This window comes from Chelonia mydas, chromosome 7 (genome assembly GCF_015237465.2).
Source record: "Chelonia mydas isolate rCheMyd1 chromosome 7, rCheMyd1.pri.v2, whole genome shotgun sequence".
NCBI lineage: Eukaryota > Metazoa > Chordata > Testudines > Cheloniidae > Chelonia > Chelonia mydas.
This window is the reverse complement of record NC_057853.1, coordinates 20,947,538-21,058,484: the sequence shown is the minus strand read 5'-3', so window position 1 is coordinate 21,058,484 and position 110,947 is coordinate 20,947,538. Positions and strand designations below refer to the sequence as shown.

The 110,947-nt window shown below is 41.7% G+C and overlaps 2 protein-coding genes across 6 annotated transcripts; both read left to right on the top strand.

The window, feature by feature from the left end:
* Positions 1–8,011: 8,011 nt before the first annotated feature.
* LOC102932289 lies at positions 8,012–89,400 on the top strand. Of its 5 annotated transcripts, none has more exons than XM_043551863.1 (32): positions 8,012–8,859; positions 9,548–9,613; positions 10,300–10,400; positions 11,171–11,257; positions 14,679–14,801; positions 15,667–15,743; positions 17,843–18,060; positions 19,373–19,538; positions 20,960–21,166; positions 21,833–21,994; positions 31,717–31,797; positions 34,811–34,973; positions 36,920–36,994; positions 38,582–38,734; positions 39,468–39,570; positions 46,435–46,540; positions 47,993–48,198; positions 48,974–49,062; positions 51,508–51,582; positions 52,306–52,438; positions 53,346–53,494; positions 56,310–56,478; positions 57,201–57,262; positions 57,987–58,079; positions 58,714–58,774; positions 63,969–64,000; positions 67,639–67,661; positions 71,260–71,334; positions 72,445–72,587; positions 84,425–84,569; positions 86,571–86,717; positions 88,636–89,400. In XM_043551863.1, exons 5-32 carry the CDS (start codon positions 14,721–14,723, stop codon positions 88,823–88,825), a joined length of 3,384 nt encoding a protein of 1,127 aa, XP_043407798.1. In that variant the 5' UTR covers positions 8,012–8,859; positions 9,548–9,613; positions 10,300–10,400; positions 11,171–11,257; positions 14,679–14,720; the 3' UTR covers positions 88,826–89,400. The 5 variants fall into 5 exon arrangements, with proteins under 5 accessions (XP_043407798.1, XP_043407799.1, XP_043407800.1 ...); XM_043551864.1 differs by having other exon boundaries at positions 8,012–9,019; XM_043551865.1 differs by lacking the exons at positions 8,012–8,859; positions 9,548–9,613; positions 10,300–10,400; positions 11,171–11,257 and adding an exon at positions 13,418–13,593.
* A 16,782-nt stretch (positions 89,401–106,182) lies between these two features.
* On the top strand, positions 106,183–106,699 carry LOC102941327 (40S ribosomal protein S18). Its single transcript, XM_007059965.4, has one exon. It carries the CDS (start codon positions 106,202–106,204, stop codon positions 106,658–106,660), a length of 459 nt encoding a protein of 152 aa, XP_007060027.2. The 5' UTR covers positions 106,183–106,201; the 3' UTR covers positions 106,661–106,699.
* Positions 106,700–110,947: the final 4,248 nt, after the last annotated feature.

Sequence of the window (110,947 nt, the reverse complement as noted above, 5' to 3'; positions counted from 1 at the left end):
GTTTTTTGTAGGGAAAATACAATGGATCAAGGGAGGACACTAGATTTGTTTAAGGGTAAACTGATGACTTGGGTTTTCTTTAGGCTAGACAGTAGGAGCTGATCACTCTTGGCTATGGATGATGCTCCTTCCAGGGAGCTCACAATGCAATTAGGCTGCTTCAGTATTTTGGATATCAATTAAGGATTCATTACTAGAATTGGTCTGATAACTGCTGAGCTGGGTGTGTGCAGGCATAGGTTCATTAACATCTAGAGCAGAGATTCCCCATGATGGAGTGCTTCCCTGCTTTTCTGGTCCCAGAGTTCAGTGCAGTTCTCTGTTGTCCATTCTGTATGCTAATGGAGATGTCTCCCTGTCCCATCTTCGATGCAGATGAGGCTAGAGGAGTTGCCTTAATCTTGTGACCCTTGTCTGGAGCAATCTAGGTGTGTCTCCCCCACCCCTTCACTGCTCTCTGCAAGTCTTTTCTCTGATCAGTTTTGGTTCAAGCAGAGGGGGGGTCGGGGGGGTCTTTCATGAGTCAGACAAGCTGGATACTGTGTCCTGGTTCCCCAAGAACACAGAGCTGACTGGTATCACAATATATCTTTGTGAATTGGATAACACTGTGGGTAGTTGGTTTTATGGTTGTGGGTCTTTTACACAGCAAGAGAGAAGATAAACGAGGTGAATTTCCAGTCATTCTGTTCAAAACTGCAATGCCTAATGAACACTTAAGAGAAAATATGATAACCTACACCCCTTCAAATAAGTCATGAACACATATAATCTACATATCTGAGACTAGCAAGAACTCTTCCAGAAAAGCCATGGAGTCCAGACTTAAAGAAAAAAGAAGCACTTCTGAGAAAAAAAAAAAAAATTAAGGTCACTTTTATATATGGCAAAGGATACAACTGCAGTTTCTAAAGAATCTTTACATGTCATCTGTCAAGGTTCCTTCCCCACTCTGAACTCTAGGGTACAGATGTGGGGACCTGCATGAAAAACCCCCAAAGCTTATTTTTATCAGCTTAAGTTAAAACTTCCCCAAGGTACAAACTATCTTACCTTTTGTCCCTGGACTTTTTTGCTACCACCACCAAGCATCTAACAAACATAACAGGGAAAGAGCCCACTTAGAAATGTCTTTCCCCCCAAGCCTTACCCCCCCTTTCCTGGGGAAAGTTTGATAAAAATCCTCACCAATTAGCATAGGTGAACACAGACCCAAACCCTTGGATCTTAAGAACAATGAAAAAGCAATCAGGTTCTTAGAAGAATTTTAATTAAAGAAAAAGTAAAAGAATCACCTCTGTAAAGTCAGGATGGTAAATACCTTACAGGGTAAACCGATTCAAAACAGAGAGAATCCCTCTAGGCTAAATCTTAAGTTACAAAAAGACACAATAACAGGAATATACATTCCATTCAGCACAACTTATTTTATCAGCCATTTAAACAAAATAGAATCTAAAGCATATCTAACTAGATTGCTTACTGACTTTTTACAGGAGTTCTGACCTGCATTCCTGCTCTGGTCCTGGCAAAAACAACACAAAGACAGAGTGAAGCCTTTCCCCCCCCCCCACGGCTTTGAAAGTATCTTGTCTCCTCATTGGTCATTTTGGTCAGGTGCTAGCGAGGTTATCTTAGCTTCTTAACCCTTTGCAGGTGAAAGAGTTTTTCCTCTGGCCAGGAGGGATTTAAAGGTGTTTACCCTTCCCTTTATATTTATGACATCATCTTTTTAAAATGTCTATTGTTTATAACAACTTTGATTATGCTGAGATTGAGTGGGGAAAATATTGTTTGGGCATTTGATATGACAGTGGTGCAAAATACTGTTGCTGGTCAGTTGTACTTCCTGTTTTATCAACTAGCATAACATCATACGTAAATTCCTCATCAGATTCTCTCTGCAAGATATTGTTTTCTAACAGCTCTAAAGCTGAACATGAACAGGCATGAAGCACACTTATGTAGGGAGGGAGCAAAGGAAGTTGAGAGGTGGGTCTGAGCCTTTTTATTAGTGGCCTGCCCAAAAGGTCCTTAAATGTTAGTGAAAGAGAAGAAAGTCTTCTGAATCTTCTTTCATAGGCTTTAGAAAAATTAAAAAACATCCAACAAATCACCCACAATACATTATTTAAAAGGAATTCATTAGAAAATATTTTTGTAAATTAGTCAATTAATGTTTCTATTTAAAGGAACTCTTAAATAAAAGTAAATAAATCTGGCCCTACATTTAGATTTTGTAAAGAAGACTTGTAAAAAAACTAGGTCTAGTAAAAATGTTTCACAGAAAAAAAAATCACTTAAAGCTTCCAGTTGAAACAGCAGATTTTTAAACAAACGCTCCTCTGCAGCGTTTGCAGTCCAAACCTCATGGCCATGAGAACCTGGAAACCAACATTGATTCTGAATGACCAGATGGGAAAAGTAAACAACGAGCCATGAAAAAAGGAACTAGATTTTTAAAGTTTACAGTTTTAATAAATTAAACTGCCCATAAATCAGTTTAGCAATTTGATTAGATTTTGTCCTTTTAACTAGGAACAACTATTATTGAAAATACTTTTCAAAAGTACCCTAAGCAACTAAATTATTTGTCACACTGACTTTCAATAAGACACAACCCTTTCAAAAAGTTTACTCCTACATATGTTAATTTAAGAGGATAAAATAGAAGAGTAATCTGTACATATTTGTGCCATGATCCTTGGTAACTTACTTGTGACTTGGTAACTTACTTCCTAAACTTACTTCAGTTTAGGAATACTCTGTATTTTGCCACAATTGTCCTATTCTGCAATATTTTTATAATCATACAAAAATTGTAGCAATATTTTCTTATTTGGCATAATTTCCCTTATGTTATAAAAATATTATAAAATATAATGGACACTTTTTGGTGTGGCATTTGAAAACCTGTCTTTATCTACATTGATCTGTTTTAAATAATTTGAACACGCTAAGGGTGAAGGAATTAATACATTAGATAGATGCTATAAGTTCTCCCAAATGTTGGGATGGACTATTTTGATTAAAATTAAGTTAAACTATATCTCCTTTGCCAGGTCAGGAGCAGTAAAAATTTTATTTGCTGCTTTATGGACAGGCAAGCAAAATTTGAGCTTGTGCTGGCACCTTTTTATGACAATACACTATTGCAGTGCTTCTGTACTTGCATGTATGTTAATCAGAGAAACAGGTGGTTGCATAGAAATGGCAGCTGCTACAACCTGTTCAGGATTAATTTAAGAAAATCAGTTGCAGAGTAGTTTTTAAAAGGGGGCAGCAGTCGGATGGAATTGGCAAGGAATTCTCTGTGTAAACAAGAGGATATTATTGTCACAGAAGTTGATGGCTTATAAGGAAAGCCTTATCTCCTTACTCTTTTGCCCCACTACAAAAAAAAACCCCACGTGCATATAGAGCACATTTAGGGCTGAATCATGTCAAGAATCATGTAAGTGACCTTTATTCACTTAAGTAGTTCTGCTGACTTCAAAGGGGATCTCAGGAATGAAAGTACTATATGCCTGTGCCTTGGCAGGACTGGGCTCTTAAAATACAAAGTTGGTGAGATGAAGAAGGATCCTATGCTTGTATTTAGGCTCCCCTGTTAAAAAATAAAATATTTTATAAAGAAATTGAAAACTCTTCTTAAAAAAAGTTTCAATAGGATTCTGAAAGTGGCATGTTGCCCTAGGGTCCTCAGGAGGAGAGGGGTAGCAGGGATGTTGTCTGGGTTGGGTGGAAATAGCTTACAGCAGTGGTTTTCAGCCCTTTTTTAAAATTTGCAGACCCCTACAAATTTTCAGTTGGAGGTGCAGGCCCTTTTGGAAATCTTAGACAGTCCACAGACACCCCAGGTTGAAAACCACTGGCTTACAATGAGCATCCAGCAACTCATTGGCTGGAGAGTCCTCACTGCCACAGAAACAGCCTAATCAATCTGTTTGTTGCCTTGTGAAATAAAGCTCTTAAATTCACACCTAACCATTTACATAAATCTGGTGCGTCAGTGTCACTCCCTGCGTAGTCCTGTGGGGTCTCTGAGGAGAGGAGGGATGAGGGGGGTCTCATGATGGTGAGAGATTGTGGTGGGGAAGGTTTGGGGGGATCTGCTGGAGAGGGTGAGGGGAGATTTTGGGCGGATCAGTGATGGAGGGGGTGGGAGGAAGTTTGGGTGATCTGTGCTGGAGGAAGTGGAGGAGATCTGTGCTGGAGAGGAGGCTGGTGGGGTACAGGGGCGGTGAGTTATATCTCCACGGTGGTGCCTTAGCACCAGCAATATTTAGAGCCCAGGGGCCCAGCTCCACCAATATTTGGGGCTAGGTGTCCCGTCCCCCCCGGCCCCACCTGCCACCTCCCCGTGCCTCCCCCGAGTGTCCCCCAGCCCCTCTTGCTGCCCCCCCTCGCACCTCCCTGGGCCCAGAGCAGAGCATCCCACCTCTGCCTCTTCCTTGCAGCTCCATGCTGCCTCCCTGCTGCAACTGCTGCCGCAGGGTCCTAGCGCCCCCCAGATCCACTGCCAGGGCAGACTTACTGAGCTTGCTCTTCCTCCTCAGACCCTTCCCTTTTCTGGTGGGACCCTCCACCAGCACAGGGCCCCCCGCTCCGCCGCCTTCAGTCACTACTCCTGCCCCATCCCTCACCCCCAGTGAGGCTACAGTCAGGGGCAACAGCAGGGGAGGAGGCGCACGCAGCACCCCCGCCCCACCCACCACGTGGGAGGTGAGGGAGATTCTTGCACCTGAGAGGGGCCCTAGAAGCACATGCAGTGACAGTGTGCTGCTGGGGGGGGGGGCAGGAAAGGGGGGCTCCTCCCCCAGAGCTCGCTTCTGCCAGCAGGGAAAGGACTGGGGGGAGTCCTCCTCTCTGGCCCCTGTCGTGGAGCAGCCTGCCTGCACCCCAAACTCATCCCCAGCCCTGCCCCACCCCAGAGCCCACACCCCCAGCCAGAGCTTTCACCCCCCCCCGCCGCACTCTCAACCCTCTATCCTAGCCCTGAGCCCCTCCAACACCCCAAACCCCTTATCCCCAGTCTCAGCCAGAGCCCTTGTCCCCCTGCACTCCAACCCTCTGCCCCAGCCCTGAGCCTCTCTAACCCCCCAAACCCCCCAGCCCCAGACAGAGCCCTCACCCCCTACACCCCTACTCTTGCCCTGAGCCCCTCCCATACCCCCAAACCCTCATCTGCAGCCACACCCCACAGTCCTCACCCTGCGCCCCCTCCCTCTGCACCCCTCCCATCCCCAAACTCCCTCCCGGAGCCTGCACCCCAATCCTGTGCCCCAGCCTAGAGCCTGCACCCCAGACCTCCTCCCCCACCCAAACTCCCTCCCAGAGCCTTAGGCAGGTGGGGGGCGGACTTTGGGCAGGGGCGGGTTCTGGGCACCACCAACATTTCTACAAACCTACCACGCCTGGGGGGGATCTGTGGTGGAGGGGGTGGGCAAGGTTTGGTGGGATCTGCTGGAGAGGGTGTGGGGAGGTTTTGGGGGGGATCTGTGCTGGAGGGGAGGGGAGTATCTGCGCTGGTATCTGTGCTGGGAGAATGGGGGGAAGTTTGTGGGGGATCTGTGCTGGGGAAATGGGGGGGAAGTTTGGGGGATCTGTGGGGGGGATGGGAGGTTTTAGGGGGTCTGTGCTGGTGGGGGAGGTTTGAGGGGATCTGTGCTGAGGGAATGGGAGAGTTTGGGGATTTGTGGGGGGGATCGGAGGTTTGGGGCGGATCTGTGCTGGGACAACGGGGGGAAGTTTGGGGGATCTGTGCGGGGGGACGGGAAGTTTGGGGGATCTGTGCTGGTGGGGGAGGCTTGACCGTTGGTTTGTGGGAGGCAGAGGGATCGTGAGGGTCGCTGGGGAATTCCCCCCGCCCCCATCAGAAGCTTCCCCCCACCACCACTGTGGGGCGGGGAAGCGCCCAGGGCCGCAGGCCGGCTGGGGCTCGTTGCCAGGTAACGGAGCTGCCCCTCCCGGGCCAGGCTGCCGCGGGGAGACCCCGTTCTGGGCAAGGAGGCGGAGGCCGGGGGCGCCGCTCGCACCGTGCTGCAGTCGCGTCCGGGGGCGAGAGGGTCGGGGCGCAACCGCTGGCTCCCTCCAGGAGCAGGCCCAGCCCCCCTCTAATCATCCCCCCGGTTAAATACAGCGCGTCTCCCACCACCTGCCCCGGACCAAAATTAGCGCCCCCCTCCCGCGTAAGAGATCCCCAGCCTCCCACTTGTCTAACCCCCTCCGGAGCCTCCCACCTGCCTACCCCCCATCCCCCTCCCGAGCCTCTGGCCCCTCCGGAGCCTCCCATCTACTCACCCCCCATCCCCCTCCCGAGCCTTTTGTCCCTCCGGAGCCTCCCATCTACTCACCCCCCACCCCCTCCCGAGCCTCTTGCCCCTCCGGAGCCTCCCATCTACTCACCCCCCATCCCCCTCCCGAGCCTTTTGTCCCTCCGGAGCCTCCCATCTACTCACCCCCCATCCCCCTCCCCCTCCCGAGCCTCTTGCCCCTCCGGAGCCTCCCATCTACTCACCCCCCATCCCCCTCCCGAGCCTCTGGCCCCTCCTGAGCCTCCCATCTACTCACCCCCCATCCCCCTCCCGAGCCTCTGGCCCCTCCGGAGCCTCCCATCTACTCACCCCCCATCCCCCTCCCCCTCCCGAGCCTTTTGCCCCTCCGGAGCCTCCCATCTACTCACCCCCCCATCCCCCTCCCGAGCCTCTTGCCCCTCCGGAGCCTCCCATCTACTCACCCCCCATCCCACTCCCGAGCCTCTGGCCCCTCCGGAGCCTCCCATCTACTCACCCCCCCATCCCCCTCCCGAGCCTCTGGCCCCTCCGGCCTCCCATCTGCCTACCCGAATCCCCCTCCGGAGCCTCTTGCCCCTCCGGAGCCTCCCATCTACTCACCCCCCCATCCCCCTCCCGAGCTTCTGGCCCCTCCGGCCTCCCATCTGCCTACCCGAATCCCCCTCCGGAGCCTCTGGCCCCTCCGGCCTCCCATCTGCCTACCCGAATCCCCCTCCGGAGCCTCTGGCCCCTCCGGCCTCCCATCTGCCTACCCGAATCCCCCTCCGGAGCCTCTGGCCCCTCCGGCCTCCCACCTGCCTACCCTCTTGCCCCTCTGGCCTCCCACCTGCCTACCCCCATCCCCCTCCGGAGCCTCTTGCCCCTCCAGCCTGCAACCTGTCTAGCTCCCTCCCCCATCTCCTCCGGAGCCTCCCATCTACTCACCCCCATCCTCCTTCAGAACCTATTGCCCCTCCAGCCTCCCATCTCCTTACCCCCATCCCACTCCAGAGCAAGAGCCCCCGCCCCTCCAGCTGCCCCAGCTATCCTCACTCCCTCCAGAACTAGAACGTCTCTGCCCTTCCAGTTCCAGCATCCTATCTGCCTTCCCCCATTCCTTCAGAGCAATAGCCCCCAGCTTCCCTTCTCCCCATCCTCCCTAAATCTCCTTCCTGCTCCTCCAGTTTCCTGTCCATTTTAGCAGAGTCCCCCAGCAAGGACAACCCTTCCTCCCATCTACCTAATCGCCACTGCCAATACCAGAGAAAGCACCCCCCCTTCTTCAAACACATCTGTTTCCTTCCCACTTTTCCACTGCCACTTCCAGGCCTCTCATTACAGCCACCATTGCTCGATTATATTTGTATCACTCTTTTAAAGTTTAATTTAATTGATGTTTGATGATCCCCCTCCCAGCTGGAAGGAGAATAATTATCCAAGTCACTCCTTTATTGCTTGGAGTGGCAGCTTCTTTGCATTCCAGATCCTTGCTGGCCTGGGGAGAAGGAGACTGGAAAATGAAAGTTGGATTGCAAAGTATTTACTATCAGGCTATTCTATTTCCCCGCCCCTCCCCCAATCTTTAGCAGAGTAATAAAATGGTCAAGAGCAATAAGCCCGGGATTTCTCCGTGCCTGAATTTGCCACTGATTGGCTGGGTGACTTTAGGGAAGTCATTTCACCTCTCTGGGGATAATGATACTTTCCTAACTCATAAAAGTGTTGAGATGATTATTTAATGTTTGCACAGCACTCCTAAGATTTCAATGGTGTATAAGTGTTAAGAGCCCTATGTAATTGAAAACAATTGCTTGGTGATAGCCAGAAACTGATCTACATTAGCATTATGTGAGATCCTGTTTAAAGGCTGTTGAGAAATTACAGTAGCTTTTTCCTGGATTTTTCTTTTAAGATGACAAAGAGAAATTAAAAGGAGTGAAAGAATCTTAAACAGGAATGACTAAAGCCTTAGTCCCACTAGCTGATCTTTGCACAGTGTCCATTCAGGTTCAGAGAGTTCTACCTGGGCAGAGAGGTTGGCTCATGTGGTCAGAGTACAGGATGTGGAGTTGGGGAGAGGAGAATGGTCTGGTTAAGGCACAGGACTCAGGTCAGGGTACCTTATTTTTGTGTTCAGCTCTGGCACAGACTTCTTGTGCACCATTTAGCAAGTCACTTGCAGTCTCACTTTTTAAATAGGCCATTGATTTTGAGTGCCTGGTTTTGCGCCTGATTTTTCAAAGGTGCTGAGCACCTCTAGCTGCCATGTACTTGCTACTGCAACACAAATGATAACATGACTTCTGAAAATTGGACTCAGGTTGAGCACCCAAAACTATTTCATTTGGCAGAAAATCCTGTTTTCTCTATGTACGCTAACATTTTTACTTTTAAATTTCAGATTAACCTTCTGTGGGTTAATGACAGAGAGAAAACTACCAGAAATCAGACAGAAACTTCTCAATGATCTGATTAGCTCCACATTTACTGGCTAACAACTTTCCCAGATGGAACTAGACAAATCAATCAATAGTGCTGTTCATAAAAAGCCTAATGAAGATGCTGCAGTGAGTTGCAGGAAAAGGTGAATTTGATGGATAGAATCAACATGCAAATTAAGAACATGGGAACATTTTCCCTTTGTCCTTTTTGGATTGCTATGACTTTACCTTGAATGAGTATGATTTAACAATGAATCTAACTTATTTCTGAGATCCGTATAAAACTGCTAACTTTGTGTAACAGTGAGTGAACATACAGTATTTTATCCTGATGATGATGATCTTTTAAAGATGGTATTTAAATACAGTAATCACTTAGATATGCAAACTGGCTGAATCAGTAGCAGCTTAGTTTGTTGTCTTCATGCAACCTCAGTTTGGTTCCTTTTTCTGGCCTTGGATTCTGCAGGAAGCAGTGGTTGAGAGCACTGTAGAAGCTGTTAAACCTCTGAAAGGAAGGACGCTTATTTCTCTGCAATGACCCTTTTGGCTGCTTAAAAGCAGCTTCAGCTCCTAATGATTTCCATCCAGCCCTCCTGGGTCAGAAGTGTTAGAGGACTGGGGTGATATAATATATGTGGGCTTCTTATGAGAATCATTAGCAATTAATAGAACTGAAAAATTAATGACAAAAACCTAAGGCGAAGAATCCATTCACAGGGGGATTATTTGTCTTTGGAGTTCCTGGAGGGATTTTGGGTGTTAATAAATTGAAATGTATTATTTAAATTACCCATTGTTGTAACCTAATTCTAATTTGTTGTTGTGAAGATTATCTTTTCTAGATGATCTAAATGTATCAGAAGATGACCAGAAATTAAAAGAGACCTTGAAAGTGTACGTATGTATAGAGATGAGGGATGGGCTGGTCCGGTTCCCTGATGAGATATAGGCCCTTTTTAGAGGACTTGAACATCCACTGTCTTCCGATGGAGCTTTGGGTACTAAATGCTTCTTAAAACGGGGCCTATAATGCTTTACTGGAACCAGAGTGGAGTCTTCAGTCCAATGTTTGGTCTCTCCGCAAGTCTGGAATGCTTCAAAGGCTCCACAGTGCCCTTGTGGCTAAGACAAATGAATTATGAGCTACAAAGTCCAGTCTCATCCTGCTCTGCTTAGTAGGATTGTGGGTTCCAGGATAGGAAGACTAAAGGGAGGGGAAACCAAGGGCTTTTCAGGGCTCTAAGTAAGCTCCAGAGAACATCTCCACCCAAAGAGAAATGAAAATGGATATTTGTAGGTATAAGGCCAGAAGGGACCACTGTGGTCCTCTAATGTGACATCCTGCATAACACAGGCCATAGAACTTTCCTAAATTCATTATTATTTGAACTAGAGCATATCTTTTAGAAAAACATCCTATCTTGGTTTTAAAATTGTCAGTGATGGAGAGTCTACCACTACCCTTGGTTAAAATGTACTCCATTACTGACTGCCACGTTTTGTTGTCATCTTTTCAATTACCCTTTGATATCCTGTACAATTCTAAATAGTGAAATAATAGATCATTCTCCCTATTGCAGAATTGCAGGAAAAGAAGTAACTGCAAAGGCCGTTTGCTTTCTTACCTTTGGCCTCTACTTGGTTAAAAGCTTTACCCAGCAACACTTAGATATAATAGGAGGTAAGAGGCAGCAAATTCTAGTCAAATAAAAGGGGATAGAGGAACATTTAAATAAAAAGGAAAACCAAAGTCTGACAATATGATGATGGAAAAATATACTGAATTTTATATTATATATATAAATATTATATTTTATATTATATATATATATATTTATATATATCATCTGGTGTTGGGGGGGAGTGAGTCAGACGGGAGGGAGAGGTCACAGAAATATGGAAAAGAGAGAATTTTACTCCTGTATTAACAAAGTGTTTTGCCGGTGGTTAGCCATGCAACTCCCTAGCAGTTGGCATAACCTCTTGAAAATGGACCTATAGATATAATCAAAGTTTAAATTAAATCTTTATACGGTGCCCGTGCAAGATAGAAACAAGCCACCCGCTGGTATCTAGTTTGAGGCCTTGGTTTAATATGTGTCAGTGAGAGCGTTTCTCTGTATAAGCATTATGTATAGTAGTAAAGACAAAAATGCCACATATTCCAAAGACTTTTTTGGTTTTGCTTACCTTTAATTGCTGGTTTAAAGTAAATGCCAAGTTCAGTGAAACATTTTAAGGTATCAAACTGAGGTGTATTAGTCCAACAGTTCTGAACATCTTAAAGATAAATTTGCTCTTCTACCTTATCTTAAATGCTTCAGCTGTTCATAAATAATGTTAGGGACAACTTGTTAGTTCAGTAACACAAAGGTATGTTTTGATCCAACATTCCTAGAACGTTTAGCCACAGTCAAGCAGTGAAACTGACCTCTTCACAATTCTGTTTAGTGACTTACAACAGCAAGACTAGAAGACTGATCCTCGTGGATGGCAAAGGGTTGTTCAGCTTGGATTTACTTGCTTCTAAGACTGTAGGTGAGAGAGATCTTTATCTGTCAGGCTCAAGAGGTCAGTCTCCCTTGAACTCCATAAAAGATTAAAGATGTAGCAAATGTCCAAACTCTGTTTTGTAGTTAGGACATATTTTCCTGGGGTGATCATCTTCCTGTTCCATTCATTTTGATTTACACTCACTTGCCTTCATGAAAAAACCCTTGGGCTGCAGCATACTATTGTACATTCATTACCTACAAGCAGCATATATAAGTAGGCGTTGGTTACTCTTGGCTTTGTTTGCACATCAGAATAACATAACTGGTTTTTAAAAAACATTTATTGAGGGGATGGGATGGGATCAGGAACTTGGAAATAGGATAACAGAATATTTTACTTATTAAGTTAACAGTTCAGCCCAGGTTGATAGCAAATGCCCTGAAATTGTGATGATTCTTCTTTGAAATGAATTGGGAGATTCAGTTCAGTCTGCAGTGGACAGGTGTCCATCTATCACTAGCTACTTCAGTTGGCATTAATTGGCTCTTTTCACAGTAATTTCAATAGAGGCACCACAAATTGAATGGGCCACAGACACTGAATTCTTCCGTCGTCCGTAGATGTTGTCCCTTTGTTGTCGAGGAGCATTATTGGGGCAGCGTGTAGAAAGCTTCCATTGCTGTGTTGTTCATGTTGCACCTATTTTGTAGAAAGAAGACTTCAGTCTCTAGGTTTTTCTTAATCTATGAGCACTAAAAAAAATTATAATTTAAAAAGCTTAATAAAAATGATTTTCAAAATTAATGGCATTAAAATTTCAATATAATTTCCAATGAAAAACAATTTAGTGTCCCTTGTGGTTCTTACAGTTACTCATCCTTTATTATTATTATTATTATTATTATGATTATAGTAATAATTCTTAAAATATATTAATGTTAATATTACAACATAAACCCAATTATTATAACCCTGAATTTGAAGAGTTTCTTGCCTATTGGGGAAAGTCTACTGCTACTTTATTTATTTATTTATTTTATTTGTATTGCAGTAGTGCCTAGAGGGCCCCAGTTAGGATCAGGATCAAGCTATTATGCTTGATACTTTACAAACGCAGAGTAATGTACGGTGTCTGCCCCAAACCTAAGTCATGCTTTTCATTTGCTGTTCTCTTTTGGATGTGACTGAAGATCAAGTATGAGCTTCTTTCCTCTCAAGCTATGTCCTCTTCCCCATGGATCCAACAATAAATTCACAGGACAGAATTCTTCTATGTAGTCTACAACTCAGAATTGCAATGTGAATCTTGACTGTATAATCTTCATTCATTCAGTGCATGGAACGTTCATTGGTGTTTATGGGAGCTTTGCCAATGTAATTAGTGCAGAATAAGCAATCAAAACTACGGGAACTGCAGCATGGCTCAGAAAGAATTCAAGCCTTCATAAGAATTTGTGTGGCAACAGTGGTTATCAGACTGTCCTGTTACAAGAGATTGTTACTTCAGTGCAAGAACTTGCCACTGGATACCATTTGGGAAAAATAGCCTTATTCAAACCAAAAGATCCATGTTTTTAAATGTCCATGCTAACTGTGCTTGCAAAATGTATGTTTTTTAGAAACACACATTTGCATGCACAGAAATGGGGATTTTTTGTGCAAAGACTGAAATGCATGAGCAAACTTGTATTTTGCTTGTGTTTTTTCAGTGGTCACCTTTAAACACCCTTAGTTCCAAGTTACCATATAATGGTATCTGCGACACCATAGTTCCAATCAGATAGGGAGACGGTAGGGAGATGTTTTTTTGAAAGTGTAGTCCAATGTCTGAAAAACAGTAGGAGAAGCCTTGAAAAATACTGATGGAATGTAAATGACTTTTTTTTGCTATATACTTTTTTCCATTTGTGTTGTGAAAATGCTTCTTTAATCCTTTAGAAACAACACATACCCATAATTCCCCTAACGATCTATTTGTTTAGCCACCAAAAGGTTAACCTGTGGCAATAACTCCTGCCCATATATTTTATTGCACCATGTATTTTCCCATACCAAAAAAAAAAAAGACATTTTAAGTAAATTTGCTAAGATAAGTAGGATTATATATATATTTAAAAAAAAAAAAATAGTAGGCAATTTTTCACTTGCACCAAAACGTTACACTTTATAAAATATTCTGTGCTGGAAAAAGAACATGAGTGATTTATTAGACATTGTTTCAGTTTGTGTTTTGATTTTGTATTTTGGGGGTTTGTTTTGTTTTTCTAGTTAAAAGGGAAATAGATTTTCACAAGTACCAATTCAACACAGTGAGAAGCATCACTTACTGTGAAAAATTCAACGTTTACTTTGTACTGAGAAGAGACTATGCTCTTAAGGTAAAAGCACGTACTATCTGCTGTGTTTATTTTTTTCAGCTGTTTTGATTTTGAGTTTATTTGTGAGTTTTTGAACTAATTCTTTCAGTATTTGGCAGTTTGAACTAATTCATACATGAAGGAGGAGGTCTCAAAACCCTTATATGCCACTGTAGTATCCAGGATTCAGGTAGGAAGGGGATAGTGCAGAGTAATTACAGACCATTCAGGATATCCTCCTCTGACTGTCCAATAATCCAACAGAAGTTGCTGCTGGAGTAATACAAAACCATTCTGCGGCCACTTTCTCCATCTCTTGAGCTGTTTATTTCTGTTCTGCAGTACTTGCACCTCTGCCATTTTAAAATCAAGGACCTGTGTTCATGGTGTGAACTCAGTTCATCTGTGCAGCAAAGCTCAACATTGTCACTGTGCCAACAGATTGACCCAGTTGTTTCTCTCATCATAGTTTATTAAACTAGTTCCATTGACGTTTAGTATGACATTACACATTGCAAGAAAACAACAAACTCCTGAAGGAGAAAGAGTGGCTGATTTTTGCATCCATTATTGGCATGGAAAGCAGTACAAGTTCAGTAGAATTACAGTGAGAGAAATATGACTTTTATCACTTTGTGTGATGACTCTATTTAGCTTAATCTGTCTATCTAACCTATTTTAGGTATTTTAGGATTCATGTCATCATAGTAGCTGAAAACCAATGGAGGAGATAGAAATACAGCCCAACTTATCCCATAAGTGCCTATCTCCATTAATTGTATGTCTCTGATTGTCTCCATCGCTACAGTAAAGTTTACAAAGAGGAAAAAATTATAATTCCTGCCATTTGTGAATTCACCGTGGGGGATGATGTGCATTTATCTGTTGTTTATAATTTAATTTTAAAAATTCAAATAAATAGTCTGTCAGTGAGGACAAAGTTTCTGAAAAGTTTTGTACCATATATTTTATATATGGTACATATATCCTTGCTCTCAAAGGCCTAAGTCTAGAAAGAGATGACTTCAATGCTTTGCTGGATCAGGGCCTTAATTACCCACAGCCTTTTTGGCATGATTTGTGAACATCACTTTTCTTTTCATAAGGTGTATAATAAGAATTATGAAGAGATCTGCTCAGTAGAAAACATGGAGTCACGTCTGTTGACACTTATGGTATTCAATCCTGTGAGTGATGAACTCATTACAGGAGGAATCAAAGGAGTAAAGGTAAGGGAATACCTCAGATGAGGTTTGAGTTGTCTCGTGCAACATTTTGGAAGCACAGGCATGAATTTAATGTAGGGCAAAGGGAGACTGTAGGCCTTGGTGGATTGAGCAGGGGAACTTTCACACTTAATTCACTGGTTTGAGCCCAACGTTGGTCAATAGTGACTGAAGGATGTTACCATCTGATGACTGCTTGGTTGCGCCAATTAATTTTCTAGTGGTCAGATATCCAGATCACAAAAACACTATCATAACTTAGTGGCAGTCTCAGCAGAGAGATCAAGGGCTGAATGCACTATGGTAACTAAATTCTTCCCACTCCACTAGAGGTGATTTCTTCCAGGATAGAGATCAGTTAGATCACTGGGGCTGAAACTTGCATTGCCACCACCCTTGTTGTACTTGTTATGTGTATATATAAATACAGGTCTATAGAATTGTCAATTCAGCACCTTTCACCAACACTCTATTTACTTTGAAAAGAAAATGAGGAGAAAATATTGTAGATTGGCTGGTTTATTTAGTTTCACTAATAGCTGGGTTGGCATGATGAACAAAGAGAATAGTCAGTGCAGCGGAGAAGCATTTCTTAGGTGATGAAATTTCTTAGGTATTATCTCATGTGATCATCATTTCATTTTTTTCTGTCAAAACAAATTAAGTTTCATAAATGTTTTCTCATTAATGCTGCTCTTACTTTAGGCTTATGTCTTTTGAAGTATCCAGGTCTGTCAGTATGGAAGTAATGGGAGAGCTTAATGGCTTATTGAAAAGGTTTCGATAGTTGACATTCAGATTTCCAGTTCTAGACTCAAGTACCAAATCAAGCTTGCAAAATTATCTTTGTGTTCTTTTTTTCTTTTAGTTTTGGAAGTTTAAAGAAACAGAAAATACAGATTACTCTAATGCAGCTCATATGTCCAATTACAAGCTTTTCCCCAGGTAAACGGATTATTTGAGTTTAGAGAGTGAATATGTACATGGGTTCTCGCAACAATTTTTTTGGTGGCCTCAGAGTGCAGCCACCAATTCTTGCTGGCTGACACTTTTTCCTAAAATACTTAATTTCCTAAAATAATTAATACTTAATTAACTTTAGGAAAAACAAATAAATATGCATATATACACATCCAAACATTATAATTAATTTATGTAGGATTTTTTTGTGGGTTTTTTTTTTTTTTTTTTTTTTGCTGACTCAATAAAAACAATGCTGTGAAAAGTGATATTTGTATGTTTGTTAGTCTCATTTTTCACAGCAGACTTACTGGCTAGCTGGGAGGCTGTGAAAAGTGATAAGTGATATTAACAAAAATACAAGATGACAGGTTTCAGAGTAGAGCCGTGTTAGTCTGTATCCACAAAAAGAAAAGGAGTACTTGTGGCACCTTAGAGACTAACAAATGTATTTGAGCATAAGCTTTCGTGAGCTACGATGAAGTGAGCTGTAGCTCACGAAAGCTTATGCTCAAATAAATTTGTTAGTCTCTAAGGTGCCACAAGTACTCCTTTTCTTTAAACATACAAGAATCACTTTTCACAGCTTCCCAGCTAGCTAGTAAGTCTGCTGTGAAAAGTGACACTTGCATGTTTGTTAATATCACTTTTCTTAGTAAGCCCAGGACAAACTGCTGTATCTTGTGAAAGCTTTTATAATGTTAATATAACTTATTATGAATGATTGTACATTGTGTATATTCATAGACACATACACTGCATATCTGGAAGTAATAGCTATGTGATTTCTATTCAAAACCATGTGCTAAGTGAGTTTATTATGCACCTTTGAATGCCTCACTTGCACTCTGCCCACTAATCCATCTCCCCTGTATTTATTCCAACATTCTGAAACTCTGAGTAGCTTCAACCAGCAGTCTTTTTTTTTTTTTTTTTCAAATCACCCTGCCAGAAAAATATTTCCCCTTCTCCTCCCAAATGTGAAATTCCTCTCCCCACCTCTGTGCGATTCCAAAAATTATACTGGTCTGAGGCTCAGGACAAGTAAATTCTATCCTGGGCCAGTGTCAGCCTTTCTCTATATATAAACATCTAATATTACAATCCATTTACGTATGGCACTGAGAACTAGAAACAGTATCTTTATTTCTTTGGAAAGTAGATATTCGCAGGTTCTCGATGGGATCAAGGATTAGCTTCTAGTCCTGGAAAACTGAGATCTTGCACTTTCAATCTGTGTAATTTGTATGTAGAAGAAGGTATTTAGGATGGTTTCATGGCTCTTTCTGAACCCAGTAGACTTGGACTTATAATAAGTAGGGCTCTTGGCTTTACAGCAGTGGTGGGCAACCTGCGGCCTGCAGGCCACACGTGGCCCATCAGGGCAAGCCGCTGGTGGGCCACCAGACCGTTTGTTTACATTTGTACGGCTGCCCGCAGCTCCTAATGGCCGCAGCCAGGCCCGCGCTGCTTCCCGCAGCTCCCATTGGCCAGGAACAGCAAACCATGGCCAGTGGCAGCTGCAGGCAGCCATGCAAATGTAAACAAATGGTCTGGCGGCCCATCAGCGGCTTACCCTGACAGGCCGCAGGTTGCCCACCACTGCTTTACACACAGAGTAATACAAAAATAACCCCTGTGACCTTTTTAAAAACTCCAAACATTCCTAACATAGTTTTTTTGTAAACTTATTTAGCCTGGGATGGTATACTATAAAAGTTTTATTGGCATTTGTTTGGAATAATCAGATTTGCTTACCAGTAGTAAATCCACGAGTTAGTTATGTGGCCATGCCAAACAAGTGTCAATAAAACCTTTAAAACACCCCATTATATATTCCCAACATAGTGTGTGTGATGATTAGACAATTGTTTGAACACTATAATCAATTGAAACGTTCTCATTACCAGCTTCTAGGAAACTATGCTTTTTAAAAAAATAAAATATATCCAGCAGCTTTCATAAAATGAACTGTGTAGTCTTGTAGTATGCAAAAAACTTCACAAACCAAATGACTCTATCATTTTATTTAAATGTGTACAGTAGTGTTGCCGTAGTCTTAATCATGTTTTTTTTTAATATAGTGCAGAATTCCCACACATGAGGCAAATCTGGTGTACAAATATGGCGCTTGATGTCAATATGCAAAGACTTTATTGCTTTTCTAATTGCGATCTCTTCTGCTATGATACCAAAGGGAATCTACTGTTTCAGCTAACCAATGCCCACCAAAGTACCATTCTCTCCTGCGTCTATTCATCATACTCCAATGCTTTGCTTACCTCCTCCAGGGACTCTGAAAGTAAGGTGGCACACAGGAACAAAGCATCTGAGCCTATGATCACACTTCTTTGTTTCTTCTTACTTTACCATATGTTTTTAATGAGACAGCAGTGATAGTAGTTTAAAACAGCAGTAGTGCTTCAGTGTATAAATGACATTCTAATTCTAAACTTAACTACAGCAATTCTTGCTCCCACATTTGAAGGCATGAAGGAAATTTTCTGTAGGCCATATTGGCAGAGAGTTTCATAGTTATTGCCTCTCTGGGGAACACACAGTCCAGGTCACGTGTTGTGTCACATAATCGATTTCTTGCAATAACAGGTGGTCCTAGAAATTAATGGACCTCAGTCTTTCCTATCATCATCATCTGTGTTTCTCTGAATTTTCATAAATAGAAATGTTATCTGTTAACATTTGAACCCAAACATAAATCTTAACATATAAAGTGTGACTTCTTTATGAATGTAGATCTCCTAGAGCTTTTCTAAAAAGTTCAGCAGATGAATGTCTTATCCATTATTTATTAATATTTAATCTCCCAAAAATATCTTCCCATTATCCTCCACTGAATCCAGGAATCACTTTCTGGGATAATGGCAAGGTGCTGAGCACATCCTAAAAAGATGCAAAATGCCTTCAGCTTCATGGTATGGAAGGACGTGGTCCTTTGAAGGATTGGGCCCTACAGTACGTCCTGTCAACTTAAATTTTGAAGGAGCCATTCCTCCAAGCAGTAGTGTTTTTCATTCATCATCTTACCAACTCTATGTGATATAGTTTTTGATTTGACTATTTTCTATCAGGAATCATTCTTTCTTTTGTAAGAATAAGCAGGCACGTTCTGAATGGTAATTGATAATGTTACTTTCCAGACTTTTCCAAATAAAGAAGCATCTGGCCTCCTTTTCAGTACCCTGGCTAAAGCATGAGAAAATGCCCAACCACTCTGTTTTGATTTTCTCATGATAATTATTAGGAAAATCAGGGATGCTCATGATGAAAAGGACTAAAGTCATAAATGTTTTTCAAAAACACAGAAATCATAGTGTTCATGACTCCCATAAATTGACTTCCTTCGTTAACTAAGTGCATTTCTTCACAGTAGAGTGTATCATTAGCACTCGGGAGAGAAAATACAGTATTAGATCAAAAGCAAAATTACAGGGTGTTTTTTAGTGTTTGGGGGTGGGTTTTTTTTGAAGAATAATCAGGTTTTTGGTGTACTCAGTAAAATAACCAGAGACAAAGAAGTGTAGTTTATTTTGGCTTCTTCATAATTTAATTCTCATTTATTTACTGATTGATGGTTATTGTTTTATTTTAACCAGTAAAATCTTGGAATGACCAGGGCAGTTTGTTGCATGTATTTCATGGCCATACCAGGTCTGTCACACACATCCTCCTCCACCCAAACACTTTGTCTTTATTTATCTCTGGATCTTTGGATGGGACCGTGAAACTCTGGTCCCTGGATACAATGCAGCTGTTTTACAGGTACTTAAAAAGGCCATACTATTTATGTAAGTTTCACTGCTTACGACTAATGAAATATAATCCAGTTAAAATGCATTTCTAGCATTAGCATTTGTAGCATTTTATGGTATGTTGGATGAATTTCAAAGGAAAAATAAGGAATCTTTAACGAGTAAGATAAATATCTTTGTAGATTATATGCCTCTAAGAATATTGCCACAGTTTGGCTCTATTTTCCAATTCTTTTGGGGCTGAAACTGTGAGGAGTTGAGGCTACTCAACAACTTGCAGGAGGTGCTCATCATCTCAGAGCATCAGGGCGCAGATCCTCAAAGATATGTAAACAGTTAACTCCAGTGGATTTTATTTCAGTGGGAGTTAGGCACCTTAAATATCTTTGAGGATCTATGCCCAGGTGCTCTGACCATAAGGCAAGAAACCCTGCTAAATAGAAAGGTATGTATCTCCGCTATTCTCAGCTCATTAGATGGTGAAGATCTCTTTAGCACAGCTTCTGTTTAGAACTGTGCAAATAATGGATTTTTCAGTTCACTAGCAATTTCGGTCAAACCGAAACCAAAATGTTTTGTTTAGCTTTCGAGCATTTAATGCCTTTGAATTTTTTAAAATACAATTGATGGAAAATTCAAAACAAAAAGTCATTTGGTGAGCAAAGTTAAACACATGCATAAATATTTGCAGCGCAGGGCCTTATTCATTAAAGGGTCAGTTCACCTTTAATAGTGAGTTCTACTATAATTCCTTGAGTATTTATACAAGTGTGCAAGAAGTGTTTAATTTATAAAGAAAAAATAAGATGTACAGTTCATGAGCTTGTTGTACGGTTATGAATAAATAAATCTTTACTTCTTAAAAAATGTTAAAAGTATGGCATTTCCCAAGGCATAAATAATGTATACAGCTCTGAATCTGCTTTGAGGTATTGGCCCCATACCATATAATTGATTTTTAAGGAGACCTTCACATCAATTACTTGATATGTAAGTGATTCAATAAGATACATCATTTTTACTAACTGCTAAAGGGATATCATGAGATCTAGAAATGAAGGTTGTGTCCCCTTGAGTGTTATAATTTCTAATAACATTTTTATATAACCTGCAGGAATTAGCACAGTATTTACTTATCATGTAAGTACATGGTCGTTCCATATCTTTGTGGCATGCAAAACAGATTCACCAAGGTCACTAAAGCAGTCAGTGTTGATTGGAACTGGTTCCAGTTTTTTTTCCCTCTGAGTTCCCCAGGGAATTGTCAGAATTTGAGTCTGGTGTGAAGAATTCTTTTAACTGAACATGGTCAACATTGAAAAATGTCCCATGTAGTTTAACTTGGACTCTAATGTAATTGATGTAACTTGCTTCTGACTTACTTTAATTCATAATTTTCTTTGGCTTGTGGGGACTTTATCTTTCGTTTAGTTTATCATTGTTCACTGAAGGAATTGTTTGGATGGGCCTGGCTGAGGATAAATTGCTGTACTGCTCTTCCGCCCGCAATCTTCATGTGTATGACCTGAACTATTTTACCAAATTCTGGACTCGTGTCAGCAGTGAGATTAAGGCTCTGTCCCTCTGTGTTGCCAATGGGAAATCCAGCAGGGTGGTAGCTATGGGCTCTGATAACAGGTATGTCTGACTACATGTGCTAATGAAAGTTTGAGGTGGTTTGGATCCGGGTTTTTGGTTGGATTGCATCTCCACTAGTAGTAATAAACTTCAATAGAAAAATGGTAAAGTGTGTGTATTAATAAACACCACATTCAACCATATCAAAGGGTTTAGCTGCCGCCTGTTTAAAACCATAAAGTAACAAACTAATCAAATAGAGAACCCAATATGGGTTACAAATTTTCAGTATTTCTGAGATTTATGTTCTATTAGTCAAAATAAATACCTGTGAAACATTCTTAATGAAAATCACGCACACAGGAAAAAAGTATCAGTGTCCAGTTTTGACCTCCAGATTGTGCAAACTGAGCAGAACAGCGTACCTGCCCATGTTTATAACGGTCAAATGTTGGCATTACAGTACTGGAAAAAATAGCACCACAACTTTTAACTCCATTGAAGTGTATTAGCTTATGAGAGCTTTTAACATTGAGTGAGTGGAAAAATCATGGTATTTTTCACTTTAAAATAACAGGGCCCATCCATTTAAAAGGGGATGTTTGCATGGAACATTAAAGTTACTGGGGGACGATGAATTGAAGTGTCATCCCTGTGTCTTGATTAAACAACAACTCTTCATTAACCTTTTCCCTTTACCACTTTCTTCTGTTTTTCTTTCCTAAGTTTACGAATTTTCTCTCTGAATAATGGGACAAAGTTATGTACCGTGCTGCCGCCTCCCTATCCGTCTCCGCTCCAGTCAGTTCTCAGCTTTGCCTATAATCGAACCAGTGGAACAATTTACTTCCTCCTGACTTCTTGGGATATATGGATCTACACAGCGAGGTACTACATCCATTTTACTAAACATTTACTGCTTTCTAGCCTCTTTCATTTCTCACTCTGTTGTATTCGTTTTTTTGTTTGTTTTCTTTTCATTACACTGGATGGGTAGGATGTTTTGGTATTAGGTGAAGACAGTGTATTCTGGAAAATGTTCAAAGTGTTTTACAAATCTTAATATTAATGAATATAGGGTAGGTAGATCAGTATTATTACTGCCCATTTTCCAGATGGCAAAAGTGAGACCCAAAGAGGCGAAGTGACTAGACTGAGGTCACACAGAAAGTCTGTGGCAGAGCTGCTTATAGAACCCAGATTTCCCAGCTCCCCATCCATTAACAATAAAAATAGCCTTTCTTCATATTTGAAGTACTGTACTTACAACAGCTACTTAATCCTGAGAGTCCCCTGTGAGATAGGTAACTAGAAACACCCCCATATAGGGAGATACTGAGGCTACACCTACAGTTGGAGCTGGGGATGAGATTCCCAGCCTGTGTAGACATACTTGCTCTAGCACTGTTCAAGCTAGTGCACTAAAAATAGCAGTCTAGCTGGGGTAGCACAGGCAGCAGCAAGTGGCGGCATGGGCTAGATATAGCCTGCAGCGGGGCATAATTGTCAGTGTTGGGATTGTAATATGGGAGTTCCTGGCTTCAAGTCTTGTCCACACTGCTTCTTCCTCTCTGAGAAAGTTTGCAAGAATTCTCTTTCTTTCTTTCTTTCTTTCTCCCACAGCCCCATTTCCTTATCAGCAAAACCTGTTTCTGGTGAATTAGTATGAAAGCCTCAACTTCTTTAAATGTGTTGTGATTCCTGTTAGTGTGAACCTCATTTTACAGAGAAATTATTCTGTAAAAGCCACGATTTCACTATAAAGGGGATGTACTGCATTATCCCTGTGTTTCCCTTCCTACCACTGCTTGAAAACCAAGGCATTTATGTGTAATAGACATTTTTCTCCTTTCTAATGATGCTGCTTCCCCTGCCTTGATTATAACTTAGGCTATGACCACATTAGCACTTTTGTCAGCAAACCTTTTGTCGGTCAGGGTGTAAAAAGCACCCCCTTGACTGACATAAGTTTCACTGACAAAAACTCCAGTGTGGACAGCTCTGTGTCAGTGGGAGACGCTCTCCTGGCGACATAGCTATCGCCGCTTGTTAAGGGTGGTTTAATTATGCCAGCAGGAGAGCTCTCTCCCGCCAGCAAAGAACAGCTACATGGGAGACCTTCCAGTGGCGTAGGTGCAGTGGTACAGTTGTGCTGCTGTAAGGTCCCTAGTGTAGACGTAGCCTTAACTGAAGGCAGGTGAAGCAGGAAAGAAGAAAGATTCAGCTACAGAAAAACGAGTGGAAAAGTACATTTTTATTTTAATAGGGCTTTGCTTACCTATTGGAATTGTTTAAACTTAAGGCGTTGCCTACACTGCACTTTCATCTTTAAAACTTTTGTCACTCAGGGCGTAAAAAACCATCTCCCTGAACAACAAAAATGTTAATGACACAAACCACCGGTGTGGACAGTGCTTTGTTGGCGGGAGCTGTGATCCCGGTGAGGAAGCTACCGTCCCTCGTTCGAGGTGGTTGTACTTTGTCACCAGGAGAGCTCTCTCCCCGTTAAAAAGAGGAGCCACACAGTGCACCTTTCAACTATGCAGCTGGCACAACCATGCTGTTGTAAGGTTTGCAGAGCAGACATAGCCTTAGTGTGGTGCTTAGGAAGCTCATATGATAAATAGAGCTGCAGTTTCTGCAGTTGCCACATTGTCTTCCAAGTAATTCCCCCTGCTAAGCAACACCTTACTGTCTGATTGGTGTACGCAACTGTGAGAGTGCAGTTTTATTACCTTTATTACTTGTATTGCTGTAGTCCTAGAGGCCCTGATGAGGGCACTGTACAGAGAGAGCTTATAATCAAGGATTGTGTCAAGATGCCATAGGCAAAAAAACAGCAAACCAGAGTTGGAGCAGTATGGGGAACAAGGGAACAGAAAAGAGAGGTGCATTTGCATAACCAGCCTGACCAGGTGTAAATACTTGTGTGAGCATTTTAAAATATAGATTATTTCAATTAATGTCTTGCAAAACCTGAAGCTGGCTTGAGGCAAGCTAAAAAATTGGCTTATTTGCTTTTGCCTCCCCATTTACCCCATTCTTATCGCCCTCAAAATTGGGTGTTTTCATTACTAGTGACTGTACTCCATTTTCGTCATTTGAAGGGACAAAACAGGCAGCATTACCAGATAGTCTATGGATTTCAATTAATAAATGTCTTCATACATTTTGTTTCCTATATAGTTTTAATTAATAAAGTGATTTTTCAGCTACTTTTCACTTTGTTTCACATTTGGAGCTGACTAAATAGCAGACCATAATAATCTGAGGCCAGGCAAACCCTGGAGATAGAGACAGACAAATCCATTATCTACTTTAAATCTCCAGTGAGCAAAACGTGGAAGAGACCACACTTAAGGCAGAAACTGTAGGCCTGACTTCTTATCACAATATAGAATGGAGCTGTTGTTTGTGCTTTCTTTCCCCACCGTATTAAGCCCTCACTCCCCTTTCAACTCTGAGGCCTATTGTTGTGGCATCTTAACTCTGGCCAGGAAAGCATTGCTTCCAACAATGTGCTCAGCGAGTTGCAAAATTTCAGTTAAAATATCAGCCAAGTGATTTATAGGTTTATCCGCCCTTAATGCCCAATGATCAGTTTGGATTAATACTTGGGAAATATTTATCCCTGCCAGTTGGGTGAGCTGAACAACTGGCATGCAGGCATTTTGAAGCATACAGGAGACCAGGTTTCTGATTTTGTGATGAAGTGGGGGGGTTTAAGGAATGGACCCTCTCAACTGAAAACAAATTTGCTGGTCTCCTACCAGATACTTATAACAGTCTGACATTTCTATTGGGATCTTTGGGCAGGAAAGATGCAAAGAATTTATAAGCTTAAAAATACCCAGACATCATTTCATCCACCATCTGAGGTGAAGAGCAGAACCATATAACCACAAAAACAACATTGTGTGGCAGTTTAGGTCAGGAAATGAAGAAGGATAATATATTCAGCTGAAACCCTGAAGGGAATTTAGGTCATTAGAACCTTAGCCACAATGTGGATAGGACACCAAGGTTAACAATCCTATTCTTGAGAACAGTGCAATGTGATCTTTAATAACAGCGAATAGTCAGCACCAAAAGAAGCCTATGATGCTTAGTTTATTGTTGGTATCTTGTAATTACAATGTATATATAGTCTGGAGGTTTTTACCTATAAACATTGGGTGCATTATAAAAGGAGACGAATTAAACTTTTTAAAAAAAAAAAACAGCGACCAAGATAATTTCCCTGCTAGCCTGAACAAGTTTAAGGAATTCGTCACAGTTTTAATTGATGATTGAGGATACCCAGGTAGCTGTCCTAAATACTTGTTAAGTAGGCTGCCCTTGACTAATACTCAAATGAAAGACAGGCAGCAGGGGTCAAGTAAGAATGACTAGAAAGTGATAAGGCCATGGTGGCTTAACTAATTTTGGCAGAGTATTGTCCCTTTCTCACCTAGAAGTGAGAGTCTAATGTACATACTGGACAGTGGAGTGGAAAGTTAAGGATAAAATGAGGGGAAGAGTAAAAACAGCCATAGGAGGTAAGAAAAGAACAAAACAAGTGCTGATGCATTTGCCTCAAGACCAACGTGCTAGTGTATATCTGAAAGTTGGTAGAACATGGTCCTTATTGTCTCTGATTGTTTTATGCTTGAGACCCTTAGATGAAATGAGAACAAAATATTACGAAAGTGTGATTCTGATCTGGAAAGGGATTTTATAAATAATTGGGTACATGTTTAGTGTCTCTCATGGTATGTATGTGCTGCAGTCAGAGGTGTGAGTGCAGCACATGTAGACATACATGAACTAGTTTTCAGGTACCAATAGCAGTGAGGTTATGACAGCATGGACTTCAGTGCTAGCTAGCCGCTCAAGTGATTACCCAGGTATAGCCTGTGACCCAGGGTGCCTGGGGCAGCGCTCACTAGAAATGCCAAGCTCAGGGCAGTCTGAAAAGGAAGAGCAGATACTCCCCAAGATACTGGTGGGTAACACTGAAGTTAAACCTCCCAGTCAGTCACAAACTGCACTTCTGATCCGGTTGTCAAGAAGCAAAAAAAAAAATCACACAGCCCCCTTTATTGCATTCCAGTCTCTGGCTCCCAGTCAGCACCTAGGTCCAGTACAGTGAGAAGTTATGTTAAACTCTGCTCACATATACAAAATGTTCTTCTGACCCCAAAGGGTCAGCCACATCACCAGGTCAGTATAAGTTTGGATCTTACCCATAATACCACGCTGCCAGCCTATCCTTTAGTGTCTAAAACTAAAGGTTTATTATCAAGAAAAAGAAAGAACAAGAAGAGAAATGTTAAATGGTAACACGGTCACATACATACAAAAACTTCAAAGTCCATATATCAGGTTCCTAGCTGTATTGATGATTTACTGGCTTTTAAGTCCCTCTGGAATACATCCACAGCTTGGATGGGTCATTCAGTCCTTTATTCAGAGCTTCAGTTTGTAGCAAAGTTCCTCCAGAGGTAAGAAGCAGGACTGAAGACAAAATGGAGAAGATGCAGCTGCCTTGTATAGTCTTTTGCCATGCGGCCTGTGCTTACTTTGTTTCCAAAACAAGCTGCTCAGCACATGGCTTGGAAGCCTTTTCTCTCCATGGGCATGTCCCATGCATGCCTTGCTGAGTCTGTATCCTCTGCCTTCTCTCAGTGGGTCAGTTGTATAGCTGATGGTCCCTTTTGGGCCATCAAGCAGGCTAGGCAGAGCTGACGCCAAACTGTTTGGGGGGGGTCACCCAGTAGCATGGCACAAGTTTTGTAATACAGACATAGATACATATCTATAACTCAATATACAAATGTGATACAAACACATAAATGAGATTATCATATTTGGCAAACTAACATTTTTGCAGATATCTTACATGGCATATCTGGCACAATTCATTGCAATTTTACAATATTAGTATTCATAATAACCTCAAGCGTCCCCCAGAATTCGTACAGCGTCACATAGCCTACACAGAAGCCCAGGCTGCCATAGCTTCACTGCTATTGGTACCTGAGCTAACTATATTAAAGTTAGCTCAGCTATGCCTAAACATGCTGCAGTCATACACCACGATTGCAGAGTAGATGTGCCCTCGGTGACTCTATTAAATCTGCTTAGTTTCCAGATAGAAAGTTAGGCCTGCAAGCGCGACCTTTGGTCTGAAAGTCTAGCTCAGTTCCTTATGGCTTGTACTCATTGCTCGTAATAAAGATTGTACAGGCAGAATTTAGCCTTGTACTTGAAACCCAGTTAATAATTCTATTGATGGTGCATGAGATATTATAGAATCCAGCTCATGGCTGTGTTGGCTCTCCACTGCTGATTTGAGTAAAAGGTATTACTCACTTCAGTGACAAAAATAAGGTTTTACGTATGATATGGAATACAAACAAGGAACAGAGCTTCTTTCAGAACTGCACTTAAAATGTATAGTACAAACCTCTGCCTTTAAATCATCTGTGTAGCTGAAAGCATTCAGGTACTTTTCTTCTAACAATGGTGGGACAGTGCTCCATGTGGGCAACGGATGAATTAGAGTTGTTCTCCCTCCCTGCATTTCCAGCATTAGTGGAGAGCTTTTATAATAATCCCTTTGCTGCTGGAGGTTATGAAATCCAGAGCCAATAAAGGAGTCCCATCATAGATTTATGTGAATAAAAGACATGTAATTTTGGAATTCATAGCACTGTATGTTTGGTAAGAATTGGCACATTATCCTGATTTAATAGATGAGGAGGGATAGAGACACGGACATTAATCATTGTTCCTTCATCACAGGCATTAATTTGCTTACACATGAGATTCTAGCACACCTGACCAAACCTGACTCTTCTGCTCCTTTCTCTAACTTTGCGATTAGGTGAGTGGGAGATGGCTTGTTGTTTTGCAGCTTTCCCCACAGCTCAGTGACTAGGTGTTGCGTACTACTGATGATAGAGATAGAGGGTGTCCTGTTGTGCAATCATCGGTCTCTTTGCATTTCAAAAGCTGCATTTCCATAATATTTAAAACCAAGAAGTACATACACAGAATAGGTGTGATACTTCTGGGCATTGTGATATTTTCCCTTCAGTAGTATTCAGTACAAGATCTTTTTCTTATTTTTTGTTTGCATTACAGTAGCAGCTAGAGGCCCCAGTGAAGCTTAGCACCCCATTGTGCTAGGTTCTGTACATATGTAGTTTGCCAGTCCATGCCCTGAAGAGTTTACAGTTCAAATAGAGAAAACGGACAAAGGATGGGAGCGGGAAAGGAAGTTTAATATTGCCATTTTATAGATTGGGAACTGAGGCACAAAGAAATTAACTTGGCTGAATCACTCAGGAAGGCTTCGGTTTCTAGAATGATTCCAAGAGAATGAAAACTCCTATAGGAGAGTTTGGGTTTTATTTTTGGATCAACGGGATTGCACACAAAACAGTGCAGATTTAGCCTTGCATCCTGTTACCTAGCAGGTCGATGACTTTGTGCATCAATAGTTAATTCGTCTCATTTTTTCTTTTCTGTGCTGGAATGAGTGTTCAAGGCATAGGGTATGGATTCCATGTCGGCCAGGCATGGCAAGAGGGCCCTCACTTCCCTGAGAGTGGAGCTCAGAACAACACATCAGACCAAATAGGGTTTGTAGAGTTTTACCCAACCTTTTGTTTTTTTCTGTGCTTTTTCGTTTACTTCCTTGGTGTGCTGTTTTAAAACTGTGAGAATGCTGTGACCTGCAGCTCTCCTTATTCTGTTCATATCCCCGACACACAAACAGCTCTGCTTAGTCCTCTGTCTGTCCATTTCAGTTGTGACCTGTAGTACTGCCACTCCATTCCTGAACCTATCTTAGGGTGATCAGACAGCAAGTGTGAAAAATCGGGACGGGGGTGGGGTGTAATAGGAGCCTATATAAGAAAAAGACCCAAAAATCAGGACATCTGGTCACCCTAACCTATCTTGAGTGATTGTGCTGGGAGAAAACATCCACCATAGGCTGAGATCATCAAACTTATTTCTTTTGTGGTTTACACCAGGGTTTAACCTGTATCTCCAGAAATGAAAACAGTGCATTAACCCACAGCCTCATCTTACACCTAGTTCTCCTCTGGGTTTAGTCTAAATTTCCCCTGAAATGGCCCTTACAAAATACAATTTAAAATTTTAGGTGTTCTGTGGGGATGGAGAGTTTCATGTTGTTTACTGTCATTTCTCATCTACCAGTAGGCTAGTAGTCACGTTGTGAAGCTTTGAAGATGCACAAATGTGTAAAGTGTTTGGGGTGGGAGGAGATGCAGATTCCCCAAAGCTCTGTAATGGAGAGGTGAGGAACTATGTATTCATGTGTGTTTGTACAGCACCTACCATTAGTGAGGATTCTGATCCTGATTAGGGTATCTGAGCACTACTGTAATGTACATATTAAATACTAGGGCTGTCAAGTGATTAACAAAATTAATCGCGATTAATCGCACTATTAAAAAATAATGGCATACCATTTATTTAAGATTTTTTGGATGTTTTCTACATTTTCAAATATTTTTATTTCAATTACAACACAGAATACAAAGTGCACAGTGCTCACTTTATATTTATTTTTGGTGACAAATATTTGCACTGTAAAAAACAAAAGAAATAATATTTTTCAGTTCACTTAATGCAAGTTCTATAACGCAATCTCTTTATCATGAAAGTGCAACTTACAAATGTAGAATTACGTACAAAAAACCCCCCTTCATTCAAAAATAAAACAATGTAAAACTTTAGAGCCTATAAGTCCCATCAGTCCTACTTCTTGTTCAGCCAATCGCTCAGGCAAGCAAGTTTGTTTACATTTGCAGAAGATAATGCTGCCTGCTTCTTGTTTGCAATGTCACCTGAAAGTGAGAACAGGCACTTGCATGGCATTGTTGTAGCCGGCATCTCAAGATATTTACATGTCAGATGTGCTAAAGATTCATATGTCCCTGGATGCTTCAACCACCATTCCAGAGGACATGCGTCCATGCTGATGACAGGTTCTGCTTGATAAGAATCCAAAACAGTGTGGACTGACGCATGTTCATTTTCATCATCTAAGTCAGATGCCACCAGCAGAAGGCTGATTTTCTTTTTTGGTGGTTTGGGTTCTGAAGTTTCCTCATCAGAGTGTTGCTCTTTTAAGACTTCTGAAAGCAAACTCCACACCTCATCCCTCTCAGATTTTGGAAGGCACTTCAGATTCTTAAGTCTTGAGTCCAGTGCTGTAGGTATCTTTAGAAATTTCACATTGGAACCGTCTTTGCATTTTGTCAAATTTGCAGTGAAAGTGTTCTTAAAATGAACATATGCTGGGTCATCATTCAAGACTGCTATAACATGAAATAAATGGCAGAATGTGGGTAAAACAGAGCAGGAGACATACAATTCTCCCCCAAGGAGTTCAGTCACAAATTTAATTAGCGCATTTTTTTTTAATGAGCGTGAGTTAGCTATGATTAATCAACAGCCCTATTAAATACTAATACTCAGAGATTGTTCTGGTGCAGCAATAGCAAAAATTTACTTCCTGGACTCTGAAAACATCACCTTAATAATCTTTCCATTTGCAGATTACTTGAGAATCCAGGGATGGTTCTGGGATGGCTGACAAACTCAGGTGTAGTGCTTTGAAAATATAAAGAGTGATGTATGAGTTAGGTATTCTCATCATCCATGTTGTACTAGCCAAATCACATGATTTCCCAAACCATTAACAGTGATAAATGTTGACAATTGTAGTATACAAACACCAAGGAGGAAGAGGAATTATTTCGGGTGACATAAGGGAGGGGTCACTAGGAGTAATAAAAGGAAATTAAAGAGGAGAAACTTCCTTGTAGCGGGACCTTTTAAATTTTGAGATATTTGGGCAGAATACTAGAGAATGTACCACAGGGGTGTAGACAGCTTTTATTATGGGGTGGAGGGGAAAGGGAAGAAGATGTAGCTCCTGTTCCAGACTAAGTGTTTCCTTTATTAATGCAGTCTCTACATTTCTGGGGGGTAAAGCCTCCAATTGTGTACACCCACATATAAGGAACAATCCTGCGTTGACAGGAGGTGGATTAGATTAACTCTAGTACCAGTTGAGGAAAGAATTTAAGATCCCATTTATGCATTGGAGCCACAGTCTCTAACTTCTGTGGACCAGATCCTCAGATCTTCTTCAGTAGAACTGGTGGGAAAATGGGAAGTACCAATTTTTTCATTGAAATTTCAACCTTTGTGGTATTTTCTGACCAGATGTATTACTAACACAAAACTTCCTTTGGCTCCAATGAAAGTTTTACCTCCATACAAACTGAGAGAGGATTTCAATATTTATGACTAGGTCTGCTCTGGATCTCAGCCCAACTCAGCACACAAGGCATGTTCAAAGATTTACGGGAAATAAGTACATTACCCTGGTTTTCTCTCACTCTCTCTCATCTTCTTTATTGCTTATTTACAATTCCAGAATATTGTGTGTTGTAGTGATCAGGCTTTTCAATCGTTTCATTGGAATAAAGATATGTTACTGCTGCAATTAACTCATAAGCGCGTTCATACTCCAGATGTATTATCCCATTACAATTTTCACACTGGGGTATTTTTTATTTCAGAACTGATCCTGCATGTAGGGCAGCAGTGTGGACTATTGAAGAAATACACCAGCACTTAAACAGAAAACATCCCTTAGCCTCGTGAGTTTCCTTACTTTGCTGATGGGCTTCTGTTGCTTTAGCAGCAGAAAAGGTTTTTTTCTGATTCATTCTTTATTTTCTGAACTAGTTGTATATTGATGAATTTTTAAAAATGAGGTAGCATCACTCATTTACAAAGATAGATAATACATGCTTCCTGCCCCATACAGCATACAGTGGGCTGTAGCCCACAAAAGCTTATGCTCTAATAAATTTGTTATTCTCTAAGGTGCCACAAGTACTCCTGTTCTTTTTGCAGATACAGACTAACACGGCTGCTACTCTGAAACCAGTCAAAATAAAATGACACACAGTTCAGAAGAAAATTAATAAGGTGACAAGAGGTGTTGTCTGGTGGATAAGAACAAGGAAAAAATGGAGTAGTCTGTAAGAAAGTACGAAAACAAGAATGGGAAAAAGAGAGCAGCTGAGGAATAAAGTGAAAAGATTGGGATGAGCGTAGGGAGTGGGATGGAGCTAGGGAAAGTGAGAGCAGTAATAAAGGAGGGAGCAAGATGATAAGGTAAGGCCAAGGAATTTGAATTTGTAGTGGTAAGAGATGGGAAGTCAGTGGAAGAATTGAGGGAGGACGATGAAGGGGTCGCAATGGCAGGAAAGGAAGGTTGGTTTGACAGTGACATTTTGGACAGATTGGAGCCAGTGAGAGACAGTGAAACCCAGAGAAGAAAGTTACAACAGTTAAGGCAGGAAATGATCAGGGCACTGACAAAGGTATTAGCCATGGGTCAGAAAGGAAACTGCACATCTTGGGATTATTAAAGAGGAAGAAGAGACCGAATTTAACTTCAGCTGGCTTTGTTCATGTTAGTAGTTACATTAAAGGTTGCCTTGCATGGGCGTCACCTAAACTAATGGTGGATATGTGCCATTAAGTAGTATTGACTATTATTATTGCTACTTTCTTTTTCTCAGTAAGCACACTGCTACTTTAGTTAGAAATACTCTCAAGAGTCAGGTTGCTAATGCTGAATTTTTAAATCATTATTTTCAAAGGCTTTTTGCAATATGAGATATCCATTATCACTAGAACTGGTTGAAAAATTTTCAGTGGAACAGTTTTCCATCTGAAAATGGAGTTTTGTTGAAATGGAAACTTTTTGTGGGAATGTTGATTTGTGGCCACATTTTTGATGGAAAAGTGTTAAAATGAATTGTTTTGACTTAACATATTTACCATATTTAAATGAATTGTTTCAAATGTATTATTTTATTTCATTTATATGTATATTTATATATTTAATAATTGATAATATATATTATATGTAATGTTTAATATTATTTTATACTTTATCAGAATGAAATCTTTCAATGTTTCCAAATACATTTTGGGGGGGAATTCCAACTTTTTGTTCCAATTTGGAATGCAAACAAATTTCAAAAGGTTAGAATTTCCCATGGGACAGAAATTCCACTTTCTGACCAGCTTCCATTGTAACACTGAAAGTTATAAAATATAATGTTGTCTGTCTTGAGTACATCCCAAATCTAGAATGATAGTGAATCTAATAAATGGATCAGTGTCGTATGAAGATTTCGGAATGACTTGAGCCAAATGTTCTGTAAATTATTTGTTTGCCGGTACTAGGCAATGGCATTTTATTGTACATTGTACTTTCCCCATATATCTAGATACAACATCTGACATAAAGCACAAATGAGCCTCTTCAAGTATGGCGTCAGTTTAAAAAAAACTGTGATCCCACATTTCAGCTGTTATTGTCTGAATTAGGCACCAGTGATAGAAAGTAAGAGCTTGTACAAGATGTTCACAGGTGGTCAGAGCCACACTAATTGTTTATATTCATCACAGTGTTAGGAATTTTCATTTTTAATAGCCTTCAATTTAGCATCAGATCACACCAACCGTAGATTTGTTTTTAACACAGAGACATGTAATCCATGCAATTCAGCAGCAAGAATCTCTTTTCATAATTAAATGTATGTCAAGTATCTATGTGAACTGGGAAGGAAATGGGACTTTGACACAGGCCAATATAAAAGAGTTTGTGTGTTTAGAACTGAAAGTTAACTTAATCATATGGGCTGTCGAATAGGAAAAAATAATGGTACTATTGTCTCACGAGTAATATCCCCCCATGCTGGTGTGTTGGCTGGTTAGAACTTTCATCTCTCCTTCAAAGGATAGAAGAGCATTTCTAAAGAGGATACATACTACTATGATATATGCCACAGAAATAACCTGAAATTGATTACTTTAAATAGAGGGCTTCTGCTTTGTATACATACACTCCTGCGACACTGAACTGAGAGCACCACTGAGCTGTGGAATAGCTAAAATACTTTTTCAGCCTTGCCATAGCTAATATTGCCGTATACTGTACCTTCAGCTTAATGCCCACTTAGCAATGTCTGTCTAAGGTGTGGCTGAATTTAACTACTAGCTAACTTTTACTAAATTGTTTTCCTGTGTTTTAATAATATGCTAATGAAATTTTTTAAAATATGTGAACTTAAAAAATAAAATTAGCCTTTTATAAGGTAGCCTGAAATGAATGTAGCAGGATTGTTAAATTTGGGCTAATTTCTGTCAGCCCACCTCAGAGGGTAATGGATTCTGATTGCAGAGGAGGTTGGTCAGGAGTGAATTAGCAGTTTCTGCAGCAAGTCAAGAGCAAAGGGAATTGAGACTCCTCGTACTGAATATTGCCACGAGGAAGCTGACAATGTCCATTGTGGACCTAGGAATGCCAAATGACCTAAAGGGTGCTCCTCCTTGTTACATCATGTATAAACAGCAAATTAGATGCCCAGAATGCAGTAGCTGAGCATGCAGTCTCTAGAGCATGTGTATATGTAAAGATTTCTAAAAATATTGCATGTCTCTATATTTAAAAAAAAAAAAAAGTTGGTGTGATCTGCTGCTAAGTTAAATGTCATTAAATAATTCATTAGTTGCCCTCTGATGTGTGGGTCTGACAACCTGCAAACATTTTTTACAAACTCTCTTTGTGCTAATACAATGTTTTCCTAGTTATGTACAGAAGAATGAATATTTTCAACATACTCGAAAGGAGAGTGTAAGAGATCCAGTGAGATGCGAATGTCTCTGCAGCCTGTCCTCCCCAATATGCTACTGGATAGATGAAGGGCTGGTGTATGCAGATACCCAGGAATTTCTGGTTCTTGGTATGCAGGTAAAAAGCACAAGTATTTCTGATTAATCAGAGATATGCAGATATTAAAATTAACTGATTTGACAATTCTGAAGATACAGTGAGGTGTGCACGCTATTCCATCAGGGAGAGGCGCTCATTATGTAAAAGCCACTAGGAAACTTTAGAGTTGATGTAAACATTGTGATTAAATTTGAGTGTCTAAAGGGAGGTACCTAAATTTGGGCCAGGTCAGCCTATTGCTTTACATGTGGATTATGGGCTTAATAAACTAACTACGTTGAAAATGTGTATGAAAATACTCTGTTCCGACTGTCCTACACAGAATTTTCCTGTTTCCGTACTTGAGGAATTTGCCTGAAGCTGGATGGCATGTGAAAAAGTGGGTGTGAGTGTATAAATAAGAGGTTGTAATAAAGGCCCTCAAGAAACACTATGTCATGCCATCTAAACCCAGAGCAATATGCAAAATAAAAGACCTTGCAATCAGTAGAATCTGCAGGTGATCTGAAAAACAGGTTCTTTGGCATTAAATATTTAAATATGGATTTAGAAGCCTATCATTAGGTTACCCAAGTCTGAACATTTGGTCAGTGAGTACTGAATACACTTCCTACAAACTGATGGTCACCAAGGGCCAGATTTTCAAAGGTATTTAAGCATCTAAAAATGCAGATAGGCACCTAGTGGAGTTTTCAAAACACCGGGGCACCTAACTCCATTGAAATAATGTGTTCAGCTTGTATTCATGGCAACCCCCCAAAGATTAACATTAATAATCTTATATGAAATCTTGTTACTGTCTCCTGGTCATAAGCTGTAAAAAAAATCAACTTGATCATAAGGAGGAAAAAAGGCAAAAAGAATGAATTTATAGTAAAATGTCAATGTCATGGGGCTTGTTATTTTTATCGCTGTAGCCTTCATTTTTCAACAAAACTTGTTCTAGCCCATTTAATAAAATATAATTACTAGTTTTAAAACATTTAAAATTACTATCCTTGTTCAACTCCATATTAAGGGTGCAGGCAAAGGCCAATACTGCCTTTTTGTCAGCTTTCAGCCTTGCCAAAGGCAACAGGAGCAGCAGCACTGACTTAAACCAGCTTTATTACTGTTTCTAAGAACTTGTCTACATCAGGAATTTGCTTCAATTCCAGCCACCGATGGCTTGAATTGAGGCAAATTCCCAGTGTAGGCAAAGACTAAAAACCCAGGGAAATTACAGAATCTGTGTGCCCCATCAAATGACTTTGTGACAAACTATTTCTAACTGAGAGTTCCTGTTCTCTTTTAGCCTCCAATGAAGATTTTAACTTGGCAGCTTTCAAGGTTCCCAGTGAATGTGCTTTAATTTTTTAGTATCTCATCCACCTACCTGCATGCATATCTCAAAAGTCAGAGATACCATTTTTTAAAAAAACAGTTAAAATAATTGAATCAGTATCTCCCTGAGCAGAGGCATTCTTATATACATGAGCAATTTTCTGCATCTTCCTCTAGATCTCTTATCCTATGTAAGGAAAAGGAACCTTGTGAAATGTACTTCCAAAAGTATGAATTGATTATAAATGGCATTGTGTTCTTACAACTATTTTAAGCAAGGTGTCCAGTGGAAGGGGAATAGGTGAAATCTCTGCAACTGCTGATGTGTGATGCAATTTAGATTCCGTGGCCTGTTCTTTAGTAATGGAAGATCATTACATGCAGGTGTTACAGTACTGATTGACAAGATGTGACTCACTGAAAAGCTGCGTTGGTTTTGGTTATATTGGTTATATTATATTAACAGTCATTAGGAAATGAGCATGTAGAATAAAGTGTTTTCTGTTCACTGTTTTTTCCAGTTGTGTTAGTTTTGCCAACATGGTCTTCGTCTAGTTTTTCAGATTTACATGTGCAATGTGTTTGATAGTATGATCTGTTTTTTTCATCTGTGGGAGTATAATGCAATTTTCTTTGAATAGGATGGGAGAATCCTGTTTCTCCACACATCAATACAAAACCTAGTATATTATGAGATGAAGGCTTATAAAGATCCTGTAAGTGTACTTTGAATTTACAGCCTTTCTTTTATTAAAAGAGTTTCATAACAAAACATACATAGCTGGATAAGGCTAGATATAAAAATAAGAAACTATCTCTTCTCTTGTACTATGGCTGTCCTTAATACCGAATGTACAGACCAATCGGTTGTCTTGCTTCAGAAATGTAACCTACCACACACACAACATTACAGAATAATTCTGGCTATTCTTGCACAAATTTGCCAGATTCTGACTCAGAATATTGGTGTAAATGCAAAGTAGCTCCATTATCCTCAGTGAAGTAAGTGTGCTGGATTTGGTCCACTATTTCCAAAGGCAGAGCAACTTCACTGTCAAATACAAAGGAGTTCAAGAGCTTTTCACAGTCTGGAATCTTCTCAAGGGAGCTACATTACTTACATACACTTCAATATCTCACTCACAAACTGAGTCATTATTACAAATTGTTGTCGTTTCAGCTAGGATTTCTAGATGCGTCATTGAGTCCCGTACACAAATTCTATACTAATTCTTCCATCCCTCTGTTTTTCCCTTGTCAAGAAGGGTTTAAGCAGATACCCTGTCCCCTGCTGGCATACTTAACTGGTAATTATAGTAGAATAATGCTGTAGGTGTGTCACCCCCATCTGGCCAACAGTGCTAGCATATGAAATGACAAACCTCATATGAGGCATAGAAGAAAGGTTCCTGGCCTTTGGAACTTATTGTGTAAGCAGATATGTGTTGAGTCTATAGTGGGTAGGAGGAATTAGTGTTTGTAGCCTTTGTGGGAAAAGTGAGTTTTGAGGAGCAATTTGAAAAAAAGAGAGAGAGGCTGGGTCTTTTGCATTAATATAGGAAGAGAATTCCAGGAATAAGGGACTGTGTGGCAGAAATGAAGATGAGAGGGAGAAGGATAGAAAGGGAGTAGTGAGGCAGGGTTCATTGGCAGAGCAAAGGGATGAGATTGGAAGTAGTAACAAATGTAAATTAACATTCCTTTACTTTATATGGTAATATGGTCCAGACTGGAGCCCTGCACGGGACTATTTTTTTAATCCTACTCTGGTCCAGCCCCCCTTTCCCACACTCCCACCCTCTCCCACATTGTTTCTTGCATTTTTATCCCTCTCCCACCCACAAAAACCTTAGATCCGCAAATCCCGGAAGAGATACAGATTCCCCCATGCTACTGAAAAAACAAACTGTCAGTTGATATATATAAATGGAATTCAGACATAATTTATACCACTAAAAGAATAAAACAAATCTTGCTTAAACCAAGTAAAAAATAATGCCTGTTATAATAGACATCAAATCTCTTTCTATCTCTCGCTTACACGTACATATTAAAACCTTTATTTAAAAAAAAAAAATTTAGTATTTTCCTGCAAATTACCAATCTGTTTCCACCCCCCATCCAATCCCAACAAAGAAAATTTTGCCCGCTCCTGCTATTATGGCAGCTGGCCCTGTGGGACCCATGGGATCCCAGTCCCACTGCAGGGCTCTGGTCCAGATTTGTTTATTGATTGGTTTATCTATCAAGTATGTGTCTGCCAAAGAATAGCCCCTTTTAAAGACCAGCACTCACTGTTTTAGGTAATTGAATTAAAACATGATAGAGATCACCATCAACTGATAAATATGTGCCAGGAATTGGAATACAAATTGGTGCAGATCTGGAGTTTACCTGCCCTGCAGTTGCTTCACCAGATCAATATCTCGAATGAAACTATGGTTTTCACCAGGATTGTGAGTATCAAGAATAACTGTGGATTATCAGCGGGTATAAATATACAGTATATCATTGAGGGGATTGTTGTTATTATTTTATTATTTAACTGCTTACTGCTGGGTTTCTGGCATCTCCTTCAAGGCTTCTGGTACTGGCCACTGCTGATGATAGGCTACTGCGCTAGAGGGACCGTTGCTCTGATCTGGTATAACAAATCCCATGTTCCCTGTTTATTTCTACAAAGTGTGCCTAAGTGCTTTTCAGTTGGGGCTGAGGAGAACCCTGCCCCAGTTAGGGAAGGATCTAAATGTAGATGTGATGTGATCAGTGGGGTTAATGAACAGTAGGAAGTGAAGTAGGGTGAGGAACTGCATATATTACAAGAATAAGATCATGTGGTTTTTCAGCTTTGGTATGTGCATGTCTTGATGCTACATTAAAAGGTTTCTCTGGTAATAATCACTGTTACGAACAATACTTTGGGGCATCATAGAAGAGGTGAGTCATAAAGAGAGTCTTGAAGGGTGGTATTTTGGTAGATCAGAATTGGGAGGGCATTGCATGTATCATGGGTAGCAGTCTTTTTAGGCCTCCAGGGTAGAAGATGGCACAAGAGTGGGCCTGTACCATCTCACTTCCTGGTACAGCATGTGTCTTCTGGAAGAGCTAAAAATAAGCCCATTCGTAAATGAGGGCAGGAAACCTGTAAATGCTAACAATTAAAATAACTTTAGATTTTTGGAGTTTCAGAACAGTTCACTGTTCCTTGGCCTGCATTCTGGAGCTGTAAATGTCTTTGATGTTCATATTGAAGGCCCAGTGGAGTTGTTGGAGAAAAATGAGAAAAAGCCAGGTAAGATTCATTAAAAAAACAAAGGAATAATAGTTCTCTGTCATCACAGGTTGGAAGTCGTGGGTGATGGTTTCATTGCTGATGAAAAGATATAAACATGAGATGGTATCTGATGGCATTATTCATAATGGGAATTGTACTTTTTCTATTATTAAGTGAATCACTGTAACTGAAGGGTCAAATCCTAAGACACTTGCTCAATTTTTACTCAGTAGTTTTTTGCAGTATTTATTCCTTAATAATATTTTCCTATTTATTTGGAGTAATTTTCCATTTGACAGAGGGAGTGGAATTAGGATTTTGCTATCCTCGTCTTTCAGAATTTGAGCCAAATTCTGAAGATCGTACTCAGACTTTAATAATCATAATCATATCATAGGTATTAAATAGTGAGGTTAGTGGAAAATCTCCAGAAGCAGAACAAAGAAACCAGGTTTTGTTAGGGGAAACATATAAATGCAAGGGGCTCTCAGAGAAAGACACAGGAAGCTTTGGGCAGAAGAGGGGAGCTTGCTTTTGTTGCAGGGGTGTCCCTTTTATTAGGGGAATCAACCAAGGTCAGAGAAAGCTAGCTGACCTAGACAAAGACAGAGGTTCCATGGTTCGGAGGAGAAACCACGAGCTGCAAGAGAAGGATCCTGGACGCCCCAGAGAACTCTCCAGAGAGGGATGAGGAACCTGAGGTGGGGAAATGCGTATGGTTTTGTTTTACTATTTTGTCGATCTGTTGTGCTAAGTAAGAAGTAATTTTGTTTAGAATTCTGTGCAAAGTCAGTGTGTCTGTTGGCTTCGCTATTAAATTGTGAACCCAAACCACCATGCAATTCTGAGAGGGGATGTGTTTAAGCTATGGGAAGTCTGAGGGGTCGCGTTAGTCCCAGCATCTAGGCAGTTGGACTGTGGGGTCTCAGCTCTCAGGAGGGGTACTAGACAGAAGATCTGCACCCCAAAAGTGTGCCTAGAAACACAGGCAGCTGCCTAGGGTGGCAGATTTCTGGGAAGCTGCCTAGGATGGCAGATTTGTCCCAGCCACCCCTCCATCATGACAGAGGGGTGGCTGGACTCAATTTAAGTGGGGTTATAACCTAGTTTGCCAGGTCACAATGCCATTCATTCCAATTTGGCTTGGCCATCCCCTTTCGTGATGGAGGGATGGACAAGCCAAATTTGAGTTGCGTTGTGACCCCATATGCCAGGTTGCAATGCCACTCAACTTTGGCCTGGCTGCCCCACCATTACTCATGACTGAGGTGGGGCCAGGCCAAATCTGCCTCCCTAGTTTATGAAGAGGGTGTCAGCAAACTGAAGTTTTACCTATGGTAGTAGATTCTCTTGAGTGGCCTCTTCCTAGAAACTTCAGACAGAGGCAATGCCTGGACTTTGTTCAGACTCAAGGGCTTAAAGAGGTGGGCTCCAAACACAACAGCCTTGTGACTGTCCAGCCAAAAGGAACTTTACCAGGGCTTTGTGTGTGTAATCAGAAGTTGAACCTTGTGCACTCTGTGGTGTTTGTGCTTCAGGCAGGTCCAGTACTGCAAAAATTATCCTTGAACAGTCACTGAAATAAAAACCTCCAATTCACTTCAGCATTTTGGGCCCTTTTAAAGTTGCTTTATGCAGCATTTGTAGTGGTGATTTTTTTGTTATTCACAGTAATATTTGAAGATGGCAAAAAATTATCTGATAAGTATGTGAAAGTTTTCCCAATACAGGTTCATCCCAGAAATGTTTATGGGTAGTTATTTTGACATTGATTGAACAGCCTGAGTGATTTATTTGAACCCTATTCTTGTTTTTAAAAGTTCAGTCATCCAGGAAGGGAGCAGAAAAAATAACACATGAGATAAGTGACCAGGCACACAGCTTGAATTGCAAATACTCAAAGCAAAAGCCTCCGTGAAGAGTTGTGAGGAGAATCCTGAGGTGGAAATATATTTGCATAAAACATTCATTAGCTAATTTTGAATAACAAATTCTTAGAAATTGAAGTTCATTCATGAATTATTCAAAAGTAGAAAAAAGGTCTTTTGTAATCAAATAAGATTTTTTTTTGCTACAAATACTTCACCTAGTTTTATTCATGCTCTTGTATCAAAGAGCATATACAAGTTCTACAGAGGGGCAAAGTTTTGCTGAAACCTATATTGGTCCATGTTTTTGGTTTTGGGGTCATGTTCTATGCTCCCTACTTCTCTGCATAGTACCCATTAGCACTCTTCTCTCTTGTTCATATAACTCATGTGACACAGAATATTTTAAACTATACTACAATAGGCTGAGTTCTGGATATTGAGCTATGGATAATGATTCCCCAGAAAGACAATCAGGGGCTCAGCTGTGGCACCCTGATCCGGGCCCACCCAAAACAACCAGGTTTGGTTGAGGGGACTAAGGGTGTGGTTGGCATATACTGGTGCAGACCCCACCACCTCCGCACCTCATTTGCCTGCAGTCACTAACTCACCCTTCCCTACTTGAATTACTCATGATCCTGGCACAATTAATCTGCGCAGGTGGCTCTGGTAGGGGCATGCAGCCAGCCTGAACAGAGATGCAAAATAACACTGGTGTTCAAGGCAAAAACAAAAAGCTAGAATTTAGCATCCGCAGTCTTATTATGTTGTATAGATAGGGCTCTACCAAATTTGTGGCCATGAAAAATGCGTCACGGACCATGAAATCTGGTCTTTTGTGTGCTTTTACCCTATACTATACAGATTTCACAGAAGAGATCAGTGTTTCTCAAACCGGGGGTCCTGACCCAAAAGGGAGTTACAGGGCAGTTGCAAGGTTATTTTAGGGGGGTTGTGGTATTGCCACCCATACTTCTTGCGCCACCTTCAGAGCTGGGTGGCTGGAGAGCGGCAGCTATTGGCCGGCTGCCCAGCTCTGACGGCAGCGCCCCGCCAGCAGCAGCACAGAAGTAAGGGTGGCAATACCATACCATGCCATCCTTACTTCTGCGCTGTTGCTGGCAGCGGCTCTGCTTTCAGAACTGGCTCCCGGCCAGCAGCTGCCTCTCTCCAGCTGCCCAGCTCTGAAGGCAGCACCACCACCAGCTGCAGCGCAGAAGTAAGGGTAGCAGTACTGCAACCCCTCCTATAATAACCCTGCAAACCCCACAACTCCTTTTTGGGTCAGGACCCCTACAATTACAATGCTGTGAAATTTCAGATTTAAATAGCTGAAATCATTACATGTATGATTTTAAAAATCCTATGGCTGTGAAATTGACCAAAATGGACCGTGAATTTGGTTAGGGCCCTAGAAAAAAGTAAAACTCAACCCCACATTGGTTCAGCCAACCCGCAGTGAGAAGACCACATGCTTAATTAGCCCGTTTAGTATTCTCTGCTACAGCTACTGAGATATTTTTCCTTCTCAAAACAACTTGATGCTTGGATCCTGTACCTAGTCCTACACAGCATTGAAATATCGTGTAAAGAACTGGAACTCCATGTCTGAATCCCCTCAGACTTTGGAGAACTTGGCTCCTGATTCAACTTCCCAACTTGGGTCAACCTCTGTAAGATGGATATGAACCCCTTTCAACTTTGGGGAAGTCAGTATTTGATTTTCACAGCTCAGAGCTATCTCTGTTTGTAATATCTTTTGTTTCCGCAAGGGTATTTTGCCACTATTCAATCACTTTCTGGAGTAATGTTTACAACAAAATATCCAAACTGTATGTGATTTAGAAATTTAATGTAGGAAGCAAACTTTTTAGAGCTATTTAGTCTACACAGCAGGCTTAACAGCAAGATCATTACTGAGACATAGACCTGGGGAGTATTGTTTAGTAAAGAAAAGTGAAGTGCTGATGCTTATCTTGTCAAAAGAAAAAAGATGGAAACAGAATAACAACACTGAAACCTTCTTTAAGAAAGATGTAGGTAAGTGGTTCTCAGACCTGCCTCGAGCCCCCACTTCTGTTGTATCCCTACCCGATGAGACAATCTGAAGAACTAGCTTGCTAAGAGATTTTCTTTCAAGTATTAGTTGCTGTGGTAACAGCATGAAGAGAAGATCAAATGGATGCCAAAACCAGACAGGTCTCTATGAGAATTCCTGATACGTAAATGATTGATAGCAACCCTAATCCGAAAGGTTAACAAAACAGATTTTCATGGCAGCTAAGGTAGGGCTTGTCTATACAGCAATTTAGTGAGAGGCAAGCCAGGGTGTAAATCTAACTCTAGCCTAAGACTATGTCCGCGCTACAGAGTTTTGTTGACAAAAGTAATGCCTCTTTAATTAAAGCGCATTAATTAAATGGCTGTTGCATGTCCACACTATTCTCCTTCTATCAGCAGAGTGCAGCCAAGCTGGCAGCTCTTATATCGACACAGAGAGCAGTGCACTGTGGGTAGCTATGCCATTGCGCAACTAGCTGCAGGGTGTTTTGGGAAAGGTTTGCAATGCCTCATGGGGTAGGTACAGCATCACATGATGCGGGTTTCTCATGTTGATCCAGCTACTGCAGTGATGTAATGGTACAAAAAAAGTGGATAAACTAACTGTACTAACCTCCATATTCCCCAAATGAGAAGTAGGTAAAATCATTTTATACCAGCATTTATCCCCAACTTCACTACTGTGCTTTGATATACTGCTGTTTGAAACATTATGTGGTAGTAAGGTCCACATGGCCAGTTAGTGTATGGCAGGCAAAAGTGCCATAGATTTACACCCCAGCTTGACATGCACTCTCTGTATAGAGTAGCCCCTAATTTCACCTTCTCCAGGGGACTGGACCTTGTTTACAATTCTCATGATGTCCTGTGAACTGACAGTCCTGTGGTTTCATCAGAACTGAGCGCATGCACTTTTCATAAAGTAAACATTGATAGCTTAATAAAATAAGTTTCACATTCACATTTATATTGCCTTCTCATCATAAAGGGCTGGGCTGAGCCTAGGGCTCTCTCGAAACGTTGAGTAACATCCACATGATTGGCAAAATGGAGTTTCTTTCGGGTCTAACCTGATTTCTGCACATAAATGGCCTGCCGCCTATGTAAATGCCACTCCCACACACTTTGATTATTAGAAGTCTTCCGTTTTTCTTAGTGAATCACATCTGTATTATACATGAGATACAAAGGTACATTTTATCTCATCTGTTTTTTTATTTGGCTCTAAAATTGGTTGATCCTTCCCATGCTGTAGTTGAAATCATGCTGTAGTTGAAATCATGCAAGCAAAAAACACATTTAAACAGTTTATTGCTTATTAAGGTACTAATAGTTTCCCTCACTGGTTTGTACCAGGATTCTTTTTCTGAGAACCGTGTTCTTTAGTCCTATTCAAAACCATGACATAGACTTTGTAGATGGGTAGGGCCTTTCAGCATTCCACTTACACCTGTGTTGTGGGACCTGTTTAGAATCCTGTTTTCCCCTATCCTGGTACAGCATAGTTATATTTTTAGTGTAGATGAGACTTAACTCTGTCCCTGAACTGAGCCTGGACATCTCCAAGGGCATCATTATATTAACCTGTCCAAGGCTTTAGCATGTAACTGCTCCCCTAGACTGACTGTCGTGGTATTGGTGGTCCAGTAGTCTGTGGATCTACTGTTGTTATTTATTTGTATAACACCAAACAGCATGCTAAATCCTTTGTAGACATATAAGAAGGTAAAGGCCTTGCCTCAAAGAGCTTATCTAAATAAGCAACATAGAAATGAAAGGCCGGGACATGGAAATAGGATATAAGAAAAAGCAATGAGGTTGTATTGTGCACACTGTTGGCCCACCCACACCCATCACACTACCTGGAATCATAATTTTAACAGTGCATTCTGGGAAGGCTGCGTAGCTCTTCCATGCTGTTTCAGCTGCAGGTGCCAGGGACAAAGGATTGTCTATTTTGAAGGTGTTCTGAATAATATTATGCAAATTGAAGGCATAGGGAGTAGAAGTAGAGTTGGCAAAGGCCTCTGCATGTAATGGGATTAACTCTATTCAGTCTTCTTTTTATATTATTAATTTTATAAATATAATTTAGAGAATTTTATGATGGTGAAAGGTACCAGATTGACAGCCCTGTAATGACTGTTTTGATGTCCTCCTGTAGAAGGAAGTTGGAGTTATGTTAGGAGGATTGACAAACCTGGTTACACTGATGTAATTAGACAGTGCTCTTCACATAGCAGCAATACCATATTATAACTTGGCTACAGGTCGACAATTATGCTACAGCTCTGTTCATGAGTGAGGTCAAAACACAATTTGCCTGCTCATTTTAGGAATCATGAATGATATTCTGGCTCTGTTGAAGTCAATGGGAGTTTTGCCATTGACTTTGATGGGGTCAGGATCTTACTCTATGTGTTAACCATCTGATAGTATGGAGTCAACCATGTTACAACCTTGTTAAAATCTCAGTAAAAGTCTGTAATGTAGGTGGGCTTAATAGCACAAATTTGCTAACATGGTTCTTGGATTGAGGAAAAAAACTCCGTGATCACGATGGTCAGGAAAATTGCTAGAGCTGTACTAACAACATCCATGTCTAAACAAGGTTGCATCTAGCACGGGAATATTGGCGGAACTCCCGACCCAAGGAGCAGGTCTATACAGTGGAAATAACTTTGATTTTAAAAATTGAATTCTACGAATTGAGTTTAGCCTTGTACATTAATGCAATCTTAGCAAATGTTATGTTTCCCTGTACATTACCAGTATAGAGAGCATTAACTCCTCATGATGACATGGTTATAAGTGAAATCCAAGACTCCGTTGCAAATCTAGGGAAAACTACTTATCCAATGACATGTGGGGTGACCATCAATACAATCAAGGGAGAGGAATTCAAAGTCAGGTATTCAGAATGTCCAAATTATATTTCTCTGTCTCTAAGGGGAAAATGAAGAACCAGATATCAGTCATGATTCTGCAAATGATCACAAGGGCCCTGTGGTAGCAGTGGATGCCTGCAAGACCCTCTCTCTCTTTCTAAGCTGTGGGTAGGTGAAGCACTGAACATCTCCTTATTTATACGGTAATCAGATGGGTTTTGTGCAGGATGGAAGCTCAGGTACATCCATATGAAACGTATAAAACCTATCATTTGGCTGATAACATGTTTCATACTCTTACAGCTGGTGCAATAGGTTTTCCACGCAATAAACTCAAGCTTGGTAACATCACTTTGGTATTGGTATCACTGTAAAATTATGCATTATTAGAACCCTTCCAAGCGAGATGCTGGGAATACTACTTATGGATTTAATGGACCAAATTTATCCCCATTTTCAATCTAGCAAATACCTAGGAAATATCAGTGTAAGTAGAACTGCAGGAGGATAGGAACAATGTGGGGGTGAGATTTCAGAGATAATCAAACCAGTCCAGGGAAGCATCTGAACAACAACATATACATTTCATCGTGGTAGCCATGTTAGTCTGTATCAGCAAAAACAATGAGGAGTACTTGTGGCACCTTAGAGACTAACAAATTTATTTGGCCCACGAAAGCTTATTCCCAAATAAATTTGTTAGTCTCTAAGGTGCCACAAGTACTCCTCATTGTTTTCACATATACATTGTCAATGGAAATTTCATTTGCAAGCTAAGCTATTGTTTAAAGGAAATAAAATATAAAGAAATTGCACCAGTATTGGTGGGTTTCAGTTCAGTTCCTATTGGCCAACATAAAACCTTCCTTCACAATTAGCAATTAATTGGAATCTTTGTTGGCAATTTTAGAAGAGACATCAAAGGCTGACAATGAATGCAGAGACTGAACACTCCTCTTTCTCTTTGAGGCAAATGCTTCAGAACAGGAATGAGGTTTACTAGATGGTGCAAAGTTGGACGAGTTTGCACGGCAGCTGCCTGTGACACAGCAAGTGTATGATTATACAGATTCCTTCTGTCTTCAGGACATTCAGTCATCTGGAGTACATTTTTCCTTTAAAAAAATCTGTTGGAATTAAACCTATTCTCAGAAACGGAGGAAGGGCTTATTTCCTCATTAATTTATTACATTGTTTTTGACGTTGTAGATGCTATATTAAGTAAACTCTTTCACTGCATGAAAGTCCCTATGATAAAATGCTGCTCCTTCCTGAACTCTGAATGTCTTTGCTTTTGTAGTGTTAATTTGGTTACTATTGATTAAAGAAATCTACTTGTTTGTGACTGGAATAAAATTATTAGGTAACCCAGATTAATCCCTCTCCTTATGGATTCTCACTGATCCTACAGGGTAAAATTCTTCCCTGGGCAGAAATCCACATGTAACCTTTGCACCACTTATGTCCCGCTTAAACCCTACTTTCATGATTTAGTGGGATTAAGTGGTACATAGAACTCATGTTGGCCCTCTGTACAAGGGAAAATTTCACCCACAGAGAATTACTAAAATCAGCATTAAGACTATTTCACAAGATAATTCTGATTCCTTTATTTTCCAGTGAGGACTACATGGTGAAACTCTGGGATATTCACAAGAATTTGGTGGCCGACATTTTTCTTGATAACACTCTCAGCTCTGCTTGTTTCCTGAATAGTTCTGGAGATATTTTAGTGGCTTTCAGAAATGATCTTTACATCTTGCCTCACAGTAAGGCACTGGGTATCTCAGCGACAGACACAGATGTCTCTGGAATCTCAGCAACAGGTATGACATCAGACAGTCTTACATGGATACATTTACTCTCTTGTTAGGAATCAGATTTTTTTAACCATTTGTTATGATTTTCAGTGTCTGCACAATATATTGCACCATATTAGCTGTGAACAATGCTTTAACAAAAGGGATAGTCATAAATTGATGGTAATTTGGGTCACAGTTAGATTTAAGTCTAACTTTGGTCACTTTACTGGGTGTTGCTTTCCTACCTGAGCCCTTATTTCACAGTGACCTATAGTATCTGCAAGTCAGAGTTGAGTGCCTGACTTCTTTTAAAAAGAAAATTATAAAGAGCTTATTCTTCTAAAAGTCAAACAATCTTGGGTCATTTAGACCCAAATTTGACTTTTGTAAAAAAAAATAGTTTTACAAATCTTAATATTATTTGAAATGTTTTCATGATTTTTTTGCTCATTTAAAAGAAAACACTTTTTTTTCACTTTAAACTTTTTCCTACAACATTTGCTGTCCAAATATAACAGCATTGTTCTAGTTGTGCATAGGATCCAGAAATGAATCCAGAAACAATTCAGTCTATGTTTACTATTTGAACTGAATGAACTCAAAGGATGAGTGAATGCAAAACACAGCTAGCATCAATTGTAAAAAGTACATCAAATTTGTAATTTTTTTCATTTTTAAGTAATCTATGTGTAGTAACACAGATAAGGATATTATATATATAACTTTTTGTCTTGGCAATGGCCCTTTTAAATATATTTATACAAATAACACTCTTGTGATATTGTGATATCTTCACCAGAGTCCTTCATTTATGAAAACCAAGCTTTAAATTACCAAAAGGAAGAAAAAACTGATGTCTCCAAAGTCACTGACATGGACTCTTATCTGGTATGTTCTAGTTGCTTGAACCCATACTGCTATCAAATATACAAGGGAAAACAATTCTGAATGAGCCATAGCACTCATAGACACAACATAAACCAGCTCCACTGAAGAATGTCTGATACTAGCAGCTATGTCTGCTACCATGTGCTAGATACACTGAAGAACAATAATTCCTGCCCCAGTTCCAGGATTAAGGCAGATTCTTCTCTGACCTTCTGTAGTAGGAAGTGGTGGTGGAAAAAATATTATGTAAAACCCAGAACTGGGATATGTATTTCCTAATAAGAAAACCTGTTCAGTTAGCAGATTTATTGTCTCAGTTTATTTCACTAATAAGCATTACCTCTAAAAGTAGAGATGGTTGCATACTCCAGAAAAGTGAACTATTCCTATTACATGGGAAAGAAAATGTGTTAGACTGGGTGAATGAGTTAGCACTTGACTGTGATCTCTCTCTATTTGTTGGAGTTTGTATTTCTGAACATAACTCCCTCTATATGTACCAGATTTATTATAATTCACTAACATGTTCAACTACCCACATTTATAACTATTTGTACTTTCAGCTAACCTGCAAGTACTCCAAACTGACATGTTCTCTACCTATTAAATATAGAATACAAAATTTCAATATTAAATGAAATTTTTGCCAACATTTTTCAATTTTTCAAGTTCCACCACTATGGAATTGATTTTTTTAAAAATTCAATTATGAAATGTTTATAATTTTTTCACTGAAGTTTGGAATTTTAAGGAAAAACAAAAGTGAAATGTTCATGAAAACTTTTGGGGAAAAAAGTGTTTTGGTTTTTTGACCAGCTCTAATACAGATTTATATACTTATCACTTATTCTTTATTTATCTGTTAAGATTTTATTCTGAAAACTGTGGAGGAAAATCTTATAGGTACGTTTTCACAGCACTATATACTGGTGACTAGGACCTTACACATTGTAAATTTAAAAACACCCATCCAAAAAAACATTCTGGATCATAGTGGTATGGAAGATAAAATAGCCACATTTCTTACAATTTAACAATTGAGCAAGCATTGAGTTTTTCCTCTACATTCTTAGTTAATATGTCATAATGGTGCCTCTTCCTAATACAAATGATATAGAGTATTCCTGGGGGAGTACTCATGCACCAAAAAATTAAAAATTCTGCACATAATATTTTCAAATTCTTCATATTTTATTTATCAAAATAACACAATATAATCACACCAGTTTCAATTTTTTTGGTCATTTATTTCAAAATACCTGTCAGCAAGTATGTCTGTAACAATATAGACAACAAAAAAGATTCAGGAATTATTATTTTTTTTGACAAATAGATTTCTTACTAGGCATATTAATACAGAACTCTGAGTAATAATTCATTTAAACTACAATACAGGACCGTGTTTCCCGCACCCCTCAGAAGCAGAACAAAGGCTTGGGGGTAGTCGGGGTAATGGAGGAGCTAAGGGAGATGGAAGTAAATTGCTGGGAAGGAGCCTGGGTGTGAACTTGGAGGGTTGTTGGATATGGGTGGGAAAGTATGGAACAGGTTTTTGTGGGGGAGTGTGGAGGGATTATTAGGGAACTTCCCCCATGCAGACCCTGGCTGACCCCTAGACTCTCCCATTCAGTCAGGCACATTTGTCCCTGTCCCCATGTGACCCTGCATCCCCTTCCCCTGTCCCCATGTGTGTCTGTGCCCCACCCACCACACCCTGTCCTTATGTAGCTCTGCACCCCCGCCCCAACCCCATCTGGCCCTGAATCTCCCTCCCCCTTGTGGCCCTGTGCCTCCACTCCCATTCAGCCCCTGCCCCAGTCTGTCCTCCCCCACTAGCCCTTATGAACCCCTGTCTGATGCCCCCCCCAGTACCCCACACTGTCTGTCTCCCCATAGCCCCTGTCTCCTGACGAGGTCCACTGCGAAGAAGGCAGCTCTTTCTCTTCCCTCCCTGGTGGGGAGCTGCTGCTGTTCTTGTGCCACAGAGCCCTCTGGTGGGAAAATGGTGGAACTGCATCAATATTTTGGCAGAAGCTTTTTTCTGTGCAAAAAAAAAAAAGTGGTGCTCATTAATTATGCACGTGTGCAGTAGCTCAGAATTTCCTCAGGAGTTATAGAGACACAAACAGCACTTTCCTGAGAGCATTTAGGTCTATGCACCACTTGAGCTTTGGGTTAAACCTATGAGTGGCATATAGGTCTTGTGCCAATAGGGGGGGTAAATTTCACCCACTGAGAATAAACGCTTCTTCCAATGAGACTTTGCATCTATGGACCATATACAGTGTTTTTATGTGACACAGCTGATGACTTGATGACTAGAAACCCATGCATATGAGTGGCACCAAAAAAAATGCCTCACCAAGCTGTGTGTATGTGTGTAAGGGAAACATTTTCCTCACAGATTTATGATTACTGAGCGTCAACCTTTTCCCATTTCTCTAGGTGCCTTACATGGGATTTAATTTCACCAGTGACTTCACAACAGAATTGCTGGTTTCACCAATGGGCGGAGAAAAGGTTAGACTTAGTTGAATACTTAAGTTTCTTTGAAATCTGAAAATGGTGTTGGAAGTAAAGACGTGTTGAGACATTTTGATCCCTTTAGGAAATGTAAGTATCTCTAAGGGCTGGTACACAGTACCACTTATGTCGGTATAACTTATGTCGCTCAGGGGTGTGAATAAGCCATCTCTACAAGCGAGGTAAGTTACACCAACCTAAGTGCCAGTGTGGACAGTGCTATGTCTCCCATCAACATAGCTACTGGTTCTTGCGGAGGTGGTTTTATTATGCCGACGGGAGAGCTCTCTCCTGTCAGCATAGAGCAGGGGTTCTCAAACTGAGGGTTGGGACCCCTCAGGGGGTCGCGAGGTTATTACATGGTGGGTCACAAGCTGTCAGCCTCCACCCCAAGCCCCGCTTTGTCTCCAGCATTTATAATAGTGTTAAATATATTAAAAATACAGACCATTATTATACAGAGCATCTACATCAGATGTGCTACAGCAGTGCCACTGTAGTGCTTCTAGTGTACACTAGCCCGAAAAACAGAGCATCTGTCATCCCAAAAGGGACACAATCAACCTAGGTAGGACCCAAAATATAAAGGAGGGTGTTCTACTGAGTTGGTTGGGAAATTCATTAATGCAATGTGAACCTGCAAGTATTGTGTTAATTTAACATTTTATTACCTGTACATTACCTGTTGCTATATGTGTATACTCCTCTGTCATCCACCAGCTGTCCTGGAAGTTGCCACTGGCCCCTTCCCGGATTTATTGTTCTCCCAGTATCTCAGCAACTTCATTGAAGGTATTTGACTTCCTGTTACAACCTGGACCTCTCAGCATAGATGAGCAAGAGAAGGCAGAACGTAAGGGATTCTTTCTACAATTCTACCTTCTTTTACCTCTGTTTATTCAAGAACTAAAGTAAATCTGGTAGCGTCCTAAACCTTGAACCAGATCCTCGGCTGGTGTAAATTGACATAGCTCTGTCGACTTCAGTGGAGCTAAACTGATTTATACCAGCTGAAGGTCTGGCCCTATAGGCCAGATTTTCACAATACCCTGCACACCAGGTGTCTGCTGTACACCCAAAACTCCAGTTGAAGTCAAAGGGAGCTGCAGATGCTCATTACCTCTGCAAATGGTCCAGGGGGAAATAAAACCCCACTATCTTCACCTTCTGAACATCTGCCTGTTGTTATATCCACGGTACATTTTTTAAAAGCACATAAGTGACTTAGTTCCTAAGTCCCATTTTCAACCGTGATTTAGGCACTTAAGAGCCCAAGTCCCATTGACTTTCACATACCCATAAATGGTAGTTCATGGACGAGTGGGCTTTCTGGTTGCCCTCTCCTCCTGTAAAAACACCAGAATGGAGGGGAGTGGGCAGCAAGTCATCCCTTAAATAGGAATGTAGATGTTTGGAGAAGGTTAGCTGGCTAAGAGCCTCCTCTCTCCTTCCAGCGCCCCCCCGCCCCCTTCCCAAATAGCTGCCACTGAGCTGGGTGTGGAGAGTTAAGCCCATTAAGAGGAGGAAGTTTGTGTGTGGACCAGGGAGGGAATGTGTGGGAGCATCAGAGGCTCTCAGGTGCATTTATTAAGCATCCTGTCTTTTGAAATATTGATTCTCAAACATCCTGAGATCCCTTCTTACTCTAATAAGGACTGTTTTCCAGCCTGTCAGAAAGCTTCCCTATAACATTCTCTTAACGTGTATAGGGTGTAGTAGCAAATGGTATAACTAAAGCAGTCATTTCTCTTTTCTCCCAGTCTCTGAAAGAATGATCCTGACTGATTATATGAAATACTTGCCTGGCCCCAGACCTGCAGAGGCTGTGGATTTGGAAATACCTGAGTTTGGAATCTCCCCATGTTCTTCTCCACTCAGTGTATGTTCAGAGGCCCAGCCTGAGGAAGAGGTTTGTATGAAACCATTTCACACTTCTGTACAGAGTCCAGCAGTATGTCGTGTCTGACTTCCTTCAACACAACACCGCCTTTATTAAGGTGACAGGTTTCAGAATAGCAGCCGTGTTAGTCTGTATCCACAAAAAGAAAAGGAGGACTTGTGGCACCTTAGAGACTAACAAATTTATTTGAGCATAAGCTTTCGTGAGCTACAGCTCACTTATGCTCAAATAAATTTGTTAGTCTCTAAGGTGCCACAAGTCCTCCTTTTCTTTTATCAAGGTGGAAAGCAGAAATGCTGATGACTCAATTGTATATTGGCAATGTCATTTTGAGGTCCCTTCTCAAGTGCATTGATTAAACTCGGGCCTTCTAACACACAGCTAGTGTACTTAGAGTTCACAATAATTCATCATAATTCTGTTTTGTTATGGGGACACCTGCTGGAAGAACTTCGAGCACAAGTAAATTCTGTGCCTGAGAATTTAGCCTGACAGGCATCTCATCAAGAATGCCTATTACTGCCTTGTACATTTACTATCTCAGAAAGTAATTTGGGAATGTTTCTATTTTAATCCCTGGGATTACATCTCAAATACAGGGTAGAGTTTAATAATATAAATGTTTTTTAGGGTTTTTTTTCTTCACAGCACTGGAATGAAACCACAAATACTAGTCCTTTCACCAAATAAAAGTCAGTGCAATTGATACTGTTCAAAATTTGAACAACAATTAGAACACATTTTGAAAGAGAAAGTAGTTAAGGACATAGAGGTGAATGGTAATTGGTATAAAATACAACATGGTTTTACAAAAGGCAGATCATGCCAGACAAACCTGATCTCCTTCTTTGAGAAGATAAATGAATTTTTAGACAAAGGAAATGCAGTAGATAGATCTAATGTACCTGGATTTCAGTAAGGCATTTGATACAGTTCCACATGGGAAATTATTCGTTAAATTGAGGAAGATGGGGATTAATATGAGAATTGAATGGTGGATAAGAAACTGGTTAAAGGGGAGACTACAATGGGCCATACTGAAAGGTGAACTGTCAGGCTGGAGGGAGGTTATGAGTGTAGTTCCTCAGGGATTGGTCTTGGGACCAATCTTATTGTATTTCTGACCTTGGCACAAAAAGTAGAAGTGTGCTAATAAAATTTGCAGATGACAGAAAGTCGGGAGGGATTGCCAATACGGAGGAGGACTGGAATATCACATAAGAAGATCTGGATGATCTTGTAAACTGGAGTAATAGAAATGGGATGAAATTTAATAGTGCAAAGTACAAGGTCATGCATTTAGGGACTAACAACAAGAATTTTTGCTATAAACTGCGGATTTACCAGTTGGAAGTGACAGAGGAGGAGAAAGACCTAGGTGTATTGGTTGATCGCAGGATGACTATGAGCTGTCAATGTGATGCGGCCATGAAAAAGGCTAATGTAGAGCTAGGATGCATTAGGTGAGGTATTTCCAGCAGAGACAGGGAAGTTTGTACCATTATAGAAGGCACTGGTGAGATCTCATCCGGAATACTGTGTGCAGTTTAGGTCTCCCATGTTTAAGAAAGATGAATTCATTCTGCAACAGGTGCAGAAAAGGGCTATTAGGATGATCCGAGGAATGGAAAACCTATCTTTTGAGAGGAGACTCAGAGAGCTTGGCTTGTTTAGCCTAAACAAAAGAAGGCTATGGGGAGATCTGATTGCTCTTTATAAATACATCAGAGGCATAAACACCAGGGAGGGAGGGGAGTTACTTAAGTTAAGCACCAATGTGGACACAAGAACAAATGGCTGTAAACTGGCTATCAACAAGTTTAGGCTCAAACTTAGGCAAAGGTTTCTAACCATCAGAGGAGTGAAGTTCTGGAACAGCCTTCCAAGGGGAGCAGTAGGGGCAAAAAACCTAACCGGCCTTAAGACTGATCTTGATAAGTTTATGGAGGGGATTGTATGATGGGACTGCCTATGTTGGCATGTGGCCCATTGGTGACTGCCAGTAGCAAAAATCCCCAATGGCTGGAGACAGGACGCTATATGGGGAGGGCTCTGAGTTACTCTAGAGAATTCTTTCCCAGATGTCTGGTTGGTGGGTCTTGCCCATATGCTCAGGGTCTAACTGATTGCCATATTTGGGGTCAAGAAGGAATTTTCCCCCGGATCAGACTGGCAGGGACCCTGGGAGCGGGGGTTGGTTGCCTTCCTCTTCAGCATGGGGCATGGGTCACTGGCAGGTTTAAACTAATGTAAATGATGAATAATCTGTAACTAGTAGTATTTAAACCATGATTTGAGGATGTCAGTAACTCAGCCAGAGGTTCGGGGTCTATTACAGGAATGGGTGGGTGAGGTTCTGTGGCCTGCAATGTGCAGGAGGTCAGACTAGATCATCACAATGGTCCCTTCTGACCTTAAAGGGCATGAGTCTGTGATACAGCTGTGGGTTTTACAAGCAGCATTGCAGAGAGTTATGGAAAGGTAGCCAAAGGCTGTTTTAATGGAATATTGTTCTAATTGCCTGGATTTAGGGCAAATATTTTTATTTCGTCTCCATATAACAGATCTCAGTTTGCTTATTGGGCTTTCCTTATGCATAGGAACTCCTGACAGTGAGATCCACAGTGGTAGAGACCACAGAATACTGAAGGCAAGATCCACAATGTGGTTCTGAAAGGAGGATTTTGCCCTTAATCAGTACTGACTGGATTTGCCATGTTGCAAGCTGATAGTTTCAAAAATAAGGGATAAGAGAGGGATTTTTTTTAACTGGGCATTTTCCTCCCCCTAACAACCAAAACTTGCCTGCTTTATTTTTGTTCAGGTTGCTGAAGCTGAGAGTGAATCCCCTGATACAGAATTGCTACAGCAAATCCCAAGCACTGAACAGCAACAAGTCAGTGAAGAAACAGACAAGGAGAGAAAAAATCTTCTAACAGAGGGAGATTTCTGTTTGGACAAAACTCAGACTTTACAGATGAAGAGAAAAACAGGTATTAAAAGTCTTCTTTTATTGTTGGCTTTTATTGTATATCATAGTTCTACAGATATTCTCCCCAGGCATGAGCCTACTCTTATCAGTGGCAAAACTTACATTGACTTTCATAGTGCAGGACCAGGGTCTTGAGCTCTATTCTTGGGTCTGCCACTGACTTCCTGATAGCCATGGCCAAGTCATTTAAACTGTCTGTGCCTCAACTTTTCTGTCTGTAAAATGGATACATAATGCTTATATGAAGTGTTATGAGGATTAATTCATTCATGTTGGTAGTGTTTTGAGATCTGATGGAAGATGCTACAAAAGGGAAAATTATTATTATACTAATATGTAATTACTTGATTAGAGATGGAGCATGAGCATTGTTCAAATTCTCCTTGCTTTACTCATGCAAGACCTGACTTCAGTGGGAGTACATATATGAGTAAGGAGCAGGATTTGCCCCATATTTGAAAAATGCCTTCTGGATCTGTTATTCACTCAGCAGTGTTGTTGAAGCCTTGTTGGTGCCAGGATATGAGAGAGATAGGTGGATGAGGTAATATCTTTTTTACTAGACCAACTTCTGTTGGTTCGAGCTTACATAGAGTGCTTCTTCAGCACTCAGTGCACAGTTCAGCTCTGCCTTCTCTTTCCTGATCCACGCACTCATGCCCACACAGACAATCCTCACAGAAACAAGTCACATTACAGGTTCTTGTTGTCCCTGTTCTGAAGGTTCTGAAAAAAGGAAGAAAAAAGCTTCAAAGAGCGACAGATTTCCATCCGGCAAAGAAAAGGTATTCTCCATCACCATAAATGCTACAGTTGGTATTAGTGGGGCATTCACAATGACACATGTCATAAACAGTGATTACTATTTCTGAAGGGTTTTTATTAAGTACGTACAACAATCCTAAAATTGGTAGCTAAGATACATTAATGATAAGTGCCATAGAAAAGTCCAGGAGGAATAGGATGTGAACAGTGTGCAGTAAATAAGTCCTAGTGCCACACTTTAAGCAGTAAGGACTCGGAGAACATAAAATATTAAATAACTGCTCATCTTCATGAGCACCATGAATTCTGTGCACTGAATGAGGCAGGGGCCTTGTGGAAAAAAATGGCATAGTATGTGATCATGCAAATAAAGACTGTATTATAATGCAAATGTACAAGGAAGCCAGATTGGGTCACACAGACAACCTTAATTTTGGTATATTCTAACTTTGAGTGCTTGCCTTTGCAACCTTAATGATCTTTTAACATAGTTGGTTGTGAGTAATAGACTACAGATGGGCTCAACTCACAAAATTCCAAATTCAGATTTGGATTTTGAGCATCCCCAAAACTGAGGGGTTCAGATCTCAGGTTCTGATTGGGCCCATCTCTAATAAAAACCCATAGCATTTAATATGATTTTAAAAATATATTCCTTGCTACTAAACAGGGTGTTTCCCTACTTGTGGAGTTTGCTCTTATATAGTATGTTCTTAAATTTGCCTTATTTTAATTATGATTTAGAAGCTTGTGCCCAGGAAATTATCCAGTTCAGAAGGTGCTGGTCTGAGAAAGACACGTACTCCAAAACATAAAAGATTTTCCTCAGAGATGCAGGTACCTGTTGTTGCAAACATAGGTGCTCTCCCGAAAATGTTACCAGTTTACTTCAACTGCTGTTGGATGGCAGGATGGCAGAGCTCGGTGATCCATTTAGATTCCAGTTTCACAGTGGAAGTTTTTTATTCATTCAGAAAACTCATGAATATTAATAATACACAGAAGCCTCCTTTAAATTGGTGATTCTATAAGATGATAACTCAGAAGAGAATCAAGGTTTGCTTTTGAAGGACCTAAATACAAATCTTAAGTCAGATTTATTAAACAAATGATTCATGTTTTCACGTGAATCAGGCTATCTCACAGATTTTTCCAGAATTGCCCATGCCAATAAAATTGGGGGAAGAGAGCGAAATTCTGTAGCTGGTATTAACAAACTTGGCAGATTAACAGTGCAAGGTCCCAGTATTCAAGATGGAGTATTACATGCTTGAACCTGTAGTCTCCACAGATCTCACCTCCTCTGTACTAATTGTCAGACAGCTACAATCTGCCCCATTTAATACACATAGGTTACTGTGCTGAGGCTCTTGTGGCCTGTGCTGGGTAAAGTTTGGCCAACCTACTGTATTGTATCTCCCTGCTTGTTTATTAAAAAAAGAAAAATGTTGATTTATTTTTTTTAAATCAGAACGCCATGATGGTTAGAGACCCCAAGACTGTCTCCCGGGCCCATTCAGCTGTTCCTATAGGTGAGGTCAGATATTCCAACTCTATTATAAGTTTGCACTTGAAATGGTAGACATTAACATTCTCTTTTTCACAATGTGATCCCAATAAACATTTTGCAGTAATGAATCAAATAGCTCATGATAAACCTTATAGGAACTAAAATTCTTTTATAATTAAATAAACAGTATAAATTGTTGAATATCATCATACCTGATAAGACTGCAGGCCCAGAAATCTGGAGCCTTATACATCATACAGTGATGTAATTTGGATGTTTGAACATACAGTGACTTATTTGCACACTTTCTCTTTTGCCCCCCTACCAAGTATCTACCCTCCCCCTGCTTTTCTTTGGCTCCCCAGGGTTTCCTCACTAACCTTTTCCCCTCCTTGATTTTCCTCATCTCCCCCACAGTGTACTGCCTGACAATAGCAGACATTCCAAAAGCATGGTCCTCAACTGCTCACAGTCATAGAAATATGGCTAGAGTGAATGCCTACTTAGCTCCACTCTATATATCATATTGCCTAGCCACATATCTATAGTTTTGGATGAGCTGGAAAATATGCTGTAGGCAGGATCTCTATAGTTAGACTCTTAGGAGGACTCCTTGGAGTGTCCCTGATTAAGTGTTTATCTACACATGAAAATTAATCTGGAATAAAATAGGGTGTGGATTAACTATTCTTGATTTACTACATGTGTGGATGCTCTTATTGCAGAATAAGAGTGCCTTATTCTGAACTGGTTTAATCCATTTATGAATAAGGAACTCTTAATCCATTTTGGAATCTAATCTCATTCAGAGTAAAACACTCTTATTCCAGAACAAGAGTGTCCGCACAGGGAGTTAACCTGGAATTCTTATTACAGAATAACTCCCCATATAGACAAGACTTTCAAGTCCTAGGGCAATCCTTCAAGAACTCTAACCAGAGTGATGCAGCCAGAGCACCTTCTCCACATAGCTCCCCTGCTCTCCCAGTGACAGCAAGAGATAGGAGCAGGTGCCAATATCAGCAGTTTACTGACAAATCTAGATGATTTTAGCAGCTCTCTATCCCAAGTCATTGCCACAATGGAAGCAGGACTGTTCAGTGTTACAGTCAGACCCTATAGTGCTAACAGCTAAAGAAGGGTCTCTATGAGCTCAGACGGTAGGGACCTGTGCTTTTGGAGCAGGAAAATCTGTATTCTGTTATCTCCACTGTTGCTGGGATGTTCTGAATGACCACAGTGGAGTCTAGTAACAGCCATGAAGTGGACATGTGGCAACTGTGAAATTCTAAAGGGCCTCAGATTTGTTGAAATATGATGTATTCTTTCTAAATTTCTCTTGGTTTACAACCTGTTGTCTCCAATGTGATTGTCTAGTGCATAAATGGGGCCGAATTTAACGACCAGTGTTTAGTAAATTTGTCACTCTGTTTTTGAACCAGGAATGGTCTGTTTCATTGACTAAGAATATTAGTGTTTTAGAAGTTTCTAACAAATGCCTTTGCCCTCCCAAGAGCTATATTAATTCTTCAGCCAAATATTTGTCGAAACATTGTTGCCATGCAATGTCCTTCACTGACCTGAAGGTGGAGCAAAGGCCCTGCTTGTTTTTAAACTTTGTTCTAAAGCCAAATCTTTCTATATTACTGACTCCAGAGGCTCACTGATCTTGAACGCTGACCATGAGGCCCATTAGATTCAGTGGGGATAAAGCGGGGGCAGACTGGAGATTACATTTACAAATATTTATATTACAGAAAAATTCAGTTATTTGGCAACAGCCTATTGCACATTCAGAAATGAAGATTGGAGCAGGGGATCCTTCACTCTTTGTGCTCCTATTGGCTAATGCCCATGAATGAATTGATTGTACCTTCTCTTTCAAAGAACTAGGCCATTGTATTCCACAAGGGTTTGAATTAGAGGAGAAATAAAAGGTTAAAGGGGAATATAATTGAACATAGGCAAAGCATCCCATTCAGCTCTGTTTGCCTTTATTACTGAAATTGGGGTGGGGGAAAGTAGTCAGGTCATGAAATTCAAACCTCGCAGCTGAAAAGGCCCCATTATAAAATACCTTATTTTTCTATGTTACCAGTAAGCAAATGAGAGAACTGGGTTTGATGTGGGGCAAAATTCAGAGCTTATTAACAGTGTAAATTCAGAGTAACTCCATGGATTTGAGCTTAATAGAGTTACTCTGGCTTTACTCAGCTATTCCTGAGATCAGAGTCTGGCCATCAGTCTCTTCTCAGGGTGTGCTGCAAAAGTAGCAGACTAATCTTCCAGAGCGGATGCAGAAAGCATGATGGTGCTCAACAACTGCTGGTCCAGCTGGAGTGAGCTTAATGGAGCTGCAATGAAAGCTCTGATTCTGCTAGGCTTATATACTGAGAGTTATGATATTCTAGAAAAAAATAAGATATTTATGAAGGGGACTTGTGTCTCTATGTCCCCAATGGATTTGGTGCTTCCTAAAGTTAGTTTTCTGGCTTCAAAGTAGATGGTATACATTTCTATTGATCTGTTATCTAGAAGTATGGGATAACGGTGGCATTCAGATTTTCAGAAAGTTCCATGACAGCATAGAAATTTCTTTTCATAGACTCATAGGACTGGAAGGGATCTCGAGAGGTCATCTAGTCCAGTCCGCTGCACTCATGGCAGGACTAAGTATTATCTAGACCATCCCTGACAGGTTTTTGTCTAACCTACTCTTAAAAATCTCCAGTGATGGAGATTCCACAACCTCTCCAGGCAGTTTATTCCAGTGCTTAACCACAATGACAGTTAGGAATTTTTTCCTAATGTCCAACCTAAACTGCCCTTGCTGCAATTTAAGCCCATTGCTTCTTGTCCTGTCCTCAGAGGTTAAGAAGAACAATTTTTCTCCCTCCTCCTTGTAACAACCTTTTATGTACTTGAAAACTGTTATCATGTCCCTTCTCAGTCTTCTCTTTTCCAGACTAAACAAATCCAATTTTTTCAATCTTCCTTCATAGGTCATCTTTTCTAGACCTTTAATCATTTTTGTTGCTTTTCTCTGGACTTTCTCCAATTTGTCCACATCTTTCCTGAAATGTGGCACCCAGAACTGGACACAATACTCCAGTTGAGGACTAATCAGCATGGGGTAGAGCGGAAGAATTACTTCTTGTATTTTGCTTACAACACTCCTGCTAATACATCCCAGAATAATGTTCCCTTTTTTTTTTTTTTCCATTAATGGTTTCACTGTCAAAATTCAGCGTAAAAGCTATTGGAACTAACATCCTTTATCCACCCTAAATAACTAGTTATTATTTTACAGTTTATAAGACGCACCTCTTGGTGTGTGCACAAAAGTATCAAATCACATACATCAGGATCTAAAATGACATAAGGAAGCAAGTCCTAGTCCAACTCAGGCTCTGTCAGCCAATGAGGAAAACAAACTCCAGAGTCAAAAGCCTGTTACTGAGAACCCCATTGCACCAGCTCCCAGACCTTTTAATCTAGGGTTTGCTAGCCGATGCACCCCTGCTGATCTTAACCATTGGGATAAAACATGATGAGAAAGACAGTGGCTAAGGTGACAGTGGCTAAGGTAGCCAGGATCCAAATTGCATAGTGCTTTGTAGATCGGAGATATTGTGCAAGGGCATTTCCTTTTGTATTTTTAAACATGGGATGTGAAATACTTAGTCTTATTCTGACAGGTTTCAGAGTAGCAGCCGCGTTAGTCTGTATTCGCAAAAAGAAAAGGAGTACTTTTTTGTGGCACCTTAGAGACTAACCAATTTATTTGAGCATAAGCTTTCGTGAGCTACAGCTCACTTCATCAGATGCATCTGATGAAGTGAGCTGTAGCTCACGAAAGCTTATGCTCAAATAAATTGGTTAGTCTCTAAGGTGCCACAAGTACTCCTTTAGTCTTATTCTGATAATTTACACCTCCATGTAAGCTCTGACATATGTCATGGACTGTCTACTTCTCAGAGTTAGGCACTACTCCGTTCCTTTGTATTGCTGACATTCTAGAAAGCAGCACAAACATCTCACCAAAATTAGCACTTTGAGAGGAGAAATAACATCTTGGCATCAGTCACTGATAATATGATGCCAATTCTGACATTTCTGCCAACGATGTAAAAGCAGGTTAGTTCCCCCATGTTTGACAGCCTAGCCTTTAGGTACAGTAAGTAAAGTACACATCAGGTAAGGTCCTTCATTCTCCAGCCTACTTTTAATTATAATTGCTGTCATCCTCGTTTCTTTTGTGAAAGCTGCAAATCCACTTGGGGTTCTGGCAAGCTGATCTCTGACAATATCAAATGTTCTAAGAACTCTTAATCGAAGGCAGCTCATGAAAGCACCCCAGGGAACACTTTATTCTCTGTGTTTAAAAGGACATGAAAGTACAATAGCTCTCTTTATACTGGTATAAAAGCAGCCGATTGAACTTGTCAGTTTAATAAATAATACAGTTGCTTCCATCAGACACTGTTAATAGACTCCTGCCTGGACTAATGTTGTATTGAGTTGTTCAAGTGCTTACATGTTGTCTACCTGTGTCTTCCCTGGGTTAATCCCTTTTATCTCCTGAAGGTAGAGCTTCCAGTAATAGCCTCCAAAGGGCATGAGGTCCCCCACTCTTCATCCCCCACCCCATTTTTGTGTGTAGTGTTGCAAGCAGCAAACGCCTTATTTTCCTGGATAGGCCAGTTGGCTGGCTCGCATCTCATGTTTGGAGAGATTCAAATGCACTTGTACATGTAGAATCACTGACATTTTGTATTAGAGGGGGTCAGAGTAGAGGTGGTCCCAAGATGAAAAATTTGGATCAGGATTTTCAAGCACCCCAAAGTTCACGGGTGTTTCATTCCAGATGTTTATTTCAGTCCATTATAAAAATATGGACCAGCTGCAAAATTCATCTCTAAATTCATCTCTAAATCCTAAATTCAGGTTTTTTTGGGCCCATCCCTATTTTTGTGTTAACATGAGCAAAAATGCCATTTGTTTTATATGGAGAGTAACACACTCAGTGCTTTATGTTTCTAAAAGGTCAGGCCAGTGTCTGCACTATTGTGAGTAATATGCTGGGGAACACGAGACAGGGCACAAATGCAAAGGCAGAAGAAACGTACAAGTAACATTAATAGCTGGAGATTATAAAATCTTTTTTCATGTTGGCTCTTGCTTATTTTTCTATTTTTTTTCCCTCTCTGTGCCAGGAGAAAAAATGATTCCTACTCCTCCACCTGAGGTATGTGATAAACAAGGGGGGGAAAGACGCATTTATCATTGGGAATATGTTCCAAGGACTTTCATGACCAGAATTTCTGCTTTGAAAATATGGCTCGTGGTATTGTTGTTACGCATGTTCAGATTTTTTAAGAACCCCAGAGTGCTTCCTGTCTGATTCCCTGAAGATTATGTTTCTCCAATTTAAAACCCATTTCCCTTAGACAATGATCCATGAACTGCCACCCTTGTCCCTGCTGACACAGATTGGACAAATTCCCTTTGGGGTCCAGCAGAGCTCCAGCTTCACTGGTTACAGGGGTTGCTGTTGAGGTGGTATGAATTGGCTTGGCACCTATTTGCAGGATCATTCTGATTGTAGTGGATGTTTACTGGTCCTGGAGTCAGTAATTCATTTGATTAATAGCACTCTTGCTGTTTATCTGTAGTAACCTATCTGGGCATGTTTACTGGAAACTTGCAAGAACAGGGGAGCCAATATCAATCAAAACGAAATGACTCAACCTCAACATTAGCTGTTAAAAATAACAAATGTACTTATGTGGGAGTGATGGAGCAGTGGTTAGGGTTCTAACCTACCACTGAAGGGAACAGGGTTCAGTTATCTGCTGTGCTATAAACTACCTGTGTAATCCTCAGCAAGTTACTTAGTATGTCTGTGGTTCAGTTCCCCACCTATAAAATGGGGATAATATAGGCCTGCCCTACCTCACAGGGTTGTTGTGAGAAGAAATACATTAAAGCAATGAGGTGTTTAGATACTGCAGTAATGGGTACCATGTAACTAACATAGAGAGTCTGCTCAAATAAAGGGGATTTACATTGTGTGGAGAGGATCAACAGATTTGGGTTCTTTCAGACCAAAAGGGGAAAGAGTTCCAAACTAAAGCTCTTTTCCCCAGACTCCTATGTGTTCAAATCCAGTAGCTGTAACCTGTTAGCAAGAGGACCTCTTCTGGTTTCAACTGTTGCAGCAATGCTTGCAAAGAGGCTTTTCTGCAGCCCTTCCACGTCGTAATTGAAAGTTGAACTGAAATGCTTTTCATTTTAAATATCAAAATGATTTGAAATCCAAAATCCTGGGCTGGAGGCATGTGTGGGCTTCAAAATGATAAATACATTCATTTAAAAAACAAAATGCTCTTGTTGAAAACTGCCAGCTCTGAGTTCAGGATTCTGCATGTGCGCAGCTAGAACTGATAACGTTACCAAAACCTAAATGAGTGTCAGAAAGGCAGCTCGTTGCTCTGCATTGAGTGCTATTGATCCCTTCATGATTCCTGTGTGAAAGACACAGAACTCTGATCTCAGGGCTAGTTAAGTCATTCAGTTCATTTTCAGAACCATGCTGCTGTGAAGCTTTGCTTTTTTTTTTTTTTTTTAAATGTTCATAAAGGTAGGGATTATTTCTGTTCTCTGCATCCTGTGAGTAATTGCTGCTTCTGTCAGTAAATGGACTGGTTTCTTCCTGTGCCCAATATGTGCAAAGACTGTTAATGATATCTACAATAAACACCTGAGTACTAGGCATACTCTGCACGTTTTGCATCTGGATGACGTGTCAGGGAACTAAGCCCGCCTTGATATTCTATTGCCTTTAAACACCATCTAAGGACTGAATGTAGGAGTTTGGGAATGAGATACAGAGCCTTTCCCTTTTAGATCACCAGATGCTGGTTGAGGCACATTAGCAAGGGGTATTGTATGGGAAGTTTCTCCTGCTGCTTCTTATGTTGTACTTACCCTTTGCAGAGATGATAAGGTTTGCAGTGTTGTCAAACTGGCATCTTTCATGAGCTCATGCTCATGTGGATATTCCCGACTGGATTTAAAGAAGTGATTATTTCTTTTCATTAGCATTTGAGGTCATTTGGTTAAAATGGCTGCCAAAACATAATGGCATAGAGCAGAAGAATTAGGAAGCTGGGATTTGTAGCCATGTGTTCCAGTTGCTAGTTCCCCATTCATGCAATAACACAGCACTATAAACACGAATGTGTTATGTGTGCTAAAGAGCGTATTGCCACAGAGACCAGGAAGCTCAAGTGTTCTTAGCAACAATGCGGTTAAAGGGTACAGCAAACTTTTTCTCTTGGGCCTTTTTCTCTTGGGTCCTGGTTGCATCTCAGCTGTGCTCTACCACTAAGGCTAGCAAGGGAAAGGATCTGGCATTGCAGATGGGAGCATACCAGGTATTCCAAGCAGGAAAAATTGTAGCTCCGTGTGTTAACCGCACCTGATGAAGTGCCTGCGGTTAATCAAAGCACCGTGTTGTGCGTTGTCACTGACTAGCAGGCTGTGCGTAGAGAAAGGGGAGTTATTCTTTAATTTATTTATGATTTGTATGGTGCAAACAGTGCACTCGCTGCTTTACCAAAGGGTTTGAAGACCAGGTCCCTTCCCTGAAGATCTCATAATCTAGGTGGGCACTATACAGACAAATAACAGGGGGATGGGCTGCAGCCAAGGCAAAGTGAGTGAACAGTGACTTGTTAGCACCAAAGAGAAAAGGAGTACTTGTGGCACCTTAGCGACTAACACATTTATTTGAGCATAAGCTTTCGTGAGCTACAGCTCACTTCATCGGATGCATTCAGTGGAAAATACAGTGGGGAGATTTATATACCTAGAGAACATGAAACAATGGGTGTTACCATACACACTGTAAGGAGAGTGATCACTTAAGATGAGCTATTACCAGCAGGAGATCGGGGCGGGGCGGGGGGGGAGAAAACCTTTTGTAGTGATAATCAAGGTGGGCCATTTCCAGCAGTTGACAAGAACGTCTGAGGAACAGCGGGGGGGGGGGGCGGGGGGAATAAACATGGGGAAATAGTTTTACTTTGTGTAATGACCCATCCACTCCCAGTCTCTATTCAAGCCTAAGTTAATTGTATCCAGTTTGCAAATTAATTCCAATTCAGCAGTCTCTCCTTGGAGTCTGTTTTTGAAGTTTTTTTGTTGAAGAATTGCCACTTTTAGGTCCCCACTGTTCCTCAGAGGTTCTTGTCAACTGCTGGAACTGGCCCACCTTGATTATCACTACAAAAGGTTTCCCCCCCCCCACCCCGCCCCGCTCCGCTCTCCTGCTGGTAATAGCTCATCTTAAGTGATCACTCTCCTTACAGTGTGTCTGGTAACACCCATTGTTTCATGTTCTCTATGTATATAAATCTCCCCACTGTATTTTCCACTGAATGCATCCGATGAAGTGAGCTGTAGCTCATGAAAGCTTATGCCCAAATAAATGTGTTAGTCTCTAAGGTGCCACAAGTACTCCTTTTCTTTTTGCGAATACAGACTAACACAGCTGCTACTCTGAAACTTGTTAGCACCAGTCATTTTGCCCATGGGTCTTTTTGCATGTTGTGGATCTTTGTTTGGGGGAGGGAAGTTACTTAAGAAGATAAAGATTTTTAGTTATCTAGCTTGGTATCAGTTCAGGGGAGAGGGCTCCCTTTTGGCCCAATCTTGCTAAGTACTGAGCATCTCCTGGGAAGTGCTGAGCACCCACACCTCCCAGAGAAGTCAATGGGCATTGAGGATGCTCAGCCCTATGCAGGGTTGGACCCTTTGACTCCAATCTCTTTAGCTAGAAATCATGTTGTTTTATCTAATGCTTGTCTCTGTCTTTTTCAGGCTCTGGCACCAGCTGAGAAAAGGTATGCATAATGGGATGATTAAATCATGTGTTTCCAAATAATCAAAGGCACGCTGTTTCTGCTAGGCAAGAATGTGGTTTCTTTTATAAGACATCTAGCCGGATTCAGGATTTCTTTGGGATTTTTAATTTCGTAGAAGGACACTGAAGGAAAACTGAATCTGGTTAAGGCTGGTTCTGCTCTCTTATATACCCAGGGCCAGATGTAATCTCATTCATATTCTTTTCATGTTTCAGCAGACAGAAAATAACTTTGCAGTCTGATTTCATTCCCTAGAGAAAATTGTTCCTATTGTGACAGTGTTTCAAAGCATTTCACACTGACATCCTATTCTGTGTATGTTTCTGGCAATGACTGCAGCTCAGGAAAGACACTTCAGTGAAACAGGTGGGGAGGAGGACAGATTATTCATTGTTACTATTTAGTATTTGTATTATCATAGTGCCCAAGAGGCTCAGTCATGGACCAGGGCCCCAGTGCACTAGGCACTTTACAAACACAGAACAAAAAGACAGTCTTGCCCCAAAGAGCGTATATATATATATATTTTAAAACCATTCTCTTCCCTCGTCACCATGTAATGAATTCCTAACTCAGTAACTGCCTCCAGCTTGGGGTGTCTCCCCTTCACTTCACTGTACTCTTACAAACATTGAAGCCAATTGGACTACTCATATGCTTAAAGTTAGGCCAGTGCTTTAATACCTTGCTGAATTAGGGCCAAATTGTGCCATTTAGGGACTGGCCCATGTTTGGATCCAGCAGAGCTACAGCATCTGGGGGAAACTCCAGGACATCACATGCTTCCAATATTTGCGCTCCCAGTAATGCAGGAAACAGTGGATGCCCTTCCCCAAACAGAAGGGCTGTGACTGAGCCTGGCTCTTACACTGCCCTGTTGGGCTAGACACAGCCTGGTCCTTATGGGGCATGTTCTCCCCTCTTCCTGTGAACATACTAGTTTTGCCTTGGTTCATGGGCACCCATGTGCTGGTTGCAATCCCTGCTTTTCGGTTTTGTTCTTATGAGCCAGCATTGTATTGAAATGCACAGGAATCCTAAATGCACAGGAATCCTATTCTTGAGGATGTCTACTTTTCCTCGTCGGGTCATTTAAATGACACAGAGATAGTGAGTTAATTGAGGCTAGTGTGCTCCTTGTGACAAAAAGGATGTGTTTGTAGAGAGGGGAAGGAATAGCAAATTTGGGCAGCAGCATCACAGCATGGTCTTCTAGACATCATTTTGCAGCTCCAAGATACAGCCTCAGGGGAAAGAATGACGAAGAACACCAGGCTTCCCTTAGAGCATCCTGCTTATAAAACTGGGGAACAATGTTGCCCTTAGTAGCCAACCTCAGGGAGCAGAGAATTTCTTGTGGGTATTGAAAGGTCAAATACTGACTTTCAAACAGAGGGATTGTACTTTTAACCATAGCATGGTGTTTAACTTTGGTCAAAGGCGTCATAGGGGCACACCTGATTTGCTGTAAAGGAACCAGTCACAACCAGCCTCATTTTTCATATGGAGGAGTAGCTCAGAGACTGGCATGGTCATAGGCCAGAGAATCAAATTGACTCTCTGGCCTGGTGGCTAGGGAACTCACTTAGGAAGTAGGAGACCCAAGTTTGAAACCCTGTGCCACAGGTGCCGACTTCTAGTTTTCCCTGGGGTGCTCTGCCCCGAGGCCCCACCCCCCCTCCGCCCCTTCTCCAGAGGCCCCGCCCCTCCCCCCGCCGCCCCTCTCCGCCCTCCCCCAAGCACCTCCCTGAGCTTTTTGGTGGTGCAGCCACTAATATTTTCCAGAGTCAGCTTCTGTGCCCTGTGCCAATGACAAATCATGTATGTGCAGTGGAACAGCTTCAGCAGAAGAGCTTGGGAGTGCTCCACCCCTGAATACCTCATAACCCAGTGGCTAGGGTATTGTCCTGCAGAATTTTCAGTCTTACTGTAATTCTCTTTTTCGATATTGAATGTGGCCATAAGGAATTGGATGAAATGATGCTATGAGAAAACCCTACTAAACAAAACATCTAGGGGGCCATTCTGCACCTGAAGACCCATGACTTTCAGTGTGAGATTTATGCTACTGTCCTTTTCATCCCCTCACGTACAAGAGAGCCAACATCATGTGGGAGTCTCCCCCCCAACCAGAACCCAGCAACTGATCTTTTATGTTTGAAGTGCACCATTTCCCAGGTTGGAATTTATCCTTGTGGAGCCATATAATCTCACTTTGGATTGTATGGCCCATATTTAAACACAGAATTTTTTATCAGTAGCCAAAGGAGGAAGAAAAACAGTGTATGGATTAAAGTTAAGCTTGCTCTATTTGAGAAATGTTTCTGTTAGAAGCTGTAAAGCTTTTAGCAATAAAGACTAGAATGACTTTGTGTAAATAAATTTTATGCTGTTCTGTATTGATTCTCTCTCTCAGTGACTCCTGGATCAAATGTGTTCCGTTTGCAAGTCAAATGGTGATTTTTTCTAACAGCCATTACTCCAAACCCTGAGGATCTGAAAACCAAGCTTTTATCTGCCTCTTATATCATCTCTTGGTATAAAAATCTTGCCATCAACATATAGCTGATCATTTAGCAGATAATCTGTAAAGCACGGTAAAAACTAGCTTCCCTAGCTCCATAGCCTCTGCACCCTAAAAGGAGCACTCACGTTTTAAAGAACCAGTTCTGTTTAGTGCCAGTTATTCTGTTACCTTCGGTTCCAAAATGCTTTTACTGAGCATGCTTATCTCCTTACAAACCTGAACAGTTTCCTGAGAGACAAGGTCTTCACACCACATTCCCTCTGCTTGAATCAAACGGTAACAGTGGTGACTATGTGTATACAAAGTTGACAAATAATACAGGGCAGCTCTGCCCTGCCTTTGAGTGCGGGGGAGCTGGAGATGAAAATGGCTTTTGTTGAACCTTTGTAAAGGTTTGATCTGCCAGTTCTGCCTTTGAATCGCTGCTTGCACAAGCCACTGTGCCACCTTTAAACAAAACCTTGTTAGATGATCAGATTTTATTTTAATCACTCGAACACCCAGTTTTCATTCTTAAAACCTGTCAGGCGCACACTGTCTCTGCTGAGCTATTAATGGTTTGAGAGCCCCTGATAAGGTAAAACATTAATGATGGTTCAGGTCAGATTGGGGGATCAGGGTTGTAAAGAGACCTAGAATGGCCTCTCCATGTCATGAGCTTATAGCAGTACTGCCTCAAGTGACATTGCGCAACCAGGAAAAAGAAGCAACTTTGGAAATTAACAAAGTAAAAAGGTGAGTGAGTGGCTACGGGGTTTTTATAAAACATCATATGCTGTCTTTTTCACTACCTTAATAAGGCTGCCATTCCAAAATGAACATAGATAAAGAGAGAGGGTTCCTTATGAGAGAGAGAAAATTAGGTTTGTTTTATTTGAGAGGTAAAAAATAAAAACTTTAAAAAGAACATTTCTCTTAGTGCATCCTGATTCTGTCAATTTCTTAAACAAAACGACTCAAAAATACAATCTCTACGTTTCTATATTAAAAATAATTGTCAGTTTCTTGATTATAACTCTCAGTTGAGTCATGCTGAATTTTTCTCCCTAGGACCTTTCTGAGGAAGAAAACTTATCAACAGAAAGATGGTAACAATGTGAGCTGGAGTGATAAAGCCCTACTGAGGTGCAGTATTTTGAACCTTAAGCCATGTTACAGTATCTATTGCTGCTTCTCTTTATGTTGTATACCCAGAATGTGCTAGGTGCTGTACAAACACAGAACAAAACATGTAGTCCCAACCTCAAAGAGCTTCTGCCTAAAGGTAATGCTAAGAGGAACAGGTTTTTGCTGAATACTGCAGAGCTCTGAGGCCAGTAGAGATGTTTAATAAAATAATTTGTCCCTTTGTGACCTAATTTCTTTTCATAGCTACCAAAGTTCATCCTTTTCAGGATACTGGGCCAGTCACTAAACAGAATCCTCCAGGGTGGAAATACCTTGTTTTACTCTAGCATCTGAAAAGGAGTACTTGTGGCACCTTAGAGACTAACAAATTTATTTGAACATAAGCTTATGCTCAAATAAATTTGTTAGTCTCTAAGGTGCCACAAGTACTCCTTTTCTTTTTGACAATACAAACTAACACAGCTGCTACTCTGAAATCTAGCATCTGAGGATTTCAAACCATGCCACTGATATTGCAGCACCCCGTGAGATAGGCTAGCATTGTTTTCACTGTTTGGGGACCTGAGGTAGTACGGATGAATTAGGTCTCAAATTTACAAAAGTGTCCTTTAATTTTGGGTGCCCAACTTTAGCCATCTGGGGCCAGACTTACAGAGATACTGAGCACCCACAACTTCAGCTGAAGTCAGTGAGGGCTGCAGTTGTCTTGTTTGGAACAAATTAGACCCTGCTTTTGAAAATTGCGCCCTATGTGATTTGCCCAAGATCACATAAAGAGTCAGTGGCAGAGATGGAAATAGACCCCAGCTCTTCTAACTTCTAGTCCTGTACTCGAACAACAAGACCCATCCTTGCTGACCATAGCCTGTAGACAGAGGAACATACAGATTCTAACATCTTGTTTTTGTGATGTAGGTGTGGCAGAAGCAGAAAGGGCAATGGCTCTCTCAGGGCGTGGTCCTGTCATAGTGTTTGTAAGGAGACTGAAATTCACTAGTCTAATCCTAGCCCCTTGTTATTATGAACAAACTGGGAGAATGGAGAAGATAAGATCAGGTGTACAAACATCCTAGCTGAAAACACCATGTGTCTCTGTCTTATCTCCAGATTGGAGACCTGGAGAAGAAAAGAAAATGAAAGGACTGAGCATGCAAAGAAGAAGCGAGCAATACTGGAGCTCCAGAAATTGCAGCACCTCCACTTTCCAACAAGTCACTGGTTCTGTACTCAACCAGCCACTTCCCAGCAATGTAAGGCTCTTTATTCCCAATAACATGTAATATTTACACATAGGACAAGCGTAGGTAGGGAAAGAACTTGTGAATAAGAGAAATCAGCACCCAAAATAAGTCTATTTTCATAGGTATGTCTCTAATTGAAACATATATCATAGGCATCATATTTATGGCTTGATGCAAATGATGGGTGACATTTTTTCAAGCCTGCACTAACTTTTTGAAAATCTTCATTTCAAGTGTGGAGCAAAGCAAACCCCATTAATTTGTAAAATGACTACCTGGAACTAACACCAAGTTCTCCATAAGGCTGAAGTCCCCAGAGTTACTGTACACAGCCAGCCCTAACATTCACTTTTATGACAGTCATTTGGATGAGTGGGAAGGTTTGAAATGTAGAAGGGGAGTCCGTTCTGGGACAGTTGTTGCTAGGGAGCATATAAAGAGGGGTTGATGGAGTGCTTTATTGTGGTGGTAGATACTCACCTGTAACCTCCCACTATGCTTCTCCAGATCTCATTTTTTTCTAGTCTACCAGCTTTTCCCCTTCTCCACCATTGACCTTCATAGATATTTAGGTCAGAAGGGACCATTATGATCATCTAGTCTGACCTCCTGCACAACGCAGGCCACAGAATTTCACCCACCACTCCTGCAAAAAACCTCACACCTATATCTGTGGTACTGAAGTCCTCAAATCGTAGTTTAAAGACTTCAAGGAGCAGAGAATCCTCCAGCAAGTGACCCGTGCCCCATGCTACAGAGGAAGGCGAAAAACCTCCAGGGCCTCTTCCAATCTGCCCTGGAGGAAAATTCCTTCCCGACCCCAAATATGGTGATCAGCTAAACCCTGAGCATATGGGCAAGATTCATCAGCCAGATACTACAGAAAATTCTTTCCTGGGTAACTCGGATCCCACCCCATCTAATATCCCATCACAGGCCATTGGGCCTATTTACCATGAATATTTAATTACCAAACCATGTTATCCCATCATACCATCTCCTCCATAAACTAATTGAGTTTAATCTTAAAGCCAGATAGATTTTTTGCCCCCACTGCTTCCCTTGGAAGGCTATTCCAAAACTTCACTCCTCTGATGGTTAGAAACCTTCGTCTAATTTCTAGTCTAAATTTCCTGGTGGCCAGTTTATATCCATTTGCTCTTGTGTCCACATTGGTACTGAGCTTAAATAATTCCTCTCCCTCTTCGGTATTTATCCCTCTGATATACTTATAGAGAGCAATCATATCTCCCCTCAACCTTCTTTTAGTTAGGCTAAACAAGCCAAGCTCCTTGAGTCTCCTTTCCTAAGACAAGTTTTCCATTCCTCGGATCATCCTAGTAGCCCTTCTCTGTACCTGTTCCAGTTTGAATTCATCCTTCTTAAACATGGGAGACCAGAACTGCACACAGTATTCCAGGTGAGGTCTCAACAGTGCCTTGTATAACAGTACTAAAACCTCCTTATCCCTACTGGAAATACCTCTCCTGATGCATCCCAAGACCGCATTAGCTTTTTTCACGGCCATATCACAGTGGCAGCTCATAGTCATCCTATGATCAACCAATACTCCAAGGTCCTTCTCCTCCTCCGTTACTTCTAATTGATGCGTCCCTAGCTTATAACTAAACTTCTTGTTATTAATCCCTAAATGCATGACCTTACACTTCTCACTATTAAATTTCATCCTATTACGATTACTCCAGTTTACAAGGTCATCCAGATCCTCCTGTAGGATATCCCTGTCCTTCTCTAAATTGGCAATACCTCCCAGCTTTGTATCATCCACAAACTTTATTAGGACACTCCCACTTTTTGTGCCAAGGTCAGTAATAAAAAGATTAAATAAGATTGGTCCCGATCCTTGAGGAACTCCACTGGTAACCTCCCTCCAGCCGGACAGTTCACCTTTCGGTAGGACCCGTTGTAGTCTCCCCTTTAACCAATTCCTTATCCACCTTTCAATTTTCCTATTGATCCCCATCTTATCCAATTTAACTAATAATTCCCCATGTGGCACGGTATCAAATGCCTTACTAAAATCTAGGTAAATTAGATCCACTGCGTTTCCTTTGTCTAAAAAATCTGTTACTTTCTCAAAGAAGGAGATCAGGTTGGTTTGGCACGATCTACCTTTTGTAAAACCATGTTGTATTTTGTCCCATTTACCATTGACTTCAATGTCCTTAATTACCTTCTCCTTCAAAATTTTTTCCAAGACCTTGCATACTACAGATGTCAAACTAACAGGCCTATAATTACCCGGATCACTTTTTTTCCCTTTCTTAAAAATAGGAACTATGTTAGCAATTCTCCAATCATACGGTACAACCCCTGAGTTTACAGATTCATTAAAAATTCTTGCTAATGGGCTTGCAATTTCATGTGCCAATTCCTTTAATATTCTTGGATGAAGATTATCTGGGCCCCCTGATTTAGTCCCATTAAGCTGTTTGAGTTTCGCTTCTACCTCAAATATGGTAATGTCTACCTCCATATCCTCATTCCCATGTGTCATGCTACCATTATCCCTAAGATCGTCTTTAGCCTTATTAAAGACTGAGGCAAAGTATTTGTTTAGATATTGGGCCATGCCTAGATTATCCTTGACCTCCACTCCATCCTCAGTGTTTAGCGGTCCCACTTCTTCTTTCTTTGTTTTCTTCTTATTTATATGACTATAGAACCTTTTACTATTGGTTTTAATTCCCTTTGCAAGGTCCAACTCTACTTGACTTTTAGCCTGTCTCACTTTATCCCTACATGTTCTGACCTCAATAAGGTAGCTTTCCTTGCTGATCCCTCCCTTCTTCCACTCCCTGTATGCTTTCTGCTTTTTCTTAATCACCTCTCTGAGATGCTTGCTCATCCAGCTTGGTCTACAACTCCTGCCAATGAATTTTTTCCCCTTTCTTGGGATGCAGGCTTCCGATAGCTTCTGCAGCTTTGATTTAAAATAATCCCAGGCCTCCTCTACCTTTAGATCTATAAATTCTTCAGTCCAATCCACTTCCCTAACTAATTTCCTTAATTTTTGAAAGTCAGCCCTTTTGAAATCAAAAACCCTAGTTGCAGATTTATTTTTGTAAATCCTTCCGTTCAGTTTGAACTGAATTAGCTCATGATCACTTGAGCCAAAACTATCCCCTACAACCATTTCTTCTATGAGGTCCTCACTACTCACCAAAACCAAATCTAAAATGGCATCCCCTCTAGTCGGTTTAGCAACTACTTGCTGAAGGAATCCATCAGCTATCACATCTAGGAAAATCTGAGCCCTATTATTATTACTAGCACTCGTCCTCCAGTCTATATCTGAGAAGTTAAAGTCTCCCATGATCACACAGTTTCCATTAGTATTTACTTTATTAAAAACATTAAAAAGGGCTCTATCCATATCCAAATTAGATCCTGGCGGTCTATAGCACACCCCAAGCACTATCCCAGGGGAGTCCCTAATAGTTTTCTTCCCCAATGTAATTTTGCCCAGACGGACTCAGTCATATCCATTTCATTGCTTCTTATTTCTTTACATTCTACCTTATCATTGATATACAATGCTACTCCACCACCTTTCCCTTTATTTCGGTCTTTCCTAAACAGCACATACCCCTCAATACCTGTAGTCCAGTCATGACTACTATTCCACCATGTTTCTGTTATCCCTATAATATCTGGTTTCACTTCCTGCACCAGTAGCTCTAGTTCCTCCATTTTGTTACCTAGGCTCCTCGCATTAGTGTACAAACATCTTAATTTTGCTGTTTGGCCTCACTCACATTCTGTACCCTATTAGGCACGGTCATTCTACAGCCAGTATAACCTATTAGACTGGTATCTACACTGCCCTTCCTCTTATCCACGGCTGTATCCTTTCTTACTTCGTTTTCTTTCCTCTCAATGCTAAAATCCGGCGTGGAGATTACCTGGACATCTCCCAACCATCTCCACCAAATTCCTAGTTTAAAGCTCTCTTAATCAGTTGTGCCAGCCTCCATCCTAGAAGTCTATTTCCTTCCCTATTCAGATGAAGTCCATCCCGAGAGAACTGTCCTCTGACTATGAATGCCTCCCAGTGGCCATACATCCCAAAGCCCTCCTTATAGCACCACTGCCTAAGCCATCTGTTGATAGTCATAATCTTGTTACACCTTTGTTGCCCTTCTCTAGGAACAGGCAGAATCCCACTAAAGATCACCTGAGCCTCGATTTCCTTAAGCGTCTTCCCCAGCCTAGCATAGTCTCCTTTAATACTTTCCAGCGGGAATCTACCGTATCATTTGTTCCCACATGAAGGATAATTAGGGGATTCTTTCCTGCTCCCTTTAGAATCCTTTTCAACCTCAGGTCTACATCCCGTATCTTAGCACCTGGAAGACAGCACACCCTCCTATTCTCTGGATCAGCTCTGGTTACAGCCCTATCTATTCTTCTCAGTAAAGAGTCCCCAATCACATAGACCTGCCTTTTGCTAGTGACGGTGCTATTCTCCAGTCTATCCCCTGTTCCCTTTGGCTGCAAGTTCTTTCCATTCCTATTTTCCCTTGTAATCCTCTTTAACCCATCCTGTATCCTCCTGGGGCTCATATTTGGTGTAATCTCCATTAACTCTTCCCCTTTTCCTATAGGACTAGCCGCTCTTCTCTTCTTCCTTGCCCTTCCACCTTCAGTGACTACCTGCTGAGCCCCTTCTTCATTTTCCAACTCTGCAAACCTATTCTTGAGCTCTATTTCTCCTTCACTAGCCCGTCTTTTCTTCTGCCTGGTTCTTTTAGTCACATGCTTCCACTGACCACTTTCCTCACCCAGTCTCCCCTCAGAATTCCCCAGCCCTGATTCCACCTGCAAGTCTGAGCTTTTCCCTTCAGATACCTCATGTCTTTGCTCCGTAATCTGCTCAAACGCCTTCCTAAACTCTACCAGACTTCCCACCTGCATCTCCAAACCTCGGATCTTTTCCTCCATCAGCTCTGTCAGACGGCATTTCATACAGACAAAACTCTTACCAGCTGCCCCCTCCAGGATCATGTACATTCCTTCTCCCTTCCACTCTGAAAATTCTCAGAATCCACTTCCTACTTTAAAGAAGAACTTGAAATCCAACAGCCTCTGTGCGAGGCCCGAGCACAGCTCTTCTCTAGTGTACAGCCCATGCACTGGTATGCAGTGAAATCTGGGAACCGTATATTTGATTCTCGGGTGATTTGAAGCAACCCAACAATCTCCACTGAACATCTAAGAATGCAGATTTTAACAGGGAAAGATATCATGTAGGCCACATACAGAGGCAAGAGGGCCCTGAGTTCCATTTTTATGGAAGGACAACAGTTCAAGAGAAGGGGGTTGCTTTGGAGACTTGGGTAGCAGACAGGCTGCATTATGAATTCGAATGAAACAATGGTTTCAATAGGCCAGGACATCAGGACTCCCCTGTAAAAGTGGGATGTTCATTCCCCATATTATTAGAGATGGAGCAGAGTCATCTGATCCAAATCCAAACTTCCCCACAATTCAGAGAAAAGCCCAAGTTGCAACATTCGTCTCTGATTCCCCAACTTCCCCAGAGTTTGGATGGTGCCTTAGATCAGAAGTTCCTGTCTGTACCCATCTCTGCTATTTACACTGTGCCCTTCCGGTTCAGAAATCATGCTGAAACTTTCCAGAAAGACATGAAGATAAATTCCTTATATAAAACATGTTTCTATTTTTTTCTGTGTGCATTGTCTCGCCTTACTTCCTTCAAGCGGTAGCTGGTTCTCCCTCCCTTCTTGTGATCACCTATAAAAAATATGTATATCTCCAGGCACAGATATAAAGCTGTAGTCATTCTGAGTTGCTACTGGAATGTAGGTCTACCCAGTTAATTTCTGTCTCATTGTACTGGGTGGGGCAGTGATACAGTTACACTTAGACACACACCCTTTCCTTTTTTGTAGTATTTTAGTTATTTTTACTTCTGTCAAGGCTGACAACACAGCTTATTACTAAGGAAAATAAGTAGTTTCTCTCCTTTTGTGGTGAACAGTAAGTTCTAAAATAATTTTTTGGAGCTTCTGATTCAGACATTCTGTGCAGCAACTCCTGCCTTGTCTAGCTGATTTATTGTCTATACTGCTCTAAAACATGCCATTTAAACCAGCACTGTAGTAGCGAATGATTGGCACAAACTTCCCTACCATAAAGATACCATAAAAATATACACTTCTGAGTCTATCAGTTATTTCAGTTGTCCTGAAACAAAGACAACAACGTACAATTGCCAGCCCAGAGTACTGGATTCCTTATCCCAGGCATTTTGCATTTGCTGGGTACCTTGTCACAGGCACATAGCATTATCCTTCCACTCTGTTTTGTTGTTAGGCTCAATCAGTGTATTGAAACATACAAAAGAATTCTGCTCTGTCAAGTGCTCCAAGGACAGGACTGTTGAGTACTGTGTTTTAATAATCTACCTATTCATACGAAGACATCCAGCAGCAGGCAGGCAGAGAGCAAAGTGTTGGCCAACCAAAACACAACTTGTGCATCTCATTTGAAGCCTACCAGCCTTTGTGCTGCCACTTTAAAGGGTTAATCTTCTGTATGCGAGGCTCATGTCACCTTGTTCCAGAACAGTTTCACTAATTCTCTCCCTTCTCTTCGTCCCATGTGGTTTTGGCATGGAAATAGTACTAATAGAAACGTAATAAATCTTCCCAAATGACATGCAAAACCGCATTAAACTTGCCTGGTTCTGTTGCCTGCTCAAAATTCAGGCCAGCATCATGCGCCAAAAAAAAAAAAAAGGTTAATTTAGAATTCACAAACCTGGGTTGATTTACGGTTTGACATCAAAACTAGGTGAAATTTGCAACTTTGCCTGGTTTCAAGATGGGAATAGGTGAAACTGAGCTTTCCTGTAAGCTTTTGGCTTTCTTTGAACCCCAAACTCAGCTCTAAATCTGGGGACGGGGAGCAATTGTTAACCCACATGGATTAAAACCCAACAAAATGTTGAGTGAGTTTTTGCAGAATGAAACAGCCGAGTTTTACTTGCTCTACTCTTTGTGCTCCAGAGTCAGAAATAAATATCCACTACTGCCCAAAAACTCATTGCCTTGGTTTATTTGGTAAGGGTGTCTCTTCCAAGGGTAGCCGTAAGTATATGGGTTATGCATAAGTTCTGCTTTTAGAATGGAGCAAATCCTGGCAGAGCTGAGGGTCTGTCTCTAGTTCTGTAATTACTGTACAAAGCAAGAGTTTGGATCTTTTGTTGCTTGCGTGTCACAGTACTTTTCAAGTTACCACTGGTGGATGAATCAGTAGAATAAATTTCCTAGATTAACTGCTGGGGGATGGGAAAAACCTTGGTTAATGATCTGTTATTTCTACAGCATTGTTTTTATAGTTATGTTTTAGGTCTACCATAGCTGTGCATGGTGCTGTACAGTTAAATGAAGCAGCTCCCTGCTCCAGCTAGTTTACAATCTAAGGGCCACATCCTGCAAACCCTTTCTTATTTGAGTAGTTTCATTGGGGTTCATAGGGCTATTACCATAGGCCCATATTTTTAAAGGCATTTAAAAACATGTAGGCATTGATGTGCTCATTTTCAAAAGAGATTTAGACACTTGGGAGCCATTCAATGGGATTTAGGCTTTGAAGTGCCTAAAATCCCTTTTGAAAATAAGATTAGGCTCCTAAATCAGTTAGGCATTGCAACACTGAGTGCAGCAATGCCTGAATACCTTTGAAAAATCTTGGTCAGAAGGACTACTAACCTGAGTGAGGCTTTTGTAGGATCAAAGACTGTAAGTTATGGGTTTTAAAAATCAAGAAAACATTGACTGACTCACCCTTAATAACTTAATTATCTGTCTGATGCATGTCCAAAAATAATCCAAATAAGATTAAAGAACAATAAAAAGTTTTTATTCCCAAAGGGAAAGAACAGTCAGACTTTCAACACCACAGATGTTTTGGCCCGCAGTTACTCTTTGTGCTGTGTCAGAATGTAATAATTAAAGGGACATGGTCAACCTAAAACTCACTTCTTTGAATTCCTTACCTGTGTTAAATAGCAACATCTTAGATTGTTAAAATGGAAGGAATTTTAAAAATCAATTTTGCTTTGCACCATTTATGCTATGAACTGAATGCAAAGAAGTAAAGTTTGAAGTGTGAAACTAGGTTGGTCTGTTTCATTCTCATTTCTAATCAGTCTCATTTTCTGGTTCTCAAGCAATAGCACAGTGCTTTTGTTTTCTGTGCATAGGCTCAGACTTTAAAAAAAATCACTTCACCTTTGCTTTCACCTCTGCCCTTTTGTCTTTGCTTTCCATTAATGCTGTATTAACAGGGGTGTCATATGTAAGACACAGGAGGTAACTGTCCCACTCTATTCAGGAGTACTCAGATGGAGTACTGTGCCCAGTTCTGGGCATCACATTTCAGCAAAGATGTGGACAGACTGGATAGAGTCCAGAGGAAAGCAACAGAAATTATAAAAGGTTTAGAAAACTGGACCTATTAGGAAAGGTTAAAATAACTGGGCATGCTTCGTCTTGAGAAAAGAAGACTGAAGGGGGGACCTGATAAGCATTCAAATATTTTAAGGTCTGTTATAAAGGGTGGTAATCAATTGTTCTTCATGTCCAGTGAAGGTAGGACAAAAAGCAATGGGCTTAATCTGAGGCAAAGGAGATAAAGGTTAGATATTAGGAAACACTTTTTAACTATAAGGGTAGTTAGGATCTGGAATAGACTTCCAAAGGAGGTTGTGGAATCACCGTCATTGAAGGTTTTTAAAAGCAGATTGGACCAACACCTGTCAGGGATGGTCTAGATTTACTTGGTCCTGCCACAGTGCAAGCAGCTGGACTTGATGACTTCTCAAGATCCCTCTAGCCCTACATTTCTACAATTCTGTGATTCTATGAGCACACACACGATAGAGTATTATTTGCGTGAATACTCAAAGAAAGTGAATTTGAATTTTGCACGCTGAAATAATTGCCGATTGTTTTAAACTGACAAAACCCTTCATGAGAGCCCTGATGCAGAGACAATTAAAAGATCTGACTTCACCGTTTGCAAGTAGTACAGTGCAAGCATCTGCAGTTAGTCTGGGTAAACAACTGTGGTGAAAATTACAAATCAATAAATGCAAAATGCCTAGTATATTTTATTGTGGATGTCTCACTGTTTGACACAACAGTTAGTGTTCCCTAAACTCATGGCCAGATTCCTGGCACATGAGCCATACTGTCAGCTCACTGCCTTCTTCACAGCTAGAATCACAGACTCACTTACTTTGTGTGAATGTGATAAGAAAAAAAATTATGTAACCTCAGAACCCCTCCACTAAATTTTACAGTACCCTGTTTTTTCTAGGAACGATGCCTTTGGCAAGATCTGGCTGATCCGGAAGAGAAAACGTTTAATGTTTCAAAAATTTCCCTGATCCTGTTTATCTACTCCAAAGCCCAAATGGCTTCCTCGCTCTTTCTTTTGCATATAGGAGTTATAACCAAGGAACAGAAACAAAGCAATGGGACTTTTGTGACTATGGGACTTTTGTGACCAATCACAGCTCAGTGGAATATTGAGTAGCCAATACTTGCAGCAAACTGTTTGTGATCAATCCACAGAGAAAAAAACAAACAAATGTTGTGGGGTAAATTTAAGTTAAAAACAAATGTGAGGGAATCATGATCTGCTTGTAAATTGTCCTCAAGCAGAAAAAGAAGTTACATGTATCAAGGAAATTATTCCCAAGGAAGCATTCACTCAGCTCTAGCTACAGCACCACAAGGGATATAATTAATCAGAAAAATTAAGAGTAATTTACTGAGATTTTACAAAAATCCATCTTTAAATACATACCACTAATATTAGATTCTATAAATCCCTTCTTAGGTCTAAAGCCAGCTGAGAGTAATCCTTAATAACCAATCCGAACAGTCCTATATCGAAAGTCTGTTGAAAGCAGGCCAACCAATCAGCAGCCTAATGACATCAAGAGAAAAAATATACCCTGCACTGAAGATTTAGTCCTGATTGTGACCCCAAATGTATATCTTCTGATGTCATTTCTCAGGCTCTTTACTGATTGGCTGCCATGTACTGAATAGGCCCTTTAGATGGATTAGCTGTAACCATTACTTTGGCCCATCAGTGTGGGAAGGCCCTTTGGCCAAACCATCAGTGCTGTGGGGATGGCAGCTCTTTCTCATGGGTAAATAAAAGCTTGGCTGAAGCAGTGTAGGTTTGTTTGGATTTTTGGGCACATTTTAGACTTGGTTTGTAGCTCTTTAGGGTGATTATTTTTCGGTTTTACCTCTCACACTCAGTGACTATTAGCAAAGAGAAAAACACATTCTTTCAGTGCAAAATAATATTTTCCTTAATCTAAACTAATGTAAAGTCTCCATGGCAGCATCTACTAGAAATGTCCTTACTGACTATTCCCAAGGGGCAGTGCTCTAGGCAGGGTTACGGGACACTGTGATAAAAAAACCTGAGTCAGCCTGCACTAGCTCTTGTCTATTTGTGCAAGCACCCGTGGGGAAGTGCTACCTTTTGGGAATAATGGGTACATAGATGCTGGAACTATGGGTGCTGGGGGGGCTGCCGCACTCCCTGGATTGAAGTGGTTTCCATGTATATCCATTACAATCCCCCACTATAAAAATTGTTCCAGCAGCCCCGAACGTGTAACAGCATTTCTACTGCAGGCAAGACCCGTGTGAGAGAGAACTCAATGTGTCTTTCACTGTAAGATCCTCCATTTTAAATTCTCTCTTAGCCCTAACAGACAGGTAAGTGGACTTCTTTCATAGAAGACAGAATACCACTGTCCTACAATTTCCTTTAGCTCAGTCTATTGCTGTTTGCAATTTTAAAGGAAATAGTTTCGATCTGTTTCAGTCTCAGTCGATTTCAATCTCCAAATATTCAGTTTATAAATGCCAGATAGAGAAGATTTATCAAACAAACCTCACACTCTTCCTTAATTAAGATAGTATTAAAGTATGGAGAACAGAGCTGTCGAGGCAGGTGTTTAGGTTAGGGATGTGTGTTTGAATAAAAGAATACACTGCCAAAATCATGTAATCCATACTCCCATAGATACTGTGTTGCTGCAGTGATTCCCCCAAAAGACTAGGCCAAATTCAGAGGTGCTGTGTAAGATTTACCCTTTACTCTGGAAGGGAGCTCAGATACCTGGTGATGAGCTTTGCCTAAGACTCTATATGGAACAGACTAGAGAGAGACTAGAATAGGTAGTTTAGGTTACATATCAGGAAGTGAGTCCAAAGGAGTCTAAGTTGGCTTAACATAAATAGCAAGGAGCCAGAAGAAGCTGTAAGTTAAAATACAGGGTAGTTATTTTAATTCTCACCTTTATTACACCCTCTGGAAGATGCTTTTCCTATTACACTCCTCTCTTCTGGCCCCTTGGAATGTGACACCAACCTGGGCTCCCTTAAATCCAATTACACCTTTTTCCTGACATGTAAGGTATGCTCCTTTATGCATCACCTCGGAATCTGGCCCTCTATGTAAAACCCTGCATGTAAGCAGTATTTTTTAATCAATGCAATGAGCCTTTCAATACATAAGGATATAGAGTGCTAGAGAGGGGCTTAATAAACGAAGTAAAAGAAATGTGTTAAGGGAAAAGAATGCAATAAAATGCTGAGTGATTTAAAGTTTCCCCAAATGCTTGGAGTTTAGTGTCTCTCTCACTCCCAGGCATACAGACCCATGCAGGTGAGATGTGGTAGTTTAGATATCTGTCTGAGTTCATTTCTGTATATAAAAATACATTACGAGCCTTCTAGCTTTCTCTTTCCATTCCCTAGATCAGAATTTGCAGATTTCTGAAAACCTCTTTGAAACGGAGTTTGCTGCTTGGATGCAGCCTCACAAGAAGTCCCATGTCCTTTCCCATCCGTGCGCTGTGATGCAGGAGGCCCCCATCAACTTTTCCAGGGAATTTCCTTACAGGTAAACAGAACATTCAGTACGCCCAGAGAAATCCGGGTTCTTGAGCCAGTTCACTCTTCCTTTGCAAGTGAATTACTCAGCGGGAAACATTAATGCTTCACAGGCTGAATGTAAAAAATAAAGGCCTTTTCTGAGTTGCATTAGCTTTGTAATAGATTGATTTGAACATGTGGGGAGCAGCAGCACCATCCTCGCAGCATTCAGTCATTTTTTGTTTTTTGGAAGACCAATGAGATGAGTTCTGGGTGCAAGCCAAGGGTTTGAATGGGACAATGCAAGCACTGGAGAACTGTTTTCCCCCGCTCTGCATTTCCCTCTTTCAGTGATTCCTTTAAACCCTCTCCTCACACTCAAGCCTCCAACAGGCAGTCTCCCAGCTGAGGGGAACTGGGCAGGAATCCTTTTAGAACTCAGCAACGCTGCACTTTGGTCAAGAAAGGAGTATACACGGTGCTTCATGAAAAGAAAAGGAGTACTTGTGGCACCTTAGAGACTAACAAATTTATTTGAGCATAAGCTTTTGTGAGCTACACCCTAGTGAGGTGCAGTATTTTGAACCTTAAGCCATGTTACAGTATCTATTGCTGCTTCTGTTTATGTTGTAATACCCAGAATGTGCTAGGTGCTGTACAAACCCAGAACAAAACATGTAGTCCCAACCTCAAAGAGCTTCTGCCTAAAGGTAATGCTAAGAGGAACAGGTTTTTGCTGAATACTGCAGAGCTCTGAGGCCAGTAGAGATGTTTAATAAAATAATTTGTCCCTTTGTGACCTAATTTCTTTTCATAGCTACCAAAGTTCATCCTTTTCAGGATACTAGGCCAGTCACTAAACAGAATCCTCCAGGGTGGAAATACCTTGTTTTACTCTAGCATCTGAAAAGGAGGACTTGTGGCACCTTAGAGATTAACAAATTTATTTGAGCATCAGCTTCATGAAACACTCTCTCCCAACACTGTGCAGGCACTGAGCTTGCTGCCTCTGCAGCACTTTTCACCTTTTGCTGGTTGTAGGATTTCCCAGTTTGACAAGTGATCCAAGAGCTCTTGCAGAGCACTCCCTTTTATGGCAAAAGTTTCACTCGGAGTTTTTTTTCTATAGGAAGGGGAAGGAACATGGGCTATCTGCTAAAGAGGGGACTGGGAATCAGGACGCATGGGTTCTGTTCCTTGGTCTACCAGCGACTCACCATGTGGTCATGGGCAACTCACTTCACCTCTGTGCATCAGCTGCTCCTTGTGCAAATTAGGGACAATGTTTATATTCCTCTCTGCCAGAGAAGAAAGATGCCCATTCATCGCCATTTGTCTTCCTGTCCTGCCTCCCCTTGCACTCCCTGAGATCAAGAACATTCCAATACACAGAGGGTTATGCCAATGGAGAAGGGGATTCCAGAATCCTGAACTCAAGTGTATATCCGGATTGAGGATTAAAATCCAGTCCTCCTGTAACATGAGACTGTGAGGACTGTTTCATATTGCAGTTGCTTACCTGTGTCTGATGCCACACCTTGTTTACATCAAATGATCATGTTTTTCACCCTTGCAGACAGAAGCACTGAACATTAAGTGTAGCCCTATAACCAAAAGAGGTTCTGTTCCAGGAAACTCATGGAAACTACAAGGAATTTTCGGTTTGGGGCAGGAGGGAGCTACCCGATCTCACTCAGATATTCGCATTGATTCCGAACATTGCGTTCCAGCCCTGGGCTGGAAGCAGAGGCTGCCTCTTCCAATGCCACTTCCAGGGCAGAGCAGTGTCACTGCACAATATCAAGCAGCCAGTGACTCCGATTTTGGGAGAAGTTTAAATCCTTAGGCAATAGTTTTCCGTTAGAGATCAGTTTCTTAGGGGAGCAATGGTCTCCCCTGAACTGAGATTTCCAGCTGGACCCTATATTTTTTGATTCTTAAGTATGCCTTAATAACTCATGTTTTCATCTTGTTTTTTTAATCTTCTTTTACCCCCATTATTTCAAATTAATCTAATGTGATATTATAGACTAGCCTGGGGACCTGTGACCACCCATGACCTGGAGGCAAAACTGCATTACCCAAGGACGATGCTGGGCTTGTTTAAAGAAGGCAAAGCAAGCAGCCTCCTTGTAGAGAGAAATCTGCAGCCAACAAAATCAATCCCTAGCAAAGGGTAAGCAGAGAAGCCCTCTGTGTCTGCCAACCCATGATGAATAATCACTCTTGTTCCCCCAGGCTTTTCCTATTCCCATCATGCTTCACTCACTTCACTCAGTCTGATCCCATCATTCCCTCCGTAAAGATGCGTACAGTGGTCTCACTGCTGGCAAAAATCCAGGAAAGGAAAAAATTGCATTTCATAAATGTGTAAAATAGTAAAACGGTTCTCATGTTCACCCTGAATTTTATTTTATTTTATTTCAAAAATAAGAGTCAGATTTCTCAGCAAAAAAAGGAATTTCTGTTTGGGGCAAATTCACAATTTTATCTAAGGTGTAAATAACAGCAGCACAGAAAGCTGCACTTCTTAGCAGAAATGACAGGTGTTTACAAAGCAATCCAGGAAATTATCTGCCAAATTACCAGGTGTCATGAAGTGACAATAGGTCATTTCAGCCAGCACTATGCATATGTAGCAGAGACATGCAGACCCCAAGTCTGAAAATCCCACCCCTTTGAACACTACTCTGAGAGCAGAGAACAGGCCTTTAGGATAAGTAGACAGCAGCCCAGACAGTTGGACTTGCAGGTGGTGGCTGCCTGCACTTATGAATGATTCAATGGGCACAGAACAAAGGTGGCTGAGAAGTGCCGAACAAAGAAAACTCTGATCAAGATATTTTCAGAATGTGTGTGTTGTATAGACACCAGGTTGGTGTCTCCTTCTGCCCAACACTTTGTTGTGGCTGTTTGTAAAGCAGTGATGCAAAAGGTTGCCTAAAAGAGAGAGTCTGCTTTGTGGCTTGATCCTCCAGAGATATCTGAGAAGCTCACTCTGGTGTAGTAAAGGGAGCTGTTGTTTGATAACCATGTCAAGCTATTAGTATAATTCTGATACGACTGCCTGGCTTATTCAAGAGCCCTTGAAGAGCATGCATAATGTCATGGTTACAGGGCTAGCTGCATCACTCTGAATGCACCTCCACAAGTGATGAGCCTCAAGCTGTCACCTTTTGTGGGGTGAAACCCCGTGATTCTCCCTTTCTTACACCAGGACCTCAGTTGCAGACCTCTGTGTGCTAACCACAGGCCAGAGTTAGTTTCAGTATCTGCAGTTCTACTTCTCAGGAGCTGTGAGCAGTGGTATCCTGTGACCAGTCAGCCTCTTCAAAATAAAGTATCATTTATTCTTAACAGTAGGAACACCACATAGCACAGGAAGAAAAGGAGTACTTGTGGCACCTAAGAGACTAACCAATTTATTTGAGCATAAGCTTTCATGAGCTACAGCTCACTTCATCGGATGCAACTTATGCTCAAATAAATTGGTTAGTCTCTAAGGTGCCACAAGTACTCCTTTTCTTTTTGCGAATACAGACTAACACGGTTGTTACTCTGAAACATAGCATAGGAGAACAGTGTGGCTTATGTACCTAATGCTTACTTTCCCCCCTGATGTGAGTCAGGTAGGCCTACCTTCTTCAGACTTCCTCCACAGAGCCTCTCTTTGTGTCAGGCTCTTTCTCTGACAACTGGTCCCCATTTCTCTTCAAAGAGGGACTTTTTAACTGTTTTGTCTCCTTCTGACCTTAGTCTGCCAGCCCTGGGAGGCGGGCCCTTCCTAATTAGCAGCCCAGCCATTGTTTTCCTAATGGTCCTTGCGGCATTTTCCCCAGAGGTATCTTACCTCTAGTCATTATCTCATTTCCTGCTTGCTTTTCCTAACAGCCCCTTTTGACTTAGCTCCATATAGTTGACAACAACTGCCCTTTCCGCTACTGGATGATCATAGAGCATGGATAAATGAATACAGAGTGCCCACCTCCTCCAAGCATAGTACTTACAGTATTAGCATTCGGAAAGATTGACGTGTATCTTTACCTTAATATCAATCACTTGGAGATGACTTTGTCTTCTGTTTTTCTTTTCAGGAGGTACATCTTGGTGAATGCTGGGACTCCTTCAATATCCTCTACCCCACCTGTAAGCAGCCCACTAGAAGAGAGGTTACTGAGTGTCCGATTCCCCAAACAAAAAGAAAGGGTGCTTCAAACTCTGCCCCACAATGTGCACAAGCATTCTCAGCCTCCTGCAGCAATGCAACACCTTCTCGCTTTATGAAGGCATTTCCAGGGGTGGCTAACACCATAACAAGACCACTTTTCTAGTCCTGCAGATTGCATTTTGTAATGTGATTTTTCTTCCCAAGCTATATTGTTACCTGTTTTCTCTCTTTAATCTTGTGTTAATACTCCATGGTTGATACTCGTTAGCACCAAAGTGAATATTCAGTGAGCAATAATAGCCAAAGGGGATCACATTTTCTAGCTGTTAATTACCAGATAGGCTGAGAACTAGGGAGTAGGGTCGTGGAAAACTTTTATGCCAAAATCCAGCTTTTCTGGTTTCATTACCAGAGCAGAGCTCTCAAGGGTGTGCACTGACCTCTAGACCATTTCATGTGAACCTGGGACTGGGCTGGGCCTCCCAACAAACAGCATACCATCTCCCTTAACCTGTAGCCATTTTTATGCGGGAGAGGGCCTTTACTCCCCCAACAAAAGTCTTTGAGGAGGAGCTAGATGGTCCTCTCTTCCCACCAGACATTATCTGAGGAGCCGGCAAGCAGGCTTGCTGTGCTTCCCAATAACAGAAAGGTTTCTGAAGGATGCCTGGTAGCCCTACACTACCCACCATCTGAGATCTGAGGTGATTCAGTCAGCCCAGAACTACTTGACAGGGTTTGCCTCCATCTAAAGATCTTGAGAGGGGGAGAGTGGCCCAGAACCCACCATGTGGAGACTCCAGAAGGCTAGTAAAGTCCACTAGCTCTTGCCCCCTCCTTGAAGATATCTGAAGTAAAATTTCAGTGTGGAGAGCCAGGATGAACCCAACACTGAGGGCTGCAAAACAGATGAACTGAAATTCTCCCCCAACCCCAAAGGTTTTTGTTCACTGAAGCCAACAGCTTTTATGTAGTCCTGCCTGAAAACTCAAGCCCTCAATCCAACCACCCATTCATTAATTGCCAGAAACTACCCAAGTCAGAGGTCAAATCACTCCAGTAAACTGTAAAAGTAATAAATGAATGGAATAGAAAATATCAAAGGTTTCACTCTCTGGTTTTGTCTTTCATTTGCACACCCAGCTTTTATTTCTTTGCAATATCAGCCTTTTCATACCAGCGAATTATGCTACAGTAGTGAACAGACAACGGTTCTCATCATTAGGCTAAGCTAACAATGTTATGTCTGTTACTGTCCAAGAGTCCTACTAAATCAAAAAGAAAAGGAGTACTTGTGGCACCTTAGAGACTAACAAATTTATTTGAGAATAAGCTTTCGTGAGACCTGGTCTACCCTACAAATTTACATCGGTGTAACTGCATTGCTCAGGGGTGTGAAAAATCCACACCTCTGAGCAATGCAGTCATACCGACCTAACCCCCAGTGCAGACAGCACTGTGTCGACAAGAGGGCTTTTTCCTTCGACACAGCTACCGCTGCTCATGGAGGTGGATTAACTAGGCATGGTAGCACCTTGACTGAAGGGCTGCAGAGGCACAGTTGCACCAGTGCAGCTGTGACGCTGCAGCGCTGTCTAAGCGTAGCCACGCCCTCAGCCTGCCCTGAGACCAACCTTAGTCCTTTCCCCCCTCCCCCAACTAGGTAACTGTGCAAAGTATATGGGAAACTGAGGCACACATAGGCTTCAGAAGAAACCTTACCCAAAATGCTCACTTCATCACATTAGGTAACGTAGAATGTGATTTTTCCAATATGGTTATAAGATGCTTCTCAGAAGAAAATCTACCTAGAACCCAGCTATGTTTACATACAGTTGTTTCTACAACAGCTTCAGCAGTGGTGTGGATGGGGCCTCGGTGTTTGAATGAGGGTGATCAGAATGTGGTTTAATGAGGCTGTGAGCCAAGGTTACGGTAACTAGCCGTATGACAGAAGGTTTTTGAAAAAGAGACTTATTCTAAGCAAGGAAGTATAGTGAAAATTAATCCATTGCAACCAGCAGGGCATTGACTGACAGGTTCTCAAGATTCACTCTGTACTTGGCTGCACCTGTCTTGCCATAGCAAGCCGTAAACTTCCATAAACTGTTGCCTGGCAACAGTGCCTCTTCTCTGAATCCAGTCTTCTTAAACCCGGTCATTAAAACCCTTTTGGTTTTTAGCTACGCAGCCTCAAGTATTCCCTTTACTAAGCATAAATGACAATCGCCACTGCAGGCCCTTTTCTCTGTTTGGATTGCCTCATCTCTCTGCTAATGCCCGGAGTTGGCTGCAGGAAGTTCTGCAGAGCTCCAATTTCATGTCTGGTTTTCTTTTGCTTTCACTGATGATGCACAGAATGTGAAACCGGGACCCTGAGCCTGTTAAGGGCATGTGGATTTCTGAATCATCATTGCTTTGGTAAAGCACTTCTTCCTTTGGAGCAGTTGGTTTGCATGTGGGAGGTGCTTGGCTAGCAGTTCAAGACCATGACCCCTCAGGTCAGCAGAACCATTTAACCCAGAGAGCAGTCAGAAATTCTCACTGCATTTTAGATTTTAGATTGAGAGTGTATTTAATGCTCATAAAACTGAAGGCCCAAGACCTATGGCGAAAGCCAGCTGCAATGTGGGCAGGGTGTGTACCCCTATGCGGCTATTGTGATGCACCATATTCTTGACTTGCTCCACCCCCAGCTTTTCCAATTGCAAGCTGCTGCACAGCTCTGTCAATGCACTGGAGACTGCAGCACGCTTTCATATTCATTTTTGGGCACCACCATCTCTGCTGCATTTCCCAATCCCTATCTGTGCATTACCTTCGATTCCAGTCCCGGTCCCTAAACAGCTCTACCAATCCACATCAGTGTCCTCTCCTACTCCGTTCCTGTGCCCTCTGCCTCCACACACAGCTCTGCCAAAGCACCTCTCTTCTGACCTATGAGCCCCCTGCTATTCCAGTCCCGCTCTCTTTGCCGAGACTGAGTATCAGAATACCATTCATTTAACCTTTATTATGCATTATGAAATGCTTTAAAATTATATTCTCCCTATCTGAGGGAAGGTTGCAGAATGCATGTGTATAGCTAAAAATCACAGATTAAAAGCTATCAGAAGGGTTAAAACTTCAATTCAGAGATCTATGTTTATGCAAGAGAGGACGAGATCACTAACATCTAAATCCTTGTGCAGCGATGCATTTCCTGAGTTTCATACCCTGCTTTATATGTTAGTAAAGCGTCTGGCTGGCTGCCTTTCTAACATGCCCACCAGAGTGCCTCGGCATCATGTTTATTATAGGTGGCACATGTAGCTCTATCTATAGGTGAAGTTTTCCAACACTTCCCATTATAAGAATCCATCTTCAGTTGCTTATAACTCTGCCAAACTTTAACCATTTGGGCTGAAATTTTCCATGCTGAGTTTCTACCTCAGACTGATTTTTTGTGGAAAATTTCAGCAAAAACGGTTTAGCCATTTCTGAGAACAAGATTAGGGGGAAATACATTTTTTTGCCCATGTTAATTAATTGGTTGTAAGACATTTTTTTAGAAGCTCTCGTGCCTCTATACTTTGGATCAGGGACTTGAAATGTGGCAGGGGTGGGGGTCTTTCTGGTGTTAGGGTTGTGCCTTTTGCTGTTCCCAGGAAAAAGTGCCCAAATTTGACCTCTGAAAAATCACAGTTTGCACATGCTCAGTAGAGACTTATTAGAGTCTGGCAGCCAAATTCACTTAAGGTTCCATCTTCTGTCCGGGGCCTGCAAAGGCTGGGCAGGACTTTCCCTGCAATTGCTGCTGACAGCTGCTGTGATGCTGGGCAACAGAACTGAGAGTAGGGAGACTCCGTCTCCTGGGCTGTCAATGATCTCCCTGTTACAAGCTCTACCACCAGCTCCATCTATAATTAAGAATATCACTGTAGCATCTCTCTCCATCCAGGGTATTTCTATGGCACCAATCACCAGAGCATCCGAATGACATCTTTTGTGTCTGGAGAAGGTCCAGACTCTCTCTGCTCCTTTGCTTGAAGCTGCTTTTCAGGGGATGGTCACTCTGGGTGGTTTTCTTCCGGCAAAAAGTTGTGGAGCCATTTTGCAGCCAGCGTTGTTGTGAGCAGGTCTGTGCAAGAGCTTCACCAGTTGAGGGGGAACCCAAAACTCTGGTGGGTAAGTAAAGGAGGAAAAAATTTTTTTCAAATATTTTGTTTAATGTAATTTAATATCATCAATGTGAGGCCTGATCCTGAGGAACTTGGGAATTCAAACCTGTTATGGGAGCCAATGGGAGCTTTCCCTGCCTGCAGTCTGCAAGTTTAGCTGCATTTTTCTTTTATTGATGTGGGATCTCCAACAGGTGTGTTGTTGTTAAAGCATTTCAGGTCTCCAGCAGGATTCCCCTATCTATCTGGTTTCTACCGTACTAATTGTCTCTGGAACTGGAATGGACAGAAAGCTTTTCTAGCTAGGCCTGAGTGCAGCCAGGCCCGCTTAACTCTGCAACAAAACTAAAACATTTTTCAAAGTGCCATGCTTCTTTTGCAGCCTGATTTGTACCCAAATATTACTGATTTTCCTATTAGTGTCATTTGGTGACCCCTAGTTCTTGTGTTATGAAAAGGAAACACTTCCTTATTTACTTTTGCCACACCAGTCATGATTTTATAGACCTCTATCATATCATATCATACCTCTTAGTTGTCTCTTTTCCAAGCTGAAAAGTCCCAGTCTTATTAATCTCTCCTCATCTGGCAACCATTCCATACCCTTAATCATTTTTGTTGCCCTTCTCTGTACTTTTCCCCCAATGTATCTTTTTTGAGATCGGGTGACCAGAACTTCACGCAGTATTCAAGGTGTGGGCGTACCATGGATTTAAAAAGTGGCATTAAGATATTTTCTGTCTTATTTTCTATCCCTTTCCTAATGCTTCCTTACTTTCTGTTCACTCTTTTGACTGCCATCGCTTGCTGATCAGATGTTTTCAGAGAACTATCCATGATGACTCCAAGATCTTTCTCCTGAGTGGTAACAGCTAATTTAAACCTCATCATTTTGTATGCATAGCAGGAATTATGTTTTCCAATGCGCATTACTTTGCATTTATCAACACTGAATTTCATCTGTCATTTTGTCCCCCAGTCATCCAGTTTTGTTGAGATCCCGTTGTAACTCTTTGCAGTCTGCTTTGAATTTACCTAACTTGAGTAATTTTGTATCAGCTGCAGCCTTTGCCACGTCACTGTTTACCCCCTTTTCCAGATCCTATTAATATGTTGAACAGCACTAGCCCCAGTACAGATCATTGAAGGACCCCGCTATTTACCTCTCTTCACTTTTATTCCTACCCTTTGTTTCCTATCTTTTAACCAGTTACTGATCCATGAGGGGACCATCCCTTTTATCCCACAACTGCTTAGTTTGCGTAAGAGTGTTAGATGAGGGAACTTGTCAAAGGCTTTCTGAAAGTCCAAGTACACTATATCCACTGGATCACCCTTGTTCACATGCTTATTGAAACCCTCAAAGAATTCTAGTTGATTGTTGAGGCATGATTTCTCTTCACAGAAGCCATGTTGACTCGTCCCCCAACATATCATGTTCATCTAGGTGGCTGATAATCCTGTTCCTTGCTATAGTTTCAACCAATTTGCCGTGTACTGTAGTTAGGCTTATCAGCCTGTACCCAGGATTGCCTCTGGGGCCTTAATCTAAACCAGCGGTTCTCAAACTTCACTGCACCGCAACTCCCTTCTGGCAATAAAAATTACTACACGACCCCAGGAGTGGGACTGAAGCCTGAGCTTGCCAGCCGCCCTGAGTTGGGGGGCCCAAAGCCCAAGTCACGCCGCCCCAGAGGGGAGGCCAAAGCCAAAGGGCTTCAGCCTCTGGCAGGGGCATGTAACCTGAGCCCTGCTATCCAGGGCTGAAGCCCTTAGGCTTCGGCTTCAGCCCCAGGCGGTGGGACACTGGCTTGGGCCCCGGGTCCCAGCAAATCTAATGCCAGCCCTGGTGACCCTATTAAAATGGGGTCACAACCCACAGTTTGAGAACCCCTGATCTAAGCAATAGGTTACATACCACAGTTAGTAGTTCTGCGATTTCAGTTGTGAGTCCCTCCAGAACTCTTGAGCAAATACCATCTGGTCCTGGTGACTTATTACTGTTAAATTTATCAATTTGTTCCAAAACCTCCTCTACTGACACCTCAGTCTGGGCCAGTTTGCCAGATGTGTCACCAAAAAGAATGGCTCAGTTGTGGGAATCTCCCTCACATCCTCTGCAGTGAAAACAGATGCAAAGAATCCACTTAGCTTCTCTGCAATGGCCTTATCTTCTGTGAGTGCTCCTTTAGCACCTGAGTCGTTCAGTGGCTTCCTCTTGCATGTACCATTGCAATCTCCATATTTAAAGGACGGGTTTATTACACTGTCAGCGGCTTGGTGTGCTAAGGAGACATGGTGCTCACAGGCACTGAAAAGAGATGGGGCAGCACCTTGAATTGTTCTGTAGTTGACCCACGAACAAGGGAGATATGGTGTGGAAGATGGGTCAGCCTGCTGGTAGCTTTTAGGAGTAGAATATGGGGCAATGGGGGAGGATTCACCCTCTCCCACAAAAGCACTCGGTAGGTTCTACAAATGTGTTTTCCATCCCCATGAAGAGCCGAACCAAAGTCTCTATGGCTGGGGGTCAGTGGCCATGCCAGTGGAGCAAAGATCATTCTGGATCTTTCCCCTGATTAAGAGAGGGCTCTGGAATTGCAGACTTACCCTTGTCTCTCTCTGCACTCATACTACGGTCAGTGGGATTTCCACAGCACTCCTCTACTCATCCACTTAATGCTGGGGGGCAGGTGCGTGACTTGAGCGACCATTCTCCAGGTCAGACGGTTTGGGTGTGGCATTCATCTGTTAAATCGGTTGTGTCAGTCTCTCCCTTTTGTATCAGAACCACTGCAGATGGACACACAAGTGACAGCGAAGAGAGCTGCAGAGAATGGAGCAGTTTGGAAAACACAATATACTGGTAGACTTAGTCATGATCCACCTAATCTGTTACTATCTCTTTACACCTGTTTTACATATCACACCCCCTTCCTCCACACAGACATGTATACATCCCATCAAGGGGTAATTTTTCCTTGCTCAGGGCTAGAATGCTGTGGGATTAAATCCCTGACAGGACCTGAGATCCAGAACTTCATACCTATTCCCAGCACTGCAGTTCTAAACATCTGAATCATGAGAAGCGATGTCCTCTGGCTGAGCTGTTTCAATTCTGCATCTCTGGGGGAAGTTTAAAGATCACAATGACAATTTTTGCTAAGAGCTGGGGACAGCCTGGGTGTTCTGGCCAGCATGCCTTCTCTAGATAAAATGCTTTCTAATGTCCCAAGCTGTATAGGAGCTAGAGCTGATGGAGTCTATCCAGTCATGCTCCCTGAAGCCAGCACATAACTTCATGCTATTACCAGGCTATTCTAGTTGGCGATGAGCAGTCAGTGTCAGTCCTCCATTTGTGCCTGGCCACCGTGGGCCTTGAGATCAGTGTGTAATCACCCAGAATAGCCACTGAGATACCCTCTCCTGGGGTGCAGGAAAGGACTTTGTAGTTAACTCCTTCCCTTGACCCACATTCCAGCGAGACAAATACCTAAGGTGCAAGTTAACTCCCTCTTAGCAGTCTCAAAAGCCTTGTAGACACAATCTCCAGGTAGTGACACAAACCAGCAATGCATCAGAGACATTCAAAGTTGTCTGAATGTCTTTCTTAGCTCTTTATATTGGTGTGTGTGTGAGTGTGTGTGTGTGTGAGAGAGGTAAGTGGTAAATTGTATACAAAATCTACATTAAAAGGTTGCAAAGTTAAACACTCAGAAGTTAGGGAATGCCAGAATTAAGGTTGCTTGAGCAAGCTTACTTCATCCCCTTTGTGCATATGTATTAGAAGTCTTTAATTACATGATTGCATGCTTTTTAAAAAAAACATTTGGATGGTTTCTCATGGATACAGCAAAAGGTGAATCCCTAACACACAGCCCACGCCCCTGCCCATTTTCAAGACCTTGCTCCAAAGCACAGAGACACCAGAGCGTCTCATTGAAATTGTTGTAAAAACTTTTTAATATGGGCAAAACAACTTCCTCCCTCCCACCGCCCGCTTTTGTTTTCAGAAACAGACGTGCCGTATTAGCTGAAACTTTTCAGGGGAAAAAAAAAAAAGCCTGAGGCAAACACCTGGCTTGGAAAATTTCAGTCTAGATGATTACGGTTTGGCAAAGTTATAAACAACTGAAAACAGGGTTGGAAAGGTTTGGTCAACTTTATATGTGGTTCTACCAACTCCTCCTAAGAGATACTAGGCTCTTCTCTATTGCACTGTAAATGTACAAAGAAATAAAATACAGCTTAGGATAATCAGCTGCCCCGTTTCTGTGAGGAGAACTCCCTTCAAACGTGTTATTAACAGATTTCCTTTTCAGCAAATGTGTGTGTGTGTGTATATATATAGATAGAGTTCCCAGGCCAGACTCTCAGCTGTGTAAATGGGCGTAGTCATGCAGCTATTTACACCAGCGAGTATCTGGCTCTTAAATTGTATGTTCTAAACTAACAAGCCTGAGCTTGCGCATGAATGAATGAAGGAGCCCTGCTTTTGGGGGCAAACGCTTTCTCCCTTTTAGTCATATCCAGCTGGAGCCAAATCATTTCAAAGCACTGTGCTTAGGTCATGCATCATTTAGACAAAGCTTACGGTTTCACCTCAGAGGCCTCTCTCCCTTTTATGGAATCTTTTAACTCAAACCACTGGTCTGGGCTTGAAAGAGAGAATTCCCTTGGCCTAGCATGCTGGAATCCTGTTAGCTGTGTCAGCACTGGCAAAGCAGCTGTCCAGATGTTACCTGCTAGCATTGGGCAGGACCAAAAGGTTTCAACTCCCTTTTTGGGCTGTCCCTATAGTCTGATCTTGCAAGATGCCAACTGCCTTCTGATTCTGGCTGCCATATGAATACAAAACTCGAGTGACTAGAGCTCAAGAAAGGAGCTTGACTGAAAGCCTTGGAGGTTTAAATGTATCCGTATAATTGCTGCAGAAGAGGCAGCAGATGTGCAGGCTTCCCCCACACCAGCGTGCTTCGGTTGTGGTCTCCTCAGAGCTGTCGTTGTCGCCCCCTAGGGGGTTGCTGGAGTGCTGTGACACACCAGCCATTGTTCTGGCAAAGTGCAGTAGATCACTTGTTTGCTCCGCAGGACCTGGCTTTACACCGCATAATCCATATTTCTACACTGTCCTGCCACCCCCCACAGAATGACTGGTCGAAGGAAAAGAGGCAAGTAGCTGTCACATCAGATGATCACTGATTAAGGTGACCTCAGACGTGTTTAGTGATAACAAAATGTTTCCAAGGTGCTGGGAATCTGTGTGTGGACCTAACTGCCACTCTAGCACTTTCAAGATCAGGATCTGCAGATGAAGTCCCAGTAATTCCCACAGAGGGATCCCAGCAAAGAGGCATTAATTCACAAAATGTGTTACTATTAATGATACTGTCCAAGATCTGGTCACTGCCCATCAGGTAGGTGATGAAAGTTTGTTGTCAGTGACTCTGAATTCAGATGCAATCATACCTTTATGCCTTTTGCTACAATAGCATTCCATTCCCCATGATAATGAGTGGCACCGTGGACTTGCTTATTAAGTGTCATTCCTGGTTGATGGGTGAGAAAGGAGGAAGGATGCTCTTGTCTTTAAATGTACTGATGTGGTTGCAGGAGATCTGTGTTCAAGTAATATGCTCTGCCACAGATTTCCTGTGTAATCTTGGGCAACGCATGTAATCTCTTTGTGGCTCAGTTCCCCATCTGTAAAATGGGGTATAATATGTCTGTACATTCATTGTTTGTGAAGCGCTCTGATAGGAGATAAGAGGTTAAATGGCCATAGGTCACAGTGACTATTTCTAAAATAATTATGGTCTGAACCCTGAAAACCTTCGTCAGACAAAACTGTTGAAAGGTTAAGGAGAGCAAGGACAGAATATAAATGGAGCAAAGACTTCAGGATCTGGACCTAAGAAAGATCACCAAGGGAAGACTCCTGCTGCCAGCAGAGAGTAAGGTGAGGAGGTGTTGGATCCTTCCTTGTATAGACTCCTGCTGATGAAAAGAGGGTGCTAGGCTAGGGAGGAATTCTCCAGAGCAAAGGTAGGGAGGCAGGTAGCGAGATTCAACTGGTTGGGCCTCGGCCCTTCACAAAGAGTGCCTAAGCTTCGGGTAGGCACCCAAACCAGCTCAAACCTCTGACCCTGTTTGGGTTTGCTCACTGTTCCTTAGCAATTTCCGTCTTTCAGGAGCTTTCTCAGGGACGGTGAGGGAATGAATTCCTCCAGGAGCTAGGGACCATGACAAACCTCACCACCTTCCTCTCTGTGTGCAAGATGTGTTTTGTTGACATGGACCTCAAATGAGACACTTTACTATCCACATTTCTCCCCCTGGGGAGAGGATGAGAGAACAAACACGTCACAGATTTAGTCACGTTACTTAATGCATCACTGGAAGGAGTTGAGTAACTACGGTGCTAAGTGCAGAGTAAAAACCGAAACAGAATAGAATAGAACCCCTTTACTGGGGTTCTTAAAGATATATGTCAAGATGACACATGTTGGCTGCTTCTGTCCTGCTGTGCCGTGGCTTTCGTACCTGGGGACATCTTCTTGTCTGTTCTGCTATTTTGCACAAAACAAAGATCTATCTGTACATGTGCTGATTTCCTAGAAGCAAACAGTGTATCCCAGAGGCAGGCTGGCTTTTGTTTACACTACTGCTATCCAACACTAGCATCACTAGAATACCCCATACTAAAGCACACATGGCATCTCTGCTTCCTCAGCCAGCTGGATTCTGTTGGGGAGAAATTGCTTTGACAGTGTAACTTATTAAATCACACACTTACAGTTAAGGATGTCTCTGCTGTCGTGTTGCCAGTAGAGAGGCTTATTCAAAAGCAATTTGAGACAAGATCTTTATGAGGGGCGGGGAGCTGTGATCTGGAATGTAATACAGGAACATGAGAAACTGGGTATTCCACTGAAAATGGAAGCATAAGGGGGCCACTGTCAGGGATGGACACTGTCTGAGAAGCTAGATGGAATAGAATCGGAATGGCATTTTAACACAGTTCTAGTGTCAAACCCATCCTGATCTGAGTAAGCATGTGGAGGAGGGCGTTTTGTGTCTCATAGGACACACGTGCATGTTCCTGGCTGTGCGTGTGTCATGTGCTTTCTTTCCTCTTCTGTTTTGACAAATGCTTGCCCGCACATTGTGTTTTGTCTGTTTGTGCATTTCTCAATATAATGTGTTCCTCAGTTTGCAACAAAACAAAGTTTAGCTTCCAAGCTGTTATGGACATACGTATGTGCCCAGCGGAACTCCACTGGAATGGCTCTCTGGAACATGCTGGCGTCCACGTGGTCAGAGACAACAGTGGAACCCTGCTCCAGCAGTTAAGGGAGCATGTGTAGGGTGGAGCTCCAGACCCCTCCTTCTTGGTGATAGATGAGCATGGTCAGTTCATTCACCAATATCCATGGGTGTCCTTATGGATGCAGACTGTGGTATCTGGATAGGGCCCACCACTTCCTGCTTCCCACTCCACCAAAGCAACTAAATACAAGTACACTATTTGCATTACAAAAAGAACAGCTGGTCTGATACATGGAGGGTTGGCCTCACGCTACATGTGCTGTGGCCCAGTTGGATTGTGATGGGCACAGTGTAAGAACCTAGATAGTCTGGAGCTGGCAGGCCCGGAGGATGACAGGCCTGCTGTGGCCATGTTGGGTACCAGGGTGCTGGACGTGCTATCGCCTGTGTGGTTGTCATGGTGACATGCATTCTGGTCCTGGTGTGTGTCACAGTGATGAGTGTACTGGGGCCCTGGGTGTCGAGATGGGGAGATGGCTGTCTTTCTTTGGAAAATGGAGACAATTATTTTAACCCTTTATCCATGCTGATGGGCTCCTCAATGGAGGGTAGCGACAGCCGTCTCTTCTGGGGATTGGAATGTGTCACTGAGGATCAGGAGCATCAAGGGGAGAAGGGCAATCTCCCATGGGTTCTACAAAGACAAGAAGGACCCTCCCCTCTGTCTTCCAGGGCTGCCAAAACTTTTAAAATTTGCCCTATGTCCTGAATTATCACATTGTGACTCTAGCTTTGCAATGCTGCATCAGTGTGTGGTAATGGAGTTGGCTCTGCGTTGCTTTGTGAGATGATGTTGCTCCGAATAAATTCAGGTCATTTTATCTGTCCTACAATTTACAAATCTGGCCCTTTAATATTCCTCCTGCCATGAAGCATAGAGCTATGTGGATTGGAGTGTATGCATATAGATGTACCAACTCCCACTTATCCCCCACCCACCCATGTAGGAACTGTGTTGGTCATTGGAATTTGCACTGCAAGACAGGAAGAATTGGAAAGGGACAGGATGGGTAAGATTCGTTTTTACTAAAAACAACTAGTATTCATATTCCAGCAACAGCCAGCCATGGTGCCGCTGCAACAGGGTGAAACTACCAGTCAGACACTTGCTACAGATGTGAGGTGTTTCACTTGCTCTGAGTGAGTTTTCGTGACATAGTGGTAAAAGCTCCTGAGCCCTGTCTCACAAGGGCTTACCCCGTTGCTACTCCCAAGGGAGCTGCAGTGGTGCTGGAATATGGGGACTGCCTGTCCTAGTGTAGTCAAGACCATAGGGGGATAAAAGAATAACTGGGAAAATTGGACCAGTAATTCCCACCACCAGAGAGAATTTTTTTTAAAAGATGGGGGCTGTTTTTCTCCCAAGCCTTGTTTGTGTGTGTGGAACGCTCAGACCTGTAATTCGCCATTGGGGCAGCCAACCATGGTAGCAGCCGTGGAAAGTGTAGTGGAAACTGAAGCTTGGGCACATTGGCCATTGTGTCATCTAGCTCAGCTCAGTGCAGGCCTATGTGACACAGAAGTAACAACCCCTGAACTTTTCCCTCTACCAGAGTTCCCACTGCTGGAGCTGCGCAACCGTACGTCCCAGTTTTGCCAGTGTGCTCTGAGAGTCAGGGCAATTAGTTTTCCGGTATGCATCTGTCATGTCCTTCTGTACATGAAGCTGTAAATCAGATGTCCGCAGTGAATTAGCTCCTTCCCTATGTTACCGTGGAACCCTATACAAATATAAATCCCCACTACAAAAAGCAAACACAATCCCCAATTGCCATCAGCTGAACAAAATGGTTTAGCTGTTGTTTTCAACATAGCCGCGGTATTTCCAGCAGACTGAGCACTGCAGGCAGCAAGAGGTTCCCAGAGCCTGCCATTTGGATTGGTTCCCCCACTGCCCCAGCTGCTGCGTTTTATTTTTACAGTGTTTTTAAATTGGTTCAGTAAAGAAGTTCAGAGGCAGATATGACTGAAGGAATGAATTCCTGAAATCTAGTTTTGAAAAGTCCAGCATGTCCCTGATGGGAAGAATGAGCCCAAACTTTCAGTCTTCTTCTGACAAACTGTCTCCACAGGTATTTTCCCAGAGCTAATTGTAAAGGGATCTCTGGGAGCCCTCCTTAGTGCTATAGGTTTAGGATTTTGTATTTCTAAACTGAAATGGCACCAAGACTTGCAAATGACAAGGGTGCAACCTCTCTTCACTGAAGCACCAGACTCTCTTAGCCCTACCAAGCGTTACTACCTTAGGCCTCAAACCTGCAAAGACGTATGCACCTGCTTAACCTTATGCATTGTGTGTCACCCCACAATCAAAGCTAACAGGACTACACACACTATGTAAGGATAAGCACATTTGTCGGTCTTCGCCGGATTGGCATCTTACTTCAAAAATTGTCTGACTGAGGTCAATGGGATTACTCAATGAGTAAGGAGCTACTCAGTGTGAGTAAAGGTTGCAGAATTTGATCCTAGATTTAGAAGACACACATGCAGCCTCCCATTGCTTTGTTTATGTTATAACTATTGGGTTATCTTTCCAGAGGAAAGCTGGGCCTTGATAACCTTAACTTTTAATCCTTCCTATTGTTCCTATAGGGCCCAATCCTGTAACACTTACCACTGCTTATTGGGCTTGATTCTCCATTGCCCCGAACCTTGTGAAGTCATTTACATCAGTGCCAAGTAGGTTTTAAAATGCTGTCATAGCAGAATGGTCATGTTTATACCCACTCTGCACTGATGAAAGTGATTATAGCAGGTGCTAGAAAATGGAGAATCAGGCCCATTGATTTCAGTGGAATTACTCCAGACACTGAGTACTACATCTGCTAGTGATTGCACTACACCTGGTAGAGTTTGCAGGATAAGGCCCACCTTTGTTAATTTGTAAATGTGGCAGAATTGGGCCCTTCTTTCATAGGACATACACTGTGTATTTTTTTTTTGTAATCGTATGTAGGGTGTAGGTAACGGCTTCTGATTGCCTTTAGTTATGGGAATGTGCACAAAGTGAAGTTGGGGAGGAAAGTAATTCATTGCTGAAGTCAAATTCAGGTGTGTGCATTCATTTATTCACAGATAGAGGATGCTAGTTAACTAAACTTTGCAGAAAAAACATATTTCAATTCTTCCCTCAAACCCCCACATTTATGCCATTTAAACTTACATTCCACATGATTCCCCTTTGCCAGTAGAAGTCCTCCCTTCTTGGTAATTACATTCTGCCTTATTAAATCCTCCCAGCACTTTGATTTGGATATGACTCTACTTCCTTCACTTCCCACCCTACGCTGTTGCGCCACCCTGCAGTTCGCTGTGAGATGGCTGCCACATCCCACCCCAGAAGTGGCAGAATTTTAGAAGTGGATGAAGTGGTTCCTGCAGTTGTCATTAGCTGAAGCACTTCTGGATGAAAATCTCTAGGTAAATGCAATGTATTAAGAGACAAGCAGATGATGCCCAAGCTCGTAGGTGACTCATTCAAGTCAATAGGAAAAATAAGTCTAAAATCCAAATCAAGTGCTCTCAATTCAGAGATGTACAGACACACATTGAGTAGTTCCCTCGGTACTAGGCTGAGCTACCCAGTGGGTATCACATCAAGCCATTTAACATCTGTTTATAAGACTCCCTCATCTGGACAGGCACATTGTGAACTGATGCTTGGACTTCAGCAGGTGGCGCTGTTGCCAATGCATAATGAAAGCCGTTTACATTGGCCTAGTCGAGCAGGAATCAAGCAAGTTGGGGTGAAATGAAAACACGGTCCTGAAAGGTTGCTTTCCAGGACAGCAGGGGAACGGGGCCCTGGGAGACATTGTGGACGCATCATTGCAGATCCCTAACCAATTTCAAATGAAACGAATGATTATTTAATCTGCAGTCAGCTCATCCTTGTACCCAGTGTTTAGGCTTCATTTCACTCTGTGATAAGGGACTCGAGGAGCAACTAGCCTTTTCAAAGTAGCATGCGGAGGGAGGGTTAGTGATGAGCTTCTATAATTCAGATGAAGCATCTCCTACAGGCAATGGATTGCAGGCACTGCATTTTTGGCAGACACAAGGACCTGCTTGCTCAGCCATAGAACAGACCGAACCCAGGCAAGTAGCAGCGCAAGCTTCCTTCTGCACTGCCTGGCCACTGGGCCTCCACCCTGAACTAGAGTGATCACCTCTAATCTCCAGGCACCTCTAATTCAGTGTTCGGTGCTTCTGATGAGGCTGGCAACAATAAATTAGTGCCTAATGCGGTGGTGGGTTTTGTGGTGCAGACATACATCAATTAAGAGCTGGGCTGAGACCAGTAAACTCATTTCACATAGGCCGCTGAACAGCCATCAGATAGATTTTGTTTTAATATGTAATATATGTGTATAGATCATAGGTCAGTAATTCCCTGTCCTTTCCATACAGCGGCCAATCTAGCTGGGACCTGCAATCCCATTTGGAAAAGGAGGGATGGCTCAGTGGTTATGGTGGTAGCTTAGGGCTTGAAAAACCTAGGTTCAGTTTCTTGTTCTGCCACAGACTTGCTGTGTGACCTTGGACAAGTCACTTAGCCTCTCTGCGCATCAGTTCCCCATTGGTACAATGGGGATAATAGTACCTCCCTCCATCACAGGATGATAAAGATTGTGAGGTGCTCAGATATTGTGGCAATGGGAGCTGTAGATAGAATATTGATAGAAACATGGAGACGGCAAGCTACTGACACCTGTGTGAGAGCCCATGTTATACATTTATTATCCTTCCTTGGAGCAGACTTGCCCTTTCAAGGGGTTCTGAGCACACACAATTCCCTTGGATCTGTGGGGGACTGAGCATTTTTCAGGATCAAGGCACGCAGAAAGTGGCAAACATGCTCTAAGGGCAGATGGACCAAATGACTTTACAGTGGGTACAGAGTTCGTTTACAATTGAATGTAAATACCTAGCATATCACGTCTTAACAGCGTTCTTACCCTTAGCTCATCTAACCCTTGGGCTCTTAACAGCATATTGACCTCAAGACATGTAAAGTGCAATCCAGCGTACACTGATATGACCACAAATATTCCAGTGCCTAACCCTTTTGGCATGAAATATAAACAAGAGACAGCATGAGCCAACAGATCCTTGCCTGGTTTTTAGCTTTGCAACTTTTAAAAAAATCTAGTAAATGCTAAGGATTTGATTATTTCATCAACTCCTATACGAGTTTGATTGTTTCATTAACTCCTGTGGGCTTCGGGCCAGATTTTCAAAGGTATTTAGGCACTGGAAAATTCCCACAGTGCAAATAATTGATTTTTCCAGTACAGTGGCCGAACCAAAACATCAAAAATAAAACAAAAACTCATATCAGGTCACCCCAATATAATATTTTATTTTATTTTTATTTTTTGAAACCCGAATTTTTTCTTAAAAAAGTTGTGGGTTGAGCAAAACATTTTGTTTAATTATTGAGGTTTTTTTAACCTTCTTAAAATCGAAATAGAATCTGAAAAGAAAAATAATTTTGACTGAAAATGAAAACATTTTCTTTCAGAAATGTCTAAACCAAAACATTTTTGGGTGTGTGGTTTTGGTGGGTTGGTTTTTGTTTTTTGTTTTGAGGAGGCTGGGACGAGATTACCAAAGCAACACAGCAAATTAGACACGAATTCACAACATGTTTCAGTTAACCAGCATTTTTCACCGAAAAAAAAGTTGAGGCCAAAACACTTTGCTTACCACTACTCACGACGCAAGTGGGCGCCTCATGGCATTTTCAAAAGTCTGAGGTGCCTCTGAAAATTCGCAAGATAGCCTAAACACCTGTCAAAAGCTGGTCCTTTCTACTTAAAACTCGGGCTCAGGCTAAAAATGTTGGATATGTATTCAATTTTCAAACCCCACCTCTTTTCCCTTGCGAAGTTGAAGGATCTTGAGGAGTTTGGTTTGGTTGCTTCAGATATTCATTGTTCTGTAACTTTATACTGAGTGAGTGACTAACTAACTGCCTTTTAACGCGGAGTAGCCGCCATGTCTCTTGTGATCCCTGAGAAATTCCAGCGTATCCTGCGAGTGCTCAACACCAACATAGACGGGCGATGGAAAATCGCCTTCGCCATCACCGTCATCAAGGGTGTGGGTCGACGCTACGCTCATGTGGTGCTGAGGAAAGCGGACATTGGCCTGACCAAGAGGGCTGGGGAACTGACAGAGGATGAGGTGGAGAGTGTCATCACTATCATGCAGAACCCCCATCAGTACAAGATCCCCGACTGGTTCCTCAACAGGCAGAAGGACGTCAAAGACAGCAAATACAGCCAGGTTCTGGCCAACGGGCTGGACAACAAACTGCGTGAGGACCTGGAGTGGCTAAAGAAAATCCAGGTGCATCGGGGCCTGCACCACTTCTGGGGGCTGCGCGTGTGGGGCCAGCACACCAAGACGACCAGGCGCTGGGCCAGAACCGTCACTGTCTCCAAGAAGAAGTAGTGTCTGCCCTGTGTCTGCAATAAAGTGCTGTTCTCAAAATAAATAAATAAATTAAATAAATAAATAACAAGTGTCCCTACCCTCTCCCCCACCTATGGAACCTTAAGATGGTGAAAAGACTCTGCAGAAACAAAAACAGTGCAGTAAGCCAGGGGTTTTCCTAAAGGGGGAATGTTTATAAACAGAAATCAGACCACATTAACATAAGCCCACAAACCTTTCCCCAACTAATTCCTGTTGGCCTGGGATCATGCCTCTAACTTTTCCTCAGCCACTCTCTCCCATTAGCTGGTTTATAGTCCTTCCCCGGAGCTCCTGTACAAGGAGAGTTGATCCTTGAGCCCCTCCTAGAGCTGATGATTATTATTTGTATTGTTGTAATGCCCAGTCATGGACCAAGACCCCATTGTGCTAGGCACTGTACAAACAACGAATAAAGAGATGGTCCCTGCCCCAAGGGGGTTGCACTCTAAGATAAGACAAAGATAAGGGGGTTGCAATATAAGATAAGACAAAAAATGGATACAGACTGTTGGGGGAATCCAAGGAAACAGTGAGACAATATTGGTAGGCATTGATCTCAGGACACCAGAAGCCTAACCTATTAGGTTAGCTGTTAAGATTGGCTGAGGTTAATGTCTTGTTCACTGGGGACAAGACAGTGCCACTGAATGCAGTGAAAGCACATCAGGGTCACAATCATTGTATTATTTGTGTGGTGCCTCTTGAGCCTGCCTGACACTAGCATGGAAAAGTCCTAGCAAAAGTCAGCATGCAACTAGTTCAGTGCTGGAGCCAGATTCTGCTCTGCTTTACCCCAGTTTTGTGCTAATGTAAACCCACTTACTTAGTGATGTTACTCCTGATTTATGGTGGTATAAGCGAAGCAGAATCAGACCCACTGTGTACACACGTCAATTTATAATCCAGCGTTAGTTTGATAGATGTTATAGGTGGCTCACTTTTACACCTTGAGCTGTACCCTGGTTTTTAATAGTAAGTATTTAATAACCAGGGACACATGAAAGGATTTATATTCTTGCAGGGGAGCAGGAAAATAATCTTAAGAAAAAATGTGTGTTTAACACTGACTTTCAATCATTCATATTGCAATGACCAAAATAAACTAGCTGAGTTTAGAAAGAAACCACACATGGCATTTTATTGATGATGGTGTTGAAGCTTTGAACACTGATGATCGACCACATCCTGCTCTGCTTACTCACATGAGTAATCCCACTGATCCCGGTGAGTGCAGTCACATGAAAAGAGTGAACAAGATTTGGCCCACTGAGTCCATTGTGTATAATGGGGCCCTTCAATTAGAATCTAGAATTTCAGTCTTTCATAGGGAAGTGTTCTTCAGGTAATAAATCATCATCAGCTGTTTAGTAATTTTCTCTCTTGCCCTGAGCCCGCAGACTCTGCATCTGCCTTCAGCCCAAGTCTCCCATTCAGAGCTGGTCAGTACCTCTCTTTAATTAAATGGAGAGGTTGCTGTTTGGTTGCTTTAAAGAATGCTCAACTCACCCCAAGGCAGGGGCTAAGAGTGTTGCCTCCACTATATTGTGCTGTAAGGTACAATCCTACATCAGTTTTACACCACTGTGTTCAAGATAGTTACTCACGACTTATTCTTGTGTAGCTGATCGGAGAATCAAGCCCTTGTACTCAATTTCACAGCAAATTCTGCGATAGTTTACTGTCAGCTGTAACGCATTTGCGATCTAGACCATGGTGTGTGATTTGTTCTCACGAAATATGTAAACTGAGTAATCACACTTTGATATAAATGTAAATGCAGGGTCAGCTTCGGATCTCAGGCCAACTTCAGCAAATCTGGAATAACTCTAATGAAATCAGTGGAATTGCTCCAGATTTATACTGCTGTAAGTAAGAGGAGAATTTGACCCAAAGGGAACGGGACTAGAGGATGTATCTACTCTGCTTAATTTTGCTTCCAAGATTAACATTCATTTAAACCACAGCACTGTATAAAATGATTAATAATAAGTGGGCCAAATCCTGCCTTATTGGGGCAAAATTTTAACTAATAGTGCAGGACTGGGATCACAATGACTACTGTATTAGCCTTAATAAATATGAAAAAGCTCATAAGAATATAAGAATGGCCATACTGAGTCAGACCAAAGGTCCATCTAGCCCAGTATCCTGTCTTCCGACAGTGGCCAATGCCAGGTGCCCCAGAGGGAATGAACAGAACAGGTAATGACCAAGTGATCCATCCCCTGTTGCCCATTCCCAGCTTCTGGCAAATAAAGGCTAGGGACACCATCCCTGTCCATCCTGGCTAATAGCCATTGATGGACCTATCCTCCATGAACTTATCTAGTTCTTTTTTGAACCCTGTTATAGTCTTGGCCTTCACAACATCCTCTGGCAAGGAGTTCCACAGTTTGACTGTGCATTGTGTGAAAAAATACGTCCTTTTGTTTGTTTTAAACCTGGTGCCTATTAATTTCATTTGGTGACCCCTCATCTTGTGTTATGAGAAGGCGTAAATAACACTTCCTTATTTACTTTCTCCATACCAGTCATGATTTTATAGACCTCTGTCACATCATATCATACCTCTTAGTTGTCTCTTTTCCAAGCTGAAAAGTCCCAGTCTTATTAATCTCTCCTCATATGGCAGACATTCCATACCCCTAATCATTTTTGTTGCCCTCTTCTGAACCTTTTCCAACTCCAGTGTATCTTTTTTGAGATGGGGTGACCACATCTGCACACAGTATTCAAGATGTGGGCCTACCATGTCTTTATATAGGGGCAATGTGATATTTTCTGTCTTATTATTTATCCTTTTATTAATGATTCCCAACATTCTGTTTGCTTTTTTGACTGCCGTTGTACATTGAGTGGATGTTTTCAGAGAACTATCCACAATGACTCCAAGATCTCTTTCTTGACTGGTAACAGCCAATTTAGACCTCATCATTTTATATGTATAGTTGGGATTATGTTTTCCACTGTGCATTCCTTTGCATTTATCAACATTTAATTTCATCTGCCATTTTGTTGCCCAGTCACCCAGTTTTGAGAGATCCTTTTGTAGCTCTTCACAGTCTGCCTGGGTCTTAACTATCTTAAGCAATTTTGTATCATCTGCAAATTTTGCCACCTCACTGTTTACCCCTTTTTCCGGATCATTTATGAATATGTTGAATAGGACTGCTCCCAGTACAGACCCCTGAGGGACAGCACTATTTACCTCTCTCCATTCTGAAAACTGACCTTTTATTCCTACCCTTTGTTTCCTATCTTTTAACCAGTTACCAATCCATGAGAGGATCTTCCCTCTTATCCCATGGCAGCTTACTTTACTTAAGAGCCTTCGGTGAGGGACCTTGTCAAAGTCTTTCTGAAAATCTAAGTACACTATATCCACTGGTTTCCCTTTGTCCCCATTGCTTGTTGACCCCCTCAAAGAATTCTAGTAGATTGGTGAGGCATGGTTTCCCTTTACAAAAACCATGTTGACTATTCCCCAACAAATTATGTTGATCGATGTGTCTGACAGTTTTGTTCTTTACTATAGTTTCAACCAGTTTGCCTGGTACTTTGCATTTATCAACTGGTACTGAAGTTGCCTCTTATTACTCCTAACACATGCCTGCTTTAGGCCAGTAACTGCTGTTTTTCATGCTTCCCAACCCAAAAATAAATTATTCTAAGCTCTTCACTCTTTAATTTGTTCTCATTTGCCCCCTCTTTGGAAAGAAAAATCCTGCATTTTATTTCTGTATCCACGTTTAGAGAGACAAGTTGGGTGAGGTAATATCTTTTATTGGACCAGCTTCTGTTGGTGAGAGAGACAAGCTTTCCAGCTCTGTGTTAGCTCAAAAGCTTGTCTCTCTCACCATCAGAAGTTGGTCCAACAACAGCTATTACCTCACTCACCTTGTCTCTCTAATATCCTGGGACTGACAAGGCTACCACATCACTGTATGTATCTATTTGTAATATTACTTTGATAAGAAATCTTAAGGAAAAAGAGAAAGGCAAAAGTTATCTGTGTATTCCCCTCTTATTTAATACAGATGAAACCAATAGAATATTATAGAAATGTTTCTAAAAACTTATAGAATTTAATAGAGAGTTATGTCTCTTCTATAGAACTCCACAGGTTGATTTAGTGACTCCACAGAAAAGGGTCTCATTCTCTGTTAAATTCTACAGGATATTTCCATAAGGCTAGCCTTAAACTAGGAAATATGAAGAGACAAAATCTGAAGGCAGGTATTGCTTGTGGGCCACGGGGGATGG

Coding starts and splice junctions, on each gene's coding strand:
- LOC102941327 (XM_007059965.4), top strand. CDS start 106,202: ATGTCTCTTGTGATCCCTGAGAAATTCCAGCGTATCCTGCGAGTGCTC.
- LOC102932289 (XM_043551863.1), top strand. CDS start 14,721: ATGGAGTCACGTCTGTTGACACTTATGGTATTCAATCCTGTGAGTGAT. Junction 56,479..57,200: donor ACAGATGAAGAGAAAAACAG/GTATTAAAAGTC, acceptor CCTGTTCTGAAG/GTTCTGAAAAAAGGAAGAAA. Junction 72,588..84,424: donor ACCAGCCACTTCCCAGCAAT/GTAAGGCTCTTT, acceptor TCCATTCCCTAG/ATCAGAATTTGCAGATTTCT.